We start from the raw sequence: 144,179 nt of genomic DNA on the forward strand, positions 1-144,179 counted from the left end.
TTGGACTAATAGCTATTGTTGTAGGCAAACTCTGCAAGCGGCAGAAACTCATCCCAAGAACCTCCGAAATCAATCACATAGGCACGCAACATATCCTCCAATATCTGAATAGTACGCTCGGACTGTCCGTCCGTCTGAGGATGAAATGTTGTGCTCAACTCCACCTGGGTACCCAACTCTCGCTGAAAAGTCCTCCAAAATTGGGAAGTAAACTGAGTACCTCTACCTGAGATAATGGAAATTGGAACACCGTGCAATCGCACAATCTCTCGGATAAATATCCCTACCAACCGCTACGAAGAATAAGTAGTACACACCGGAATGAAGTGCGCGGACTTGGTCAGTCGATCCACAATCACCCAAATAGAATCAAATTTCTTCAAAGTCCGAGGAAGACCACTCACAAAATACATGGTTACTCTTTCCCACTTCCATTCTGGGATAATCATCCGCTGAAGAAAACCACCCGATTTCTGATGCTCATATTTAACCTGCTGACAGTTGAGACACCGAGCTACATAACCTACAATATCTTTCTTCATTCTTCTCCACCAATAGTACTGTCTCAAGTCCTGATACATCTTCGCGGCACCCGGATGAATAGAATACCGCGAGCTGTGGGCCTCCTCCAGAATTAACTCTCTAAGACCATCTACATTAGGCACACAGATACGGCCTTGCATCCTCAATACACCATCATTATCTATAGTCACATCCCTGGCATCATCATGCTGAACTCTGTCCTTAAGGACAAGCAAATGCGGATCATCATACTGGCATTCTCTGATGCGATCATATAAGGAAGACCGAGAAACCACACAGGCCAACACCCGACTAGGCTCAGAAATGTCCAGTCTCACAAACCGATTAGCCAAGGTTTGAACATCAACTGCAAAGGGCCTCTCCCCAACTGGAATGTACGCCAAACTCCCCATAGTGACTGCCTTTCGGCTCAAGGCATCTGCCACTACATTGGCCTTTCCCGAATGATACAAAATAGTGATGTCATAATCTTTTAGCAACTCTAGCCACCTCCGCTGCCTCAAATTAAGGTCTTTCTGCTTAAACAAATGCTGAAGACTGCGATGATCAGTGAATACCTCGTAAGATACGCCATATAAATAGTGCCTCCAAATCTTCAAGGCATGAACTATAGCAGCCAACTCTAAGTCATGAACAGGTTAGTTCTTCTCATGGGGCTTTAACTGACGAGAAGCATAAACAATAACTCTACCCTCCTGCATCAACACATAGCTAATCCCAACTCTCGAAGCATCACAATATACAGTATATGAACCTGTAGCGGATGGTAGAACCAATACTGGAGCTGTGGTCAAAACTGTCTTGAGCTTCTGAAAGCTCTCCTCACACTCGTCTGACCATACAAATGGAGCACCTTTTCTGAGTCAACTTGGTCAAGAGCGACGCAATGGATGAAAACCCCTGAACAAACCGGCGATAATAGCTTGCTAATCCGAGAAAACTACGAATCTCTGTGGTTGAGGACGGTCTAGACCAACTCTGCACTACTTCTATCTTCTTTGGATCAACCTGAATACCCTCGCTGGACACTATGTGTCCCAAGAATGCCATAGAACTTAGCCAAAATTCACACTTGGAGAATTTAGCATAAAGCTTCTCCTCCCTCAATCTATGCAACACTACACGCAAATGCTTGGCATTCTCCTCCTGGCTATGCGAGTACACCAGAATGTCATCAATAAATACAATAACAAAAGAATCTAGATAAGGCCGAATACACTGTTCATCAAATGCATGAACGTTGTTGGGGCATTGGTTAGCCCGAAAGACATGACTAGAAACTCATAGTGACCATATCTAGTCCTGAAAGTTGTCTTAAGAATATCCGAGTCCCTGATTTTTAACTGGTGATAGCCCGAACGGAGATCAATTTTTGAAAACACCCTCGCTCCCTGAAGCTGATCAAATAATTCATCAATGCGAGGCAAAGGATACTTGTTCTTCATTGTTACCTTATTTAACTGCCTATAGTCAATGCATATTCTCATTGTGCTATCTTTCTTCTTCACAAACAAAACTGGCGCACCCCACGGTGACACACTAGGCCGAATGAACCCCTTGTCTAGGAGCTCCTGAAACTGCTCCTTCAATTCTTTCAACTCTGTTGGTGCCATACGATATGGCGGAATAGAAATGGGTTGGGTGCCCGGCACCAAGTCAATGCCAAAATCGATATCCCTGTCCGACGGCATGCCCGACAGGTCTGCAGAAAATACATCAGGAAAATCCCTCACAACTGGGACAAAATCAATACTAGGAGTCCCAGCTCCAACATCTCGCAAAAAAGCTAGATATGGTAGACAACCCTTCCCAACCATATGCTGGGCTTTCAAGAAGGAAATTACTCTGCTAGGAACATAATTAGTCATAGCATGCCACTCGATCCTCGGAACACCCGAAATAGCCAAAGTAACTATCTTAGCATGACAGTCTAGAATAGCATGACACGGAGATAACCAATCCATGCCCAAAATAACATCAAAGTACACCATGCTCAATAGCAATAGATCAACTCGGGTCTCCAGACCCCCAATAGTCACAATACAAGACCGATACACATGGTCTACAATAATAGTATCGCCCACCAGGGTAGATACGTGCACAGGTAAAGCAAGAAACCCTCGGTTCATACTCAAATGATGAGCAAAATATGAGGACACATAAGAATAGGTGGATCCAGGATCAAATAAGACAGAGGCATCTGTGTGGCAAACTGGAACAATACCTGTAATGACAGCGTCTGAAGCAATAGCATTCGTCCTGCCTTGAATAGCATAGAAACGAGCCTGGCCACCGCCTGATCGACCTCCCCCTCTGGGGCGACCCCTGGATGCCTGACCTCCACCCCTAGCTGACTGGGTGGGTGGAGAAGTAACTAGAGCAGAAGTCGAGGGCTGACCCCTCTGCTGGGACGAACTAGTAACACGACGAGGACACTGCTTCCACCTATGCCCAAACTCTTCACACTCAAAACAACTCTCAGGTGCTGGAGAAGGGGACTGAGGGAAACCTCTCACACCAGAGTGACTAGCTAATGCGCTCGACATAGAAGAACCCTGAGCTGACGGAGCACGAGATGAAGTCTGAGCTGGAAGGGCGCTTAGTGAAGGCTGACCCTGCTGAGAACCATGATAACCACGACCTGAAGATCCCCCATGGTACTCTAGATGGGCCAAATAAGCAGGCCTGAATGAATGACCTCTACCATGCTGGAATTGGCCCCTCGAAGGAGCACCACTGAAATTGCCAGAACCTCGAGGCCTTTTAGCCTCCCACTCTTCTCTATCCTGACGGCAAGCCATCTCAATCTCCCGAGAGATGTCTACCACCTCCTCAAATGAAATACCCAATACTCTCTCTCTAGTCATCAAAATACGGAGATGATAATTAAGGCCATCCAAAAACCTCTTGATCCTCTCACGATCTGTCAGAATCATCCACCCGGCATGGCGAGCTAACTTAGAATACCTCGCCTCATACTGCGATACAGTCATATCTCCCTGCTTCAGCCACTCAAACTGTCTATGCAGCTCCTCCCTGCGGGACTGCGGTACATACTTCTCCAAGAAGAGAGTGGAGAACTCCTGCCAAGTCAAAGGCGCTGCACCGACTGGCCTACGCCTCTTATATGCCTCCCACCAAGTGAAGGCAGCCCCAGTAAACTGGAAGGTGGTAAATGCTACACCACTAGTCTCAAGTATCCCTGCTGTACGGAGCATCCGCTAACACTTGTCAAGAAAACCTTGGGCATCCTCGCCCTCAGCACCACTGAATGACGGGGGCTGAAGTCTACCAAACCTCTCAAGTCGGCGCTGCTCATCATCTGGCATAACTGGTACTATAAACCCTTGAGCTGGTGCAACTGGCTGGGCTGGAGGTGCCTCTGGCGTCTGAAGTCCCTGCACTACCTGCTCAGGTGCGTGATTAACAGGAGTCTGGGTGCCTTCCCTGGCCTGTGAAGTAGCTGCGGCTGTAGTGGCTGAAATCGCCTGAGCCAGGCTAGTGCAAACTGATACGATTTGAGCCAAGGCCTCCTAAAGACCCAGAATAACAATGGGCACAGCTGGTGCCTGATCCTGGGCTGGGGCAGTTGGCGGATCAATAGGTGCTCCTCTCGCTGCCCTGCCCCTGCCACGACCATGACTGCGTCCACGGCCTCTGGTTGCATCAGTGGGTGGCACTGGTGGTCGTCCACCTCGTCCAGTAGCACGAGTCCTTGCCATCTGTGAGAGAATAGAGTACAAAAGTTTAGTTCTCGGATCAACAAAGTCGCACGACAAGAATTTCAAGAATAAGAAGATTTTCCTAAAGGTTCTACAGCCTCTCGAGGATAAATACAGACGTCTCCGTACCGATCCGCGAGACTCTACTAAACCGGCTCATGACTCGCGAGACCAAGTAACCTAGGCTTTGATACCAACTTGTCACGACCCCAACCCCAGTCATGATGGTGCCCAACACACTAGTAGGCAAGCCCGACCATTCAACAACATTATCCCAAATTCTTATTCAGATTATAGATAAATATCACAGAGAATTTACTAAGTCATCACTTTCAAGTATATAATTAATAATAAAATCTGCGGAAGTTCAACTAAAATACCACACCACAGCCCAATAGAATCCGATGTCACGAATATGAGCCTCTAATACAGAATATCCACCTATTACAAGTCTGTCTAGAAAAATGCGGAATAAAAGATAGAGATAGAGGGGAGAGATCAAGGCTGCGAACGCCACACAACTACCTCAATACTCCCGGATACTGCTGCTCAGCTAAACAAATCCTCACTCAGCCTGTGGTGTACCTGGATCTGCACGCAAGGTGCAAGGAGTAATGTGAGTACGCTGACCTAGTGAGTAATAAATATAAATAATGGATGAAAGCAAGAAAACGCGTAAAGGTACAAAGCATTCTATACAGAAGTAGTAAAATCACTTAAAACAGTAATTCAGTGAAATATCAATGAAATCTCTTTTAAAACCAGTAAAACAGGTAATTTGGCAGTAATTAACAAGTAGAAATTTGCCCCTCAGGCTCAATATCAAAATAACAAGTAGAAATCTTCCCCATAGGCACCGTATCAGACACTCAGTACAGTATCAGCCCCTCGAGCGTAGTATCAATCACTCAGCAAAATGGGTACCCGCGCTCACTGTGGGTGTGCATACTCCGGAGGGGCTCCTACAGCCCAAGCGCAATAATAACATAAGGCCTGAAAGCCTTCTTACATCACTCATAAGGCCTGAAAGCCTTCTCACATCGCTCAGGAGGCCTGAAAGCCTCCTCACATCACTCAAGCCACCGCGTAGAGTAAATAGTATCACAGGCCCTCTGCCTCATATCACTCAGCATATACTCACATATGGCCCTCGGCCTCACTCAGTCCGTAAATCATCATAAGCCCCTTGGGCATTTGTAAAATAGTAGTTCTCAGCCCAAAAATATCATTTAAGTTTCAAATCTATATAAAGTGGCTGAGTTTGTAAAACAATAATTGTCAATGGGACTGAGTTCAAATACAAGTCAAAACAGTGAGGAAATAGTGATAAAAATTCTCGAAGGATTCAAACAATTGGCAGAAGCCCAAATATGGCAAACAGCCTAAATCATGATGATAACAAATAAGTTTCAGTAAAATACGCAGTAAAATCATCAATCGGGACGGACCAAGTCACAATCCCCAGTAGTAAAAAGACCCCGCGCGCATCATCTAGCGCGTGTCTCGCCTCAATATAGCACTACGATGTGCAAATCCGGGGTTTCAAACCCTCAGGACATTACACTCATTACTCACCTCAAACCGGCTATTTCTTTAATTTGCGATACCTTTGTCCCCCAAATTGGCCTCCACGTGCGTCGAATCTGCCCAAAATCACAACGAATATGTCACATAATGCTAAAGAGACAATACCCAATCGAAAGCACTCGAAAAATATCAAAATTCACGAATTTGGCAAAACCCGAGCCCCGGGCCCACGTCTCGAAATTCAGAAATTTTTTTACGTCATCGGGTTCCTTATCTCTCCACGAGTCTGTACATACAAAAATCTCTCAAATCGGACCACAAATGGCCCCTCAAATCCCAAATTTAGAATTTCAATTTCAAGCCCTAATTTCTTACAATTTGGCTATATTTTCATGAATTTCAAGGATGATTTCACAATATAATCATGTATTTAGTTCATAGGACTTACCTCCAATCAATCCTCTTCGAATCCCTCTTCAATTGCTCCCAAGTAGCTCTCAAAATGCCCAAAAATGGTGAAAGAAATGACTTAGCTCGCGGATGAAATCTCTTTAAACATTCTGCCCAGAATTTTTTTCGGAAGTACTGTTCACATGCGCGGTTACTGTTCACGCGCGTGATCACTGTTCACGCGCGGTTACTGTTCACGCTGCTAAAAAAATACAGCAGCAGCCAGAAATTGCAGCACTTTTCTTTTTACAAAAATGGCTCTAACTCCATCATACGAACTCGGAATTCGATGATTCTTGTTCCTATGAGTCACAAATAATGATACGAACATAGTACTTCAATCTAAACTCAATTCGGAGCTCGTTTGCTCAGTGCGATATCCATTTCGCTCGTTAAACAATTAACTCATGTTTCGTGTCAAAAACCCAATCCCGACTTGATGAAATTAGACCAAACTTTCCAGATCACTCCTATAATTCATTATTTAAATTTTGGAAATCTTGAAATAAAATTTCGATCTCTAGAACTAAAAATGGACCTTTGGATCATTACATGCTTATGCTCAAATGGCAAAAAGCTTCCAAAAACTCTTCCAAAACTTATCCGAGCCTCATGGGATCCTAACCAAACATGCCAACATAATCCATAACATTATTCAAACCTCTTCCAATCATCAAAACACCTCAAACAACATCAAATTACCCAAAACTCATCGAATTCAAGCCTAATTTTCTAAAAACTTCCGAAAACCACTTTCGATAAAAAACCCGACCAAACCATGTCCGAATGACCTGAAATTGTGCACACATATCCCAAATCACCTAACGAAGCTACAGCAACTCTCAGAATTCTATTCCGACTCTCGGATCAAAATCTCACCCATCAACCGGAATTCGCTAAAATACTAACTTCGCCAATTCAAGCCTAATTCTACACCGGACCTCCAAAATTACTTCCGATCACACTCCTAAGTCACAAATCATCCCCCGAAGCTAATCGAATCATCGGAATTTACATCCGAGCCCTCTAACTCATAAGTCAACATCCGGTTAACTTTTCCAACTTAAACTTTCTTAAAAGAGACTAAGTATCTCATTTTCTATCAAAACCAATCCTATTTAACTCTAACACACCGAATACCGATAACAAAACATGAAGAAACATAAAATAGGGGAAACGGGGCGGTAACTCACGTGACGACAGGTCGGGTCATCACAATAGTAATCGGATTAAAAGGACTAACTAGAAAGAATTTAGGAACTAAAGTACTAATAGTAGTATATGATGACAGATGATCAGATCAAAAGAAATCTATATAATAGGTTTAATAGAAGTAGACATGACAAATAATGAAGGAATATTTTATATTAGCCCAGATTTCATGATAAATCTAGCAGAATTTGGAAAAATATCAAGATAGGAATACAGACTAAGGGATATGAAGAAATGAATAATGGAAATAATTTACTGATATGTGTAGGTTTCATAGGAAAAATGGCAACAAATAGTAATACAAAATTTAAAATTAAGGTAGACGATGTAGTCGAAGTAATGGGAAATAAAGGGATAAAATTAATAAAACCTATTAAGATAAACCCAGAAGAATATGCTGGATTAGAATGGAATCTAGAAGATTTCGCAAAGCCAAAAATATTCAAACCAGAATCTCATTTAATGTATACAAACTCTAAGGGAGAAACATCAATTAGGTTTACCAATTATAACTATTCTACCCTAAAAGAAATAGATGATAGAACTGAAAGTACGATGGAAGATAATGATACTGAATTTATGAATATTGAAATAATACAAGACGAATTCGAAGTATACATAGCATTAGAAAAAGCAAGAAGGCTAGTTAAAGAAAATAGAAATAAGACTTTCCAATGTAAAGGGTGTAAACTTGGAAAATTAACTTTAAGCAAAGTAGAAGAGCATTTTAAGAAATGTGAATTAAGAACAGATAATTGGGGATATAGAAAAGAAAATATTTCACAGAAAAAATCAGATAAATTCGATCAAATTTTTGAAGAGATACAAGATAGTTATGAAGAAACAGAGACAGAATCTCTAATAAGTTTAAAAGAATTAATGGAATCAACTAGTTCTAGCCCAAGCCCATTTCAGAGAACAACTTACCAAAGTACCATAGATACTAGCACAGGAAATGTACCTAGAAAAAGAGTATATAGAATAGATCAAGAAACAGAAATAGAAAATGTAAAACCATCAGGAAAAAGAATGCCTATAGAAGAACCTATAAGACTACAGGAAGGAGGAAGTAAGGGTAAAATATTAAATATAGCAGCTCATGATCCACAAATGTGGAACTTAGTAATAGACCTATGGAAAGGAATAGTAGTAGCAGACTTTATAAAAACTTATAATGACACAGACGCAGAAACAATGTATAAATATATGGAGACCTTCTTAGGAGAATCAACAAAGGGCTTATGGGAGCCTATAAATCAGAATTTCCACAAGATTTTCAAATGTTAATAGCAATTGCTTGATCACAGGCGAAGATCCAAATAGTGGATTAGTAGTATTACAAAAGAACGCTTTAATAAAATTAGAACAATTAAGTATAAGCAGTTGGTTTCATATAAAAAAGTTTTTAAATGATTATTTTTATTATTGTACTATTACTGGAAATGCTTTTGATCAAGATCAAGGTAAAAAGTTATTTAATAAACTACTGGGAATCTTAGGAAGAGAAATAGAAGAACGATGGTATAAAAGAGAAGGTGTAATACAAAATCCACATGCAAAATGGTCTATATGGCACAAAGTACAACATATAATGAAAATACTACAAGAAAAATGTACCAATTTACAGATACAAAAACAACTAAAACAGAACATTATGAGTTTCTGTAGATCAACTGTATATACAACACAAAGTTATGACAAAAATGAATATAGAAAGAAGAAATATAGAAAATATAAACTTCAATACAACAAGGGATATAACAGAAAAAATTATTATCTTAGAAATTCATCAGCTAGAAAACCCTACCTTGATAGGGATAGACATGTTAGAAAGTATAGAACAAATAGTAACTATAAAAACAAACTAGAATGTTTTACTTGTGGTAGTGTAGAACACTTAGCAAATACATGCCCAAAAAGAATTAATAATAAAACAAGAAATTCACAGTTAATAGAAGATTTTCAAGAAACTCTAATAAATGTAGACGAATATATGTCAGATAACGAAAGTATATACTCTACAGTAAGCTTAGATATAGAAGAAAAAACTCAAATAGATACCTCAGAATCAGAAGAGGAAGAATTAATAAATGAGATAGGATTAGAAAAATTAGATTTAGAAGAAAATACCTTTGTAAACATATCAGAGGAATGTACCCATAATTTTGAAAGAAATAAAGGATTAGATAGTAATCAGTGTTTCATATGCAAATGGTACCCTAGTACAAATAAAAGAACTAAATGTAAATTATGCTATCTAGAAAAATGTATTTCATGTATAGAAAAAGATTTTGAAACAAAAATAAATAAAGAAGAAAAATACCAAGAAATAAATGATCATACCATGAATTTGAGAATAATGACATTAGAAGCTAGAATAAATGAACTAGAAAAAAGAATACAGAGAATGGAAAAGGGAAAAGAGAAATTAGAAGATATAAAAGAAAACATAACAGCAGTAGAAGAAGAACTAATGAGTATAGAAAATTATGATACACTAATATGTAATGAAGATAAAAAATTAAGTACAATAAAGATTTTAGCAAGAATCAAAATAGAAGATTACGAAATAGAAACGTTAGCTCTAGTAGATTCCGGGTGCACAAGATATATAATAAATAAAAAGATAGTTCCCCCAAATTTAATCAAAACTTTAGATAAGCCAGTTGCAGCTATGCAAATGGATGGAACCCATAATATATACAGACATTATATAGATAAATCACATATTAGCTTTATAAATACATGTTTAGATTTCTATAAACCCAGCTACAAGGTAGACAAAATCTGGGTAAGAGACTTAAACATTAATGTAGACTTTGTACTAGGATTAAGTTTTATATTACATGATAATGGTAGCTATCTACTCAGTAGAGATGGAGTAATATTCTTTAAAAATATTACACAAACACCACTACAAATAATAGAAACTGCAACCAGGATAAGAACACGACTGAACGCAAGCCAGAAAAACCTGCAAGAAAATCAAAAAGAATGTTGTAAAGAGTGTAAAGATAAAAAATACATGTTTTAAGATTAAAAAAGAATCTAAAACCTTAATACTAGAAGAAAATGAAGATAGAGATATATTAGAAAAAGACTATACTTTAATAGATATTGAAACATGAATATACAATTTTAAAACAGGACTACAAAAAATAGGAATAATAAAGAACGAAAAAGATCTAGATAATATAATAAAAATATTAGATGAAATAGAAATAATAGGAGAAAAACCTTTAAAATATTGGGAAAAAATAAAATTATGTGTAAACTAGATATAATTAATCCAGAATATATAATTAAAACAGCCTCAATAGAAGCTACAAATCAAGATCTAGAAGACTTCAAAATTCAAATTAAAGAACTTATAAATTTAGGAGTAATAAAAAGATCCACTTCTAAACATAAGTCAGCAGCCTTTATGGTTAGAAACCATAGTGAGATAGTTAGAGGAAAAGCAAGAATGGTAATAAACTACAAAAAACTTAATGATAACACTAGAACATATGGATATAAGTTACCTGATAAAACAGAACTAATAAATAGAATACAAGGAAAAATGATATTCAGCAAGTTTGACTGTAAATCAGGGTATTGGCAAGTAAAAATGCATGAAGAAAGCATTGAGTGAACTGTATTTACTTGTCCAGAAGGACACTTCGAATGGTTAGTAATGTTGTTTGGACTAAAAACAGCTCCACCAATTTTTCAACGAAAAATGAATAGTATATTTGGAGAATATAAGAGATTTGTTTTAGTATATGTAGATGATATATTAGTATTTAGTAAAGATATTAAAGAACATTTAGGACATTTACAGACAGTATTTAGATTATTTGTAGATAATAGAATAATAATTAGTAAAAAAAAGATGGAACTATGTAAAAATTATATAAATTTTCTAGGAGTAATTTTAGGGGATGGAAAAATTAAATTACAACCTCATATAGCTAAAAAGGCCCTAGCAATGCCAGATAAATTAGATAGTACCAAAGAGCTACAAAGGTTTTGGGTATAGTAAATTATGCGAGAAATTTTATAAAAGACTTAGGAAAAATAGCAGGACCATTATATGCTAAGACAGGATCTACAGGACAAAAATATTTTAACACAGAAGATATTAAATTAGTACAAAATATTAAAGAAAGAATAAAAAATATTCCTGATTTAAATATGCCACTAGAAACAGACTACTTGATAATAGAAACAGACGGTAGTTTTGAAGGATGGGGAGCAGTTCTAAAAGAAAAACCAAATAAATATAGTGATAAGAGCACAGAAAAAATATGTGCTTATCAAATTGGTAAATATAAAGAAAAGGAAATATGAGTAGTATAGATGCTAAGATGTTAGCTGTAATTTACGGATTAAATAGTTTTAAATTATATATATTAAATAAACAAGAAGTAACAATTAGAACTGATTGCGAAGCCATAGTTAAATTTCACCAGAAGATAAACGCAAAGAATAGTAGTAGAAGAAGATGGTTAAATTTTATTGATACTATATCAATATATAACTTGGTTTTTGAACATATTAAAGGAAAAGATAATAATTTAGCAGATCAGTTAAGTAGGCTTAAAATTACTGTCAATTAATAAAAAAGTATTTTACATGTACAGCATAAGACCAACAGTTTTCAAGATTGAAGACAAAGGGAAGGGCATTCAAGCCTCACCCTCAGACAGATACATGCAGACAATATTAGGTAACCTTCATTTTAAGCCACATCCTTTAGCAGAATAGACTAATATGGAAAGAATAAATTTTGGAAAGCATAATTTACTATTTTTTCCACCATCAAACATGTCATTTAGAGTCCTACCAGAATGTGTCATAGACAGACTTCAACGGTGTTTAATTGACAACTTATGGATAGCAAATAATAAGAAAGACACTAAATATTTTATAGCATCTCTTAATGCCTTAGGATAATATTTTACAGATAAAAACCAAAACAAAAGATTTAAGTATTATGTGGTTATACATGGTAAGACAAATAGTATTTTTCAGACATGGTTAGAAGTACTAGATTCCATTAAGGATATAGAAAAACCACTTTTCAAAGGTTTTAATGATTTTACTGAAGCATTGGATTATGCAAGAGGAATACTAGGACCAAACTACTATATCTCCCCAGCACTCAGAAAAAACCCCTCAATACAACATCCGAAAAGACAATGATAACATAATATTCTGTGATCATTGTTCATCAATGACAGAAGCCTTTAAAAGAATAAACCAGAAAAATGAAACCCTGGCACAAGAGAAGACAAAACTTATGGAGCAGGTAAAGGTATTAGAACAAAGGGTACAAGCGTTGAGATTTGAATTATCCCAGACTCAAGTTATTTCTCAACAAGACACAGAGATGAACAGTCTAAAATAGAGTTCTCCATCTCAAACTAAAATGGATGAGAAAGGTGTGCATTCCCCAATGAATGCAGCAAGATCCACTGTATCGAATAATGATACAGCTAGTCCGGTTCAAACAGTAATCGGTAAAGACACATCAAATCCGTTTATGGCTATCACTTTGCCAAAAAGTGAAGATGAAGGTCCATCAATGTGACGACCCAAAGGGTCATCACCGTAGTTCTTCCTTGTTCTGCGCTTCCGAGGCCTTGAAAACCTTGCTTTTAGTTGCCTCGATTTGCGTGCGCGGTTCAGGCGCGTAGCCGGAAAGTTTTTATGTTAGAATATGTGAATTATGTGAAAAATTTGATGGATTTTGATATTAACATGCATAATATTGACTTCGGTCAATATTTTGGGTAAACGGACCCGGACCTGTGATTCGACGGTCCCGGAGGGTCCGTAGAAAAATATGGGACTTGGGCGTGTGCCCGGAATTAAATTCTAAGGTCCCAAGCCCTAGAAATGAAATTTTGTGTGAAATTATTTTCTGAAATTAATTAAGGAAAATAAAGAAAGAAATTGATCAGAAAACTGTGGTATCAGGCTCGTATTTTGGTTCCGACGCCCGATACGAGTCTTAAATATGTTTTAAGCACTATCTGTAAAGTTTGGCTAAAAACGGACGTCATATGACGTGTTTCGGACTTAAAATGGGGAATTGGAGTTTTATGAAAGTTGAAAGAAAATCATGTGTTTTGAGGCTTGATTCTATGTATATGATATTATTTTGGCGATTTGATCGCACAAATGAGACCATAAGATGTTTTTAAGATCATAAGTATGTTTGGTTTGGAGCCCCGAGGGCTCGGGTGAGTTTTGAGTGGGGCCCGGGAGGTCTTAGACTTAAAAAAATACAGGTTCAGGTGTTGCAGGCCCAGCGCGGCCGCGGCCGCAACTGTTTTCGCGCGGTCCGCGCTGGCAGCCACGCGGCCGCAGTGCTTTTCTGTGCGGTCCGTATGGTGGGGGTTCAGAGGGTCGTTAGCCAGGTCGACCAGCGTGGCCGCGCACCAAATCAGTGTGGTCCGCGCTGGGTGGGTTCAGAGAGCCCACTTCTTCCCTCCTCGGCGCGGCCACAGTGCGGTCCGCGCTGGGTGGGTTCAGAGAGCCCCCAGCATATATATAAATTCGGGATTTTTAGTCATTTTATCCACTTTTCAAAACCCAAAACCTAAGAGGCGATTTTCCAAACAACTTTTCTTCTCCAAAACGATTGGTAAGTGATTTCTAACTTAATTTCTTTATTCCTTGACATCTTTTAACATGATTTCAAATTCAAATCAAAGATTTTCATGGGGGAAATTGGGTGTTGTGGGTAGAACCTAGGTTTTCTACAAATTGAGAAGTTGGACCTCAATTTGAGGTCCGATTTCAAAACAAATCATATATTTGGATTCGTGGGAGAATGGGTAACCGGGTTTTGGTCCGAACCTCGAGTTTCAACCACGTGGGTCGGGGGTGTTTTTGACCATTTTGGGAAAAACCTTGTAAAAATTATTTTTCATGCATGGGGAGTGATTCATTTAGTAATTATTAATGTGATTAAGTAACTTATGACTAGATTCGAGTGGATTGGTGGTGGAATCAAGAGGTAAAGCTATACTAGAAGCGTGAGTTGAGTTTGGAGCATTCGAGGTAAGTGTTTGTTCTAACTTTGGCTTGAGGGAATAGGATTAGGATGATATTTGCTACTTGCTAATGTGGAGTACGGTGTATAGGCATGGTGACGGTTATCTATGCACCGGAGTCTAGCATGACCGTGAGTCTTGATTGCTTTTAATTCGAATAATGTGACACAAGCTCCTTGTTTATTTGATAAGTTTCATATAATGTGAACGGTTGAGGAAGAATGATTGTGTTAGTTGAGGAAGAAGGGATTTAAAAAGAGAATGTGTTGTGATTACTCCCTTGTCGGGATGTGTAGACCGATATATATACTCTCCCTTGTCGGGATATTTTGGGCTGTTAGTTGTACCCTTGCCGGGTTAGAGTGACATGTTGTTGATTTCCCCTAATGGGACTCTCCTTACAAAATCAGATGTTTCGAATTATATTATGGGATCGTGTGGCACGCCGTCCACTTATATATGATATTATGGGATCGTGTGGCACGCCGTCCACTTATATATGATATTATGGGATCGTGTGGCACGCCGTCCACTTATATATGATATTATGGGATCGTGTGGCACGCCGTCCACTTATATATGATATTATGGGATCGTGTGGCACGCCGTCCACTTATATATGATATTATGGGATCGTGTGGCATGCCGTCCACTTATATATGATATTATGGGATCGTGTGGCACGCCTACCACGTGGTATATGAAAATTGGGATCGTGTGGGACGTCGTCCACTTATATATGATATTATGGATCGTGTGGCACGCCGTCCACTATATATATATATATATATATCATGGGAACCGGAGTTTCTTCTGTTTATTTCCGATATTTCAGTTTTATCTGTTACTCTCCGATAGCATGTCCCCTCCTAGTTTTACTTTGTATTATCTTGTTATTGTTTTCTTGCACTTGTATATATATCTGTACAGGTTAATTGTGGTAGGTCCTGTTTAGCCTCGTCACTACTTCGCTGGGGTTAGGCCAGGCACTTACAAGCGCATGGGGTCGATTGTGCTGATGCTAGACTTTGTGCATTTTTGTGCACAGATCAGGGAGCAGCTTACGGACCATAGAAGTAGAACTTCTGGGAGCTATTTTCAGTCCAGGGACTCTCGAGGTAGCCTAGCTGGCGTTCGCAGGCCGAAGCCCCTTTCCATGTTTTTCGTTTGTTCATCTTGTATCCGACAAACATGATGTATTTCCTTTCAGACATTGTTTGTAGTATTCTGTAGTAGTCCGTGAGCTAGTGACACCAGACCTTGGGTAGTGATGTGTATTAAACTTCCGCACTTTTGGTTTTCAGTTGCTTTAGATTTAAAGTCTTCCGCTTAAATTTTGTCTCGTTTATTATATTGTTTGAAAGAAAGCAGGAAAGGTGTTTTAAATATTTGGCTTGCCTAGCTCCGATAGTAGGCGCCATCACGACACCCGATGGTGGGAAATCCAGGTCGTGACAAGTTGGTATTAGAGCCCTGGGTTACTTAGGTCTCACAACTCACGGACAGCTCGGTAGAGTCTGAGGGATCGGTACGGAGACGTCTGTATTTATCCCGCAGAGGCCGCTGAGTTAGGAAAACTTCACCTTGTTCATTCTTGTCGTGCGATTCTGTTTCTAAAGTATTGATTGTCTTTCCACTCTGTTCTTTCGAGATGGCGAGGACACGTGCTTCCTCTTCTACCGTGCAGCAGCCCGAGCCCCCAGCAGCAGCTCCTATCAGGGGCAGGGGGCGAGGCCATGCCAGAGGCCGAGGACGGGGTAGAGCTCATCCCCGAGCGGAAGTCCTAGAGGTGGAGCCTCATGTTGACTACGACGAAGGGGTCCCAGCTCCAGCAGCTACGGTGGGCCCAGCTCAGGTCCCAGAGGGTTTCATAGCCACTCTAGTGCTTCAGGACGCTTTGGTCCGACTGGTAGGCTTTATGGAGGGCATTTCTAGAGCGGGTTTGCTTCCCGTAGATCCAGCCACATCTCAGGCTGAGGGAGGAGTTCAGACTCCCGATACTCATACTCTAGAGCCGGTAGCTCCTCAGGCTCAGGTTCCAGCAGTTCAGTCAGTCGTGGTAGTTCAGCCAGCTATGGCAGCCCAGCCAGGTATTGCGGCTCAGTCCAGCGATGGTGCGGCTATGTCCGCGGATGCTTTATGGAGGCTTGATCGTTTCACCAAGCTCTTCACAACCACATATAGTGGCACCCCCTCAGAGGATGCTCAGGATTTCATATTCAGCTGGCATGAGGTTCTACGAACTATAGGCATTGTAGAGACCAATGGGGTCGACTTCGCCACTTTTCGCCTGGCAGGATCCGCCAAGACTTGGTGGAGGGATTTCTATTTAGCCAGGCCAGTAGGGTCGCCATCATTGACCTGGGATCAGTTTTCAGAGTTATTTCTGGGGAAGTTTCTTCTAGTTACTCAGCGAGATGCTCTTCACAGGCAGTTTGAGCGTCTCCAGTAGGGTCCTATGACGGTCACCCAGTATGAGACCCGGTTGATTGATCTTGATCGTCATGCCATTGTGATACTCCCACCGATAGAGAGAGGGTGCGGTGGTTTATTGATGGGTTGGCCCAGTCGATCCGTGTTCATATGGCCATGAGTGCCGGTAGTGAGATTTCATTTCAATAGGGCGGCAGATGGTGCCCGCCGGATAAAGATGGCACTTACTCAGGAAGGTGGTCATGGGTCTGATAAGAGGCCCCGTCATTCTGGTAGATTAAGTGGTACCTCGTCTGGAGGTAGGGATTCTTATGGTAGAGGACATCCTTCGAGGCCCTTTCAGTCAGCTCTCCAGGCTTCTCATGGTACACCAGGTGGTCGTGGTTCTCAGCCGCAGTATTCTGACCAGCAGCTCTTCAGTTCACCATCAGCACCTATCAGTGCACCACCACTTCGTTATTCTCAGCAGCCGAGGGCTTGTTATACTTGCGGCGATGTGAGTCACATTGCTAGATATTGCCCTTGAGCTTCCAGCAGCTCGTAGCAGCAAGGTCCTCGCCCGATGATCCAAGCGCCAGTTGCCCCACAGCCTGCCCAGCCAGCTAAAGGCGGGGGTAGAGGACATAGAGGTGGAGGTAGAGGTCTTAGAGGTAGAGCTCAGACCCCTAGAGGTAGGGGTCAGCCAGCAGCAGATCGTCCCAGGGATATGATTCAGGGAGGTGGGGCCCAGCCCCGTTGTTATGCCTTGTCAGCCAGGCCAGAGGCTGAGTCATCAGATGCTGTGATTACAGGTACTATTTTGGTCTGTGATAGGGATGCTTTTGTGCTATTTGATCCCGGATCTACGTATTTATATGTGTCATCCTATTTTGCACCCTATTTAGTTATGCCTAGTGAGGCCTTGAGTATTCTTGTATATGTGTCTACGCCAGTGGGGAATTCTATAGTGGTGGACCAGGTTCATCGTTCATGTGTTGTGGTATTCAGGGGTCTTGAGACCCGTGTTGACTTGTTGCTCTTGGATATGGTTGATTTCGACGTCATATTAGGGATGGATTGGTTGTCCCCATATCATGCGATCTTGGATTGTCATGCCAAGACTATGACCTTAGCCTTACCGGATTTTCCCCGTTTAGAATGGATAGGGACTCCTTGTCATTCTTCTCGCAACGTTATTTCTTACGTGAAGGCTCGACGCATGGTCGAGAAGGAGTGTCTAGATTATCTGGCTTATGTTTGCGACTCCAGCGCTGAGGTCCCGTCTATTGATTTTGTTCCTATTGTTCGGGAGTTTCCCGAGGTCTTCCCTTCAGACCTGCCGGGCATGCCGCGCGACAGGGATATTGATTTTTGTATTGATCTGGCTCCGGGCACTCAGCCCATTTCCATTCCGCCGTATCGTATGGCGCCGCCAGAATTGAAAGAGTTAAAGGGTCAGCTTCAGGATTTGCTTGAGAAGGGTTTCATTATACCCAGTGTTTCGCCTTGGGGCGCACCGGTGTTATTTGTGAAGAAAAAGGATGGTTCAATGAGGATGTGCATTGATTACCGACAATTGAACAAGGTGACAATTAAGAACAAGTACCCACTGCCGAGGATCGATGATTTATTCTACCAGCTTCAGGGTGCGAGGGTGTTTTCAAAGATAGATTTGAGATCTGGCTACCACCAGCTGAGGATTAGGGCGTCTGATGTCCCTAAGACAGCATTTCGCACTCGGTATGGGCACTATGAGTTTTTGGTCATGTCATTTGGATTGACTAATGCCCCAGCAGCGTTCATGGAGTTGATGAACCGAGTGTTCAGACCTTATTTGGACTTGTTCGTGATAGTCTTCATTGACGATATTCTTATATACTCCCGCAGTCAGGAGAAGCATGAGCAGCACCTCAGAGCGGTTCTTCAGACCTTGAAGGGTAGTCAGTTGTATTCTAAGTTCTCGAAGTGCGAGTTTTGGCTGAGTTCGGTCGCATTCCTGGGTCATGTCGTATCAGCAGCAGGTATTCAGGTAGACCCGAAGAAGATAGAGGCAGTCAAGAACTGGCCTCGACCAGCTTCAGCTACGGAGATTCGGAGTTTCCTGGGGTTAGCAGGTTATTACAGTCGGTTCGTGGAGGGGTTTTCATCCATTGCAGCCCCTATGACCAGATTGACCCAGAAAGGTGCCTAGTTCAGATGGTCAGATGAGTGTGAGGTGAGCTTTCAGAGGCTCAAGGCAGCTTTGACCATAGCACCGGTGTTGGTTTTGCCCATAGGTTCAGGGCCTTATACAGTCTATTGTGATGCATCTCGTATTGGACTTGGTGCAGTGTTGATGCAGGATGGCAAGGTCATTGCCTATGCTTCGAGGCAGTTGAAGTTTCATGAGAAGAACTATCCAGTGCATGATTTGGAGTTGGCAGCCATTGTTCATGCATTGAAGATTTGGAGGCACTATCTGTATGGTGTGGCGTGTGAGGTGTTCACAGATCATAAGAGTCTTCAGTATTTGGTCAAGCAAAAGGAGTTGAATTTGACGTAGAGGAGGTGGTTGGAATTGTTGAAAGATTATGACATCACTATCTTATATCACCCGAGAAAGGCCAATGTGGTGGCCGATGCCTTGAGTAGGAAGTCAGCCAGTATGGGTAGTCTTGCTTATATTCCGGTCGGTGAGAAACCGCTTGCTTTGGACGTTCATGCTTTGGCCAATCAGTTTGTGAGGTTGGACATTTCTGAGCCTAGTCGAGTATTAGCTTGCACGGTCGCTCGTTCTTCGTTATTGGAGCGTATCCGTGATCGGCAATTCGATGAACCCCATTTGTGTGTCTTGAGAGACACGGTGCAGCGTGGAGGTGCCAAGAAAGTAACCTTAGATGATGATGGCGTATTGAGATTGCAGGGGCGAGTTTGTGTGCCCAATGTTGATGGGATTCGAGAGTTGATCTTAGCGGAGGCCCACAGTTCTCGGTATTCTATTCACCCGGGCGCCGCGAAGATGTATCAGGATCTGAGGCAGCACTATTGGTGGCACAAGATGAAGAAAGACATTGTTGCGCATGTGGCTCGGTGTTTGAATTGTCAGCAGGTTAAGTACGAGCATCAAAGACCTGGTGGTCTATTTTAGAGGATTGCACTTCCCGAGTGGAAGTGGGAGAGGATTACGATGGATTTCGTTACTGGGCTTCTGATGACTCGGAAGAAGTTTGATGCAGTTTGGGTCATTGTTGATAGGCTAACCAAGTCAGCACATTTTGTTCCTGTTGCAGCCACCTATTCGTCTGAAAGGTTAGCCGAGATTTATATCAAGGAGATTGTCTGCCTTCATGGGGTGCCGCTATCTATCATTTTGAATCGGGGTACGCAGTTTACCTCGCATTTCTGGAGAGTGGTTCAGCGAGAGTTGCGCACCCAGGTTGAGTTGAGTACAGCATTTCATCCCCAGACGGATGGTCAGTCCGAGAGGACTATTCAGATTCTTGAAGACATGCTCCGAGACTGTGTCATTGATTTTGGAGGCTCGTGGGACCTGTTTTTGCCTTTAGCAGAGTTCGCCTACAACAACAGCTACCAGTCCAGCATTCAGATGGCTCCGTATGAGGCGTTGTATGGTAGGCGATGTCGGTCTCCGGTTGGATGGTTTAAGCCGGGAGAGGCTCGATTATTGGGTACGGATCTGGTTCAGGAGGCCTTGGACAAGGTCAGGATTATTCAGGATAGACTTCGTACAGCTCAGTCCAGACAAAAGAGTTATGCAGACCGCAAGGTCAGAGATGTTGCTTTCATGGTTGGGGAGCGGGTATTGCTTCGTGTATCACCTATGAAGGGCGTGATGAGATTTGGGAAGAAGGGCAAGCTCAGCCCTAGGTTCATCGGTCCATTTGAGATTCTTGATCGTGTGGGAGAGTGGCTTATAGACTTGCCTTGCCACCTAGCTAGTCAGCTGTGCATCTCGTGTTTCATGTATCTATGCTCCGGAAGTATCGCGGAGATCCATCGCACGTGTTAGATTTCAGCACTGTCCAATTGGACAAGGATATGTCATATGAGGAGGAGCCGGTGGCTATTCTAGACCGGCAGGTTCGACATTTGAGGTCGAAGAGTTTTCCTTCGGTACGTGTTCAGTGGAGAGGTCAGCCTCCTGAGGCATCGACTTGGGAGTTCGAGTCCGATATGCAGGGCCGTTATCCTCATCTATTTCCCGACTCAGGTACTTCTTTCTTTTGTCCGTTCGAGGAAGAACGGTTGTTTTAGAGGTGGAGAATGTGACGACCCAAAGGGTCATCACCGTAGTTCTTCCTTGTTCCGCGCTTCCGAGGCCTTGAAAACCTCGCTTTTAGTTTCCTCGATTTGCGTGTGCAGTTCGGGCGCGTAGCCGGAAAGTTTTTATGTTAGAATATGTGAATTATGTGAAAAATTTGATGGATTTTGATATTAACATGCATAATGTTGACTTCGATCAACATTTTGGGTAAACGGATCCGGACCTGTGATTCGACGGTCCCGGAGGGTCTGTAGAAAAATATGGGACTTGGGCGTATGCCCGGAATTAAGAAATTGATCAGAAAACTGTGGTATCGGGCTCGTATTTTGGTTCTGACGCCCGGTACGAGTCTTAAATATGTTTTAAGCACTATATGTAAAGTTTGGCTAAAAACGGACGTCATATGACGTGTTTCGGACTTAAAATGGGGAATTGGAGTTTTATGAAAGTTGAAAGAAAATCATGTGTTTTGAGGCTTGATTCTATGTATATGATGTTATTTTGGCGATTTGATCACACAAATGAGACCGTAAGATGTTTTTAAGATCATATTTATGTTTGGTTTAGAGCCCCGAGGGCTCGGGTGAGTTTTGAGTGGGGCCCGGGAGGTCTTAGACTTAAAAAAATGCAGGTTCAGGTGTTGCAGGCCCAGCACGGCCGCGGCTGTTTCTGTGCGGTCCGCGCTAGCAGCCACGCGACCGCAGTGCTTTTCTGTGCGGTCCGCATAGTGGGGGTTCAGAGGGTCGGTAGCCAGGTCGACCAGCGCGGCCGCGCACCAAATCAGTGTGGTCCGCGCTGTGTGGGTTCAGAGAGCCCACTTCTTCCCTCCCTCGGCGCGGCCGCGGTGCATTTCCGTGTGGTCCGCGCTGGCAGACACGCGGCCGCGGTGCATTTCTGCGCGGTCCGTGCCAGCCCCCAGCATATATATAAATTCGGGATTTTCAGTCATTTTATCTACTTTTCAAAATCCAAAACCTAAGAGGCGATTTTCCAAACAACTTTTCTTCTCCAAAACGATTGGTAAGTGATTTCTAACTTAATTTCTTTATTCCTTGACATCTTTTAACATGATTTCAAATTCAAATCAAAGATTTTCATGGGGGAAATTGGGTGTTTTGGGTAGAACCTAGGTTTTCTACAAATTGAGAAGTTGGACCTCAATTTGAGGTCCGATTTCAAAACAAATCATATATTTGGATTCGTGGGAGAATGGGTAACCGAGTTTTGGTCCGAACCTCGAGTTTTGACCACGTGGGTTCGGGGGGTATTTTTGACCATTTTGGGAAAAACCTTGTAAAATTTATTTTTCATGCATGGGGAGTGATTCATTTAGTAATTATTAATGTGATTAAGTAACTTATGACTAGATTCGAGCGGATTGGTGGTGGAATCAAGAGGTAAAGCTATACTAGAAGCGTGAGTTGAGTTTGGAGCATTCGAGGTAAGTGTTTGTTCTAACTTTGGCTTGAGGGAATAGGATTAGGATGATATTTGCTACTTGCTAATGTGGAGTACGGTGTATAGGCATGGTGACGGTTATCTATGCACCGGAGTCTAGCATGACCGTGAGTCTTGATTGCTTTTAATTCGAATAATGTGACACAAGCTCCTTGTTTATTTGATGAGTTTCATATAATGTGAACGGTTGAGGTAAAATTGTGATTGGTGTACTTTTGGAGCATTAGCTCGAACATGAATGTGTTAGTTGAGGAACAAGGGATTTAAAAAGAGAATGTGTTGTGATTACTCCTTTGTCGGGATGTGTAGACCGATATATATACTCTCCCTTGTCGGGATATTTTGGGCTGTTAGTTGTACCCTTGTCAGGTTAGAGTGACATGTTGTTGATTTCCCCTAATGGGACTCTCCTTACAAAATCAGATGTTTCGAATTATATTATGGGATCGTGTGGCACACCGTCCACTTATATATGATATTATGGGATCGTGTGGCACGCCGTCCACTTATATATGATATTATGGGATCGTGTGGCACGCCGTCCACTTATATATGATATTATGGGATCGTGTGACACGCCGTCCACTTTATATGATATTATGGGATCGTGTGGCACGCCGTCCACGTATGATTTTATGAAATGGGATCGGGTGGTACGCCTACCACAAATTAGAGTGATTATTGGTTATTGGCCTCCGTTGCCGGTGACATATTGTGCACTGTGATAAAGATGAAACGGGAACGAGTGGTATGCCTACCACGTGGTATATGAAAATTGGGATCGTGTGGCACGTCGTCCACCTATATATGATATTATGGATTGTATGGCATGCCGTCCACTATATATATATATCATGGGAACCGGAGTTTCTTCTGTTTATTTCCGATATTTCAGTTTTATCTGTTACTCCCCGATAGCATGTCCCCTCCTAGCTTTACTTTGTATTATCTTGTTATTGTTTTCTTGCACTTGTATATATAATTGTACAGGTTAATTGTGGTAGGTCCTGTTTAGCCTCGTTACTACTTCGCCAGGGTTAGGCCAGGCACTTACCAGTGCATGGGGTCGGTTGTGCTGATACTACACTCTGTGCATTTTTGTGCACAGATCAGGGAGCAGCTTACGGACTACAGTAGTAGGACTTTTGGGAGCTATTTTCAGTCCAGGGACTCTCGAGGTAGCCTAGCTGGCATTCGCAAGCCGAAGCCCCTTTCCATGTTTTGCGTTTTCTCATCTTGTATCCGACAAACATGATGTATTTTCTTTCAGACATTGTTTGTAGTATTCTGTAGTAGTCCGTGAGCTAGTGACACTAGACCTTGGGTAGTGATGTGTATTAAACTTCCGCACTTTTGGTTTTCAGTTATTTTAGAGTTGAAGTCTTCCACTTAAATTTTGTCTCGTTTATTATATTGTTTGAAAGAAAGAAGGAAAGGTGTTTTAAATATTTGGCTTGCCTAGCTCCAATAGTAAGCGCCATCACGACACCCGATGGTGGGAAATTCGGATCGTGCCAATCAAGAAGAAGACTACCCAGAACATTAACATAAGGAGAAGCATTAAAAAAGAAGAGTATAATTTCAAAAAAGAAAAAAAAGAAAAAAATAGAAAATATATTCAAATAGACATTAGAAAACTTTTTTCAAGAAAAGGAAGAACAAGACAAACACATGGTTAAGAATCCAAGTCCAAGTCCAAGTCCAAATCTAGAAAGGACCCAAAGTTCAGGAGAAGATGATAACTATGAAGACAACCTAAATTATCAAGATGCTCAAGATCCATATAAAGATGAATAAGAAATGAGTTTTGATTCAATAGCTATACATAATTTAGACACATAAAATCAAAGTCCCAGTTAAACAACAATTAAAGAGCACCAAAGACAAAGGAAAAGTGACAAGGCTGGTATACAGAGCAATAATGTTAGCGTACCAATGAGAAAAACAAGAAAGTAAAGAAGATGTGACAGAAAGAAATGCTAGTTGTGCTAAAAGACAAAAGTGACAAGTGACATAAAGAAGAGAAGATGTGACAAGAAGTAATGTTAGTTGTGCTAAAAGACAAGTTAAAATTTTGAGTGGAAGAAAAAGTTACAAACACGGAAGGAATCTCCGACCAAGCCATGTGAAGATGGGGCCCAATGAAGTACCCTGCAAGGCTGGACAAGATAGATTTCGGAAGAGTTTGGAATCCATTTTTCAAATCCGTTCCAAAATTTAGCTATAAAAAAGAGAAGAAAGCAAAAGAAAAACAAGAGAGAAGAAGAAGAAAAACACTCCGAAGAAAACCCATCCAACCAACCTTTTCATCAACCCCCTTTCCAAAACACTTTGTAAAATATTTCCTTATGAATACGTTAGTAGTTCCTCCTCTAAGCTTGTAAAATAAATAAGTCCTTATGGTTATGTGTGATCGTTTTTAATTCCCAAAGCTCAGTAGACTTTTTCGGGTTTCCCGAAAAGGAAATCTCTCTCCTATAAGCATGTAAGTTACTTATCTTTATCTAAATTATGTGTCTGCTAGATATTACCCCTGTTTATTTTAAATTTTTTGCTATTCTGTATAATTTTATGTTTCATGTTCATATGATCAATTATTAGATATCACTCTTAATATATGGTTAGCTTCCCAATTTCTTAATAATTATGATGGATTAACCTGTAAATTCCTAGGAGAAACTGGTTAAGTAAAACCCGAAAACAATTACGAAGGGTGTAAGTGTTTAACCATGGCCGGGGTGAGGTTAAAGAAATAAGAGTTAAGAAAAGTGTTAAAATCTTTAAAAGATTGGGAAGAAGAGATGAACAGAGTGGATTAAAAAAAAGGTAGTAAAGGGGTAATCTCAGTTCATAATTTAGATAATATGGTAACTATACAAGTCTATAGAATAAGAGAGAGAGAGTACCGAGTAGGATTTTCACAACATAAGAGTTTAATCGCAAAAAATAATTTTATTGTTAATGTCCAATAATCGTAATAACTATACAAATCCAGAAAGCTTTGCTAGGAGCCTTACTCAAAGTTTAGAAGAATTTATATTAGACATAGAAATCGGATTTTATTCGATAGTAAGTTTGGCCGTACATTTTATATATCTACAATACAATAGTAGTATCTGTTCAGATATATATAGAAAACAACTGCATTTGTCTTCTCTTTTCTTTTTCTTTTTTCAGCGTTGGGTTTGTTGAGCTGGATATTGTTTAAGAAGAAAATTTGGTTTCTTTTTGCTTTTTGGATAAGTAGGGCAATCATATATGCGTGTTTTTTAACACGCATCGGAATATATATTGTTTGCTTATATTTGCTATTGTCTACCCTGTTTCATTTGTGATGCCTTGTGTTCTTATGTAAGCATCATGGTTGTGGTGTCATAAGTTCGTATGTGATCAATGGCTTTGGTCTAGTGGTAAGTCTGCGACTAGTGATGTGTGTTAGGCATACGTTGCGGAAGTGTGGTATTTAAGTGGCAGAATGAAACTCGGTATAAAGTTATTTGAGTCTTGAGCTTAGATGGACTGGTCAAGATGAGCTAAAATTTGGGTCATACCCAACCCGTCGAACTCTTACTAAGCTTTAATTGATGTGTTTTATTTTCTTAAAAATTGTTTAGTTACCAAATAAGACGTTTTTTCTTTTGTTATGGTCATATATAACATATCAAACAAAAAAAGAATATTTTAAAGATATTTTGGCAAAGTTATTCATGGATCAATTTGGACTAAAAATCATCCCAACTTTAGATGAGCTGAGATGGACTGGGTCAAGATGGAATGAGTTCAACAATGTGCGGATCAATGAGCGGCCCAACCTTGGGCGAGTTGAATGGATTTGGGAAATTGTCATCCTATCAGTGTCGGAGCCAGGAATTTTATTAATAGGTGGCAGAATATAAAAAAGTAAATGCACGAAGAAAATAGGTGGAGTCAACAAATATAGTATTTATACATCCTTAGCATAAGGTGGTTCGCCACTACCCATTATACACCGATTCGAACCATTAGCCGACTGGCCCTCGTGGATTCTCATTATCAAAAAAGAAATTGTGCTACTTGATAATGTGATGCAAGGCCACCCCTGTGTACTTGAGAAGGGGAGGAGTTGTTGACTTAGGCTCTACGAAACTTGCACCCAGTTTACATGTAAATTGGACTTCTTTGAGGAATTTGGAAGGAATGATGATTTGTTATAAGTATATTTGATTGTTGAAACTTGCAGGTTGAACTAATGAATTACACGTCAAACTCTAAACTAGTTGGGGTAGAATATATTCAACTCAATTAGATCCATTTCCAACTAATTCAGTAATTAGATACAACATATTAGGTCTATTTTTACCCTGACCGTCACCCTAGCGCACCCCACGTAAGGTCTGTTGGGTTTTAAGTGTAAACCACGGGCTTTAATAAAGAAAGGCATAAATGAAGAAAAATATACAAACATTTTTTTTTCTTTCAAAAATATTAATTATAAGCACAAATACTAATATTTGGCGCCTTATGACTGCACTGGAGCGAGGCGAAACATTCAGCCTGTTTATAGGATTTCAGCAAGCCTTTGACTACAGTGTGCCCAAGCACGTTTAGTTCTGATTTCGTAATATCATTTCACAATGTGCCTTATACTTGAGAATCTCGAGCATTCTTTGGTCTGGCAGAACTTCTTATATTTTTAAAGAAGTATTTATACGTAAATCATGTTCTGATAGCACTTTCTTCAGCACTACTCCCACTGGTGATTAGTTATGGTGTCATTCTCATTCTCTTGTGTATCTATGCACTATACAGAGAATGTAAGTTTTAACTGACCACTTTATAGTTAACCATGTGACTGGTTGGCCCTTTAATGTTTCCCTAGCCCAAATGCCTCTACTCTTAGGGAGAACCAATTGCCTGGCTCTTTATTCTACTTAAACAATAATCTTTATTTGGTCAGTGTTTGACCATTTTCCGTTGAAGTGATTTTGTTGTGATCTTTGGTTTGTTATTACTTGTGTATTAGTACAGCTTTACATCTCCTCTTTTGATGCAGATCAATGACTATGAATGTGGTGCTGTACATCATTTGAAAGCTTTGATTTAGTTCCATTCCCATCAATTACAAACAATATATCTTTCTCACTTTATAATTAGACCAGACACTAAATCCACTTATCCTTTCCGTGGCCACCTTTTCCCCTTTCTCCTCTCCCTTTCCACACCCAAATACTAGTTCAAAGTTTCAGTCTCAAATGCTGCAACCTTACTTGGAGAAACTAGAAGCACAACAACATCAGCTGCAGCCAAAACAAGCTGCTGTTGAACATGTTGATGATAAGCCTCTTCATGTATCGTCTATCCAAAACCCCGAATCAGATGTTACTTCTAATCATGCCTCTTCCAATCATTCATCAACCGCATACCACGTTTCGTTCAATCAAGACAGCGGCTGTTTTGCTATCGGCACTGATCGCGGTTTTGGAATATTTACCTGTGACCCTTTCCGTGAGTCCTTTTGTCGATACTTTGAAATTATAGGTGGCATTGGAATTATTGAAATGCTCTTCCGCAGCAATATATTAACGTTTGTTGGACGTGGAGACCATCCACAGTATCCTCGAAACAAGGTCATGGTTTGGGATGATAACCAAAGCCGCTGCATCAGTGAGCTATGTTTCCGGTCGGAAGTGCGCAGCATCCGGCTTCGGCAGGACTGCATTGTAGTAGTTCTTGAGCAGAAGATATTTGTCTACAACTTTTCTAATCTGAAGTTGTTGTTTCAAATTGAAACAATCGCGCACCCAAAGGGGCTATGTGAGGTTTCACAAGCTGCTAGTCCACTTGTATTGGTGTTGCCTGGTCTGCAAAAGGGTCAAGTTCGGGTTGAACATATGCATCAAAAAGCACAAAATTTATTGTAGCACATGACTCGGTGCTTGCATGTTTTTCTCTTACGAGGGAAGGCAACCTGCTGGCAACAGCAAGCACCAAGGGTACACTAACACTACAAGATAATATGGAATTTGCCATACATTGAATATTGTTGCGAAAAGTACTTTTGGCAACAACTGAAAAGTTGTTGCATGCCATTGCAACAAATGTTGATGGGAAAAGTTTTTGCAACAATAAAAAACGTTGTTGCAAAATCTATATATATATTAAAGCTATAAAGTTGTCATATATAATTGATTATGTAGTTAAGCCAAGTGGCAAACTAATAAATATCAATAGTATATGATAACTTTATTCTATATTTGACTATGTTAGTCAAATATATATATATATATATATATATATATATATATATATATATATATATATATATATATTAAAGCAAGAAAGTTACCATATATAATTGACATTATGGTTAAGCCAAGTGGCAAGTATTTAAATTTGAATTAAATTAAAAAAAATATCTTTTATTGCCATGTTATCATACTTAATTCGGTTAGTGATCATATGCAATTATATTAGGAACTTTTGTAATCTTAATTCAATTTATGTAAATACTACTTCGCATCTGGTAAAAAAAATACCCCATATAACTATAAACTCTTTTACATTTAAAATTCTATAATTATAATTCTTTAAAACATTATAACTAGATTTGAATAAAGCAAATTTTTTAAATAAATATAATATATAAGGTACACATCTATGTTTATAACAAAAAAAAAGTTTAAAAGTTGATAAAAATTTACTTGCATATATAATGAAGTAAACCTACATGCTGGAGAAAGAAACATTACAAAAATCAATCAATATTCAACACAAGTTATTTTTTTTATTTTTGAAAAATGTTTGTTTGAAGAGTCAATTTATATAAATGGACATCAAACAAATAACAAAACTTTGACTATATAATTGACTAATTTCTATTTAACACCTTCTAGGAATTGAAGGATATACGCCGAAACCTCTTCATTTAGCTGCAGTCAAACCAATATTGCAAGGGTGTAGTATTTTTTTCATTGAAAAATATTAGTTTTGAATCATTAGATTATGTGAAAGATTTTTTTATCGAATTCAAAAGGAGCGATATTTGTTTCTAATTGATAGTTTCTATAGCGATTTTCAAGTGTAACGAAAAGTATATTTAAAAAAAATTGGTATGACGTGAAATAGTTATTTTTAAAATGTAAACAAATTATTTCGAAATGGGATTATTTTTTAAATTATAATGTAATTTTTAAAATAAAAGATAAGATATTTTTAAATTTTAGTAGAGAGTTTTTAAAATAATTATAATAGAAGTCATATCATGGATAAAATCAAGAAACCAAAATCTTATGGATTATTACATAAATATCCGGCCAGATTTATTATTTACTTTTTGTAGCTAATATACATAGATGATATACCTATTACACATGATTATACACATGTTACATATGAATTATAAATAAATTACACATCTCAATTTTTTAGTTTAAGTGGTTGGGTGAGCTCCTGTTTAGGTTGATAAGATAAAGCCAAAAGAAAAATATGACAAAATTTCAACCAAAGATTTAAAATATAAATAGAGTTCTTATGTAGACAATTTCTATTAAAACTCATCATTTTATTACGAAATAACTTAATTTTGTGTAACAAAAGAAAGAAAAACATAAAAAAAAAATAAGATAAAAGAAAATAAATATAGCAAAAAATGTATGAAAAATCTAAAAACCAGAAATAAGAGACGACAACGAATTTCTTCTTCTATTTCATCTTTGTTGAGTGTAAAAAATTAGGAAGATAATCTCATCGATTTCAAATATTTTTTTCAACTCAAATACATAGATTATAAGATAAAGATATCTTAGAATATTTTTTTTATTTACATTGTGTGTCATTTTTTAAAAAATCACTATTGCTAACAAAGTGATATGGTATTCGAATTTGAATTTAATTGTAATTTAAGTAGTTTACATTGAGGTTAAGCCACGTATGGTGAAAAAATTGCTTAGCAATTTTAAGACAATATATGCAATATTATATAATAGGCGAAATACATAAACAACCCCTCCAAGTTGTCCACAACGGTCCAAGGCGAAATTAAATTAAGGTGTTCAAATGACCGTTGTGGACAACTTGGAGGGGCTGTTTATGTATTTCGCCTATATAATAACAATCAATTAATCTACACTTAATGATTCAAAGAACAAAAAATCTGTATACGTATAGGGTATTCAAAATTTAAAATTTGTGGCTAGAGATATCGATAAACTCAAAATAGAGTCATACTAAAATAAAATTTACCGGCTAAAGAATCATTTAAATTTTTAGCTAGCCGATTAAAGTGAATTTTAAATTAAGGATAATATCTTCACTTGCATCATTATAAAAATAATTATTTTATTGAAATATATATATAATGTGTTAGAAATTGAAATTTCAAAATAGAAATATTTTTTTTAAACATAATAGCATACCAAATAAGAATTTAAGTAGTAGTAAAAGAGTCACGTCGTAACCAAAGAATCGTTCATATTGTGCTAACCTTTGTGCTTTTCCAAAACTCATAAATACGAGTTATTATTTCGTGACTATTTTTAGGTTCCAATGACACCAATAAGAATGGTGCAAAAATAAAATTATCACTACGAGATTTGAGAAAATGTTAGCCTTTTTTCATGTAGTTGTTTCATAAACAATATCTAATGATTATCCATAATTACCTAGAACGTTTAAATTTTAAGGTTATTTACATATAATTCAAATAACTCACATATTCAATATGGTTAATATCAAATATCAAAATGGAGTCATACTAGAAAGAAAATCACTGGCTAAAGAACTTTTAAATTTTAGATAGTCGACTAAAATGAGTTTTGAATTAAGGATAATATTTTCACTTACATTGTTATAAAAATAATTATTATTGAAAAATAAAATTTTAGAAACTGAAAATTTAAAATAGAAATAATTTTAGAATATATCAACACACCAAATAAGAGTTCAAGCAGTAGTAAAAGAGTCAAGTCGTATCCAAAGAGTCCTTTATAGTCTCAACCTTTGATTGATTTGCCATAAATATGAGTTATTATTTTGCTTCCTGACTATTTTTTTTTATCCAATGACACCGGGAGAATGGTACTAAAAAAGAAAAATAGAATTATAACTAGGAGATTTGAGAAATGTTTAATCATTTTCATGTCTTAATTAATATCCAATGATTATCTATATTTATCGAGAAGGTTTAAATTTTAAGATTTTTTACGTATAATCCAAATAACTCAAATATTTAACATGGTTAGTGTCCGCGCATCTGCGCGGGTGCTAATACTAGTATTTTCTTAAAGCAACAAAGAATGTTGTTGCCATTTATTATATTTTGGTCACACGGTTGTGGCTTATGAAAGTATTTAGCAACAACAATTATTGTTGCGATAAATTATTATTTTTTCGCAACAATTATTGTTGCAATAAATTATTATTTTTTCGCAACAATATTACTTGTGGCAAAACAATTGGCGAGAGGGTAGTTAATATTATGTTATAAAGGCTTTTAGCAACAAGTATTGTTGTGGCCACAAAATCACTTCTTGCCAATAATATTCTATTTTCTGTTGTACAACTGGCAACAATAAATATGTAGTTGCTACATACACAATTTACATTTTCTATCTTTTAAAACATCACAAATATATATAAATTTCAAAAACTAAATACCACTAAAACATATGTAATCGGGTAAAACAATTGAAGATAGAGTTCTTACCGGTTCTTCTCCAATCAGCAGCAATACGATGCATCAAGCAGGACGCAACAGAGAAGGAGCTCGTTCAAGAATAGCTGATAAGAAAAATCCTAGGCAGATAGTTATTAAAGAGTGCGCTAAAAATTTGGAAAAAGTGGAGTATTAAAAAGCGAAAGTTTTCCGCGTTTGATTTTGGCGGAAAATTAGAATGTTTTAGGCCACAACCCACGTACCTTATTGGCATAATAATATGTATACCAACAAATAGTATCACAAAATCCTTCGAGGAAATAATATCAAATTCATGTTATTGCAACAATAGAAAAAGGTCCATTAAAAAAAGGAACAAGAATCTGGACAAACTTTAAAACAATAAAATTATGCAAGGAACAAGAATGTGGACAAACTTTGAAACAAAAAAATAATGCAAGGAACAAGAATCTGGACAACGATAAAACAAAAAAACTTATGCAAAGTTGCTTTCTGAAGCATATGGAATTATAGGAGAAAAAAGCACAAATCATACTCGGGCGTAGAAGAATTTAAGATGCACATACCCAATTAAGTACCTCAACCACGAAATTCTCCAAGATTCTAGTGCAAAAACTGAGCTGGTGGTTTGATTCGATGCCCGAATTATTCCAATTTTCTTTTTCAAAGGGATTCAAACTAGTTTGTGTATTATTTTTTTTCTTTAGAATTCTACTCACTAATTCTCGAATTCTTTTTAATTAAGACATCAAATTATCAACCTTAAAAGTCGCACTATGGCAACAATGTCGACGCTTCACTTTTCTTCTTTTCTTATTGTCCGTTTTAACAGACCACTTCAAACCCGATTGCTGCTAGGTATTCCAAGACTAAGTTTGAGTGGTCTCGTTTAATATGGAACAATTTCTTTTCCTTTCCTTTGTTTTGAAAAGACGTAGGCCTGATAAAAGACAATCACAGAAGATAGAGTTCTTACCGTTCTCTCCGATCAGCAGCAACAAGTCTTGTTGCCGTTCTTCTTATCAGCATAAACAACAGGGGAGGAGCTCTTTGAATTAGAATCGATAAGAAAAACCCTAGTAAGAATAGTTACTAGAGAGTGGGCTAAAAATCCGGGAAAGTAATTAAAAGACTTTTGGTTTTGTCCGCGTTTGTTTTTGGCGGAAAATAGAAAAGCTTTAGGCCACAATCCACGTATCTGGCAATTTAATGTGTATTGCCAACAACAAAAGAAATTTATTGTTGCCAATTCTATTTATAATTTAATTTTATTATGTTAAAAATTCTATTTTTTGCAACAATTAAAATTAGTTGTTGCCATTTATTGAAATTCGGCAACAATACTATAGTTGTTGCTAGAACGTTGTTGCCATTTTTAAAATTTAAAATTTAGTATCTAAATCATAGCATATGGCAACAAAATTAACATGTTTGCCAACAAGAAAATCTTGTTACCAAAAAGTCTATGTTATAGCAACAATTTTATCGAGTTGTTGCCATTTATCAATTTTAGCCAACAATATTTTAGTTGTTGCTAAAACGTTGTTGCAAATTCTATACTTTCTTCTTGTAGTGATCCGGATTTTCAGCACGCTAGAAGGTACATTGTTGCAGGAGGTAAGGGATTATTCTCATCATTGTTTAAGTTTATTCTATATCAGACATTCTTCTGTTACAAAACCTCAAAAATAGCAGCATTTCTGTTACTATGTTTCCCCTTTTCGGGCCAAAGTAAGAATAATTAATGGAGGGGATAAGAACATTCTTACATGGGTTTGAACTTTTTTTTATTTTGCTGCTTTTCGGTAAGTAGTGTTCTCCAGTTGATGTTAGTTAATGTACCTTACCTATTGAGTCTTCCTTTATCCTGTTCTTATGATCATTCAGAATGATGCCTGATTGGCTAATCATCCATATCACATTGTACAGTTGTTCACCAACTTAGTGGAGCATGTTTCAAATGCTCCATAATTTCCTCATTAGTTTTCACCTTGGGCTTGCAGCATTCTGATATTTTCAGCCCACCATTTCGTCTCTCACCCACTACTAGAAATCCGGTAAAAAGCGACCACAAAAAGCGACCAAAGTTGGTCGCTTATAGGCCTAAAAGCGACCAAAAAGTTACCAAACATGCCTGGTCGCAATATTGCTGGTCCCTTTATTTTAGGGACCAAAGTTGGTCGCTAATTAGCGACCAACTTTGGTCTCTAAAGTAAAAGGACCAAATATTCTGATTTTGACTTTAGTGACCAACTTTGGTCGCTATATTAATTTAATAATATAAATTTGGCGACCAAAGTTGGTCTCTACATATGAAATACGTTGTTTTTAATTTATCATTAATCATTAGAAAGCGACCAACTTTGGTCTCTAATCCAAATATTATATTTTAAAATCTGGACAATAGAGACCAAAGTTGGTCGCTAAATTCAAGAATTTAATATTTTTTTAAAGATAAGCGACCAACATTGGTCGCTATATTTCCAGAAATTGTATTTTTTTAATAGAAATCTGGGCAGGTAGCGACCAACCTTGGTCGCTATTGCCCAGAAAATTATTTTTATAGTGAAATGCGACCAAATAGAGACCAAAGTTGGTCGCTTTTCTTGGAATATTTTTGGCAGAAACTGCCTGTTTTGGCAGCTACACCACCTGCCAGCTTACCAAACATCCTAAACATGCATTATATGCCAGCAACAACAACAACAACAACAACAACAATTAAAAGCAACAATCAATAGAACTAACACATTAAGCTAACAAAACTAAGTTAACGCTTATTACAAGCCCATTCGAACTAAAAAGAACTAACACAATAGAACTAAATTTTTTTGTCTAGTTCAAAGTATATAAAGTACTCAAGGAGTGTTCTTTCAGCATCCTCGTCCGAAAGTTGGATTGCCTCGCCCGATTCATTAGGTGGTTGACTGCGTATGAATTCCCCCACGTCAGCTGCATGTGAAGCGAACCTATATGAAAAATTATATATATTGAATTAGTATTTCAAAATTTATATAAAAGTAAATCAAAATACTTAATGAAAAGCAAAAAACTTACATGTATATAGTCGAGGCTCGACCCTCCTTTCTGAATCAGTCTCTTTCTTCTTTACAATACGAGTTTCATTGAATAGCTCATCTTGCTTCATTGGCATCATAAAGTTGTCTGGTGGCTTTGGTGATTATCCTCGTGGTACTATTACTCGGGATGAACTTGGATACAGAGAATAACTTGGATACAGTACCTGACAGGGTGTGTCTTTGATCAATTGTTGATATCTATAGCTACAATGATAATGAGAAGGCAACGACATGTGTTTCAAAATAGTGATGGTATAAGTAGGATTTAACATTTCCTAAGTAGATAAAAGAGGTTATAGAGGAATTCTCTACTTCACTTTCCAAGAGGAAAAGAAGTTTGATTGATAGTGACAACGTTGATGAAGACGGAATGTTTTCCGTTGGTCATGGTAGTTCCCATAAAGCGGGGATCATAAGACTCTATGATGACAAAGATTATAGAAAGTTTTGTTCTAAACTTTCTTCCAAGTCTGATCCGTACAAGCTTAATATGATATTTCTTCGGATTCAGACAATGATTTGACCGACAAAAGTATGAAAATGCTCTTAAAAAGAATTAAAGGTAAAATATTTTTCTTGGTAGAGAAGGATGCTGAAAAGATTTTACCTTTAATTCTTTTTAAGAGCATTTCCATACTTTTGTCGGTCAAATCATTGTCTGAATCCGAAGAAATATCACCAATATCACATTAAGCTTGTACGGATCAGACTTGAAAGAAAATTTAGAACAAAACTTCCTATAATCTCTGTCATCATAGAGTCTTATGATCCCCATTCTATGGGAACTGCCATGACCAACGGAACACATTCCGTCTTCATCAACCTTGTCACTCTCAATTAAACTTCTTTTCCTCATGGAAAATGAAGTACAAAATTACTCTATAAGCTCTTCTTTTATCTACTTAGAAAATACTAAATTCCTACCTACACCATCACTATTTGAAACACATGTCATTGCCTTCTCATCATCATTGTCGCTAATGAGAAGAACAATTAAAGGCACACTTTGCCAGGTACTGTGTCTTAGTTATTCTTGGTGGAAGTTCTATTGCATGTCTAATAACGTCATCAACCTCTTCTAATAATCCTCCGGCAATCTAAAATTCCAAAACATAAACTAAAAGTTCAATTCATATCCTAAACCTTCAATTCATATCCACAAAAGTTCAAGTCATATCCTAAAGGTTCAACTCATATCGTAAAAAGTTCAAGTCATATCGTAAAATTTCAATTTATATCGTACAAGTTCAATTCACAAGAACAAAACCTAAAAACTAAAAGTTCATCAATTCTTATCCTACGAGTTTAAACATAAACTAAAAGTTCAATTTATATCCTAAAGGTTCAATTCATATCCACAAAAGTTCAAGTCATATCCTAAAATTTCTATTTATATCCTAAAAATTCAACTCATATCCTAAAAGTTTCAATTTATATCCTACAAGTTCAATTCACAAGAACAAAACCTAAAAACTAAAAGTTATATTCATATCCTACGAGTTTAAACATAAACTAAAAGTTCAAGTCATATCCTAAAGGTTCAATTTATTTCCTAAAAGTTCAACTCATATCCTAAAAGTTTCAATTCATATCCTAAAAAGTTCAAGTCATACATAAAAGCTTCAATTTATATCCTACAAGTTCAATTCACAAGAACAAAACTTAAAAACTAAAAGTTATATTCATATCTTACGAGTTTAAACATAAACTAAAACTTCAAGTCATATCCTAAAGGTTCAATACATATCCTAAAGGTTCAATTTATTTCCTAAAAATTCAACTCATATCCTAAAAGTTTCAACTCATATCGTAAAAAGTTCAAGTCATACATAAAAGCTTCAATTTATATCGTACAAGTTCAATTCACAAGAACAAAACCTAAAAACTAAAAGTTCATCAATTCTTATCCTACGAGTTTAAACATAAACTAAAAGTTCAATTTATATCCTAAAGGTTCAATTCATATCCACAAAAGTTCAAGTCATATCCTAAAATTTCTATTTATATCCTAAAAATTCAACTCATATCCTAAAAGTTTCAATTTATATCCTACAAGTTCAATTCACAAGAACAAAACCTAAAAACTAAAAGTTATATTCATATCCTACGAGTTTAAACATAAACTAAAAGTTCAAGTCATATCCTAAAGGTTCAATACATATGCTAAAGGTTCAATTTATTTCCTAAAAGTTCAACTCATATCCTAAAAGTTTCAATTCATATCCTAAAAAGTTCAAGTCATACATAAAAGCTTCAATTTATATCGTACAAGTTCAATTCACAAGAACAAAACCTAAAAACTAAAAGTTCATCAATTCTTATCCTACGAGTTTAAACATAAACTAAAAGTTCAATTTATATCCTAAAGGTTCAATTCATATCCACAAAAGTTCAAGTCATATCCTAAAATTTCTATTTATATCCTAAAAATTCAACTCATATCCTAAAAGTTTCAATTTATATCCTACAAGTTCAATTCACAAGAACAAAACCTAAAAACTAAAAGTTATATTCATATCCTACGAGTTTAAACATAAACTAAAAGTTCAAGTCATATCCTAAAGGTTCAATACATATGCTAAAGGTTCAATTTATTTCCTAAAAGTTCAACTCATATCGTAAAAAGTTCAAGTCATACATAAAAGCTTCAATTTATATCGTACAAGTTCAATTCACAAGAACAAAACCTAAAAACTAAAAGTTCATCAATTCTTATCCTACGAGTTTAAACATAAACTAAAAGTTCAATTTATATCCTAAAGGTTCAATTCATATCCACAAAAGTTCAAGTCATATCCTAAAATTTCTATTTATATCCTAAAAATTCAACTCATATCCTAAAAGTTTCAATTCATATCCTAAAAATTCAACTCATATCCTAAAAGTTTCAATTTATATCCTAGATTTCTATAAACCCTAGATTTTTATAAAATGTTAAATAATGATAAATACAACCTAAACCCTAGGTTTCTATAAAATACAATGTTAAATAATCAATTGAAACACTAGTCATTTGAAACTAATTCATAGCTAATAAACAAAACATTATAAGCTTACACAAAAGATATAAATTGTAATTATAACCTAGAATTTTTAGGAGGTGGAGAAGGAGAGAGACGCAGCAGAGGCGACGGCGACGGGGCGGCGGCAGCTGGGCGGTGGTCGTTGGTGGCGTGGGTGGGGCCTCTGGTGCTGGGAGTTGGAAGGGGGGGGGGGGTTTGAGTGTGAGAGAGAAAAGAGAGATTTTGGGAAATTTTTAGAAAGAATGGGAGGGGATCCCGGTTTTGACACTCTTCACAGTTAGAACTGCTAGACACATGGGCTCAGTAAGAGTATGTATCGGGCTTAGACAGGCCCCTTGCTTGGGTAAAAGGATATAGATCCTTCCATACAGTCATTAAACTATAATAGAATTTCCGTATATTTCGAATCCTTATTGGTCGTGCGGACTACCGCCAACCTTTAAAAGTGTACTAAAGCAGCTAGATCTGGATGGCCGTGCGGACTACCGCCCGCCTACCTAGATCCTGGTGTAAAATGGTATCAGAGCCTAGGAATTTTCATGGTAATTGTGTAATAGATATGAAAGATTCAACATAGATATGAAGCTTTTGGAATGGATCTGGGAGAAACAAGTACTAAAAGTACTAGACTTGAAGAGGTAGATATACCTCAAAACCTTGATTTGTTAAATAAATGGACAATTCCTAAAGTTTCTATAAAAACCATTTATGATTATGGTTGGTTTGATAAACTTTCTTCTAAACAATTGATAAAAACGACTGAACAGTCTTTAGCATTAAATTCATCTGAACAGACTATTCGTTTGTTAAACAAGCATGATATTGATTTATATAAACATCATTACCATTATGTGCATATTGGTATGGTTCAAATTGCTTTTAAACCTTTAACCCTTAAAGGGTTACCAGAGACCTTCTTAGCAGCTCTTAGAGATGCTAGAAATCTGAATTTCAGACAGTCTCTAATGGGTTCTAGGTAGGCGGGCGGTAGTCCGCACGGCCATCCAGATCTAGCTGCTTTAGTACACTTTAAAGGTTGGCGGTAGTCCGCACGACCAATAAGGATTCGAAATATACGGAAATTCTATTATAGTTTAATGACTGTATGGAAGGATCTATATCCTTTTACCCAAGCAAGGGGCCTGTCTAAGCCCGATACATACTCTTATTGAGCCCATGTGTCTAGCAGTTCTAACTGTGAAAGAGGTAGCCCTTTTGACAACTTCAGCGGGCTTTAATGTCACAGCTGGCTAGACGTAGCCATTAAGGCAAAGCCAATAAGAGTAGTACCAGAACCGACTGTACCACCATCTTGGAACCAAATCAAGAAACTATATTAAAATTTCTTTATATTTTGAAAGAGTCTGGATTCTTCATGGTTAATATGCAAGAGAAATTAGTGCTTCAACATAGATATGAATCCGTTTAGCCGGACATAGTCACGGCTAGGGAGAGAGACTAAAAATACTTAAAAGAAGAATAAATATGTACCTTGTAGGCCGAGAAGCAAGGCCCTGAAGATGAACTTCAAAACTTTTATTAATTCTTGAACTCGATTTACAAACTAAGCTATGAACTAAGTGTTTACAAAGGGGGTTGGTTGAGAGAGAGAGAGAGGAGAGAGAAAGTAGAGAGAGAGGGGGGGTTCCGGCCTTCTTCTCTTGTTTGAATAATGTCAGCCATAATAATATCAAGTATAACTTCTTGTAAGTCTCTATTTAATTTAATCACTTTAAGAATAGTGATTAGTACCTTATCATCCAAAAACATGGTATAATAATTCATAATCTATTCTAAATATTCCCGGGATAGAAAATCCGGAAGGGAATTATCAATTCCTTTTTTGTATTGTATTTCAAAATCGAAAGGTGCTAGCTGAGCCTGCCATCTAGCAAATATTAATTTTGAAGCATCGTGCTTAAAATCTTTGTCAAACATGTATTTAACCGATTGAGCATCAGTTTTTATCAAAAACTTTTGGTTGTATAAGTCGTCTTGAAATTTTAATACACACTTAACAATAGTTAACATTTCATGCGCCACAGTAGCGTATTTCTTTTGAGCTTCGGTCCATTTACCAGAGTGAAATCTTATTAAGTATTCACTCTTATTATTGGGATTTACTTGTTTCAAAATCCCTCCATATCCAACATTAGACGCATCTGTCTCGATAATCTTTTGCCAAGTAGGATTGGCAAGGGTTAAACATGGTAACGATTTAACACGCCCTTTAATACTCTTGACTAACTCAGTATGTTGGTTAGTCCAAGGGTGTTTATGATCTTTTCTTTAGCCGATCGTATAGAGGGGCTAGATCACGTGACAAACTTTTATAAAAAGGGGAAATATAATTTAAGCTTCCCAAAAATCTTTGTAATTGAGTCCTGTCAGTGATAACATCAGGAAATTTTGAGGCAAAATCAATAGATCTTTGTATTGGGGTAATTTTTCCCTGGCAAATATTATGACCTAGAAAACGAACACTTGTTTGGAATAGACTCATCTTGGGCTTAGAGATTACTAAACCGTTTTGTATAACAATTTTCTTGAAAATATCAAGATGCTTAATATGCATCTCCAGAGTTTTAGAAAATACCAATATGTCGTCAATATAAACGATGATAAAATCCAAATATGAGTTAAAAATATCATTCATAATTTTTTGAAATTCAGAAGGGGCATTTTTCAAACCAAATGGCATAACATTCCATTCATATTGCCCAAATGGAACATTAAAAGCAGTCCTATAAGTATGCTCTTTAAATATTTGAATTTGCCAATAACCAGATTTTAAATCAAATTTTGAAAATATATTGGCGTCATATAATCTGGATAGCAAGTCCCTTTTGTTAGGGATAGGATACCTAATCCATTTCAGATGTTTATTTAATGGTTTATAATTTATGACTAAGCGAGGAATACCTCGTTCCTTTTCTGCCGCATTATTAACATAAAAGGCAGAACATGACCAAGGAGATTTTGAGGGTTTTATCAAACCCTTTTGTAACAAACTATCAATCTCGTTTTTGCAGAATTCAACTAGCTCAGCATTCATCTGGCAAGGTCGAGATTTAGTAGGAATATCATCCTCAGAGAAGGTTTCTTCGTATGGAAGAGTTACAATATGCCTTTTCCTGTTCCAAAAGGCACTAGGGTGATCGGCGCAAACATCAACGGCCATTTTTTCAGCAATTAATTTAATCTTCTGCTGAACTTTTGCAGATTGTATAGTATCAAATATATTCATACTAAGAATTTCTAATTGTAGTGAATCAACATGCCTTTGTTTCATATTAATCAAGGCATTAATATCTCTAGTTACGGGATCTGTAACAAAGGAATAGCTTATCTTTTTATCTTGATAAGTAGCAGAAAAACCATGTTTATCTATATTATTAAACGGATAAATAGCATTAATAAAAGGTGTTCCAAGTATGATTGGAGGGTATAACTGGTTTTTTACCAAAAAGAAGAAATGTGGAATACAGACTTTATTCTGGCAAATATGAGTATTAGGCAATTTGTACTCTATATCTAAAGCATGACCAGAAGCGGATTTCACCAAATGAGTAGTCTTTTGAAAATATCTAGTAGGAATCAATCCTTCCTGAATGCAGCTTACATCTGCACCACTATCAATCATAGCTATATCAGTTATAGAAAAATTATTATCAATTAAAATAGTACATTTAATATACCATTTGTGTGCAGTAACAATTTGCATCATTCCTAAAAATAAATCAGATTTTTCATCAGAAATTTCTTTTCCTTTATCATTAGAAAAATCAGAAAATCCTTTAGTCGAAGATTCAGGTAGAGAATTATTTTTCTCAATTTGAGTAATCCGGTGATCGCAAATCATTTGATTTTGCTTAAGAGACTTAATATCTCTTTTCAAATTTTCGATTTCTTCTTTTAAATCATCAAAAGAAGTATCTCGACTTGGAGTACTGGACTTTTGAAGTCTTCTATTTATCTCAGATAAAGAATATGGTGCAAAGTGTTCAAATTCGTTTTTGTATTTTTCAACAGTTTTTGAACTACTAGAACTTGAACTTGCAGCTAAAGTAATAATTTTTTCACGAAGTTTTTCATCAGTAACTTCTTTTAAAAGTTCTATTACATTGTCAGATGTAATAGTTTTTATATTAAGATCATCAAATTGTGATTTCAATTTATAAAATTCGTCACTATCACAAGCACAAATATCACCTTTGCAAGCAGTGCAAGCAGTATCAACATTTTTATTATTATCAGAAAAATCAATTAACTCAACTTCAGCTTCAGATTCAGTCTCTGAGTAATAGTCAGATTCTGATCCCGAAGTGTATAACAAGCCATAAACCTTATCGTGTAACTCATCATCGAGTTCTAAGGTTTTTAGCTTTTGAAGCTTGCAGTTTGGAGAAATATGACCAAACTTTCCACACTTATAACACTTAATATCAGCGAGATCACGTTTGGATCTATTCTTCGCAAATCGAGTAGATTTCCTGTTCGCTTTTCTAGTATCACGTTCTTCCTTAGGCCTATATCTAGACCTCTTTTTCTTATACGGGCTATCCGAGTTAGGGTACCTATGATATTTGGTTTTCTTCTTCCTATTTTGAGTGGAAGTTCCGGGTAAACCAAACTGGGTACAAAAGTCACCTACTTGGGACCTTTCTTTAAGCTTATCTATCTTAAGCTGTCTAGAAAGTCTTAGCTCATTACATAATTTAAGACCTTCTTCTGTACAAACACCTATAAGCTTACCATAGGTGTAATTATTATACAGAATCTCTCCGCAACTACCCTTTAACACATTCCTTACTCTTTCAGCAAATAAGGAAGGGAGGCCGTCTATAAACTTGGCTTTCCAGTGCTCATATCTATTCTCGGGTAGTTCCATAACTCTACTCATAAAAGTATCTTTATACCATCTAAACTCACTAAGGGTCTTACATCTAAGTCCATTAAGTAAAGTTCGGACGGTCTGATGGTTTGAGGTAAATCTACCGTTGAAATGCTCTAAAATTGTAAGGATAAGAGTATAGACTGCATCCTCTCTGCCCACTACTAGAGCCATACCTATGTTATCAACACCTTCGTCGGTTGCCGTAGCATTTATAACGAACGCCTTTTCCTCTACAGATAAATGATTATCCCACCAGCCACGAAGTTGGCCAGTAAAACCTGCAATAATCATTTTGCAAATAGTTCTATCTGTATTTTTAACACTTTTACAGATAGTCGAATACATGAGCATTCTGTGTACGAGAATGGTTAATTGTCTATCAGTTAGACCATCAAGATTCCATTCATAAATTTCGGAACCGTTATAAGACGTATTAGTCTGATTCCAATCTCGTTCCTCAATCAACACATCTTGAGGAGTAGGACGAGGATAATAATAGGTCTGCATTCTCGGTTTATCAGCATACCTATGATTTTGTTTAACAATCCCTTTGAGTTTATTAAACTCTGACCAAGTCTCAGTTTTATAATCAGAAACGGTCTCCATTTTATCAGCAAAATTTTTTGATAAATCAATAGGTCTAATATTTAAACCAGAAAGCTTTTTATCTAAAAGCTGAGCTAAGTCATCAAGAGATTTAAATTTAAAATCCTGAATCTCAGGAGGTCTTTGAATATGGGTAAGAATGTTTTGATCAGCTGTTTTACTTCCTGAAGTGGAGGCAATATCAGTTGGTCCTTTCTTAGTACCCATTTTTTTTATTAAAATAGTCAAATCATCAAGTTTTTTATCAAGAGAACCAATATGTTCTCCTAAAATTTTAACATATAAACCCAAATAATTGTTTTGAGAAATCAATTTATTAATTTCTGCAATACTAATAGCTGCCACATTATCATCAATAAATTTTTGAAAGGCAGTGAAAGTAATACCAGTATTATTAGGTAAAATAAAGGGAGCCTGAGGCGGATAAATTGCTTTAGTAATATTACCACTCCCGTCTTTATAAGATCTTTCTAATACCTTTATATAAAGAGGTAAATAAGTTGTTATAAACCAAGGAACAAAATACATAATTTGATTATGTAAGGCACAAGTTTCATAAAATTCTTGAGATATATTACTCAAATCCTCTTTACTATAAGTATCAAAAAACCATGTTTTAAACTGGTTCCATTTTTCACTAAAAAATTCTTTTTGAATATAAATACGGGCCCGGGAACCTGGGCTAAAATCAATTTGGTGTGGAATCATTAAATATTATTGGGGTCGAAATCCATCTCAGATAGAGAAGGAATATCCTTATCTGAAATATTGTCATTATCTTGAACAATATTTGTTTGAGGGTTAATCTTAACCCTTTCAACCCTCTTATCTTTGGTATCGGGATAATCACTAGCAATAGTGTGTAAAGAAGCCGCACGATTGCGAGCTGGACCGTAAACTGGTTCAACAGGGGAAATATGTTGCATAGCAGGTAGAAGTCTGTGATTAGAAAAAGAATGTCTATTATAAATAGTAGACTTATCATCAAATTGAATACAAATCCTACCATCCGGATTTTGAGTGACATGCGAAAATTCAGTATTTGACAAGTCGTTAGTAATCTGACTTGGGGATATAACAGAATTTAAAGTCCATGTAGTCGGAAAATTAATTTCCTCCCATCTGATAGGTCTCCTAGTGGTGACCTTGGACTTTGCAAAATTGGTTTCGACCAATATGGTCTGATCCGAAGTATCGTATAACTTACATTTCGGATTTAAAGTAGATAATAATTTGAAATAAATCCTATAGGACAGACATATAAGTTCAGAACCAGGCGCATAATTATAACCATGCGTTTTCACATTTAAAGTTAAAGCATCAAGAATATTAACATCAGAAAGAGATAGTTGCAAATTGGGTTGAGTATTAAAATATACTGGACCATAAGCCACTGTAGATTCTATCGAACCCATTAGAGACTGTCTGAAATTCAGATTTCTAGCATCTCTAAGAGCTGCTAAAAATCACCAATGAATTTCACTTATTGGGATTATATTCAAGCATTTGATAGAGTGCTTTATTATAACAATGAAAGACATAAGCATACTTGGTTTATCAAGGTATGCGCCAAGGTATTTACAGGACCTATCCCTAACTGGTTTTTAAACTGGTGGTCATACCACGGTCCTACTACAAAAATTTTGCCTGAACCATTCCTGAAATTATACAAAGAATGGACAAAAGCCTCTCCATTCTTAACTGATTTATATCACGCAGATCATATCTGCTATTTAGAAAAAATTGATCAGATTTACTTCTTTATTGAATTTTCTATCCCCTGGATCCATAAATGGACCCCGGAAATGGGTTATACGGAAGAACAAATCCCTTGTTTATATAGGGTATTCTACAACAATTTTTGGGACAAATTGATGAAAACTGATCCCAAAACAAAGACGTTATACGGCTTATACTCAGTGCATAGTATAGCGTAAGTATATATATTATATATATAAGCTATATTCGATATAATACTACCTAATACACTTATACTTAGTGCATAGTATAGCGTAAGTATATATAGTATATATATAAGCTATATTCGATACAGTATTACCTAATACACTTATACTTAGTGCATAGTATAGCGTAAGTATATATATTATATATATATAAGCTATATTCGATACAGTATAACCTAATACACTTATACGCAGTGCATAGTATAGCGTAAGTATATATATATTATATATATAAGCTATATTCGATACAGTATGACCTAATACACTTATACTCAGTGCATAGTATAGCGTAAGTATATATATATATATATAAGCTATATTCGGTATAATACTACCTAATAAACTTATACTTAGTGCATAGTATAGCGTAAGTATATATATATATATATATATATATATATATATATATATATATATATATATAAGCTATATTCGATACAGTACTACCTAATACACTTATACTCAGTGCATAGTATAGCGTAAGTATATATATTATATATATAAGCTATATTCGATACAGTATTACCTAATACACTTATACGCAGTGCATAGTATAGCGTAAGTATATATATATTATATATATATATATATAAGCTATATTCGATACAGTATTACCTAATACACTTATACTTAGTGCATAGTATAGCGTAAGTATATATATTATATATATAAGCTATATTCGATACAGTATTACCTAATACACTTATACTTAGTGCATAGTATAGAGTAAGTATATATATTATATATATTTAAGCTATATTCGATACAGTATTACCTAATACACTTATACTTAGTGCATAGTATAGCGTAAGTATATATATATATATATATTATATATGTAAGCTAAATTCGATATAATATTACCTAATAGACTTATACTAAGTGCATAATATAGCGTAAGTATATATATTTTATATATATATATATAGAGAGAGAGAGAGAGAGAGAGAGACACACACACACGCACGATTCATAGTACTATTCATCCCTTGTATTACAAAAGTATTAACGGCTTATATTTATATTATTTAGATAGTAAATACAAAAGTGATTTTTAATTTTGACCATTGTTGACCTGAATAGAGACCAACTTTGGTCGCTATTTATTCAAGAATTTAGTTTAGCGACCAAAGTTGGTCGCTATATTTAAATCAGATTTAATTATATTTCATATAATATTTAAATTAATAATATAATTATTAAAATTGTATAACTGGGCCCCATTTAAGAGACCAAAGTTGGTCGGTATCTGCCTACCCTTTAAGTAGCGACCAACGTTGCTCGCCATTTTTATATTATATATATTTATATTTTATAATTTTTTTAAAATAATAATATAATTATTAAAATTTTGTAGGTGGGTCCCACTTTAGCGACCAACATTGGTCACTAATCTCAGTAAATGTTTGACCAAGAAAGTCTGACTAGTCCAGTCAACATTTTGACTAATATAGCAACCAAGTAGCGACCAATCTTGGTCGCTATTTTGTTTCTTTTATTTATTTTATTATTTTCGCTAGTTTAGCGACCAACTTTGGTCGCTTTTTCCCACAAACCAATGTTGGTTGCTAAATTTTGGTCGCTTTTTTCCGGATTTCTAGTAGTGACCCTTTTAACCCCTTGAAACAAAAACTAATTTGATAGAAATGGTTTGTTAGTTCTTGTTTTTCTATCTTGAATGAGTTTTTCTCCCATAATTACAAGAGTAATTTCTACATTTTGTAATCCGTAGTATGGTGCTGGACATAATTTGATAAAGAGTGTACGGTTGAACTGTTTTGATGGCCTTCTATTTCTTCTTGGCCTTGCCTAGATATATTTTAATTTCCAACTAATTGTGTCTTTTACCTTTCGTTTCGACCAGCTAACATTGTTTTACATGCTTGACTTTTGCTAAATTGCATATGATTCAGGTAAGGAGAGGCTTGGATAGAGAAGAAATATATAGTGTTTCTTTCTCTCCAACTGCTCAGTGGCTAGCTGTCTCCAGCGACAAAGGCACTTGTCATGTCTTCAACCTCAAGGTGAATCCAGGGAACTTGAGTACTAACAAGTCAAATAGTTCACCCCACTCTCGTGTTCCTGTGGCGGCCTCTAGTTTACTCTCCTTCATCAGAGGTACTTCTGAAGAAGATTTAAGGTTCTAGTTTATATTTTTAAATCTTAGATGGGTATCCGTTCATACTCAATAAAATTATTTGGTATTTTAACGTAGATATTTACAGATCCTGTTAAGCAGTAAAAAATGTTGCTTGTAAGTTGTAATTCTGTCCCTAAGAACATGACCTTCATTTTCTAATTTCCAGGCATCTTTTTAAATAGTGAGTATATTTTACAAAATGCACTTCATATATGGGAATTGCAATCACTACCGTAGAGAGCAAACTTTTGTTTCTTGCAAGGACACCTTACATCTACACCTTACATTTTTCTTATTTGTCTATTCATCACATCTACGGAATATTTAACTGTAGTATTTGAACTTTTTGTGGTTTATAATCAGTGGTATATGTTGACTCTATGAGTCAGGTGATTAGTGAAGACTGTTTGTTAATAGGGAATCCTCTAATTCCAGTCATCGATGGTGTATAATAGTATAATATTACTTGCGTTCTCATTTATAGTGATTAATCATAAGGGGCTGTGTGATTAACTTGTCATGGCCGGCGGAAATTTCCTGTCAACTGGTCGTAATAGATTTTAACCTTATTTGCTTCAGCTGAACTCGCGTGTTAGGACCGAAAAAAATCAGGTGTCATGCGGAAGCTAGCAAAGCAAACCTTGAACAATGATAAATCATACAACAAAGAAAAATATACCAAAAGAGACACAAACATATAACGTGGTTCGGTCAACTGACCTACGTCCACGGCGGAGATGAGCAATCCACTATATAAAAAGAGAGTACAAAATATCGAGAGACCAAACTCATGAAGAGGCAAACACAAGTGACACACTAACACTTGTCCTGTAAATTTCTCCTCCTAAACACGATTCTCAAACTCCCTATGACTACATTGTGGATGCTACTGAATGAGAAGGACTGATCTTCAATTTATAGAACTCCAAACCTTTTCCTACAAGAAAAAGGACTAGCCAAATATGAAAAATTTGTAATTTTCTTCTACAAGAAGGAAAGCCCAATTAAGGTAAACATGTTGCCCTTTCATTCAACAAATAGGAAAATCAAATTTCGTAAGAAAATCAAGACAACACCTAACAATTCTCCCCCTTGGCCTGAATTTCTGATAAAATAAACTTGATCCACCTTCTTCACGTAGACTTCAACAGGTCGCATCTTTAAATCTCCACCGCAATGTTTGTCTCAACGCGCATAGCACACAGCTCAAATTTCTCAGACAAAAATCATGATTATCGTCAAATATGTTACGGCTAGAACTGAATCTGTCAAGATGAACCTGTCTTGAGCTTCACTCTGATACCACTTATCACGGGTCGAACTTTTTTCGGACGCTAGCGGCACCAAATAGCCCGTGCGGCGCCTGTAGCCACCCTACACGATAGGCCAGCCTTTCCTCTTTCCCAGGTTTTCTAGCACAATCTTGTGCGTGTGGTGAAGCTTGCCTAGGAGGCTTGCTCCAACTGTGCCGCCTGTCCAATGTCTAGGCTCATAGCCTTTCCGCTTCTCATCTGCTGGATCTCATCCATGCGCACACCCGAGGTTGGCTAAGGACATGTCCGTCCCTCGCCTAGCACTGAGTCTCGCGTGCACAGTCCAATCCTCAAGCTTGACACTCACCTCGTGCACCGCACCCAGCTTGTGCTTCGCCCCAGTAGGGCAACCTTTAGTCCTTGGCCTTTGTCATGTGCGTCTTTCATAGCATGCCCATCATTGCCTTGTGGCATAGCCAAACATAGCCCTCGTGACATACTTCCATCCCGCATAGTGCAGTGTCGCCCCACAACTGCACGTCTAGGCCAACGGACCCTTGCTTGCCTAGTTAAACCCATGCCAAGCTCACAAGTCGACACATGAGCCCCCTAAGATAGGTGCTTCAAGTATCCAATCAGCACGAAGGTCTTTATCCACCATTTCGGTAGCCCACAGGGCATAATCGTCCCACACATCAAGCCTCCAGTGCCCGTTTTGTGCCCAACGCTAGCCCTGCGCCATCCATAGAGTTCCCGAGCTCGTATGGATACCTTAGACACTCCTTTGAGATGCCCAGGCAGGCCCTTGAGGTTCCCCCTCAAGGTAGCTAACTTGGTGCGGCTTGGTGGCAGCACACACGGGGGAGGCTGGCTGGCTGAGCTTCAACACTCGTGTGTCATGTAAAATGGAAAATGCTTTCTTTGGACTTTGTGATATAGAGGCACAGTCAAGACAATTTTCTGTTTCCAACCTCTGTGATTTTGCCTGAAGAATATTCCTTGGGGCCTTTTCATTGTTAATGTTATCTCTTTCAAGGGAACTTTTGCACTGTCCTGCTCCCGAAAAGCACTCTATATCCACTTCTTTGCATAATAAAGTGATGAACTATTGACGGTGAGAGTGAGAGGTAGCTGTGAATGCTACAGTTTCTACTTCTGTTCAGGCTCTTGAGTTCCTGCTTAATTTTTTCAGGAGTTCTTCCAATTTTTTTAGCTCAGAATGGTCTGTGGCTCAATTCCGATTGCCTGGAGTGTCTCAATACATTGTTACATTTGGTAACGAAAAGAATACGCTGATAATTCTTGGCTGGGACGGAAGGTTAGTTAACTCTTGCAAGAACTTATGTCTACTATAATATAATCTTCTATAGTGTTTGCCGCCTAAACATTTGGTTTATGTTTTTGTCATTGAGAATAATTATTTTTGCTTTGTTTTTTAAATACAGTATTTGAATTTGGATTTGACTGGTGTTGGGTTGGTTTTTGGATAATCAAAACCCTAAAATGTTTAAAGCTTTCATAAAACTAACTAAACATGTTTAGATACTAATACTGTAAATACACATCTTTTCGAACAAAAAGTTTTGGCAGAAGATGTTGAAGACATGATTAAGTAAACAAAAAGTATTGTAAGTTACTCTCCTTTTGGTTATTAAAAAAATTAAATTAATAAAAGTTTACTCTCTTGATAAGATGATTATACAATTCAACAAGGCAGCAAAGCAGATAAAGGTCGTAAGTTCAAATATCATCGTTACTGGCAAGGACAGCTCGGTGCATAAAGCACTCCGCATTCATGCAGAGTCTGGAGACAGGCAAATATAATTGCTACCGTTCATCCAAAAAAAGTCCATGTGCTTGGCATGAAAAAAAAAATCAGACATACAATCTAACAGCGTATTGGAGATATAACTAAGTAAATATTCCGTTTTAAGATTTTAGATGATGTGTTTGTTGCGGAAGCCAAATGTATATAGTGTGAATGAGTCACAACTACTATACCAAAAATTATGACAGCCACTAAATAAGAAATAAGACAATAAAGCAACAATAAAAGGAACACCAGAATTTACGAGGTTCGGCCAATTTTGCCTACTTCCTCGGACACAACCAATATTTTATTCCACTCCAAAAATACAAGTGAAATAATACTAAAGAGAGAAGATACAAATGCCTTAAGAAGATAAGAAGGCAAATGAGAGGTGTGTTTAAATCCTAAACATTAGGCCTCCTTTTATAGGGGAAAAGTTTCCCACCAACTCCTTAACCCACCGATGTGGGATGGAAATTTGACATAATTCAACAAATCTCCACCTTGGCAAAATTCCACATCTTCAATTTTCTCTCGGTAACAAATTTTGGTTGTGTCTTCATCTTCAATCTTCAGTGTTCAACAATGTTGATCAAATCCAAACAATGTTGAAACTTGACTGCAGTCACCACTTTTGTCAGTATATCAGCATGATTCTCTGTAGTATGAATTTTCTTCACCGTGATTCCACCTTCTTCTATGATTTCTCGTACGAAATGATACCGAACATCAATGTGCTTCGTCCTTGCATGATAAACTTGGTTCTTCGCTAATTGATAGCACTTTGACTATCACAAAAAATTGTGATACTTTTTTGTTCAACACCAAGCTCTTTTAGCAACCCCTGAAGCCAAATTGCCTCTTTCACAGCCTCTGTAATAGCCATGTACTCCGCATCTGTTGTAGACAAAGCAACTGTTGACTGCAAAGTAGACTTCCAACTAACTGGTACCTTTGCAAAAGTAAACACATAACCAGTAGTTGATCTTCGTTTATCCAGATCACCCGCAAAATCTGAGTCACAATATCCAACTACAGACTGATTGCCTTCCTGCTCAAAAACTAACCCAATATCTACAGTATTGTGAATATACTGTAGAATCCACTTCACAGCTTGTCAATGCTCCTTTCTTGGATTATGCATATATCTGTTAATAACTCCAACATCTTGTGAAATGTCAGGTCTCGTACAGACCATTACATACATCAAGCTACCAACAATATTTGCATATGGTACCCTTGACATATACTCTTGTTCAGCTTCATCTTTTGGCGACATAGTAGTACTTAGCTTAAAATAGGGAGCAAGTGGAGTACTAACCGGCTTAGTCTTCTCATCTATGCCAAAACGCTGTAGTACTCTCTTCAAATATTCTTTCTGAGATAAACAGAGTTTCTTTAAATGTCTATCTCTTATTATCTCCATGCCAAGAATTTTCTTTGACTCACCTAGATCCTTCATCTCGAACTCCTTCTTCAGTTGAATCTTCAACTTATCAATTTCTTCCGAATTCTCAGAAGCTATCAACATATCATCAACATATAGGAGAAGATATACAAAGGAACCATCTTTAAGCTTGCACAAATACACACAATGATCGTATTTGCTTCTCTTGTACCCTTGCCGCAACATAAACTTGTCAAATCGCTTGTACCATTGTCTAGAAGATTGTTTCAATCCGTACAATGATTTTTCAAGTTTGCATACCATATTTTCCTTTCCAGCAACTTTGAATCCTTCTGGCTGAGTCATGTAGATTTCCTCCTTCAAGTTTCCATGTAAAAATGCAGTTTTTACATCCATCTGAACTAGTTCCAAATCCAACTGTGCTACCAAAGCCAATATAATTCTAATGGAGGAATGTTTTACAACTGGAGAAAATACTTCATTGTAATCAATTTCCTCCTTTTGACCATATCCTTTGGCCACCAATCATGCTTTGTAGCGAATATCTTCTTGGTTAGGAAATTCTTCTTTCTTTGTAAATACCCATTTTCACCCAATTGATTTCTTTCCCTTCGGGAGATTGGCCAATCTCCACGTATGATTCTGATTGTATTTCATCGTTCATGGCAATCCTCCACTTATCTTCTTATGAACTTTGTACTGCGTCTTTATAAGTGTTAAGAACATCATCAGCTACAATTGAGGTGGCACAAGCAATCGTCTCTATGAGACGAACAATTTTTGTTATTGTCCTTTTTGGCATGCTAGTTGCTATTGATTCAAGTTGTTGTTGAGGTTCCTGAGTTGGAATCTCCCTCTCTACTGGCTCTTCTTCTAGAGGATAATCTTCATTTGTTTCCTCATCTACTTCTTGTGTAGGAAAAATAAATTTTCCATCAAACTCCACCTGCTTAGAAGCACCCTCATTTTGTTTGGTATCTTCTGTTACCTTATTTACCATAGCAGATTCATCAAAGGTAACATCCCTGCTGAATATTACTTTATTTGTCATAGGACACCATAAGCGATATCCTTTGACTCCAGAAGTAATCCCCATAAAAATAGCCTTCTTTGCCCTTGAATCCAATTTTGACTCTGTCACATGATAATATGCAGTTGAGCCAAATACGTGCAAAGAGTCATAATCTACAGCAGGCTTTCCATACCATTTTTCAAATGGTGTCTTGCCATCAATAGCAGTAGATGGTAAGCGATTAATGAGGTGGCATGTATATGTAATTGCCCCAGCCCAAAATTCTTTGTCCAAGCCAGCATTGGACAACATACACCGTACCTTCTCCAGCAAGGTCCGGTTCATACATTCTGCCACTCCATTCTATTGTGGTGTATGTCTGACAGTGAAGTGTCGGACGATGCCATCATTTTCACAGACCTTATTAAAATGATCATTTTTGTATTCACCTCAATTGTCTGTACAAATACACTTGATCCTCCTGCATGTATGATTCTCCACCATCGTCTTCCATTTGAGAAAAATTCCCAACACTTCATCTTTGCTCTTCATTGTATACACCCACACTCTTCGGGAAAAATCATCAACAAAGGTTACAAAGTAGTGCTTCCCACCCAATGAAGGTGTTTTGGAAGGACCCCAAACATCAGAGTGTACATAATCCAAAATGCCTTTAGTATTATGGATCGTTGTACCAAATTTAACCCATATCTATTTCCCTTTGACACAATGCTCGCAAAACTCCAAGTTGCAAGCCTTTACTCCTTTTAACAATCCTTGATCTGATAGAGTTTTCAAGGATTTTCCTCCCGCATGTCCCAAGCGCATGTTCCATAGCATGGTTGCTTCTGCCTCTTTTTTGTCACTGGATGTTACTATCGTTGTCCCAATAACTGTACTACCGCAATAACGGTACATGTTATTGTTCTTCCAATTGACCTTCATTACCACTAGTGCACCGGAGCATACTCTCATCACTCCATTTTCTGCAATGATTTTGAACCCTTTTGATTCTAGGGCTCCCACAGAGATGAGATTTTTCTTCAAACCAGGTACATATCGAATATCTGTTAATGTTCTGATCATTCCATCATGATTCCTTAATCATATTGAACCAATACCATATGAGGTAAGAGGGTTGTTATTCGCTGTGTGGACGACACCATATTCTCCTTCTTGAAAATCCACGAACCAATCCCTGTTGGGACACATATGATAGCTACAAGTCGAGTATCAACCATATGTCTGATGATGTTGATGGCTCTGTTATAACTAATGAGAAGTCTGAATCATCACCATCAACTACATTTGAATCCATAATGGTGTTTCCATTGTTACGTTTGGCCTTATTCTTCAACTTCGGACAGTCTTTCTTCCAGTGCTCCTTTTCTTGACAAAAAGCACATTCATCTTTGCTGGGTCTAGATCTTGACTTGGATCTTCCTTTCTTTGTCCTCGTTTGATTTTAAGGACGACCCCTCACAACCAGTGCTTCTCCTTCTCCGCCCTTCTATTTTTCTCCCTTTCTTTTTTCATAGTTGTACAAAGCCGAACAAACTTCTCTGAGAGAAATTTCGTCATTCCTATGGAGTAGAGTAGTTTGAAGGTGCCCGTACTCATCAGGAAGTGACCCCAACAACATCAAGGCCAAGTCACCATCATCAAAAGTTGCATCCATATTTTGTAAATCTGTGACCAACTTATTGAAACTGGTGATATGTTCATTCATCGTGGTACCAGGAACATAGGTGAAGCGAAACAGTATCTTCTTCATGTACAATTTATTTTGACTGTTTTTCTTCAAAAATTTATCCTCCAGTGCTTTCCATAATTTACTTGCAGAAGTTTCCTTTGTGTATGGATATTTCTGCTCTCTAGCAAGGTAGGATCGAATGGTACCGCAAGCAACACGGTTGATAATTCTCCAATCTTCTTCTCCAATAACATCTGGTTTCTTTTCTTCAATGGCCAGATCTAGCCCTTGTTGAAAAAGGACATCTAGAACCTCGCCTTGCCACATCCCAAAATGTCCGGACCCGTCAAAAATTTCTACCGCAAATTTCGCATTTGACACAATTCTTGTCATAAGCGAAGATGCCAATGATGACGTATTGTTGACACTTGATGTAGATTCTTCTTGTTTATTGTCTCCCATCTTTGACACAAATATTATTTAATAGCTGACGACACAAATCAAGATTATTTCCTTTCTGGTGTGGAAGATCAGACTAAGCTGCAACCACAGAGCATACTCAGACAGAACCTTGACTCAGTTACCAAGATAAATCTTTTCTGATGTGGAAGATCAGACTATGCTGCAACCACAGAGCATACTTAGACAGTACCTTGGCTCTGATACCAATTGTTGTGGAAGCCAAATGTATATAGTGTGAATAAGTCACAACTACTATACCAAAAATTATGACAGCCACCAAATAATAAATAAGACAATAAAGTAACAATAAAAGGAACACCAGAATTTACGAGGTTCGACCAATTTTGCCTACTTCCTCGGACACAACCAATATTTTATTCCACTCCAAAAATACAAGTGAAACAATACTAAAGAGAGAAGATACAAATGCCTTAAGAAGACAAGAAGGAAAATGAGATGTGTGTTTAAATCCTAAACATTGGGCCTTCTTTTATAGGGAGAAATTCTCCCCAAATTAAGTCTCCCACCGATGTCCGAGTTTGCCATTTTCAACAGTGTTTACACAATTCAAAGAAAAAAAATCACATGTCATTTAAATGTTGGCGCCAATTGTTAAATAAAAGGACAAGGCTGGCAGAGTAGGATTGTGAGAAGAAAACAAAATTGCGAGTAGGATTGAGAAGAAAACAAAATATTTGTTCTCTTATTGTTTTTTAAACCAACGAGACTTCTCATTTGGGTTTGGAGCAAGAAAAATAATATGTTTGTTCTCAAATCCATAATGAGAGAGAAAGAAGTTTATATCTTTCATTAGCTCTTTTATGCATACTCTTCGTCAGTGTTACTTTTGGAAAATGCTCTGCAATGTGTCATGTTAAACATCTAACCTTCCTGTGTGTTTAACAAAAAATCTGAGTCTTTGGTCAAAGCTAAAAAAGAAATTCGTTTTACTGATAATCAAGAGACAAAAATAAAATACTTTTGAGAATGATGGTAAAACAGCAAATAGTTTTGTATTTCAATGAATTCTCAATAGTATTCCGTGTCCTTACAAATGATGATACTTCTTCCTTTTATAGATAATTCTAGGTAAAGGAATGAATCCTCAGCTTTAATGATATAATTATGAGTAATAAATGACATTAAATAAGCCGTTATACAATCATTCCTATTAAATACCAATTTTCTAATATATCAAGTATTTAATAATGAATTTGGACTCCTTTCTGTCATCAGATCTTTGTCTTTAATGTCTTCTAATCCGTTGGCTGTAAATAATTTAAATTGGTACGAGACTCGTATCTATACTTCGTCTCGTGCCTATTTAAATTCTTCTTCACGTGGTTGTCTCCATCCGTGCCTCTTAGTCAATTGTTGCGCTTTGACCATTTAACTAAACCACGTGTCATGCCACATCATCTTTAATATAAACTCAGTTTTTTCCCAATACAGATAGTCCCCCCACTTTTTATTTATTTATCAATTAAATAATTGGGAAGTGGATCTTCATAAAAAAGGAATTTTTGCCACAATTAATGCTTATGACAGTATTAGCGCCTCAGTAGTCTTTTCCATTTAATGTTCTGCCCATGTGTCATTTTCTGATTAATTCTGCTATTTACACCCTTTTTCGAAACTTCTTCATTCTCACTATTCACGAAGTGATAGCTGTCTTTATTATAGGCTTTCCATCATTACACTTCTAAGGTTGACGGTTCCCATTATATACATAACTTTTTCTTCCTTTGTCTTCTTCACAAATCTTCAGCAAATACTTTCTTCTTTATTTTTACTTTCTTTCGACTTATCCTTCCTAACAATGTCTTCTTCAAACCCTAACCGTAAAAAAGTTCCAATTCTAGACCAATTCCCCAACGCCCCTGTTAGATACAGAAGAGGCGGAGGAGGTAGGCTTCGAACAGGGTTAGAATCTACTCGAGGCGGCTCCTCTGGTTCTTCTTCAAGGAGTTCTATCCCAAAGGCCCCCTCTTCTAAAAGTAGAGAAATTCTTGATTCTTCTCAAGAACCCTCAGTTGATGAGATAGTTCCCAGCGATTTGTCTTTTGAAAGTGACAAAACGTCTCTTCAAAAACAAATTGCAAATTTAGAAAAAGCCGATACTTACCCTACAATAGTAACCGAGCTTACAATCCCCACCATAAGAAAAGATTGTAACTGGAAGGATAGTCTTCAAATGTCAATTCCTTCCCCAAATCAAAGAATTTCCTCCTTTAGAAGTGGGCATTCTTTTGTTTATACTTACCCCTTCACTTTAGGTTTTAATCCTCTGATTGACCCAGTTATTCTTGATTTTTGCCGTTTCTTTACAATTTGTTTGGCCCAAATCGGTCCACTAGTGTGGAGAACAGTGGCTTGTTTGAGATACTTATCCTCCAAAGTCAATGTCAATTTCACCTTCTCTCACCTCATTCATCTGTACCACCCTAACTTAATACGCCATGGGATTTTTACCTTAACTACAAGGAGCAAAAATGTTCTGGTAAATCCTGAAGATGACAAAGATCGTGGATGGAATATCCGTTAAGTTGTTGTTCGTACGGTGGACTTGATTGGCGAAAAAAATATTCCCTTCCCTGAGAAGTGGAATTTTGAATGTAGGTTTCCTTTTATTTACTGTACCTACTTTTGAGAATTTCAAAAGAAATTTTGTTTTTAACCTCGTCTCTTCTTGGTTTTTTGTAGCAACCATGGGAGATGTGGAACCTATTCCCAACTTCCGTGGTTGGTAGACTCACTTTTGAAGATTGCTTCTAGGGAGCAAAGAACTTGGAAATCAATTTCTTCCTTACATGGCTGGAAGGTCAAAACACATGGTATGCCCCTTTTTATATGTTTTTTTTTCTTTTTTTTTACATGTTAAGCATTTTTTCCTCAACTTTGATCATGTATATCCATCCTTTAATCAGGATTTGGCGTTAGAGGAATGACGGATGAAGTAGCTATGGCCATTCGCATGTCTGCGAATGCTGCTCTTGATTTGGATAAGGCTCGAGCCTTGCTGCCAAAAAGGAAAGCTATAAAGGAAAGTTCTGAAGAAGAAGAGGAGGGTACCTCCCTAATTACCAGGCCAAGGGTCAGGAGGCGAATAATCATTGATGATGAAATTGAAAACACTCCTGCTCGAACCTCCACCACCGAGCCTGTTTTGATTCATTCTGACGAGGACACCGAACCAAGAGATAATAATGAGTCAATTCAGCATCTTTTTGATAGTGGTTTCGGGAGTGGCGAGCTCGGCCCTGTTTTTGATGAAGCTCTTCTTTCCTCATTCGTTCCTATTCCTCCATTCCTCTGTCAACCGTAAGTATTTCTTTACCAGTTTTGACGACTTCCGTTCTTTTGCCGGTTTCTACCGCTCCTATGTCCGTTCCCTTGGCAGTTTCTACTGCACCTGCTTCCGCTCCTGCGTTGGTTTCTACATCTTCTCCTTCCATTCCTGTTTCTACATCTTCTCCTTCCATTCCTTCCATTGCTCCTCTTCCCTCTGTTCATCGTACAGAGACGGGTTCTAGCAGTGGAAGTATGACTATGAGAAGTGTTACTATGGAAGTTCCTGCCAATCATAGCCTCTTGAGAAAGACTGGTAGAGCCGATGTTTGGCTCGAGCCCCTAATTGGAGATATTGAGAAGAAGAAGAAGATGGAGAGCTATAGCTGCTTGACTCTGATGAATGACATAGATCATTCTACTTTGAAGGTATTTTTCCTCTTCTTACCGACAAGTTTTTTTTAATTATCTTCAATCCCTCATTTCTATGAGTTGTCTCTGTAGGCTAATCTCATTGGTACGGAATTAATGGGAAGAATTTCTCTTCTGGAAAGAAAAGCCCGTGAGTCTGAAAAAACTGTCCACGAGGCCGAAGAAATAGCCAGGGGAGCCCACCTTGAAGCAGCCAATTGGAAAGAACAGTTTGAGAATGCTCAAGGGACCATAGAGGAGTTGCAAGAAAATAAAAACCTCCTGGAGCAGCAAAACCATGGTTTGACTTCTGAACTGGCAACTGCCAAGGCTTCTTCAAGCCAATTTAAAAGAGACAAAGAGCTTTTGGAATGCTCTTTGTCAGAACAATTATCCAAGGCTAGTGAAGAAGTTAGGGAGCTTAAGGCACTTTTGGCTAAGAAAGAAGAGTATGCAGGAGAGTTAGTGCAAAGCTTGACTCAAGCTCAGGCTGACTTACAGACCTCCTCTGACGAGATTCATGCTTTGAAGAGTTCTCATGCATCTCTTGAAGCTTCCCTTGATTCCCATTTAGCTGAGCACCAAATCTTAAAAAACGATCTTGCTATGTGGGAAAAGGAATATGGACTTCTGGAGGAGAACTTCAACATAGAGGTGAGTTGGGCTTTCCTGAAATCTCGCCGTGATGCTTTGACGGAAGCTGCTCAGGAAGGTTTTGACTTGCAGTCTGAACTGGCCAAAGTCGTAGATACCATCGAGAAAAGTCAACAATTTACTGATACTCCTTCTCCTGTACTTGAAGCTCCTGGAACGGAAGAACTTTTAAATGAAGAAGTGGCTACTGCAGCAATTGGGGTTGCAATTCCTGCTCCCGAGGGTGAAACTTCTGATGCTCCAAACCCTTCAGTAACTAGCTAAAAATGAAATTGCTGTAAAGGATCTTTTGATGAAGTCCCCAGTTATCATAATGGGGCATTTGTAAAAAACAAATGCTTTGTTGACTAAGTTTGAACTTAGTTTTTTTTTATATTAAGAAGTTTTATCGGTACTTCTGCATATTTTATTCTTGCCTATTTATCTAGGACTCATGGAATAGCTTAGCATTTTTATCCTTTTAAAATGCTTTATGATTCTTCTCATGGATTATCAACATGAGGCTTATAAAAGAGGGCCCTTTTATTTTATCGACACTTAATGAAGAAGACGTCTCAACTTCATAATGGTGTTATAATACGATGAAAGAAATAGGAATACACACGTTTTGTATGAAACAACTTTGGCAAGTTTTTATTCATATGCATTTCGAGAAAGTTGTAGATGTATTACAAGTGTTCGAGAAAGTTGTAGATGAAAAAAATAAAAACAAGTGTTTGACTGTTACATGTATTACAATACATCTACAACTTTCTCGTAACTATTTTTCTTGTAACAGATTTGTACATAACATAGAATAAACAAGGTTTTTCTTCATAACCTGTTTCAGTACATAGTCATGACCCTATCTTTATATATTAAGAAGGGTTTGAGAGATGACTTTGCTTATGAGTTTTGAGAGATGACCCTGTTATTCTCATAACCGCTGAAGACTTCGTAACTTTTACTCAACACTTGACTCTGTTGTTCGATATTCGTATCTGCATTTCTACACGTATCTGTGTACAGTATTGTAGTCCCCCAAGTGTTTGAGCGGTGAAGTATGAAGCCTCGAGCACTTGTTTATTTCTTTTACTTTGGCCCTTTTTCCTGAAACAGAAAGATATACGGGACTCGAAGGTGCGATTATAGATGAAGGCTGCCTAACTCGTGTGTATTTCCATCAGATTAATTGTAACCCTGGGCTAGGAATTTAAGAATGCTCCATTTTGCCTTGCAGGTTGTGACTCATCATTTGGCACGAGTTAGGGTATTTTGCCTAGCATCTAAAATCGTTAGTAAAATATTAATAATCCAAGAGAGAAATTTTAACATGATGATACCTGACCGTAGGTACTTTCTCAAAAGTAATATCTTTTTAAGTGGACGGCATTCCAATGTGAGGGTAAAACTTTACCGTCCATTGTCTCCAACTGGTATGCTCCTTTTCCCGCAATGCCACGGACTTTGTACGGTCCTTCCCATGTTGGACTTAGCTTTCCTGAGTTAGCAGCCTTTGCAGATTGGAACACCTTTTTAAGCACGAAGTCCCCAATTTTGAAAAATCTGAGGCGTGCTTTCCTATTGTAATATCGTTCTATTACTTGCTTTTGTGTTGCCATCCTTATCAATGCAGCTTCTCTTCTCCCTTCAAGTAAATCTAGGCTAACCCGCATCTCTTCATCATTAGATTCCTCCGTTGCCTGATCGTACCGTGTGCTTGGCTCACCTATTTCAACTGGAATTAAGGCTTCTGCACCATAAACCATTGAAAATGGTGTTTCTCCAGTGCCTGTTTTGGTCGTTGTACGATAAGCCCATAATACTCCAGGTAACACCTCAGGCCAATTACCTTTTGAATCCTGTAACCTCTTCTTCAAGTTGTTGATAATGACTTTGTTAGTAGATTCTGCTTGTCCATTACCTACTGGATGGTATGGCGTAGACGTTATTCTTTTTATCTGCCAACTTCGAAGAAATTCTGTGATTTGAGCTCCAATGAATTGTGGTCCATTGTCACACACGATCTCCTTTGGTGCTCCAAAGCGGCATATTATATTTCGCTATATGAAGTCTTTAACTTCTTTCTCTCGTACCTGTTTAAATGCCCCTGCTTCTACCCATTTAGTGAAATAATCTGTAAGTACAAGTAGAAACTTTACCTGACCTTTTGCTTGTGGAAGTGGACCTACGATATCCATTCCCCATTTCATAAAGGGCCACGGGGCTATAACAGGATGTAGTAACTCAGCTGGTCTGTGCATATTATTGTCGTACCTTTGACATTTATCACATTTGGACACGAAACTGGTTGCCTCTTCTTCCATCTTAGGCCAATAATATCCTGTGCGAATTAATGTTCTTACCAGTGACCGTCCCCTGCGTGATTCCCACAATGTCCTTCGTGTACTTCTCTCATCACATATTCTGTTTGAGAGGGTCCGAGACACCTTGCTAGTGGTCCACCGAACATCTTTCGATAAAGATTTCCTTGATATAAACAATATCGTGCAGCTTTTTTGCGAAGCGCGTGAGCCTTTCCTTTGTCATTAGGCACGGTACCGTGCTGTAAAAAGGCAACAATTTCGTTTCTCCAATCCCATGTTAGATGATTAAAATTTACCTCGTTTTTATCAGATTCGAGAACGGAATGAAATAGATGTATGACTGAAGCATTTGTATTGTTTGCTACGTCTGCTGTAGATGCGAGATTTGCTAAAGCATCTGCCTCTACATTCTCATCTCTTGGGATCTGCACTACTTTCCAAGTTTGGAATTGCTTTATTAACTCCCGTACCTTTGCGAGGTATTCTTGCATTCGTGACTCTCTGGCTGTATAAGTCCCCAGCATCTGATTAACCACGAGTTGAGAATCACTCTTGATTATAATCTGTGTTATGCCGAGTTCTCGTGCCAATTCTAAACCTGCAATTACAGCCTCATACTCTGCTTCATTGTTAGTTATAGAATGACATTTTATAGCCTGTCTAATAGTCTCACCCGCAGGTGGTACGAGGACTATTCCTAGGCCTGCCCCTTTTACATTAGATGAACCGTCAGTGAATAAAACCCAAGTCCCCGGGTTCGCACCATTAAAAACTAGTAATTCTTTTTCTGCTTCTAAATGCATCCCCTGGCTAAAATCAGCCACGAAATCAGCTAGTACTTGAGACTTTATAGCGGTCCTGGGTTGATAAACAACTTCATATTCACTTAGTTCTATAGCCCATTTTTCTAATCTTCCTGAAAGTTCGTGTTTATGCAAAATATTTCGAAGCGGAAAAGCAGTAACTACATTAATGGGATGAAATTGAAAATAAGGTCTTAATTTTCTAGATGCCATGTGTAAGCACATGATTTTTGCTTCACGGACGATCACTCCCAAAGAAAATAAAAATAGGGGCAAATGACTTCGCTGTACAATTTTTCGATTTTTCTGTGACATGCGTTGTTTGTGGGTCTGTCCATTTCGCATTTAATCATTATCAAACAAAATACAAATATATATATATATATGTGTGTGTGTGTGTCATTAAAAGAAAATGCAAAAAATATATATGTGCATCGTCCGTTCTAGGTTGTGATTTAACTTACTTAAATATTTTAATTTGGTGTGATAATTATGTTGAAGTGCTACATTGTTGTTGTTTTAATTTCATTTGTTTTATTATTTTTTTTGTTATTTTTTTTATTTAAAAAATTAGAAAACAAAAAGAAAAGAGTTGAAAATCGGTTTGGGCCCAAAAATGAAACAAAAAACAGGCCCAAACCAAGCACTCAAGTCCAGTCCAAATCAGGCCTGCCCAGGCTCATCCCAAAACGGCGTCGTATAAGGCATCTGATCTGAGCCGTTCAACCACACTAATCCAACGGTCCACCTCAGCACCCGTATCCCGACCTGTTTAGCCGGTCTAACCCAACCCACCACTTAAACCCAAACGACCCCGTTTTAATATCAAACGACCGCGTCTCACCCCTCACCATCAGATCCAAGCCGTTGAGATCATCTGATCTAACGGCTCAAATCCAATCCCCTACTCTGTATATAAACCCTCTATCACACCTCACGCCCCCTATCCGAACCCCCCCTTTCACTCGTCTCCTTCCCCAAGCTTTGAACCCCCAAACCCTAGTAGCCGCCCTGATATCCCATTCACCAGAACCCGGCGGCACAAACGCCGGTGACCACCCCCTTCACACCCCTGAAACATCCAACCACCCTGAGCACGAATCCACTAACCGTGTACCTCGAATCACCTCTCATCGTCTCGAATCTGGATTTGAAGATTCGAGACAAAACTCGATCTATACCAAACCTCACCATCTTCATAACAGACACTCCCCTGACCCCCCTCGTGACCAAACCAGGTGTGGTTTGGTCCGAATCTACCCACAACTTCTAAAAAACCAGATCTGAAAATCCAGACCCTATAACATATGAACCTGGGAAATCCGGCCGGTCTTGACAGGGGTTTGAGGTCTAATAGACCTTAATCAAGGTGTTCTCATGTGAGAACACCCTGATTAAAGTTTGTTCGGCCTCAAGGGTTCAAAGTTGAGTCAGATTTGGGTCATTTTGATTTCAAACTTTTTCGGTAAGTTTTCCTTTCCCTTTGTTTTAGTTCTAATTAAGTTGTCAGCATGTTTCGTTGTGTTTGTTTGTTATTTTGGTATTTTTCATTCGAATTTCTTCCATCTCTGTCAAAGGCTTTTTATTTGGTCAGTTGATTTTCTGTGTGTTCTGAATGTATTCTGTGGTATACATGATCGTCAATTAGATTATTCGTCAAATGAGTTAATTCATATAGGCTCCCAGTAATTGAACAAAAGTTGTCTGATGCCCTTTAGGTCCCTGTATGTATTTGTTTATATGAACGATTGATTGTTACCTGTTTAATTAGTATAGTCGACTCGATAAACATCGTCGATTAGTTCTCTATAACTAATGGATCAAATGAGCTAATAATTTCACATGACTAAATGAACCATGCCACTGACTGAATGCTCGACATTGCCTGAAATTAGCCTATAAACTGCATTACAAAACAACTGAAAGATTCAGTCTAGGGCAGCTTCGATATTAAATTTTTCAAAAGTTCAAAATGACCCATTATTGCAGAGGGTCAAGACAGTAATAACCAGGGATTAACAGGGGTAATTTGGCTGTTTAAAAAGAACAAAAATGATTAGTTTAAATAAGCTGACAAGTAGGGTACTAATTTGGGATTAAACTAATGCCAATGGGGAACAAGACACAAGAGTATGGGGTTTAAAATGAATACTAAAATGAGCCCATAACTCTGGATTAAAGAATAAGCCAGGCGTGGGGAACAAATGGCTGGCATCAAAAAGATGCTTAGGCATGGGATTTAAGAGGTGTGGGCAGTCTGCAAATTGGCAGAATCCAGGCAATCAAACTGCACTGGTTGTTTGGCTTATAAATAGGCCATTTCAGAACTTAAAAGGGGGCTGGAAAAAAAATTTAGTCTTGAGAGAGGTCTTGTGAGTTTGAAGAAAACTGAAAAATATAAGGTAATTTCCAGAAACACTGTAACCAAACACTGTCTGAAAACTACAGAAGAATTCACATTGGTCAAGCTGTCTTGGCCAAGTTCTGTTTGTTTGCCCTGGTGGAGCTGCTTGTGATTGTTGAACTGCTGGTGTTGCTGCATTGAATACTCTGTTATTTCTGTTGCTTCACTACTCTTTTCTGGGATTGTTTGTTTGGGGCTCGACCATCTGTTGGTTCTTTTTGTTTTGGAAACTGTTGCTGTTTGTCTGTGGACTGTGGAGAACATTTGTGGTTGTTGGTTTGTTGTTGTGTTGTTGCTGTTTGGTTGTTGTTGTTGTTTGTTGCATACTACTCAACTGATTACTCTCCTTCTTCCTTTCCTTTCCTTACCAGGTACACGATTAATACCACCAATGTAATTTGAAAGTTTGAGCATGAATGCAAAAGAGAAGACCTGCAGATTGTTTTTTATATATACATGGACTGTTGTATTAAATGTCATGTAGTATATAATAGTTACATTTTCGTTTGGACAATAGAAGTAGCCTACATTGCTTAGTATATCAATGTAGGTTAGTGAATGCTAGTTCATATATGTATGCTGTTAGATGAAAATATTCCCATTGCAATAAGTTGTATCTTAGACTTAGTTTGATTGTGTAGTATATTCTCTAATGTAGGCCAAGTATGAAAACTATCCACTATTAGTTAAGTTCTTTCCCTTCTGTCAAATTGTCGCATATAAATTGATAAACTCATTTTTTAGAACAAAGAACCAGTTCAGGGCCTCAACCTCATGAAGGTCGAGCCCAGATCGAAACAGACCAAGCAGGCCCGTATCGGATAAACAGTGGCCCAAGTCTGGCCCATCTCGCATGAGCTAGGTTTGGGCCCATAATGTTCGATTAGTTGTCCATGGGCGTAATTGTCACACCTCCTTTTTCCGCGCCCGCGGGGCGCAGGGGGAGTTTTTTCCAATTAAAGGACAATCGAAATGGGATTGGTTTAATTATTTCAGAGTCGCCACTTGGGAGATTTAGGGTGTCCCAAGTCACCAATTTTAATCCCGAATCGAGGAAAAGAATGACTCTATATTATGGTCTGCGTACCAGAAATCCGGATAAGGAATTCTGTTAACCCGGGAGAAGGTGTTAGGCATTCCCGAGTTCCGTGGTTCTAGCACGGTCGCTCAATTGTTATATTCGGCTTGATTATCTGATTTTATACAAGTATGAACTTATGTGCAAATTTTGACTTTTAACCGCTTTATTATTATTGTTTTTACAAGAATGTGAACATCGCTTAAAACACGTCTTTGGACTGCGTCACATGAAATGCACCCACAATCCAGAACGCATTTTATTTGATGTTTTGAGATTCGGATTTGGGTCGCATGAAATGCACACCCGAGCTTAAGAAAGTAAATTATTAAACACGCGCCTAAAGAGACTATCACGTTAATATTTTGGGAAGGCCACGAAATTCACTAAGCGGCCCTCCTGAATTCTAAGTAATTTAAAACAAGTATTTACTGAGGGCCCCGCAATTTGTATTTTTATTCGGCGAGGCTCATCTCGTTCTTATTTTTTTAAAGGAATTTGCAACGTCATGGAAATGCATCTCGGGCCACGCCACAATCAATGCGCCCGTGACTAGAGACATATTTCGACTCCGTTGAGATTTGGATTTGGGTCACATAAATGTGCACCCGAGTTTAGGGAGATAACATTATTAAATGCGCGCCTAAAGCAACTAGCGCATTATTATTTTAGGTGGGACCGTGAAATTTTCCAAACGGCCCGTCCCGGTATCTAAGTGTTTAATACATACATTTAGAGGGCCCCGCGGCTTGTGCATTTTTTCTTTTCTTTTTTTTTCTTTTTTTTTTTTTCTTTTTTTTTTCTTTTTTTTTGCGAGGCTCGTCTCATTTTTACTATTTAAGGGCAAACTTAAAACAACTACGATTTCCTACTAGTGAAGCCATCCGAGATTAAACAAAAAAAAATGATTCTAACAGGTAATAATATCCATGGTAAAAATGAAAAATAGAATAACCTTGTTCATATGCTCATATTTACTCTAAGCATGCAGTAACCAAACATAAAATACCATTTTTAACACAACAACAAAAATTGCATCGTTGACATTCATAAATATAGAATATTTTCATTTATTGCCTTGAATCATAACATGCGAAACGAACAAAATGAAACAAGGGACGAAGAACACCAACCTTCGAACCTCGACAATCCTAGAACGACAAACAGTGCCTCCTACGGAACTTGAACCGGACTTCACCGAACAAGGAACAACAACGAAAACTCGGAACGACCTCGACGTTCCGGACCTCGACGAACAAAACAACCTCACCGGACTGAAGCAACGACTGAGCTACTCAGCAACGCAGCGACGCAGCAACAGTTGCTGTATTTTTCGGCGCAGCACTGTTGCGTGAAGCTGCAACAAAGAAGTCGTTGGACAGTTGACGACGGGGGTGGTTGCGGGCAGTGGTTGACGGGGATGGTACGTGGTCGACGAGCTGTTTGGAGGTTGTCGATGGTTTGGGGTCTGTTTGGTGGTGACAGGGAGATGAACGGAAGGCTGTGTGGTTGTTCACGGAGGGAGCTGCTAGGGCTTCTTCTTCTTCTTGTTGAAGAAGAAGACGATGAACAGTAGTTCCTCTTTTTCAAATCCGAAAAAAATCCCTTTTTCTGTTGGCTTTCGTCCGTGTTTTGTATTGGAATGCCCATGAAAATGAGCCCCACGCGTGGTGGGGTTCGAGGCATATGTCCCCCACGCGTGGTGGGGTTCCCCACGTGTCCTGGACACGGTTTATTATGGGCTAAGTCCGAAAATTAGGCCTAAAACCGGGTAGTTTGAACCCGAATATTATTCTTTTGCCCGGACCCGAGAAATAGGAACACGTTGCTTAACTAGTCCTATGTAAGCAAAATAACTACCAAAAATAAGACTAGTATTTAAACAAAACTATATCTTTTCAAATATTTTTCAAGGTTTTAAAATAGCTACAAAATATTGATAAAACTATTTTTTATAATTTTCGTTTTTAAATATTAAGATAAAATATGAGGTAATATTTTTGTATTTTTCAAAGTTAAAATGACTATAGAATATTAATAAAACTATTTTTTTTTTGTAATTTTCGTTTTTAATAAAGACAAAATATAAAGTAATATTTTTTTTTGTATTTTTCCAAAATTAAAACGACTACAAAACATTAATAGAATTATATTTTTGTAATTTTCGAATTTTATATAAAGTACCAAAATAAAGTACAATTTTTTTGTATTTTTCAAGTTTATGAGAAATACATAAACTAAAATTTATATATATATTTTGTGATTTTTTCTTTTTGCAACAAAATAAGGTAAAATAGTTAAAATAGCTATACTAGACCCAATTTCACATATTCACGCTAAAAATGTGAAAATTCTCGGGGAGGGTCAAAAATCACGTGCTTACAGCTGCCCCTCTTTGACTGGAAACACGAAGAGTTTTCCGACCTCAGAAGTTGAAGCACTACCTGTCTTCGTATACTACTTATCTCATATCCCGTTTGGACCCATTGAAGTATATCTTTCAGAAACCTATGCCCACGGGAAGGTTGGCAAAATGGCAAATTCTGCTCACAGAGTTTGATATCGTCTATGTGACGAGGACAGCCATGAAAGCCCAGGCGCTGGCCGATCATCTGGCAGAGAATCTTGTTGATGAAAAATACGAGCCTTTAAGAACGTATTTTCCCGACGAAGAGGTAATGCATACAAATGAGTTGGAATTACTTGAGGAGCCGGGTTGGAAGCTTTTCTTCGATGGAGCTACAAACGCAAAAGGGGTTGGAATAGGAGCAGTACTCATTTCTGAAACAGGACGCCATTATCCTGTTACGGCTCAACTACGCTTCTATTGCACCAATAATATGGTCGAGTATGAAGCTTGCATTCTAGGTCTGCGCCTAGCTGCGAACATGGATGTCCAAGACGTCTTGGTCTTGGGAGACTCGGACCTCTTGGTACATCAAATTCAGGGTGAATGGGAAACACGAGATTTAAAGCTCATACCATACCGACAATGCTTGCATGATCTGAGCAAGCGATTTCGATCGGTGAAGTTCAAACATATCCCGAGAGTTCACAATGAGGTTGCGGATGCCTTGGCCACCTTAGCATCAATGCTGCACCACCCTGACAAAATGTATGTTGATCCTCTGCACATCCAGGTCCGTGATCAGCACGCTTATTGCAACGCTGTAGAAGAGGAACCAGATGGCGAACCCTGGTTTCATGACATCAAGGAATACCTCAGAATGGGGACATATCCAGAACAGGCCACTGGAGACCAAAAAGAGCCCTTCGGCGTCTGTCGAATGGTTTCTTCCTCAGCGGAGGAGTGTTGTACAAAAGAACCCCGGATTTGGGATTGTTGAGATGCATAGATGTCGGTCAAGCCACGATGGTTATGGCAGAAGTACATGCTGGAGTTTGTGGGCCACACATGAGCGGATATGTATTGGCAAGGAAGATCCTTCGAACAGGATGTTATTGGCTCACCATGGAACACGACTGTATCACTTTCGTGAGGAAATGCCATCAGTGCCAGATACATGGAGATCTGATCCATTCTCCGCCAACAGAGTTACATACGATGTCAGCACCCTGGCCGTTTGTAGCATGAGGCATGGATGTCATTGGACCTATCGAACCGGCAGCATCCAACGGTCATAGGTTCATTCTAGTGACCATTGATTACTTCACCAAATGGGTTGAGGCTAAAACCTTCAAGTCGGTAACTAAAAAGGCAGTGGTGGATTTTGTGCACTCCCATATCATCTGCAGATTTGGGATCCCAAAAGTAATCATCACGGATAACGGTGCGAATCTTAATAGCAGCCTGATGAGAGAGGTATGCCAACAATTCAAGATTACACACCGCAATTCCACCCCATATCGTCCCAAGGCGAATGGAGCGGTCGAAGCAGCCAATAAGAACATCAAGAAGATACTGCGAAAGATGGTGGAAGGGTCCAGACAATGGCACGAGAGATTACCCTTTGCTTTGTTGGGTTACCGCACTACTGTCCGGACTTCCATAGGTACAACTCCTTATTTGTTGGTGTACGGAACTGAGGCTGTAATACCAGCGGAGGTCGAAATTCCATCCCTCCGGATTGTCGCTGAGGCCGGGATTGATGATGAGGAATGGGTCAAAGCTCGATTGGAACAGTTGAGCTTGATAGATGAGAAAAGATTGGCAGCAGTGTGCCATGGTCAGCTATACCAGAAGAGAATGGCGAGAACATATAATAAGAAGGTACGCCCCAGGAAGTTTGAAGTAGGGCAGCAGGTATTGAAGAAAATCCTCCCACATCAGGTCGAGGCAAAAGGCAAATTCGCCCCAAATTGGCAAGGGCCTTATATCGTGACCAGAGTGTTGTCCAATGGTGCTTTGTGTTTGACAGATATCGAGGGAAGATGTGTCGACATGGCTATCAATTCTGATGCAGTCAAGAGATATTATGCGTAATTTCTTTAGATTATGGCAATTTTTGGTTCGTTTGTTTGTATCTGGTATTTATTGGATAATGAAATGACGGAGGCAATTCTTTCTTCTATCCAAACACTTTAACCCTTGCTTCCCCCTTTGAGCCTTAAGTTATTCTTTCATACCCCTCTTTTGGAATCACTAATGGAAAAGACATGAAAAAAAGGAAAATGAAAAAAAAGGAGAAAGAAAAGAAAAAGAAGATAAAAATCATAAGAAATACAAAACCGTGGGAACTACGTTTGACCTGATTCCTCAAAGAGGATACGTAGGCGCCTCACGGCTCGGTCATAGTGTGCATCATAGTGTATATAGGATGCATAATGTACATAGTGTGCATAATAGGCACAGTGTGCGTAACGCACATAGCTCAACATAAGTATAAAAAATAAAATTCCCCCAAGCAAGAAAACTGGGGCAGAGGCTATGTTTTAAGTTCCAACAAAGGTTTGATTCCAAAAGTTGTAGCAGATCACCCATCAAAATTATTTTCATTTTTGATAGCCTTTCTTTAGCCCCACACCAAAACCAACATCGACGTCCAAACGACCTCCCGATCAATATCCAAGAGATGCCAAGTCAGGCAAATAAAGCCGAGAATAATACACCGATCCCCAACAAAGAAGAGATCATAAGACTGGGAATGAATTGATGGTCAAAGGGATCTCCAGAAGAGAGGGTCGTATCGACAACACCCCGATTCCTCAATGAAGAAATAAAATGAGAGAGTCTTATCGGTGAAAACCTTCACAGGCACCGAAAGGCGACGTAAGATGAGAGATATAAAATGAGAGAGTCTTATCGGTGAAAACCTTCACAGGCACCATAAGGCGCCGGGAGATGAGAGAAAAGAGAGAGTCTCATTAGTGAAAACCCCTCGAAGGGCACTATGAGGCGACAAGACAGATCAACAAAAAGCAACCACATTCGCAACGAAATGGACACTCATTTATCATCCCCAGCAAGTCAGACCATCGGGCAAATCGATTGATACAACTAGACTGGGTCGGGAATCTATGGTGCACGTCATGATCACGGGGACCAGTCATGTCCTCCAGATAAGTTCTTCTGAGTTTCTTCTCCCACCAAATATTGGTTCAGAAAGATTTTCTCCTTTTTCTATCTTTTATTTCTCTTCCTAAAATTTGTCTTGAAAAGGATTTTTTCAAAGCTTACTACCAGAGACCGGAGGGGGATTCATCAAATGCAGGATAACCCCAACAGTCCTAAAGGCTGGCCCCAAGCACTGCAATGTTGTGCCCTGCGGTTTTGGAGGAAGTAAACTCCTAAAGGGAGTGGTTTCGAGAGTAAAAGCAGACTCCCACAGCATGTACTGTAAAAAGAGAGAAGAAAAGGGGGATAAATGGAAAACCGTCCCCCAGCATGCCGGAAACCCCCAGCAAGCGATTTTGTCCGCCAACCAATTATGGGGACACGGAGCAAGAAAAAAGGAAAGAGAAGGAGAAGCATCCACCGGAAAGGCACCTCTTCCCACCATAAGTGAAACTGACTGAATCCTTTTGTCTGCTGCAGGAAAACAAAGGATTGGTAATGGCAGCAAGACGCAACGCCAGGGAAATCACCAAAAACCGGTGCAGGAATACATTTAAGTTCTAGGTCGCCCACCAGTAAAATGCGGGAATACTTTTAAGTTCTAGGTCGCCCACCAGTAAAATGCGGGAATACATTTAAGTTCTAGGTCGCCCACCAGTATAATGCGGGAATACTTTTAAGTTCTAGGTCGCCCACCAGTAAAATGCGGGAATACTTTTTCAGCTCTAGGTCGCCCACCAGTAAAATGCGGGAATACATTTAAGTTCTAGGTCGCCCACCAGTATAATGCGGGAATACTTTTAAGTTCTAGGTCGCCCACCAGTAAAATGCGGGAATACTTTTTCAGCTCTAGGTCGCCCACCAGTAAAATGCGGGAATACTTTTAAGTTCTAGGTCGCCCACCAGTAAAATGCGGGAATACATTTAAGTTCTAGGTCGCCCACCAGTAAAATGCGGGAATACATTAAAGTTCTAGGTCGCCCACCAGTAAAATGCGGGAATACATTTAAGTTCTAGGTCGCCCACCAGTAAAATGCGGGAATACATTTAAGTTCTAGGTTGCCCACCAGTAAAATGCGGGAATACATTTAAGTTCTAGGTCGCCCACCAGTAAAATGCGGGAATACTTTTTCAGCTCTAGGTCGCCCACCAGTAAAATGCGGGAATATGTTTAAGTTCTAGGTCGCCCACCAGTATAATGCGGGAATACATTTAAGTTCTAGGTCGCCCACCAGTATAATGCGGGAATACAGTTAAGTTCTAGGTCGCCCACCAGTAAAATGCGGGAATACTTTTAAGTTCTAGGTCGCCCACCAGTAAAATGTGGGAATACATTTAAGTTCTAGGTCGCCCACCAGTAAAATGCGGGAATACATTTAAGTTCTAGGTCGCCCACCAGTAAAATGCGGGAATACATTTAAGTTCTAGGTCGCCCACCAGTAAAATGCGGGAATACTTTTTCAGCTCTAGGTCGCCCACCAGTAAAATGCGGGAATACGTTTAAGTTCTAGGTCGCCCACCAGTATAATGCGGGAATACATTTAAGTTCTAGGTCGCCCACCAGTATAATGCGGGAATATAGTTAAGTTCTAGGTCGCCCACCAGTAAAATGCGGGAATACTTTTAAGTTCTAGGTCGCCCACTAGTAAAATGCGGGAATACATTTAAGTTCTAGGTCGCCCACCAGTAAAATGCGGGAATACATTTAAGTTCTAGGTCGCCCACCAGTAAAATGCGGGAATACATTTAAGTTCTAGGTCGCCCACCAGTGTAATGCGGGAATACATTTAAGTTCTAGGTCGCCCACCAGTATAATGCGGGAATACATCTAAGTTCTAGGTCGCCCACCAGTAAAATGCGGGAATACTTTTCAGCTCTAAATTTTGGAATCAGTAACCCCACCTGAAGGCGGAAGGTTACAATAGAGATCCCCAAGCAGAAAATAATAAAATCCTCAGCACCAAGAAGCAGAAGGCTGCAAAGGCAAGCGCGCAATTCAAAAGGAAGAAGGAACGCGTCTCAAAAGAAGCAGTTTGGGAACGTTGTAGCATGCCCAATATAACAATTTTGATGAAGAAAGCCATACCACTGAAGAAACCATTGAAAGGCTTGAAGAAGAGGGCCATGTTCCCAGCAGATCAAGCAAAGTGATGAAAACTGGCATTCAGAAAAGGCGAAGGACCAGTATCATCCCCCAAGTTCACAAAATAAAGACATCGGAGGGAAGCGTTAGCCGACAAAAAGCAAGGCAATAAGAACAAGTTGAAGATAGATGAGATCTCATACTCTAGCTTAGCTTCTTGTTTTTCCTTTCAGAACAATGTAACAAAGAGATCAGTGAGCGGTAGCATCCTACAGCAGCGTACAACCGCACATAACAGCAGCAAGCACTACAATCGCACGGTAGTCCCAGCTACCAAAAAATTCCCGAACTACATTGACCTGATTCCTGTTCAGCCCAGGATATGTAGGAAACCTCTGAAGCAAAGGTTCGGTCAAACCTTTTTCAAAAATGCTTCACACGGAGTATTTGGACGGGCAAAAATCGCTCGCTTTATCTTTGCGCGAAAACCCTTCGTGTCTTCGTGCAAAGAGGGGCAGCTGTAAGCACGTGATTTTTGCTTCACGGACGATCACTCCCAAAGAAAATAAAAATAGGGGCAAATGACTTCGCTATACAATTTTTCGATTTTTCCGTGACATGTGTTGTTTGTGGGTCTGTCCATTTCGCATTTAATCATTATCAAACAAAATACAAAAAATATATATATATATGTGTCATTAAAAGAAAATGCAAAAAATATATATGTACATCGTCCGTTCTAGGTTGTGATTTAACTTACTTAAACATTTTAATTTGGTGTGATAATTATGTTGAAGTGCTACATTGTTGTTGTTTTAATTTCATTTGTTTTATTATTTATTTTGTTATTTTTTTATTTAAAAAATTAGAAAACAAAAAGAAAAGAGTTGAAAATCGGTTTGGGCCCAAAAATGAAACAAAAAACAGGCCCAAACCAAGCACTCAAGTCCAGTCCAAATCAGGCCTGCCCAGGCTCATCCCAAAACGGCGTCGTATAAGGCATCTGATCTGAGCCGTTCAACCACACTAATCCAACGGTCCACCTCAGCACCCGTAACCCGACCTGTTTAGCCGGTCCAACCCAACCCACCACTTAAACCCAAACGACCCCGTTTTAACATCAAACGACCGCGTCTCACCCCTCACCATCAGATCCAAGCCGTTGAGATCATCTGATCTAACGGCTCAGATCCAATCCCCTACTCCGTATATAAACCCTCTATCACACCTCACGCCCCCTATCCGAACCCCCCCTTCACTCGTCTCCTTCCCCAAGCTTTGAACCCCCAAACCCTAGTAGCCGCCCTGATATCCCATTCACCAGAACCCGGCGGCACGAACGCCGGTGACCACCCCCTTCACACCCCTGAAACATCCAACCACCCTGAGCACGAATCCACTAACCGTGTACCTCGAATCACCTCCCATCGTCTCGAATCTGGATTTGAAGATTCGAGACAAAACTCGATCTATACCAAACCTCACCATCTTCATACCAGACACTCCCCTGACCCCCCTCGTGACCAAACCAGGTGTGGTTTGGTCCGAATCTACCCACAACTTCTAAAAACCAGATCTGAAAATCCAGACCCTATAACATATGAACCTGGGAAATCCGGCCGGTCTTGACAGGGGTTTGAGGTCTAATAGACCTTAATCAAGGTGTTCTCATGTGAGAACACCCTGATTAAAGTTTGTTCGGCCTCAAGGGTTCAAAGTTGAGTCAGATTTGGGTCATTTTGATTTCAAACTTTTTCGGTAAGTTTTCCTTTCCCTTTGTTTTAGTTCTAATTAAGTTGTCAGCATGTTTCGTTGTGTTTGTTTGTTATTTTGGTATTTTTCATTCGAATTTCTTCCATCTCTGTCAAAGGCTTTTTATTTGGTCAGTTGATTTTCTGTGTGTTCTGAATGTATTTTGTGGTATACATGATCGTCAATTAGATTATTCGTCAAATGAGTTAATTCATATAGGCTCCCAGTAATTGAACAAAAGTTGTCTGATGCCCTTTAGGTCCCTGTATGTATTTGTTTATATGAACGATTGATTGTTACCTGTTTAATTAGTATAGTCGACTCGATAAACATCGTCGATTAGTTCTCTATAACTAATGGATCAAATGAGCTAATAATTTCACATGACTAAATGAACCATGTCACTGACTGAATGCTCGACATTGCCTGAAATTAGCCTATAAACTGCATTACAAAACAACTGAAAGATTCAGTCTAGGGCAGCTTCGATTTTAAATTTTTCAAAAGTTCAAAATGACCCATTATTGCAGAGGGTCAAGACAGTAATAACCAGGGATTAACAGGGGTAATTTTGCTGTTTAAAAAGAACAAAAATGATTAGTTTAAATGAGCTGACAAGTAGGGTACTAATTTGGGATTAAACTAATGTCAATGGGGAACAAGACACAAGAGTATGAGGTTTAAAATGAATACTAAAATGAGCCCATAACTCTGGATTAAAGAATAAGCCAGGCGTGGGGAACAAATGGTTGGCATCAAAAAGATTCTTAGGCATGGGATTTAAGAGGTGTGGGCAGTCTGCAAATTGGCAGAATCCAGGCAATCAAACTGCACTGGTTGTTTGGCTTATAAATAGGCCATTTCAGAACTTAAAAGGGGGCTGGAAAAAAAAATTTAGTCTTGAGAGAGGTCTTGTGAGTTTGAAGAAAAATGAAAAATATAAGGTAATTTCCAGAAACACTGTAACCAAACACTGTCTGAAAACTACAGAAGAATTCACATTGGTCAAGCTGTCTTGACCAAGTTCTGTTTGTTTGCCCTGGTGGAGCTGCTTGTGATTGTTGAACTGCTGGTGTTGCTGCATTGAATACTCTGTTATTTCTGTTGCTTCACTACTCTTTTCTGGGATTGTTTGTTTGGGGATCGACCATCTGTTAGTTCTTTTTGTTCTGGAAACTGTTGCTGTTTGTCTGTGGACTGTGGAGAACATTTGTGGTTGTTGGTTTGTTGCTGTGTTGTTGCTGTTTGGTTGTTGTTGCTGTTGCTTGTTGCATACTACTCAACTGATTACTCTCCTTCTTCCTTTCCTTTCCTTACCAGGTACACGATTAATACCACCAATGTAATTTGAAAGTTTGAGCATGAATGCAAAAGAGAAGACCTGCAGATTGTTTTTTATATATACATGGACTGTTGTATTAAATGTCATGTAGTATATAATAGTTACATTTTCGTTTGGACAATAGAAGTAGCCTACATGCTTAGTATATCAATGTAGGTTAGTGAATGCTAGTTCATATATGTATGCTGTTAGATGAAAATATTCCCATTGCAATAAGTTGTATCTTAGACTTAGTTTGATTGTGTAGTATATTCTCTAATGTAGGCCAAGTATGAAAACTATCCAATATTAGTTAAGTTCTTTCCCTTCTGTCAAATTGTCGCATATAAATTGATAAACTCATTTTTAGAACAAAGAACCAGTTCAGGGCCTCAACCTCATGAAGGTCGAGCCCAGATCGAAACAGACCAAGCAGGCCCGTATCGGATAAACAGTGGCCCAAGTCTGGCCCATCTCGCATGAGCTAGGTTTGGGCCCATAATGTTCGATTAGTTGTCCATGGGCGTAATCACGTTTTTTTATTCTGTAAAAGCATTTTGAATCCTGCTATAAATAAGCCTGCAAGCATGTAATTAACTAGGGCTATCTACTGCTTTCAATTAGTAGAGACAAACGCGACAAGAAACGTAGTTGCTATAGGATATCCTTTTAAAATAAGGACGAGATGAGCCTCGACAAAAATAAAGAAAAAAACGCACAAGTTGCGGGGCCCTCGTTAAATGTATATATATATTGAAGCACTCAGTCCCTAAGGTGGGTCGTTTAGCAAATCTCACGACCTCCCGGAATAATAACGTGATAGCCTCTTTAAGCGCGTATTTAATAATTTCACCTTCTTAAATTCGGGTGCGCATTTACGTGACCCAAATCCAATTCTCGGCGGATTCGAAATGTATTTCTAATCACGGGCACATTGATTGTGACGTGGCTCGAGATGCATGTCCATGACGTCGCAAATTCCTTTTAAAAATAGAACGAGACGAGCCTCGACAAACAAAAAAAATGTATAAGCTGAGGGGCCCTCTGAATGCATATATATTAAGATACATAGAATCCGGGACAGGCCGCTTAGTAAATTTTACGTCCTTCCCCAAAATAACAATATGTTTAGTCGTTTTAGGCACGTATTTAATAATTGTATCTTCCTAAACTCGGGTGCACATTTATGTGACCCAAATCTAAATCTCAACGGAGTCAAAGTGTGTCGACGATCACGGGTACATTGATTGTAACGCGGTCTGAGATACATTTTCACAACGTTGCAATCTTTGATAAAAATAATAGTAAATGATCAAAGCGGTTAAAAGATAAAATTTGCACATAAGTTCATATTTGTATAAAATCAGATAATCGAGCCGAATATAACAGTTGAGCGACCGTGCTAGAACCACGGAACTCGGGAATGCCTAACACCTTCTCCCGGGTTAACAGAACTCCTTATCCGGATTTTTGGTACGCAGACTGTAATATAGAGTCATTCTTTTCCTCGATCCGGGATTAAAATTGGTGACTTGGGACACCCTAAATCTCCCAAGTGGCGACTCTGAAATAAATAAACCAATCCCGTTTCGATTGTCCTTTAATTGGAAAAAACTCCCGTGCGCCCTCCCGGGTGCGGAAAAAGGAGGTGTGACACCATGATCAAAGCTAATGCTAATTTTTCTAGCTGTGGGTATCGTGTCTCAGCTTCCAATAAGGACTTACTTACATAATAAATAGGAGATTGTTTACCTTGGTCCTCGCGGACTAAAACAGCACTTACTGCGACTTCAGATACGGCCAGATAAATGAGAAGTTTTTCCCCCACCTTCGGTTTTGCCAACAACGGTGGTTTTGACAAATAAGCTTTCAAATTTCTAAGGGCTTGTTGACAATCTTCATTCCATTCAAAATGATCTTGCTTTTTAAGTGCAGAGAAAAACTTAAAACACCTTTCTGAGGATTTGGAAATAAATCTCCCCAAAGCTGCAATTCTTCCCGTTAATCTTTGTACTTCCTTTTTATTAGTAAGGATATCAGGGATTTCTTCTATTGCTTTGATCTGAGAAGGATTCACTTCAATACCACGATTAGAAACAAGAAAACCCAAAAACTTACCTGATGCAACTCCAAATGCACATTTTTCTGGGTTGAGTTTCATATTAAATTTTCGCAAAATTTCAAACGTAACAGATAGATGAGAAATATGATCATGAGATTGCTGGGTTTTGACGAGCATATCGTCTATATATACCTCCATTGTTTTCCCTAAATGTTCTTGGAACATTTTGGTGACCAACCTTTGATAGGTTGCCCCAGCATTTTTGAGACCAAAGGGCATTACTTTATAACAGTAAGTCCCCCTGTCTGTGATGAAAGAAGTTTTTTCTTCATCACCAGGATCCATTTTAATTTGATTATATCCCGAGTATGCATCTAAAAAACTTAAAAGTTCATGACCTGCAGTTGCATCAATTAGTTGGTCTATATGCGGTAACGGAAAGGAATCTTTCGGACAGGCTTTATTTAAATCGGTATAATCCACACAAACACGCCACTTACCATTTTTCTTGGGTACGACCACCGTGTTAGCTAACCAAGTAGGATACTTTACCTCACGGATTGATCCGATTTTTATAATTTTTGGACTTCATCCTGAATCACCTGGTTCTTGAAAGCACCTTGCTTTCGTTTCTTTTGCTTTATTGGTGTGAAAGAAGGGTCCTCATTGAGTTTGTGAGTCATCACATTCGGTGGTATCCCTGTCATATCAGCGTGGGACCAAGCAAAGCAGTCTAAGTTACCTTTTAAAAATTCGATTATCATACCTCGCATGTTTAAGCTTAAATTGGCCCCGACATAAACCTTCCGTTCAGGCCATTGATCAAATAACATCACTGCCTCAAGCTCTTCAATTGTCGTTTTGATGCTTTCATTTTCTTCAGGTTCCTGAATTGTGTCAGGCCTTGAGTCCAAATATGTCTTTTCTTGTTCAGTTGAAGTTTGATCTTTTTTACCTTCAACTGTTTCCTGTAATTGCTATTTTTCTTTATTTACGGCGCCCGTACTTGTTACAGCGTTGACACTTCTAGCCATCTGCTGATCCCCACGAATTTGGAAAATCCCCCATGGTGATGGGAATTTAATAACCTGATGTAGAGTTGATAGGACAACATCCATATCGTGTATCCATGGTCTCCCCATGATCATATTGTAGGCCATTTCCATATCAACTACCTGAAATTTAGTTTCCTTCACAACACCCATAGCAAAAGTTGTTAGAATTACCTCACCTTTTGTTACTACACTTGAATTGTCGAAGCTTGACAAGGTGTGCGCCTTGGGTATCATTTTGTCTTCAGCTTGCATTTCCCGTAGTACCCTTAGTAATATAATATTTACAAAACTCTCTGGATCAATCAAAACTCGTTTTACATTAGTATCATGTACAAGTAAAGATATTACCAGTGCGTCATTATGTGGAGTTGTCACTCCTTCGATATCTGTGTCATCGAACAAAATACTTTCATTTTCAAGGACCTGCCGCACCTGTTTCCCGTGTGTAATTGTTACCTTAGAAACCTTGTTGGAGGCTGTGTAGGTTATGCTGTGAATATCTTCTCCCCCGCTTATGACATTCACTGTCCTCTTGGGTGAAGGAGGTTGTGGTGGCTCTTGCCTGTTTTTCATATAAGCTTGTTTTCCTTTCTCACTAAATAACTCAGTGAGGTACCCTTGCTTCAATAGATGATCCACTTCACTCTGCAGGAATCTACATTCTGAAGTTTTGTGCCCATGATTGTTGTGGAATTCGCACCAATGATCTGGATTGCGTCTATTTGGATTTGACCGCATCTCTTTTGGCCACCGTACCTTATCTCCCATGCTTCTTAAAACAGCTACGAGCTCGGAGGTAGAGACATTAAAATTATATTCGCCGAATCGTGCCTTTAAACTTCTGTCATCATCTCGTGATTCTTGTCTGTTTCGATCATTCCTGAACTTTGAAGAAGAGCCAGAATCCCGGTTCCTCGATTTTTGATCATATTGCTGGCTATCTTGTTTCGACAGTGGGTCTTTTCCTGCAGGTCCCATATATGGATCGTACCTGTTTTTACCTGATCTTTTTTCGGTTTCTGATCTTCGGGGACCGCCCCTTTCTTCATGATGAAACTTAGGTACGGTATCTTCTTCAATTCGCAGCTTCGTACTATACCTGTTGTAAACATCATTCCACGTGGTTGCAGGAAATTCTCGAAGGCTTTCTTTGAGTCGTCTCGTGGCTTCAGAACTTTTGTCATTTAAATTACTTGCAAAGGCTATTGCAGCCCAATTGTCAGGCACACGAGGTAGAGTCATTCTTTCACGCTGGAATCTATCAACAAAGTTTCTAAGCAGCTCTGAATCCCCTTGTTTGATTTTGAAAATATCTTTCATTCTTTTCTCAACCTTTTGTGCTCCAGAATGTGCTTTAATAAAAGAATCTGCAAGCTCAACAAAAGAATTAATAGAATTTTCAGATAAAAGAGAATACCAGGTTAATGCACCCTTGGTGAGTGTTTCTCCAAATTTTTTGACCAATACTGATTCAATTTCTTGTTTGGTCAAGTCGTTGCCTTTTACGCCTGTTGTAAATGCAGTCACGTGGTCACGTGGGTCTGTAGTACCATCATATTTCGGGATGTCAGGCATTTTGAACTTTTTCGGAATTGGAAGGGGAGCAGCACTAGGCTTCCATGGTTGTTGTGAGTATTTGTCCATGTCTACTCCTTTTATTACAGGCGGAACTCCAGGGATTTGTTCAATACGCTCATTTTGTTCCTTAAGCTGTTTCTGCAAGGTTAGTACTAAATTTTGCAAATATGAATTATTTGAATTACCTGGTCCCCCTTCCTGTGGTTCACTGGGGGTTGCTCCGTTTCCAGAATTATCAAGACCAGAACGGGGATTCTCCAATGTATTATTATTAGGAGTTGGTGTGGGTGGTGCAGCAGGCAATCGACTAACAAGTGCCTGAAGAGCTTTGCCGACCTGTGCATCAATTAGCTTTTGTAAAGCTTCAGTTGTAACTCCTTCAAAATGTTCTGCTCTTGTTGATCAGCACGGGATTCAGTAACAGGAGTACCTTCACGAGATTGACGTGGTGAATTTAGAGGAGAGGGAACCACGTCATCTTGATTTTGATGTATTTGATTCTCATGGTTTCCCAATGTGTTATTACTGTTGTTGTCGGTGTTGTTGTTTGACATGGTGACGACAATAGATAAGATATAGCTTAAAAGAAAAGATTATCAGATTCCCGGTAACGGAACCAATTTGTTTAACCAAAAATCTGAGTCTTTGGTCAAAGCTAAAAAGAAATTCGGGTTACTGATAATCAAGAGACAAAAATAAAATACTTTTGAGAATGATGGTAAAACAGCAAATAGTTTTGTATTTCAATGAATGGTCAATAGTATTCCGTGTCCTTACAAATGATGATACTTCTTCCTTTTATTGATAATTCTAGGTAAAGGAATGAAGCCTCAGCTTTAATGATATAATTATGAGTAATAAATGACATTAAATAAGCCGTTATACAATCATTCCTATTAAATACCAATTTTCTAACGTATCAAGTATTTAATAATGAATTTGGACTCCTTTCTGTCATCAGATCTTTGTCTTTAATGCCTTCTAATCCGTTGGCTGTAAATAATTTAAATTGGTACGAGACTCGTATCTATACTTCGTCTCGTGCCTATTTAAATTCTTCTTCCCGTGGATGTCTCCATCCGTGCCTCTTAGTCAATTGTTGCGCTTTGACCATTTAACTAAACCACGTGTCATGTCACATCATCTTTAATATAAACTCAGTTTTTTCCCAATACACTGTGTATGGACAAATACCTTGTATAGTAATGGCAGTGCTTGTATAGAAACAGGTTAGACTGAAGAAAATGGAAAACAAATAACTGACATGATCTGGTCATAAACTCGTGAGGGATCTCTCTTTAAGCGAAAGAGGGGAAAGGCCGATACGATGTTTGCTCTCTCTCTCTCCCTCTCACCTATTTTAAGTTTGTCGAGTGAAGAAAGATAAATCTCAATTTATTTACGTAGAGTTACAAAGACCAACAGAATTGAAACATTAGAAAAGATGGTTACAAAATATTGAAACCAGCAACTGACTGAGTGAAGGATTTTAACTGATTGAACTAGGGACTGAAATGGTCTTCCTCACATATCTTATAGCCCGTTTGATCAAGCTTCTGAGAAGCAAAAGTGCTTATTTTTTAGAAGTGCTCATTTGAGAGAGTTGAGGTGGTTGGCAAAGCTTTTAGGAAAAAAATAAGTGCTTGAGTAGTAGCAAAAGTTGTTTGAAAAAAGTAGCATATCTTTTCCCTGAAGCACTTTGGGAATTTTGGCCAAACGCAAATTGCTACTCCAATATTGGCAAAAATACTTTTCAAACTGATTAGCCAAATACAATCTGTTACTCTTAAAAAGTACTTTTTCGAAAAACACTTCCCACAAAAAGTATTTTTTTCAAAATAAGCAGATTTTTGAAGCTTGGTGGAACAGACTATTAGTCTGTCTCTATTATACTAATTTGGTCCTTCCTATGTGATCCCCAGCATGAATTAACCTTGACTTTAACTTCAGTTGGGGTCTATCGTGTGCTTAATCATCAGCAATGACATATCACAAATTCTTCTTATAGATAGCTGCCATTAATTATTGGCATGTCAATGTGTCATGCAGCTTTATTAGATGCAAATTTGACCCAACATCTGGCAAAGAGATCACTCAGTTGGAATATCACAATTTTCTGAAGCCTGAAGAACCTTGTAATGTAAAGGATGGATGACTTCTGTGCCCAAGAAGGCTGCTATGGCTTCCCCTAGTTTGCCCCTCTTTGTAAATAGTAGTAAATGGCCTCTTAAATTCCCTATATAGCTTGAGATAACATAGCGAGTTAGTATGTACAACCAACAGTTTTCAACTAGTTAATGCCCAAAAAAAAAAAAAAAGATTTTGCAGGCGTAAATGAAAATATATATTCAGAGCTTAGAACAACAAACAATTACTTGTAGTAAAAGATGCATGAGTTTTTCCGCTCATTCTTACTGCTCCATTTTGGCTTACACCTTACTTTCCTGTATCTAGCTACCTGATGCAATGGTATTTGATGAACTTTTGAACCTTGTAACCCCCATGTTTTGGGCTAATTTTGAGTCCATGTATTACGTTTTGTTTGAAATTGGACTTTAATCGTTTTAGTAGTAGACATAGAGAAAGCATACAATCATGTACGTACATATGGAATTTTAGGCTTGGGTTTTGGCAATAAACGGAGATGGGATATTTCACAAGTAGAATACAATTCTCTTAGTTAATGGAACGCACAAATGATATTCCCTCCCAAAGGGGCTTAAGACAATGAGATCATTTGTCTCCTTTCTTACTCATTTCCCGTTCGTTGATGACTCATAATCTTTGAGGGGGCATAGAGTTTGATGTATTAGACGAATGAGTTGAATATATACAAGAGAAGTTGTAACATACTAAATTAAAGTTACAAAAGCTTTATTTTGAACTCCCGTTAGATGCAAAACATAAAATTTGACGAAGCCATATGGAACGGGATGATTGAAAAATGTGAAAAGAGATGACAAGTTTTAAAAACCAAGTTAATTAACGATGTTTTGGATAATGATCCACATAACAAATGTCTTTCGTTTCCAATGCCGTCAAAGGTGATCAAAAAGTTGGACAAGCAGACTGATGAGCGTCAAGACAACTAACATTAGGTAGAATTCAACTTCATCACTGAAACAAAGTCAAGAGTTACAGCTACATAAAACTTTGGAAAAATAGTTTTATCGAGAAAATTGGTCAAGAAAATAGCACGAATCACTATTCATTCCTTTTCTTATCCTTCGCCTTCGGAGTCCCAATGTTGGTTGCAGATTAGGTCGAACCCTATAATTTTTGTTCAAACTCTATATTTGTATTAAGAAATCCAATAAATGTGTACACATTATTAATTTAAAATTCAATAACTTAAAAATTTAAAAGTCCGAACTCATAAGGTTCAAATCTTAGCTCTATCTCTGGACTCCTTTACTCTCTCCCTCTATATTCACTACCTTTAAGTCACATCACCTCAAAAGATAAAAAAATATTTCTAAGCTACTTGTACTACTACAGAGGCAACTAAAAATAGTTGAATCCCACCCTTCCTATCATTCTCTCCCCGCAATTCACATTTGTTTATCACATGAAAGGCAAGCATCACAATGGATTTGCTTACTTCTTTGATATTATAATAAATATACAAAATAGATAAAATTTTGATTTGGTGGATTGGGGGTTTCCATTATGGTTGGGGCAAAAATTTAACTTTGCTAATGATAAGGGAATATTATTTCCACAGTATAAAGGAAGGTTAAATGTAGATAATTTTTTACGGCAGATGGATAAATTTAGCCCTTTTCCCTTACAGCTTGTTTGGATGGTTGTTTTATATCGTTTCATAATGTATCGTATAGTATCGTATTGTATTGTATCGTTTGATGAATACAATGTTTGGATGGATTGTGTCGTTTTGTCGTCGTTTCATGTTATCGCGCACCAGTAATATAATGAATAAGCTTGCAATATTATAAAGAAAAATTATGATACGGTATATAAAAAGGTAGCGTAAATGATAAAATAAAATTATTTAATAATAATGAAGGGTGAAATTGAGAGAAAAGGACAAGGTAACGACGCGACCACACCAAATCGGTCGTTACATAAAGTGACACATTTTATCGTTACGTAACGACGGATTTAACGATGCGATACGATAAAATTTAAGTAACAATCAAAACAAATATTATATTTAAAGTAACAATATGATACAATACAATAGGTAATAACCATCCAAACAAGTTGTTAAAGAAATTGGGTATCGAAAATACATCTATGATCTATTTATATTTTATTAAAAATACAAGCCCTTTAGTAAAATGTCGTTTACTTTTTTTTACCCTTTAAAAAATTAATTTCACACTGACATTTATTATTTTCCTAAAATTTATAAACAGAGTACACACCTAACTGTTTGTCTTTTCCACCTAAAAATTTATTTTAGCCAGACATATTATATAACTAGTGTATTTGGCCGCGCTTCGCGCGGTTATAAAATTATTTTTCACATGCAAATATTATAATTAAAATATCGTGACAATTCTTTTGAAATTATTGTAGTCGTACTTATCATCTTCCTACTTCAAATAAAAAATACTTTCACTTTCCATGAATGTATTTGCATATATTGATAGATGTGTTTGCATGAATTTGTTACCATCTTTATGTATATTAATATATACTCCCCTATTCTATTTTATGTGGATCTATTACTATTTGAAAGTCAAATAAATTTATTTTTGAGCACATTTTTTATTTTAATTTTTAAATATTCTGGGTTATTAACTACTGTGATTTAGTTATTAGTACTTTCTATAATAAAATAAAATATCATTCTCAAATTAAGCTCCAATTTCGGCCGACCATTTCATTTCCTTCCATTTTCTAGCATTGTTTGGATTTGATCAACATTGTTGAACACTGAAGATTGAAGATGAAGACACAACCAAAATTTGTTATTGAGAGAGAATTGAAAATGTGGAATTTTGCCAAGGTGGAGATTTGTTGAAGTTTGGCAAAATGCCAAAGTCCCACATTGGTTGGGAGTTAAGTTTGGAAGGGATTTTTCCCCTATAAAAGAAGGCCTAATGTTTAGGATTGAAACACACCTCTCATTTGCCTTCTCATCTGTTTAAGGCATTTGTATCTTCTCTCTTTAGTATTATTTCACTTGTATTTTTGGAGTGGAATAAAATATTGGTTGTGTCCGAGGAGTAGGCAAAATTAGCCGAACCTCGTAAATTCTGGTGTTCCCTTTATTGTTGCTTTATTGTCTTATTTATTATTTGGTGGTTGTCATAATTTTTGGTATAGTAGTTGTGACTTATTCACACTATATACATTTGGCTTCCGCAACAATTGGTATCAGAGCCAAGGTACTGTCTAAGTATGCTCTGTGGTTGCAGCATAGTCTGATCTTCCACATCAGAAAAGATTTATCTTGGTAACTGAGTCAAGGTTCTGTCTGAGTATGCTCTGTGGTTGCAGCTTAGTCTGATCTTCCACACCAGAAAGGAAATAATCTTGATTTGTGTCGTCAGCTATTAAATAATATTTGTGTCAAAGATGGGAGACAATAAACAAGAAGAATCTACATCAAGTGTCAACAATACGTCATCATTGGCATCTTCGCTTATGACAAGAATTGTGTCAAATGCGAAATTTGCGGTCGAAATATTTGACGGGTCCGGACATTTTGGGATGTGGCAAGGCGAGGTTCTAGATGTCCTTTTTCAACAAGGGCTAGATCTGGCCATTGAAGAAAAGAAACCAGATGTTATTGGAGAAGAAGATTGGAGAATTATCAACCGTGTTGCTTGCGGTACCATTCGATCCTACCTTGCTAGAGAGCAGAAATATCCATACACAAAGGAAACTTCTGCAAGTAAATTATGGAAAGCACTGGAGGATAAATTTTTGAAGAAAAACAGTCAAAATAAATTGTACATGAAGAAGAGACTGTTTCACTTCACCTATGTTCCTGGTACCACGATGAATGAACATATCACCAGTTTCAATAAGTTGGTCACAGATTTGCAAAATATGGATACAACTTATGATGATGGTGACTTGGCCTTAATGTTGTTGGCGTCACTTCCTGATGAGTACGAGCACCTTGAAACTACTCTACTCCATGGAAATGACGAAATTTCTCTCAGAGAAGTTTGTTCGGCTTTGTACAGCTATGAACAAAGAAAGCGAGAAAAACAGAAGGGCGGAGAAGGAGAAGCACTGTTTGTGAGGGGTCGTCCTCAAAATCAAACGAGGACAAAGAAGGGAAGATCCAAGTCAAGATCCAGACCCAGCAAAGATGAATGTGCCTTTTGTCGAGAAAAAGGGCACTGGAAGAAAGACTGTCCGAAGTTGAAGAATAAGGCCAAACATAACAATGGAAAGGCTATTATGGATTCAAATGTAGCTGATTGTGATGATTCAGACTTCTCATTAGTTACAACAGAGTCATCAACATCATCAGACATATGGTTGATGGACTCGGCTTGTAGCTATCATATGTGTCCCAACAGGGACTGGTTCGTGGAATTTCAAGAAGGAGAATATGGAGTCGTCCACACAGCGGATAACAGCCCTCTTACCTCATATGGCATTGGTTCAATACGATTAAGGAACCATGATGGAATGATCAGAACATTGATAGATGTTCGATATGTACCGGATTTGAAGAAGAATCTCATCTCTGTGGGAGCCCTAGAATCAAAAGGGTTCAAAATCATTGCAGAAAATGGAGTGATGAGAGTATGCTCCGGTGCACTAGTGGTAATGAAGGCTAATCGGAAGAATAATAATATGTACCGCTATCGTGGCAGTACAGTTATTGGGACAGCGACAGTGACATCCAGTGACGACAAAGAGGCAGAAGCAACCAAGCTATGGCACATGCGCTTGGGACATGCTGGAGGAAAATCCTTGAAAACTCTATCAGATCAAGGATTGTTAAAAGGAGTAAAGGCTTGCAACTTGGAGTTTTGTGAGCATTGTGTTAAAGGGAAACAGACAAGGGTTAAATTTGGTACAGCGATCCATAATACTAAAGGCATTTTGGATTATGTACACTCAGATGTTTGGGGTCCTTCCAAAACACCTTCATTGGGTGGGAAGCACTATTTTGTAACCTTTGTTGATGATTTTTCCCGAAGAGTATGGGTGTATACAATGAAGAGCAAAGATGAAGTGTTGGGAATTTTTCTCAAATGGAAGACGATGGTGGAGAATCAAACAGGCAAGAGGATCAAGTGTATTCGCACAGACAATGGAGGTGAATACAAAAATGATCATTTCAATAAGGTCTGTGAAAATGATGGCATCGTCCGACACTTCACTGTTAGACATACACCACAACAAAATGGAGTGGCAGAACGTATGAACCGGACCTTGCTGGAGAAGGTACGGTGTATGTTGTCCAATGCTGGCTTGGGCAAAGAATTTTGGGCTGAGGCAATTACATATGCATGCCACCTCATTAATCGTCTACCATCTGCTGCTATTGATGGCAAGACACCATTTGAAAAATGGTATGGAAAACCTGCTGTAGATTATAACTTTTTGCACGTGTTTGGCTCAACTGCATATTATTATGTGACGGAGTCAAAATTGGATCCAAGGGCAAAGAAGACTATTTTTATGGGAATTACTTCTGGAGTCAAAGGATATCGCTTATGGTGTCCTATGACAAAGAAAGTAATATTCAGCAGGGATGTTACCTTTGATGAATCTGCTATGGTAAATAAGGTAACAGAAGATACCAAACAAAATAAAGGTGCTTCTAAGCAGGTGGAGTTTGAGGGAAAATTTATTTTTCCTACACAAGAAGCAGAGGAGGAAACAAATGAAGATTACCCTCTGGAAGGAGAGCCAGTAGAGGAGATTCCAACTCAGGAACCTCAACAACAACTTGAATCAATAGCAACCAGCAGGCCAAAAAGAACAATAACGAAACTTGTTCGTCTCATAGAGACGGTTGCTTGTGCAACCTCAATTGTAGCTGATGATGTTCCCTACCACTTATAAAGACGCTGTCCAAAGTTCAGAAGAAGATAAGTGGAGGATTGCCATGAATGATGAAATACAGTCCCTTCATCAGAATCATACATGGAGATTGGCCAATCTCCCGAAGGGAAAGAAAGCAATTGGGTGCAAATGGGTATTTGCAAAGAAAGAAGGATTTCCTAACCAAGTAAATGTTCGCTACAAAGCAAGATTGGTGGCCAAAGGATATGCTCAAAAGGAGGGAATTGATTACAATGAAGTGTTTTCTCCAGTTGTAAAACATTCCTCCATTAGAATTATGTTGGCTTTGGTAGCACAATTGGATTTGGAACTAGTTCAGATGGATGTAAAAACTGCGTTTTTACATGGAAACTTGGAGGAGGAAATCTACATGACTCAGCCAGAAGGATTCAAAGTTGCTGGAAAAGAAAATATGGTGTGCAAACTTGAAAAATCGTTGTACGGATTGAAACAATCTTCTAGACAATGGTACAAGCGATTTGACGAGTTTATGTTGCGGCAAGGGTACAAGAGAAGCAAATACGATCATTGTGTGTATTTGCACAAGCTTAAAGATGGTTCCTTTGTATATCTTCTCCTATATGTTGATGATATGTTGATAGCTTCCAAGAATTCGGAAGAAATTGATAAGTTGAAGATTCAACTGAAGAAGGAGTTCGAGATGAAGGATCTGGGTGAGGCAAAGAAAATTCTTGGCATGGAGATAATTAGAGATAGACGTTCAAAGAAACTCTGTTTATCTCAGAAAGAATATTTGAAGAGAGTACTACAACGTTTTGGCATAGATGACAAGACTAAGCCAGTTAGTACTCCACTTGCTCCCCATTTTAAGCTAAGTACTACTATGTCGCCAATGGATGAAGCTGAACGAGAGTATATGTCAAAGGTACCATACGCAAATGTTGTTGGTAGCTTGATGTATGCAATGGTTTGCACAAGGCCTGACATTTCACAAGCTGTTGGAGTTATTAGCAGATATATGCACAATCCAGGGAAGGAGCATTGGCAAGCTGTGAAGTGGATTCTACGGTATATTCATAATACTGTAGATGTCGGGTTAGTTTTTGAGCAGGAAGACAATCAGTTTGTAGTTGGATATTGTGACTCAGATTTTGCGGGTGATATGGACAAACGAAGATCAACTACTGGTTATGTGTTTACTTTTGCAAAGGCACCAGTTAGTTGGAAGTCTACTTTGCAGTCAACAGTTGCTTTGTCTACAACAGAGGCAGAGTACATGGCTATTACAGATGCTGTGAAAGAGGCAATTTGGCTTCAAGGATTGCTAAAGGAGCTTGGTGTTGAACAAAAAGGTATCACAATTTTTTGTGATAGTCAAAGTGCTATTCAATTAGCGAAGAACCAAGTTTATCATGCAAGGACGAAGCACATTGATGTTCGGTATCATTTCGTACGAGAAATCATAGAAGAAGGTGGAGTCACGGTGAAGAAAATTCATACTACAGAGAATCCTGCTGATATGCTGACAAAGGTGGTGACTGCGGTCAAGTTTCAACATTGTTTGGATTTGATCAACATTGTTGAACACTGAAGATTGAAGATGAAGACACAACCAAAATTTGTTATAGAGAGAAAATTGAAGACGTGGAATTTTTGCCAAGGTGGAGATTTGTTGAAATGTCAAAATTTCAGATTCCCACATCGGTGGGTTAGCAATAGTTGGGGGGATTTTCCCCCTATAAAAGAAGGCTTAATGTTTAGGATTTAAACACACCTCTCATTTGCCTTCTCATCTGTTTAAGGCATTTGTATCTTCTCTCTTTAGTATTATTTCACTTGTATTTTTGGAGTGGAATAAAATATTGGTTGTGTCCGAGGAGTAGGCAAAATTAGCCGAACCTCGTAAATTCTGGTGTTCCCTTTATTGTTGCTTTATTGTCTTATTTATTATTTGGTGGCTGTCATAATTTTTGGTATAGTAGTTGTGACTTATTCACACTATATACATTTGGCTTCCGCAACAATTGGTATCAGAGCCAAGGTACTGTCTAAGTATGCTCTGTGGTTGCAGCATAGTCTGATCTTCCACATCAGAAAAGATTTATCTTGGTAACTGAGTCAAGGTTCTGTCTGAGTATGCTCTGTGGTTGCAGCTTAGTCTGATCTTCCACACCAGAAAGGAAATAATCTTGATTTGTGTCGTCAGCTATTAAATAATATTTGTGTCAAAGATGGGAGACAATAAACAAGAAGAATCTACATCAAGTGTCAACAATACGTCATCATTGGCATCTTCGCTTATGACAAGAATTGTGTCAAATGCGAAATTTGCGGTAGAAATTTTTGACGGGTCCGGACATTTTGGGATGTGGCAAGGCGAGGTTCTAGATGTCCTTTTTCAACAAGGGCTAGATCTGGCCATTGAAGAAAAGAAACCAGATGTTATTGGAGAAGAAGATTGGAGAATTATCAACCGTGTTGCTTGCGGTACCATTCGATCCTACCTTGCTAGAGAGCAGAAATATCCATACACAAAGGAAACTTCTGCAAGTAAATTATGGAAAGCACTGGAGGATAAATTTTTGAAGAAAAATAGTCAAAATAAATTGTACATGAAGAAGAGACTGTTTCACTTCACCTATGTTCCTGGTACCACGATGAATGAACATATCACCAGTTTCAATAAGTTGGTCACAGATTTGCAAAATATGGATACAACTTATGATGATGGTGACTTGGCCTTAATGTTGTTGGCGTCACTTCCTGATGAGTACGAGCACCTTGAAACTACTCTACCACCACCCGACATAAGCTCCGTGCATCTCGATACACCAACGACAACCAATACAATCATAGACCCAAACTCCACAACTCCAAAACGCTCACTCACCTTTGTCCAGACACTGCTCAGTAGCAACCAATTCAGCCACCACTCAACCACATGCCATCAAACACATTCAAACCTAGACTTATCGGACGAATCCACCATACAAGACTTACAATACGACACCTTTATTCCAATTACCTCTGCAGATAAATTCAGATTATACACGCCTTGGAAATATTCAGTTATTGTCAAAGTATTTGGCCGGAAAGTAGGCCACCAAACACTTAGATCAAAACTCGCATCACTATGAAAACCAACAGAGGATTTACCTCTTATTGACTTGGGCTGTGATTTCTTCCTTGTGAAATTCCAAAAAGAAAAAGAAAATATGTTCACAGCCCTACACAATGGCCCATGGTTTATACTCAATCACTTTATTTCTATTCGTAAATGGGAACCCAAATTCATAGCCTCTAACACTCAATTAACCTATACAGCTATTTGGTTAAGACTCCCTGAACTCCCTACTGAGTTTTACGACCTGGAAATATTGCAACGAGTAGGAGAAAAAATTGGAACACTACTCAAAGTGGATACCTGCACCTCAGCAACCACACGTGGTCGTTATGCAAGAATTTGCATAGAAGCACCCTTAAAAATACCTCTCAAAACCAATGTCTACATCGGATCACACAAGCAACACCTTGTATACGAAGGTGTTAATATGTTATGCACTACTTATGGCAAACTTGGACACACAAAGGCCCTCTGTTTATCCACCTTTTCACACACACCTACGACTCCCACCACCATACACACACCACTACCCCATCAACCTTCCTCCTCACAAACATCACCTCCTAATACCTCATCACCAATAGCTCTCCAATCCACATCACATACCCTACTTTCACAAACAAAAACAGATGCTTCTGAATGGAAAATAGTAAAATTTCCCTCCAAGAATCGTTCGAAAGGAAAATCATCAATTTACCAAACTAACCAATTACAATAAACAGCAATTGGCGGCGCCGGACCCACAGGTAAGTCTTCTAACCCTGATATACTTAATAACACTAATGGGAAAAACTTAGGCCTAAAAAACCCAAGTACTGCAACCCATACAAACAATTCTCCTAAGTTTTTTAATAAAGATAATCTAATTATGCTTAATGATATTGCTAACTTGAATCAACCGGATACTCATTCTGGGCCATAACAAGAGGCCCAAAACACTACACACACAACCACACCTCCACAGCCCACTATAGGCCAACCTCTACATTCAGCAGCCCACAATGCTGACTCATCCACCACCTTTCAACAAAGCACACAAGAAAGACACGTGACACACACTGCCACTCAAGATACATGCATGGAACCCCCCTCAGACAATAGGCAATCAAGTGCTCGCCTATGTTACGGCACCCCGCCAAACTCCACCATCTCACAAAAGCACAATACCCTCATTCCCTACCCAATTAGTTAAACATTCAACTGACAAAGCCCAACACCCTATACAAATAACCGGCTCCAATACTACACACGAAATCACCTACAAACCTCCCTTATCAAATCAACCGGCCACTACAACCACTAAAAAATCAAACACCACTGAACCACAATTATCACCCTCCAAACCCAACACATAACACAACACATTCTAATGAACCACTCACCCCACAACTTCCAACACAGGAGAACACGCCCCTTCACCAATACAACTCTGCTCCAACACCCTATCTTCCTCAACACCATCACATGCAACTACCACAGGATCTCCCTCCATAACTAACTCCCATTTACATCACGCAATACCCACCAACTCAAGCATACCCACAGTTTTGGTTGGAAATGAGTATGCAGGAACATGCACTAACCTTTACGATGGAGATAGACAATCAAGATGTCATTGTAATGATACAAAATCCAGCGGACATAGCTCAGATTGTCACAGAAGGGATGCGGATGGGAGTGACCCTCTACAACCAGTTCAACTGGGCCATGCATCCTCCTTCAGCTCTTCATCAACAACATCTAACTCCACAGACACCATTCCCGCTACCCATGTTCTTACCTCCAACACCCACAACGACCAATATAGACCTACCCTTTTACCCATCACAACAGCCTCCACAAACATTTGTGCCTTGGATCCAACATCGCACATCAATCATCCCCATAATACCCCTTCATGCACAAGCCTCTCCATACCAACCCCTAACTTCTCCCCCTAGTCCACTATGACCTTCCAGTCCATTGCAAAACGAACTCGACGAAATAGCAAGCTTGGAAGTGGAAGCAACTATGACAGAAATAAGAGAGACTCTACCTATTCTGAGCTACCTCAATGGGAACAAGACCTACATCCTCAAAAAATAGTACGAAAGAAAGGTCATCATAACATGTCCCCCAGAGCTCCAAAGTGTTTCAATCAACATACGCCCACCAAGGAACCCAGAGGTGGGGAAGTTCGCTATAGTCTTGATTCCAGCACTAAGGAATACATCCTCAACGATGGAGAGGGAGACTCCACCCAACCCAACCATTAATCAATCCATGTAGTTTGTCATATGAAATTGTAGTAGGGCTTAGTCACCGGAATTTAGAAGAAACTTTCGATCAATGCTCAACTATCACAAGCCATCTATAGTGGCATTGCTAGAAACACACATACAAGATCTTGCATACCTTAAAGATGAGTTTGGCTTCTCCAACTTGGCACAGTCACCTGCCCAAGAAATCTCTGAAGGAATTGCACTACTGTGGAAGGAGGAGGACATTAAACTTGAACAAGTGGCAGTTACCAATCAAGAGATCCACTTCATTGTCCAGGTACACCCTAATACTAGCACTTGGTTACTATCTATTGTTTATGCAAAAAATGACCTCCATGCACGTTCTATACTGTGAGATAATCTTCGTTCTATATATGATCAAATTAAATTTCCTTGGTTAATCGGAGGGATTTTAATGAAATTACTGTCTCTAATGAAAAATATGGAGGACTTAGTATTAATAATAAGCGTACTGACCATTTTATAAAATGTATTAACTATTGTAATCTTGTGGACCTTGGTTATACGGGTAGTAAGTACACTTGGTCGAATAATCAACGATTAGTTAATCGAATACTTGAACGATTAGATAGATGTTAAGCTAATTATGAATGGCTAAACTTATACCTAGAGGCTTCATTATTTCATTTACCTAGAACCCATTCGGACCATAGTCCATTACTGTTAACCTTAAAAAAGAATAATAGTCCCCAGGATAAAATTTTCAGGTTTGAAATAATTTGGACTACTCATCCGAAATTTATCTCCATAATCACGCAAAACTGGACCCCTAACAAACCTACATTACAAGATATTAAAGATTTTCAAGAGAATATTACTGAATGGAATAAAAATACATTTGGGAATATTTTTAAGAAAAAGAATACCTTGCTTGCAAGGCTTACAGGAATTCAAAAATCACCTAGGTATCCGACTAGTCACTTCCTTCAAAATCTTGAAAAAGATCTCGTTGATCAATTCAATGACATACTCAAACTAGAAGAAGAATTTTGGAAATTAAAGTCAAGGATTAATTGGCTTCAAAATAGAGATGCCAACACTAAGTTTTTTCATCTAACAACTCTCCAAAGACGTAGACGAAACCGTATAACTGCTCTAAAAGTCTCCGTTGGGAATTGGTTATTAGACCAACCAGCTATCAATGAATCTATTCAAAATTACTACCATAATCTTTTTACTACTACTACACACACACACCACCCCTACCACGACAAGATATGAATTCCCAAAATTCTAATTATTGCTTAACAATCGACCAACAACTTATAAAAGTCGATGTTACTGATGCGCTACAGTCATTCGAACCTCTTAAAGCTCCAGGACCGGATGAATTACACCCGTACTTCTATAAAAAATATTGGGCCCAAGTGAAATCACAAGTTATTGGCTTTTGCAAAGATATTTTTAATACCAAACAAATCCCACAAGAACTCAACGAAACCTACCTTTATCTAATTCCTAAAACTAAACAACCATCTCAAATAACCCAATATAGACCAATCAGTCTTTGCAATACTCTCTATAAATTAATCACTAAAATTATAGTCAAACAAATAAAACCTTTACTAATGACCATAATCAGCCCTGAACGATCATCATTCCTTCCTAATCGAAGAGCTTCTGATAACGCAATCATAGTGCAAGAAATTATGCATTATTTTAAAAATAAAAAAGGTAAGCATTCTGCTTTCTTGCTCAATTTAGACTTGAAAAAAGCCTTTGATAAATTAGAGTGGAGATTTATTCATGACACCCTTCATTATTTTAAATTCCCACCAACCTTAATAAAACTAATTATGTCATGCATCACTACCACTACAATCTACATCTTAATCAATGGACAACCAACTCAGTTTTTCTCACTTACAAGAGGCATACGCCAAGGTGACCATTTATCTCCGTATATCTTTATAATGTGTATGGAAATGTTAACTAGGAAAATTCACATGGAGGTAGATTGCCTTAGATGGCATCCTATAAAAATTTCAAAACTAGGGCCTCCCTTATCACACTTACTATTTGCTGATGACATAACCATCACTTCGAAATTAACTACTAAGAACATGAACTCCATAATAGATACCCTTAATCTCCTAACCACTCTGTCCGGCTTGACTATTAATTTTAATAAATCAAAAATTTTCTTCACCAAAAACACTACAAACGAAGCTCGAGACAGTGTTACACATTTATTTAATATGAGGGAAGGTCAAAATTTTGGGAAATACCTTGGTTACCCTATTTTTAACACAAAACAAACACCAACTCATTTCCAATACTTACTGGATAATTTTAATAATAAACTTTCAGGCTGGAAAACAAACTTTCTCACAATGGCAGGACGCACTACGTTAATCAACGCAACACTAAATTGCTTGTCTAATCATGCCATACAACTCATTAAAATACCCAATAATATTATTACCAAACTCGAATGTACCAAAGAAATTTCCTGTGGAGAACTACACCACAGAAGCGCAAATTGCACCTTATCAAATGGGCAACTGTCCAACTACCTAAGGCACAAGGAGGACTAGGTATACCAAAACCTCCACCATAAAAACAATGCCTTACTAGGATCCCTGGCATGGCGACTTTTCCAATCTCCATCCTCCTACTGGGCCAAAATAATCCTATCAAAATACAACACACACACTAACTCCAGAACTATATCCTCGAATTGGAAAGCAATAATCCTTGGCTGGTCCTTTTGTCAACTGGGCATACGGTGGCATCCAGCAAATGGCAACCACATTAGTTTCTGGAATGACCCATGGCTAGGAACCAATGTCACCCTTAGAAATTCAATTATAGGGCCTCTACCACAACAACATCAAATGGCACCACTTGCCAATTAATTAAATAATAACACTATTAACATTAGTTCAATTCCTTTCGAAATTCCACCTAATATACTCCTACTACTTAAGAGTTAGTATTGCCTCCCATCACAAATAAAACTACATGTGACCAAATTTATTGGGGACTTACTAGTAGGGGGTCATTTACAGTTAAATCACTTTACAAACAATTAGATGCAAATGTAAATACACCTTCCTTCCAGTGGATATGGAAACTAAATATACCGACAAAAATCAAACACTTCCTATGGCTTATGACCCATCACCGTCTGCCCACCCTTAGTTATCTACATAACATCCAAGTTGCTCCAAATGTCGTATGCCCAATATGTCATACACAAGAAGAAACTATCAACCATTTATTTTTCCTATGCATACACACAAAAAATATTTGGGACAGTCTGTCCATTAACCTATCCAATATTAACCTAGATAGATCACACGACAATACCCCACATCTATTGTCACAACTCCTAAAGCAAAACCCTAATACTACACAACAACTCCCATCGAACATACTAATTCCCTTTACTCTTTGAAATTTGTGGAAAAATAGGAATCGAACTATTTTTGATGGTAAATATATTCCACCAAACCCCGCTCACATATTAAGTCAAGCTGCAAAATTCTTCTATTTAGGCATAACCCCCAAACAAACAACTAAGGCTCAATCACACATGCATGTCAAATGGCATCCCCCATCAACCTTTCATTTAAACTTAACTCAGATGGAGCTTGTCACACAGAAAATAACAAATATGGTTTTGGAGGAATTATACGAGACCACTCAGGGAATTGGTTACTTGGTTATTTGGGTTCCCGTCCAATGGGAAGCATCTTATACATGGAACTCACTGCACTATAGGAAGGACTAAGATTTGCCCTCCAATATAAATACACTCCGCTAGAAATTAATGTCGACTCAACAAAGGTAATTTCAGTACTTCTCCTCGATAATTACCACTACTCATCTTTAATCAATGGCTTGGAGATGAATCAAGTGGCAGATTTATTAGCCAAACACGGAACAACTACCCCCATGCAACATCCATGTACCACTCTTTTGGAACCACCACTTTTTGCTAGGGCTCAATACATGGAAGATCAATGTGGCACACTCTACACACGTCCCAAAACTGATCCTAAGCTTTTGGGACATACTTCTTTTTGTTTACATATGCTGCCACAAACTATGTCTCTAGATAGCATGGGTAACCAACGATGTTTTTGTATTGATGTACCTCAGAATGCTCCTTGTACTACTACTTAATTTATAAATGTATGCTTTTTTGACAAAAAAAAAAGACAATAGTACAATGTTATATAAAAAAATCTATCTTAATACTACTGCAATATTTGATTCAATAGTTTTTTCGTCGTAAAACTTAATAAAATAAGAATATGAGAATTAGTAATATATGGATTAAAATAATAAAATAACAAAAATAACCTTGCAGTAACCACAAGTTTATTTTGTTAAAAGAATAAACAAATATTTTAAGATATACATTGTATAATGATTTTTAATACAAAAAACTAAATATTCAATAGCAAATAATCTCTGCATTGCAATTCATATATTATAATCTCTTGTATTGTTAATCCCTCAATTATTTTCTCTTAATCAATAGTACTTACATTACAAAAATTCTCGTACCACTAATCTTTGGATAATGCATCACAATCATATATATAAGAAATCACAATAAGCAAGGAAAACAAATAGATTAATAAGAAAAAACTTGAGGACTTTTATCAACAAAAATAAGTTGGAAAACCAATCATATGCTTAAAATTTTTACATTCATATTTACTTAAGTAGCATACAGACATACTTCTTCCTTCCCCTGCTTACACTTTTGAAAACACCCTGGCATGGAGGCAGAAAATGTTAACCTCATCAACAAAGAAAAAAAAATTAGAATAAAAAAGTGAACTAACCAAATAAAAACTTTGCAGGATGAAGCTATAATAATGATAGGAAAGAAACCATTGATATTGTCAACAAATTTAATCTAATTCCTTAAAGTTATAAAGAGAAACACCATCAAGAAGACCAAACCAAATGCCCTCTCATCGCTGGCTATTTCAATTCATTACAAAAGCATTCCAAAGAGGATAATTAACAGGTTGCTTCACAAAAGGACGTCCAGTACTCTTATATAGTGAAACAAATAACCTCAACTTTAATGATATAGAGGAAAAGATACGAAGAACTTTGAGAACTGATGGATGGTTTTTCACATTCTCCAATTAGTATACACAATAAATGATAGTAGTAATTATTAAAGTAACTTATACACAACGTGGGAGTTATTTTGTGTAAAAACATCTTAAATAAGGGATGAACCATATTAAATGGCCGGAGGCTTTTTGACATCCTAAAAAAAGAAAAAAGTAAAAAAATTGAGAAAAAAGATACATGAAATCCTTGGCCAAAAAAGTGCCATGTCGCTCTTTCATTTCCCATAATTATTATATATAGATAGATAATTATTATATAGATAGATCAATACATACATGATATTTATAAAGTATTACTATTTCAGTTCAAGTTCTCTTTTCGCTAAAATCAAACCCTCGAATCGAAAGTAGAAAGAAACACAGTCGCAAAACTCTCTTTTTCGCTCTCCACTCTCTCACTTTTCTTCTTCTTTGCCCGCAAACCCCTACAAAACCCAGTCCATCACATTTATCAAATGGTTTCTTCTGAAGTAACTGCCTCACAAACCGAGTCCTTTCCTCCGTCAAATCAAGAGCCGCCGTCTTCGGTGGCTCCGCCGCCGACGGAATTAGTCGCTGTAAAATCTGAGGATGCCGAGTCATTTCAGCCGTCAAATCAACAGCCACCACAGACGGAATTAGCCGCTGTAAAATCTGAGGATACCGCCGAAACTGGAAGTGATAACAACAACAACAACAACGGAGACGCCACGGCGGCAGCGCCCGCGGTTGTGCTGAAATGGCCGGGCTGGCCTGGAGACAACGTGTTCCGGCTAGTAGTGCCAGTTCTGAAAGTCGGTAGTATAATTGGACGTAAAGGCGAGCTTGTGAAGAAGATGTGTGAAGAGACTCGCGCTCGTATTCGCGTCCTCGAAGGCCCTCTCGGCAATGCCGATCGCATCGTATGTCATGACTACAATCATTATTATACATACCTCGTTTAGTTTCTGCTTCTTCTAGGGTTTTTTTTATTTATTTGAATTTAAATGTTTTTAATTGGTAAAAACTTCCAATTTTCAGTGCTCATATTAAAAAATTCCAGTGAAAGAGTTGAGATGGGTGGTTGTTAAAATGATACAGTTTCTGGGAAAACGACAATATAAGAAGTCCATAAAAGTAGAACTGTTTGCAGACAATTGTCCCCAAACTATTGTTTCGGTGGTATAGCCAAAATCTAAAGTATTTTTTATGCCAATTGAGTAAAACAGGTAGATTTACACGGACACATGCGGACTAGTACAATGGCCGGGGGCGGAGCTATGTCGAAGGGGGTTCAATTGAATCCCCTTCGTCAAATAATTGTACTGCACAAAAAGGGAAAATATCGGTTCTCTTAGTTATATATAAACTGTTGAATCCCCTTGACATAACGGAAGATCCTAGTGTAGCGGTGAAGGAGTTCAAATATTGTTTTTGGTCACAAGTTCAAACCCCAAGTCTGACACTCTACTTTTTTATGAATCCCCTTGCATAAATTCTTGGACCTGCCACTAGCAATGACAGTCTTTTTTAGTTTTTTTTGGGGTATGCAGACGTCTATTACTGGGACATCAAGGGTACATTTCTAAAAATGAGGGGGTATGCAGACGTCTATTACTGGGACATCAAGGGTACATTTCTGAAAATGAGTTGTTTTGACCGGATTACTTAATAAATCTACAGGAAAAATGGATCCATTTTTATAGTACTTTCATTAGGTAGTTTCTTGGAAGCTTTGTGTTCTCTGTTCTTATTTACTTTTTGGGATAGGTAGGAGGTTTCTCTTTACCGAGTAAACTAAGATTATGAGAAGAATATATAGTCATGTAGAGCAAAGGAGGTTTGTCTTTGAATATATGAATAATACCTTTTATGGCATGTAAGTTGTTGCAACGGTACAGGGTAAAAGGTGTTAAAAGGGGGCGAGATAGACCTAAAGTCACATGGAAGGAAGTTGTTTCGAATGACATACAAATCTTTGGAATCAATGAAGACTTAGCTCAAGATAGGACACAATGGAAGAAAATGATCCATTTGGGGATACCTACTAGTTGGGAATAGGTCTTAGACTTTTATTTACCCATCAAAAAAAAGAATAGGTCTTAGACTTGTTACAGACGGAATTAGCCACTGTAAAATCTGAAGATACTGCTGAAACCGGAAGTGGTAATAACAACAACAACAATGGAGACACCATGGCGGCAGCGGCTGCGGTTGTGCTGAAATGTCCGGGCTGGCCTGGAGGCAACGTGTTCCGGCTAGTAGTGTGAGTACTTAAAGTCGGTAGTATAATTGGGCGTAAAGGTGAGCTTGTGAAGAAGATGTGTGAAGAGACTCGTGCTCGTATTCGCGTCCTAGAAGGTCCTCTCGGCATGCCGATCACATAGTATGTTGTGACATCATTCATTATCATACATGCCTCGTTTAATTTATGCTTCTTCTAGGGTTTTTTGTTACACTTTGCGATTTTTATTTGAAATAACTGTTTCTAATTGGTTAAAACTTACAATTTTCAGTGCTTATATTAAAAGTTTCCAGTGAAAGTGTTGAAGGTAGGTGGTTGTTAAAATGATATGGTTTATGGGAAAACGACAATTTAAGAAGTGCATAAAAGTAGACTGTTTATGGACAATTGTCCCCAAACTATAGTATGATGATATAGCTGAAATCTTTTTGAGGTGGACACATGCAGATTAAACTGTACAATAGCTAGGGGCGGAGCTATGTAAAGCCAAGGGGGTTCAATTGAATCCTCTTCATCAAATAATTATTCTGCGGAAATAGGGAAAAAGTCAGCTCTTTTTTGGTTATATATGAACTGTTGAATGCCTTGGCATAATGGAAGATCCTAGCATAGTGGAAAGGGTTCAAATATCGCTTTAGATTACAAGTTCAAATCCCAAGTGTGATAATGGCAGTCCTTTTTAGGGTTTTTTTTGGTTATGCAGATGTCTATTACTGGGAGATCAAGGATACATTTCTTGAAATGAGTTATTTCGACCGGATTACCTAATCTATCTACAGAAAAAATGGACCCAATGTTATACTCCCTCTGCTCCAATTTATGTGAACTTGTTTGACTGGGCACAGAGTTTAAGATAAAAATGAAGATTTTTGAAATTTGTGGTCCTAAACAAATCAAAAAGGGATCCACAGTATTTGTGTGGTTATAAATACTTCTCACTAAGGGTAAAATTGAGAATTTAAGCTAAATTGTTTCCAAATTTAGAAAGGGATCATTCTTTTTGGAACGGACCAAAATGGAAATAGGTTCACATAAACTGGAACGGAAGGAGTAGTAACTTTCATTAGGTAGTTTCTTAGAAGCTTTGTGTTCTCTGTTCTTATTTATTATTTAGGATATGTATGAGGTTTCTCTTTACTAATTAGACTAAGAATATATAGTGACGTATAGCAAAGGAGGTTTGCCCTTGAATATATAAATATTAAATTTTTTATGCCTTGCAAGTTGTTGCAAGTAGGGCTGGGCATATATCGGGTAAAACTGATAGCCCGAACCGAAAAAAGCTTATTGGGTTGTCGGTATCGGGTCATTGGGTTAATGATTCGGTAACGGTTTAGAATTTTTTTATTATTGGGTTATCGGTTCGGGCCTCGGTTTGCCAATTTTGTTAATGGGTTGACCGATAACCCAATAAAAATTAATAAAATTACGACTTTACACTTAAGTATATACATACATCTAGGGCTTCATTCTCTCATATTCCCTCTCAGCCGCACTCGTCAGTTTATTGTCTTAAGGTCTTCATCTTCAGAGACCTTACTCCTAGCCTAAGTCTTAGACAATAGGTTTCTATAACAAAATTCATCTTCATCTAGGGATTTTTTATTGTTGGAAGATTCTTTATTTTGTGCTCATATTTTATGATTTTTATTTTCGTTTCTTAATTTTGTGAGCTCACGTTGTGCGACGTACTGGCATTAAGTGCTTAATGAAACATGTTGAGCGTTGTTTGGAGCGCAGTTCGATGAAGCCTATAAGGATTGAGTAGTTATTTTCTTGTTAACTTGAAAAACTATTAGTACTATGTTTGGATTTTTTAATCTAAGGTGTAATTGCTACTCCTTTTGTTCTAGTTTATGTGAACCTATTTCCTTTTTGGTCCGTTCCAAAAAGAATGACCCCTTTCTAAATTGGAAACAATTTAGCTTAAGCTTACAATTCTACCTTTAACGAGAAGCTTTTATAATCACACAAATACTCTGGGCCCCTTTTCAACTTGTTTAGGACCACAAATTCCAAATGTCTTCATTTTTTCTTAAACTCCGTGCCCAGTCAAACATGTTCATATAAATTGGAACGGAGGGAGTGCTATTTTGTGTTTCTGTGTGATGTGTTTGGATAACTGTTGTTGAAGTATTAGTACTGTTTTCTACAGTGTTTGGATGTTAATTCCTAAGAGGTAAGATCATGAAAGCAAAAAGCTAAATATTATTGTCGATGGAGCTTGACATTGTGGCTCCAACTTATGTTTGTTTGGTAGAATCTGTGCCATGGTACATTTCTATTGTTGTTATTTGTAGATGAATAGTATGGTTTCAAGCAGTCATGATAGTCATGACTTCTTTACTAATTGTTCCTTGAGGTTTTGTATAATCATGTTTTATAATGAATCTACTTGAGATGTTATAGAAGGTATCATATTTTCTTGGTAGAAAAATTTTGTACGTTCTTTTTTGCATATTAATAATATTTGGGATTTTTGATAAAAAAATGAAATTATATTGATGTAAAGGCGAAAGCCCGCATTTTGTTTTGACAAGTGGCATGAAAAGTATATATAGTCAAACATGGTTCGTGAAGAGTAACCAATCACATATACTAATTCAGCCTGTATATATGCTCCAAAGATTTATAAAATTTCAGTACTCTCTAGAAAGGTACTTTCTACCCCCTCAAACATTCTACTTTTTTTTATCTTCTCATATTGTCCTCTTGATTGCCAAAGGAGACACTTCGGAAACTTCACTTCTTCGTCTCTTTCTCCCGAGTTTCCAGCTAAATAACATCTTGGCGAGTGTAATCCATATGTTAATTTGACTTATGTATTATATTATTGTCACTAAAATTACAAATAAAAGGTCACATCAAAATCTAACATCTGTATAGCTCATTTAATTTGAAATTTGGAAGTTGTGAAATTTGTATAAAATAATATTTTAGTGGAGTTATATAGAACATTGACGTCTCAAAATAGTAAGAGATCAATGTAAAATGGGATGACGGATTGTTTTTCTGAATAATGTATAGATGTGTCGAAACAATTAACACTGTATTATATCATACTATTTTGGTATGACATGGCTTATTGTTTAACTAACAAAAACAAGTCATGTCTAGAAAGTATCTATTGTAGCATGATTTGACTTTATATATTCAAGGTATTTATATTAAAAGAAGCTGTACCACTCCTTGCTGACTTCCTGCATATGCTTTTCAGGTCCTAATATCTGGAAGAGAAGATCCAGACGCGCAAGCATCACCTGCAATGGATGCTGCTCTAAGAGTATTCAAGCGTGTTGCTGGACTAAGCGATGGTGATCCAGGAGCAGTAGCTGCTGGTGCAGCATTTTGTTCTTTAAGGTTACTGGTGGCGTCATCGCAAGCCATTCACTTGATTGGGAAGCAAGGTTCTACAATCAAATCAATCCAGGAAAGATCTGGTGCCTCCCTGCGAGTGTTATCTGAAGGTGAGCTTTCTATCTTTACTGATTTGGTTGCTTTTTCATCTTAGTGCCTCTTTCACAACATAATTATCATGGTACTGGAACTTTTTTGAGTCAAATGATTGGTGACTTGGCTGTATGACTTTAGCTAAAACAATACGGCCAAATGTGGGGTTGTAGGTTAGGAGGTAGTTGAGTCTTGCCCTACTTCGTACCATTGTGAGACTAGTCTGGTAGGGTTTTTGTTTAAGATAGCTAGTGGCAATGTTGTATTTTACTATTTCGCTTTTCAGTGCAGGACCTATTTACTAGTTATCGCTTTTGCTTTGCATCTTTCTTCTAGATTTCATGTTGTTCCTATTTTTCCTATGATTTCTATAGTGATACTAATATTGTCTCCTTTTGTCTTTTTGTTTTCTTGAGCCGAGAGTCTTTCGGAAACAACCTCTCTGCTCCTTCGAAGTAGGGGTAAGGTTTGTGTATACACTACCCTCCCCAGACCCCACTAGTAGGATTATACTGGGTTGTTGTTGTTAATACGACCAAATGTACTGAAAGTCACCCCTATGTCCCACAACCAATTTCTTTTTGAATTCCCATCGAGGCAGGAAGCGGTGGCCGTCATCTTTCATTGAAGTGGTGGTCTCCGGTGACCGGCATTGATTTTGCCTCCCAGAGATCTGAACAGAAATGGATCAAGGCTTTTGGTATCCCTATTAATGCTTGGAAACTTGAGACATTCAGAACCATTGGTGACATTTGCGGCGGCTTCATTGGCATTGATTTGGATATGAAGTACCGGAACCATTTTATTTGGGCAAGAATCTGTGTTAGCAACAACAGCAAAAAATGCCCAGAGAAGATAACACTTGACCTTGAGAACTGGTGTTACGAAATCTCAATTTTGAAGGACGTTGCTGTGCCACCAAAGCCAGTTAGAGTAGCAGGAGCTGCAACAGGGATTGGGTCATCACCGGCGTTGAGTTTGGGGAAAGCTGATGAGGGTTACGTGAATTCGGGGCACGTGGAGGGACATCTGTCCAAGGGCAACTTTAATTCAAATCTCTTGGGCCCATTTCCCAGCCTTCTCAATTCACGGGCCACAAGCCAAATCAGGCCCAATATTGCTAGCAGTTCAGGAGTTATTAAAGAACCTGTGGTGGGCCAAAATTTTAATTACTACAAAGGCCCAAAAAAGAAAGCCCATCAGAAGGCCAAGCCAATCAAACCCAATTTTATTCAGGAGTGGCGAACTAAAGGTTTATTGATGGACCCTCGTCCTAAAGTCATCGTTGCTGCACCTTCTTCTTCTATTTTCTCTCACCAGTCTCAAGCCACGAAGTCAATTGATGAATCCCTGCCGCATGCAACTGTTGAAACATATCTGGAAGCAGCTGATGATGAAGCAGAATCTCTTTTGGCCAACCTCAGGGGTCTTCCTCAACAACTGGGTTGGTCAGAAGTTGCTTCTACTGCCTTAATGTGCTCAGAATCTGATTCCTACGGTGAGGCACTTCCTTTACCATGGCATGAAGGAGAGTAATTGGAAGTTCATGGAATCCAACAGAGTATTCAGCAACCTACAACAATAGAAACCTCCAAGTGGACCAAATTGGTTATGGGAAAAGTTTGCAAGGCATTTGGGGTCAATACAGTGGGGTTTGAGCATGAAATTTTCGATTTAATTACGAGAATGGATCAAAAAAGACAGGTTCAGTTGCAAAACAGTGGTTCACCATCTTCAGCTAGTAGAAAGGGGAAAGGGAGGAAAAAAGGTGGTACAGAGGTTCAAAATTTAATTTGCAATATCAACTATGAGGGAAGAAACAAAAGGGATAGGGGCAGGTATGGCAAGAATATGTCCCACATGAAAGTAAAAATTCTTAGCTGGAACATTTGCGGTCTGAACAAGGAAAATAAAAGGAGTACTCTTGTATCTCTAGTTAGAAAATGGAAAGCTGACATCTTGTGTCTCCAAGAAACTAAAATGGAGAGCATTCCAACTTCTATGATTTACCAAATTTGGGGGAATAGGTGGGTAGATTGGGGCAGAATTGAAGGCTAGTGGCACTAGGGGTGGTATTCTTATCTTGTGGGATAAGAGAATGTGGAGGTGTATTGATTCTCTTCAAGGTTGCTTCACAATGACTTGCTTCCTTGAGAGCATACATGAAGATTTTAGATGGGGTTTTACAGGTGTATATGGACCTCACAACAATACGGAGAGGGAGGTCTTTTGGCAGGAACTAGGTGCAATAAGAGGGATTTGGGGTGATCAGTGGGTCGTGGAGGGGATTTCAACGTTTGTAGGTTCGAATCTGAGAGGTTGAATTGTACTAGAAGGACCAAAGCTATGAAGAGCTTCTCAGAAACAATTGTGGACTTGCAGCTAATGGATTTGCCTCTACAAGGGGCTCAATATACCCGATCAAGAGGGGAGGACATTTTCCAAGCCTCACGGATCGACAGATTCCTAGTCTCTCTAGAATGGAATGAAAGCTTCAATGCTGTCAAACAATTGGCTCTTCCAAGAGTTATTTCAGACCACAAACAATGGACCTCTGTTCAATGCTGTCAAACAATTGGCTAACGAGGTCTTGGATTGGATGATTAAAAATGGGGAACCTGGTGTGATGTGTAAATTGGACATAGAGAAGACATTTGATCAACTTAATTGGTCCTACTTGCTTTCTATTTTGAGGAAAATGGGGTTTGGGGACAAATGGTTGAAGTGGATCAAGTATTGCATCTCTACCATCAAGTACTTAGTCTTAGTGAACACAGGTCCTGTGGGCTTCTTCTCTCCTAAAAAAGGAATAAGGCAAGGGGATCCACTCTCTCCTTTCCTGGTCATACTATACTAGCCATGGAGGGTTTAAGTAAAATGATTGAAAAGGCCAGGCAAATGCAGTGGATTCAGGGATTCAATGTAGGTACAAACATTGGGAACACTATTACTATATCACACTTATTGTATGCAGATGATACTCTGATCTTATGTGAGGCAAATAGAACTCAAATCATGTACTTGAATCTTACACTACTTCTCTTCGAACCCTTATCAGGCCTACATGTCAACAAACTGAAAAGTATCATCTACCCGGTCAATAATGTACTTAACATTGAGGACCTGGCAGAAATCATGGGGTGCAGTATTAGAACACTACCTAGTACCTTCTTGGGCCTACCACTGGGAGCTAAATTCAAAAGCTGTGAGATTTGGAATGGAGTTGTGGAAAATTTTGAGAAGAGGTTGGCTTCTTGGAAGTTGCAATACCTATCTATGGGGGGAAGAATAACTCTTATTAGCAGTGTACTTGACAATATTCCTACTTACTTCATGTCCTTGTTTCCCATTCCTATAAAGGTGCTAAAAAAGCTGGACAAATTAAGGAGAGACTTTTTATGGGAGAGGAATAACAGTTCTCACAAATTTCATCTGGTAAAGTGGGACAAAGTCGTGCAGCCCAAGTGCAATGGTGGGTTGGGGGTCAGAGATCTTGCCATGCAAAATAAGTGTCTGCTAATGAAGTGGTTATGGAGGTATGGTAAGATGATACAAGTCTTTGGAAGAAGGTGATCAATGCTAAACATGGGGAAAATGATAATTGGAGCACGAAAATTGTCAATGCCCCCTACGGAGTAGGACCTTGGAAGTATATTAGCAAGTTAGGGAATGAATTTTTCCAGAATGTCCATTTCAAGCCGGGCAATGGAGCACACATCAAATTCTACAAAGATAAGTGGCTCAACAATTCTACACTTATGGAGGACTATCCTAATCTTTTCAACTATGCCCTGGACAAGAACTCCTCAATTGCTCAAAACAGAACTACCAATATTTGGGATGTGCACTTTAGAAGAGCAGCTCAAGACTGGGAGATTGAAAGCTTGATGGAAATGATAGCCAAAGTGGAGGCTTACAATATTGATGAGAATGCTTCGGACATGATGAGATGGGGCAGTAAGGGTAGTTTCACTGTCAAAGAATGTTATAGGCAACTCAATTCTCGGAATCAAGTTCTTGATGCATGGCCTTGGAAGCTGATATGGAGGACCAAATTACCAGTGAAGGTCATTGGTTTCAACTGGACAGCCCTACATGAAGCTTGCCTAACTCAAGATAATCTCAACAGAAGAGGGTTTCAACTGGTTAATAGATGTTATCTATGCAGGAGGAACCAGGAATCTATCAGTCACCTCTTCCTGCACTGTCCAGTAGCCATTGATATATGGAACATGTTCTATAGTATTTTTGGGATAAGTTGGGTCATGCCACAAAATCTGAGAGACGTGTACTTGAGTTGGAGTCTTTGGCCAGTTGATAAGTCCATCAAAAAGATCTGGATTATGATACCTGTAATTATTTTTTGGTGTCTATGGAATGAAAGAAACAAAAGATGTTTTGATGGCATCTCAACTCCAAACCACTCTATTAAAGCCAAATGTTTAGCCAATCTTTTTTGCTGGACAAAGCTGTCCTCAATAGTTACTACTGAACACTTTTTGGAGTTTATTAGCTCTCTTGTCCTAGATTGAGACATTGTATAGGGGCTAGCAACTCACTTTTATTTTTTGTATATCTACTTCTTGTACTCTTGCATCTTCTTGATGCCTTTTAACACAACAATTTATTTCATCAAAAAATAAAATCCTTGACGAAGAATATGATGAGGCTCCCAATAAAGTGGACCATTCTAAAAGACCATCTCCTGCTGCTCACCAAAATTTTGCATGTGTATCAAGATGATAATTCGGTCCAGTTGTCGCAAAAGCTCGAAAAAAGGAGAGTATTAGTGAAGAGGAAAGTTCTAGCGACAACAAGTATTAAAGAAAGAGAAACTCGGTCCAAATTAGGGTAGTTCTAAGGAAACATGTGCTGAGGAAGAGGAGGAGTCCTCTAAAGAAGAAGACGAGAACTGCCAAAAAGAAGAGTTGCAGAAGAGAAACTTTGGGACATTGAAGCATGTTAGCTACAAGGTTCAAGGAGGAGTATTGAAAATTAAATGTTGCGTTGAAAGATGAGAAGACCTATTGGCTTTGAGTGTTTAAATTAAATACTTAGAATTGTGTATTACATGAATTAGTAATGCCTATATTTGTGAAAATGGGAGTATAGAATGAATTGTGATACATGTTTTAGATGAGGTACGCGTTGAATAACGCCTATAAATACCTATATATTATTGTCATTTTATTTAGCTTATGTCGAGTGAAGCAATAGAATACGTTTTTGCACTTGTATAACTTGATTGATTGAGAGTGCGTGCTTCCCAAAGTTCCAACAGGATAGACCATCATGGTTGGAGCCAGAGGTGCAAAAGGGATTCATCCGAACCCCTTTTCTTGGAAAATTACACCGAATATGCAAGGTCAAAATTATTTTTATGTATATAGTAGATGTTGAATCCTCCTTGCTCTTCTTCGTGTGTTTACTTTTTCTATATTTTGAATCCCCTTAGTGAAATTCCTGGCTGCGCCAGTGTCGAACTTCATCTCCTCCTTCAAGATGAAACAGAGCTAATCCTAGATCTCAAATGACCTATAAAGGTTAAAGAGCGAAGAAAAGAACTAATGCATATGATATTTCCAGATTTGAACCTATGAAGTGCAAGATAATTGATTTGAACATTTTGCCTGATGGTGGTCAAGTAGAAAAGCAATGAAGGGACGTATATTATGGTGGACTAATTCTCTTCTGTACATTTTAGAAGCCCTCTGAGAAATAGGCTAATGGTTATACCAGATAACAATGAAGAAATTCCATATGCAAAAAGGAGAGAGTGAATTGGATTAGATAACTTTCTTTTCAACTGTGACACGGTGGTCGGGGAGGGCTTAGAAGGGACAGACTTACAGGAGGAGAGTAAGGGGTGGTTGAAACTGGACGTTGGGGAGGATCACTTTGAGGAAGGGCTGCAATGTTGGCAGGGGTGGGGGAAGCAGGAGCCACAAAGTACTCCAGGGATGGTTCTATTTTTTTTGTAAAGTAGTAAATGAGCAAATTTTATTGTTCACAAAGTCTGTATGGAAGACTTAATAGCGGGCACTAGAGTGTGACTTAGGCAAAATCAGAGTCATCCTAAAATTGTCTTCACTTGGACGTGGTGCTCAAATTCTGCAGAAAAATGTTTATTGGGCTATTGATAGAAACAGTTGTCTCTCAATGTAAGATACCTTCAGTTGTCATTTCTACTACATATGCTCCATTGAAATGTGGAGTTCCCAGGCAGCTCATTTCATTCTTAGTTGTTAACTTAACAATGATTTCTATGTAGAGATTAGCTTCTTTTTTCTGAATTATAATAGATGACCATGCACTATGATTATAAAATTGTAGTAATTTCTAACTCAATGATGTCAAAGTATGAAATGAGTTTCTCTTTCCTGGATTATAGCAAATTAACTCAATTTCAGTATGGTTATGAAATTGCATTCAGGATTTGATCTTGGAGTGTATTTCATTGTGATTCTTGATGGTGGCATTGGTGTGTTTTGCTATTATTGCGTGACATGAAACCTTCAGTCATGTGGTAGTAACATCTAACAATTTCTGAATTTCACAGATGATGTGCCTCCTTATGCCACTTCAGATGAGAGAATTGTTGAAATTCATGGAGAGGGCTTGAAGGTGCTTGATGCTCTGGAGGCGGTATTGGGACAGCTGAGAAAGTTTTTGGTTGATCATAGTGTGATACCTGTATTTGAAAAGACGGTAAGTTTGATACTATTGGCTGTTGGCTGAAGCGTAATTGTCCAAATGTGTTTTTGCTAATACATGTTCTACTGCCAGTGCAATGCAAATATCTCTCAAGATCGGCCGGCGGAATCCTGGGCTGATAAATCACAGTCCTCAAATCTTCCACCTTCTGTTCCTGCACCTACATCCCAAGCTCTGACAGTTTCTGATTATTCTCTTTCCATGAACCGAGACACTTACTTACTTGATCGCGAAGCCACTCCGGACTTTAAGCTCCGGCCCTCTACGCTATCTCTGTATGGACAGGATCCTGGACTTGGTGGCTTGCGTACTTCTGTAGCTGGTCGAACTGGTCCCATAGTAACGCAGGTCAGTTTCATGGATATTCTGTGTCTCCATTTGCTGCTAGTTTCATGGAAATTGAGCTTCAGTGTGGTTCAAGTTGGTACTATTACGTTGTGTAGAATCGGTGTTTATACAATGCATAAGTAAGCAAGTTGTATACCTATTAAATAGCGTAAAATGAATTTTCAACAAGAGTGCTTGATATGACCTTGATAGGGAATTATGGAGGTCGAGCATTAAGGTTGTAGGTTAGGGGAGAGGGTGAATTATGGAGGACATGGCCCTTGATAGGGAATTATGGAGGTCGAGCATTAAGGTTGTAGGTTAGGGGAGAGGGTGAATATTTCTACAGCACAACTGAGAGAGACTATCTAGTTAGGAGTTAGACTAGGAATGTCAGTGGTCGTCTATTGATGCAGGGCTTTACCTTCTAGTTGTACTATACCAGCCATCTAATTCGTATTTCGTATTTCGTATGTCGTATCCTGTATTTCATATTTCGTATCTCCTATATATTGTTGTTATTTTATTACGCATTTTTATGGTACTGATATATTATCTCCTATTGCTTTTTTTGAGCCGAGGGTCTCCTGGAAACCGCCTCTCTACCCTTCGGGGTAGGGGTAAGGTCTGCGTACATATTACCCTCCCCAGACCCCACTTGTGGGATTATACTGGGTCGTCGTTGTTGTTGTTGTTGTTGTAGTGCTTGATATGACCTGAAGTTTGTCTTACTAAGCTTTGTGCATTGTAGTAGCGCTTTACGCTTAAAGCCTCAACTGACTTTTGCACTTTTCTACACTTTTTGCCTTAGACAAGTTGACATTTTCTCAAACTGTAAATTCGTTGCATGGAGTGACTATTTTGGGATAAAATGATAAGGGAGTGTGAGGCTTGAAATTTAAGACTTGAAAGAATGATTCGATCAAGCTGCTGAGTATTGGAAACAGGTTATAGTCCCAGTAATTATATTGAAGCACATAATTGGTTGAAGTTTACGAGACGGTACGAGCAAAAGAAGACTCCGTTTAATCGTTATCCTTTATTTAGAGTCCTAGTCTGTATTTTTAATTTATAATGTAGATATTAAACCGGTTAACTAAAAACGAATCATGAGTTTGAGGGTTGTACTTATATTACTCTTGCTGGTTTTGTATTGGTGGAGGATCTTGGTGGCTAAAGTGAGAATATTTACACTTCAACTGTACCTTGATCTGGACCACTTGCTTTGTTACCTTTAATAGCTGTTTATGGGAGAGCCCTTGATGGGCCCCGTAACTGTCGAAGAGTTGGAGTAACAACTTTGCGATTCAAGGTTTGGATCACAACGGATGCAATTTTTCCATCTGGCTAAGCTTTGGTGGAAGAATACTTTATGCCTATCCTGGTGAGAGTTAGAAGGTACCTGGTGGATACATTGAAGTGCGCGCGAGTTGGCTTGAATGCCACCATAACGGAAACAAATATACTTTGTGAGAGTGCGGATTTTGGTTGAAATTTCTCCTAGTTGTGTTCTCCTTTCTTTCTTGCACCAGATATTCTTATTTTCTTTGAGCGGGTGTGGTGGGGTGGGGTTGTTTCCAGTTTTTGCATGAACATCGTGCTCGCTTCTGCATTTTATTGATTCATACAAATTAACTTATGTTTTGTTCAATTTTGGTGAAGTGTTACTCGATTCCACTCTGTTTTAGTATCCTGCTCTTAAACTTGAATGTCTAGCAGTTCTATTCCGTCTTTCTGCTTAGCCATTAGCCTAAGGATTTGGCCATTAGCTAAATCTATTTAATGCAGTGTATCAGCTCTGATATATGGGTCACTTCTTTCTCTCTTCTTTTTCCCTCTCAGATGACAAAGGTAATGCAAGTACCCCTGTCGTATGCTGAGGACATCATTGGTATTGGTGGAGCCAACATAGCATATATTCGCCGCACGAGTGGGGCAATTCTTACTGTGCAAGAGAGCAGAGGCTTACCTGAAGAGATAACTATAGAGATTAAGGGTACCTCGTCTGAGGTTCAAACGGCCGAACAGCTTATTCAGGTATGAAGCTCATCTTTAATGGTCAGACCATCTCCACTGCACCTCACCTTCCCTTTTATATAGACACAAGTAATTTGTAGTTTCATACAAGTCCATAGCAGGCGATCATGGTCCTTCAGCTGGTTGTTATTTTGTTCATGTGTCTACTCTACCAGATTATATTTCTTCTGGAACTTTTTTTCTAGGACCCGTTACAAAAGTTCAAATATGTTAAAACTTTTATGTAGTTTAGCCTTTTAGGTTGTTGAGAACAAAACTTTGTGGTCGTAAGCTCTCTGCAATTTCGGTTGTTGCAATCTATACACATGGATGATATCCTTGTTTGGGGAGAGAAACTCTAGGTGGGCTCGGTAGAGAAATCTCTAGTTTGGATGATGAGAACTGATAACAATAAAACTCAAAGAAACAAGAAATTCAATAAAGCATTCAAGAACTAGTTAGAAACCAGAAGATTGAGATAGAATTAGAAGAAGGGAGGAGATTTAGAAGAAAGAAAGGACAATCTAATAATCAAATTAGCATGCCGTTACTAGATTCAATCCAAGGGAGAAGAGAAATTGAACTCGTACATGAAAATACTTACCTAGGAGAATCCAAGAGAGGTTCAATTGAAGAGATATAGGGGTTTCTTCCCCAAGCTCTCACAAGAGCCTCAATAGTCCAATCAACAAAACTAAACTAAACTCTAAGGAGTCTCTTTATATTAGCTATTACAATGGGCTTAGATAAATACGCAGAATACCCTTCTAGGCTAAGATTTGGAATTAATAACTAGTTGGGTGAACTTCTTTTAGGGCTTCTGCTCTTTCTTTTAACATCAATTCGAGTATATTATGGACTTTAAGATCTTCCTTCCATTTTCCCCCAACTTGTTTGGGACTAATACGTTGTTGCTGCTTAAAAATCTCTATGTATGAAATAATTACAACAACTACACCTAAGTCCCACACACTGACAGATCCACCGTTGAAGTTAAGAGCTCGACAGAACCCATTAGCTTGACTAGATCTTGTAATTGTGTTAATAAATCTACTTAATGTGTATAAATAATCTATCCAGAATCCAATAAGCAAAAAAGGTTGTTGTTCCAAAATTCTTAAACTCAAAATTTTAGATCTGTCTGTACCCAAACAAGTTGCGGTCGGTTATATGTATCCTCACTAATCATGTTACTCAATATAAATTCATCTCAAGCTAATATTATCCAAAATAAAAAGTAATAACAACAAAAACAAAATTAAAGGTATTTTATGATATCATTAATTGTTTATTGTTTTGTTTAAATTGATTAATCTGTAATCACCTTTATCTAAATAAATCAGAAATAGACGTAGAATCAAAATCAGACCTTGAGCAAGGTATTTTTAAGGAAAATACTAATAATCCAGCCGTATCTTTCCCGTTTTCTGATGTACCACTACTTTGAGGTTTCCTTATCAAAGGGTATGGTCGGCTCTACATGTTTCGTCGAGACATTGGGGAAACAAAATGTTGAAGGACAAATATGATACATAAGATAAAAAGACTAGAAAAACTGATGATAAAGCACGATCATTTTATTTAACTAGCAAATACTTAATTTATCACTTGCTTTTGTGCAGGAATTCATTAGCAACCACAAAGAGCCAGCCCCGAGCTTATATGGGACGGGTGAGAGTGGATTTGGTTCTTTTTCTCGTTTCAGTGACTCCTATTCATCATCTTCGTTTCAATCTCAGCGCTTAGGGGGATATGGATCTTCTAGTATAGGAGGATACAACAGTTTTAGATACTAATCGCGAGTAGGCTTTGGAATAGTTCCTGAGAGGTTCTCTTTTACAACTTCTGGAACCCTACTTTAGAATGGATTCATGTATGTAATTAACTTTCTTAAATCTAATGAGAAGTTAGTATTGAAACCTAGTGTTTTTGGTACTTGATCTAGATAAAAGTTATTATTGTCACCAATCTGCCTGCTTAGTTTCTCTCTTTTACTTTCTTCTTTATTCTCTTTATGCTTTTGATTCATCTTGCGCATAACATCTATAGCATGGTGAGGGTCCTTGAGTTTTTGGCCAAATTTATCCCTTATGTTTTGTAGTGGACCTAATATCGTCCTCGAAATGAGCACATTCTGTCCTCTAAGTTTGCTAGACGTGAGCAGATATAGTCCAAGTAACATAACACAACTAGCTAACCAGGTAAACTAAAGGAAGAAATCTTTTAGTGACTTTCACGTGAGAGGTAAAAGAGCCCCCAGCTTGGTTTCTCCTCCCAACTCATGTTTCCCTTTTCACTATTTCCACCATTGAATTTCTCTCTGCAAGATAAGTAGTACTCCATATATGTTTCAAGAATGAATGCTCCAGTGTTACATAGATGGTTGCATTTATGTTTCTCTCTGCGTATTTTTCCTCTTTTTAATGATCGGTGGAGGAAGAGGACTGGTTTTTTCTTTAAGAAGTTAAGAGCTAGTCCTATGTAATGAAGAGATAACCAGAGTTTGGAAACCAAGAGCAAAATCCTAGTCATAGCAATAGACATAGTACTTCGTTCAAACAAAGAGTATATGATGCATTATATTATATATATATCAGAGATGCACAGTTTAGGTCAGGACTTAAGAACTCCAAAATACGTGCACAATATACCAGCTTAAATCTGGTACTAAAATATCTTCTGTCCCAGGTTTAAAGACCTTTATCACTACGGACATCCCCACGTGTGTCTCTTATTATTGTACCATGGACCTGGAATATTTTTAAAGTTAGCGATGTGTCAAATGATAAGAAAATTCTCTGTCCTGGAGCACAAATGTGAACAAAAAGTAAGTTACTGAAGGGAAAAAAGAGAGGTCATATTGAATAATTGAGGCTAGATCAATATATTCTTCTGTTAGTTCTCATTAGTTGTGTTCTGTTAGTTGTAATATGAGGGTGTTTGGATTGACTTATTTTAAGTGCTTATTGACTTTTAAGTACTTTTCTAGTTTATGTGGTGTTTGACAATGATAAAAAGTGCTTAAAAGCATTTATTTTTAGGCATGAAAAGTACAAAAATAAGTCAAAAGTTGGGTATTTTCAACTTATGGCTTTTGAATTTTAGCTTAAAAACTACTTTTTAAAAGTCTAAGCCAAACATCCGTTTAACTTTGGCAATTTAGAGGACAAAAAGTGCTTGGGATTATATTTGAAGGATAATATTAGGTCTACCTACCAACATTGGATAATTTTGGCTTAAAACTCAGAGATTCCACGATGGAAGTGTTTTGTGAGTCATTTCATTTGGGATATTCAAAAATATTTGACACTATTTTGTAACAAATTTTATATTATATTTACAAATTTGAAGACTTGAAATTTGTTTAGGTATTCAAAACTATTCTTGTGACATTTTAACCATTACTTTCCCACTATCATTAATATAGTATACAAATCATATTAAGCTCTTTATTTGCATATGAAAAGTGGTGTTTTGGTATTAAAAATAATTCTTTTTCTTGTGAATTTGTGATATGACAATTTAGAAGCAAAAGCCAACAGTTTCCACGACCCATTGGAGTGTTCAGTTTATGGAAAAACTTTCAGAAAGTACTCTGTTTTAGTGGTTATTAGCTAGTTGTATCTATCATTTAATATATTATTTCCTATAACTATGTTTTCAGGTTTTTTAGAGTGTATTCGGTGTATTTAAGCTACTGTATTCATGAATACAGTAACATTTCTAGGCGTGAAATAGGGGATTACAGCTAGATGGATTTTTGTATTCGAGTGTATTCGACTGTATTCATGGCGTGAAACATGGGATGCAGCTGGATAGATTATTGCATTCGACTGTATTCGACTGTATTCACGGCGTGAAACAGGAGATTACACTGTTTTTAAACGGAAAGTGAATTAATTAACATAATCGACTCCTAATATAACTCAACAAACTCAATTATAACACACAAATTTTGTATTTCCAGTTATAAAAAAGATTCTCAACCGAAAAATACTCCAAAATCATTGCAATCTTTAGAGAAATTATATAATACATTTGAATACATAAATTATATTAATTAAAAAAAATATATGAATACATTCATGGCATATAGCGAGATAGAGAATACAGTGAAATACATAGAATACATCGGGATACATTGAAATACAATGAAAAAAAGACAGTGAATACAATGAAATACATGGAATACATCGAGATACATTAAATTACTATAAAAAAGACAATGAATACAATGAAATACATGAAAATACAGCGTGATACATTGAAATATATTAACAGAAAATCAAGTTGCTCAGCCCCAAATTGAATTTCTGGACATGCTCAATAACCTTCCCAGTTTTATCATCAACAAATTGAATCCTCATATATTGCGACAGTTTTCCTTGAAGATCAAGTTCAACCTTAACCCTAACTGTGCTAGATCTAGACCTTTCTTGGTGGCCTTATCAATAGCAATGAGCTTACCTGCTGTTGAGGCAATAGACAACAGTGATTTCTTCGTGAACAACATAGACGAAAGATTCGGGAAGATTCGGAAACGAGATCCAAACAAAGGCTCTTGAGATTCAACCTTAACCCTTCTGATGTTAACTTGATGGATAGGGTTGCACATCCATGGAAGCCTATACTACACCATGTTTCCCTAGAGAGAGATGAGAGATGAGGGAGCGTGAGGTTTTTGACTAATGGTAGGTGATGTGGGTGAGAGGAATTTTGAGATTGAACATCGTATTTTCAGGGAATGGGGGAAGAGAATGACATGTATCAAAGTAGAGAGAGAAAGAAAATAGTGTAATTGAATAGCGTATTTAGTGGCTTAGGGGTAAGAGGTAACAAAAATTAGATATTTTACTATAAACATTAAAAGTTATCTATAGAATATAATTTTTTAAAATGGTACTTATTTAAAATAAATAAGGTCTTAACCTTTGCTATAGGAGGTAAAAATTCCCAGTTTATATATTGTAGTTAGCGAACCAACTAGTTAACACTTTGGATCATAGTAATCACTTCGACGCAGGACTTCATCGTATTCGTAGTGTAAAAGAAAAGGTTTAACGTAGTAGACAACGGTCCGTATAATATTTTTCTGGGAATGTACCCAAATGGCAAAACTTTTTTTTTGGGCTCAAACGAAGGATTGCATTGATAAATTTAAGTACGAAATTACAAGGGATGATTGAAATGTAAGCTGCTAGTACCAATTACTTCAAAATCTAGTTGCATGAAAGTAGGGGGGTCTTCAAAATACATGATTGACTGTGGAGGTGATCTTATATTTGTTTTCCCAAATTTTGCTAGTGCATCCGCCACTCTATTGTCTTCTCTAAGTGTATGGCTAAGTTTGGATGTTGAGTTCCTGGATCATTGACCTGCAAGATGTTATAAGTTATAAGTATTTTGGACTACCAGCTTGAAGTATTTGGAGTAATACGTGTGAGTCTGTTTCAACAACTAGAGGGCGAAAGCTTCGATTAATAGCAATGGTTAGCCCGTGGTAAAGCGCCAGTAGTTCGGCTTGTAGAGCATTTGTAATTGATATATGCATTGCAAAATCGTAAATCTATTGTCATGTGGAGTCACGAAAACTCCCCCTGCTTCTCCATGGTGGTTTGTTGGGTCGTAGGCCCCATCTATGTTGAGTTTATATTGTGGTGGTTGTGGTTTGTGCCATGAGGTAGTTTCTCTCACAGAATTAGACTTGATGCTAGGGATATTTATTAAGTAATTAATTTGGGTTGCAAGTGTGATAATGGTGGCGAGGTCTATTAAGTGATTATTTCTGTTGAAATGGTTGTTGTTACGATTTAGCCAGATTTGTCAAAGGAGGATTGGCGTTAGGATAAAGGATGGTATAGAAGTCTTGGGATTTATTCGAATTTGAGTGTGGGAGGTGCATAATCTGTGTAATCAGTTTCTAAGATTGGTTGTGGGTGTTTTTATTCGTAGGTGGTGCCATAATGTGTAAGCTGGTTTGCAATGTAGAAAAAAGTGTGGTATATCTTCCCGAATATTATTACAATTTGAACAATAGGGGTTGTTAGTGATTTTCCTATGGAATAGTAGAGTCTTAGTAGGGAGTTTCTCATGTGTTAGTAGCCATAGAAATATTTTATTTTTGGCAGTGTAGTTAGTTTTCAAATCCAATTATTAGGCGATTTTGTTATCCTGTGTTGATCTTGGTATAGTATGTGTAGGTAGGCGGAAGAAATCAAGAATGAACCATCATTTGTGTGGCGCCAGTAGGGAGTATAATCACCTTGATGAGTTGAAAAGATGGGTATGTTCTTTATGAGGGATATGATTTGTGGGTGTAAGGTAAAGGAGAGATTGGAGATATCCTAGGATGAGTGTGAAATGAGGGACGCCACAGGTTTATTTAATTCAAGTTTAGGTATAGGTCCTTGGATAAGGTGTCGAAGTGATAAATTCTTTGCGATCCAGTGGTCAAACCAAACATTTATGCATTTACCATTAGTTATATTCCAACTGGTTCCTGAGCGGAAATATGTAATATTTTTAATCATGCTTTTCCAAATGTAGGAGTCATTAGGATGAGTTTTTTGGCAGTATAAATAATTATAGGCATGATTTTGTGGGTGGTCATATTTTGCTGCTAGTATTTTTGTCCAAAGAGAGTTGTTAGAATGAGTGTATCACCAAAGAAAGCTTGTTAGCGTAGCTTTATTTTTTGGGATTAATTTTTGTATCCCCAAGCCCCCCTCTGATTTTGGAGAGGTGATTTTGTCCCAATTTATTAAGTGTATTTTACGTTTTTGGTCAGTTGATCCCCATAAGAAGTTTTGTTGTAGACGATCTAGTTTGTGAATTAGTTTGGGTGGTAATAAATTTATTTGTATTGCATATATGAGAATTGAATTTAGCACTGATTTAATAAGAATTGTCCTTCTCGCTAGGGTAAGGAATTTGGATCTCCATCCGGAAAGTTTTGTGGTAAATCGATCTATGATGTATTAGTAATCAGATATTTTAGGTTGGTTGTGGGTGATTGGGATTCCTAGGTATTTGCCTAGGTTTGTGATAATGGGGATATTTAAGGAATTAGATATGATTTGGCTAAGTGATGAGTTTACATTAGCTTTAAAAAGAGTTTTGATTTCTGAAAATTTATTCTTTGTCCAAATTTTACACCCAGTTGATGGAATATTTCAATTATTGTTGTAGTGTTAGTGGTGGTTGCTTGTGCTAATAAAATGAGGTCATCTGCAAACGTTAGGTGTGAGAGGGGATGAGCATTTCTATTTAGTCGGATTGGGGTCCATCGACAAATGTTTACGTTGCGCTCAATGATGCGGGATAATGATTCTATACATATTATGAATAGATATGGTGATAGGGGGTCTCCTTACCTTATACCTCGAGAAGGTTGGAAGAAGGGAGTTGGTATGCCATTGATAAGTATGGATATGGATGAAGTTGTGACACAAGATATTATGAGGTTAATTAAGAGTAGTGGAAACCGTAAGTGTTGCAGTGAGAAATGTATGAAGTACCATTCTAAATGGTCAAAGGCTTTTTCGAGGTCAATTTTAATCATCATATTCCCTTTTTCCTTGTTTTTCTAAAGGAGTGGATTATTTCTTGTACGGGGATGATATTGTCAGCTGGCCTACGACCCTTTAAGAAGCTACTTTGGGTTGGGTTGATTAATTTGGGTAGTAGAAGTTTAATTCTATTAACAATAATCTTAGTTATGATCTTGTATATAGTGTTGCATAGACCAATTGGTCTATATTGAGTAATGGATTCTGGGAAGTTTGTCTTAGGGATTAAGATGATATTAGTCTTATTTATTTTGGGTGAAATAGTGGATATTTGGAAAGCTTGTTGGCAGGTATGGATTACTGCTTGTTTAGTATCCGATCAAAATTTTTGAAAGAAAATGGGGGTGTCATCCATTGTTGATATCCAATTTTCCCTGTATTTTTTTAAATATGCAAAATACCTTCAAAATAGCCTATATATGTGTATATAAGTATGTCCCAAGATCCTATTATTTTTCCTTAATTTTTCAAAGATTTTTAAGTCAATTTACTGCTCTGTTTCTTATCAAGAAAAACCCAATAATTGTCCCCTAATTTTTTTTTTTTGGCAATTTATTTATTGGATTCTCATGATTATATTAAAATATAACAACAACAACAACAACAACAACAACAACAACAACAACCCAGTATAATCCCACTTAGTGGGGTCTGGGGAGGGTAGTGTGTACGCAGACCTTACCCCTACCCTAGGGTAGAGAGATATTTTTCACACATTTTTATAAATTTATTTGGTATTTTTAGGGATAAAATTGTATAATTGCAGTATTAGTAATTTTTAGGTTTAAATCCGTCTCGTATTTATAAAATGGGATTTTATATTTTTAAATTGATAATTATATATTATAAATTATTTTAGTGCTTTTAATTTGTTTTCAGAAATTTGTTTATTATTTTTTTTATAAATTAAAGGGGAAAAAGGGGCTATTTAACTTATAGCTACATTTGGCCTTTTAATTTGGCCTAATTATATCCAACACCCAGCCCAATTCCTAATCAGATTACCCGACCCAGGCCCCAATTACCCCTACCCGACCCAAAATCATATTAAATCCTAGTTGTTGATCTAAAAGATCAACAACCCTCATCCGTTCTTACCATTTTAATTCCAAACGACCCCCAATGCCCCCTTCATTTCCTCACTGGTCTCCATCTCTCTATCTCTGGTTCTCTCTAGAACCTTTCCCCTTCCCCTCCTCTCCGATGAGTTCCCTTCATCTTCCCCGGCCACCTTCTGACCTGAATCCATGGTGGTTTCACCACCCACCGGCCTCCTATGGTTCCTCACATTTGGTTACTGAAGTTTCATGACTTGACCACGAAGAGCTGGGTTCAGACCTCTGTTGATTCAAGTTTTACGGTCATCTCCAACCTGCTCCGGCAAGCCATGTCTGTTTCGAGCCTGTCCTCGACTCCTCCCACTTATATCCAAGCCTTTCTCACCGTTTGGGTTCCTCTAAAAACCCTAGCTTTTGAGGTTTTTCTGATCTCTTTAGATCTGTTCCATATCTATGCTTTCCCTAAGCTTTTAAACGATTTTCTGATATTTTTTCAAAAGTTATGCTTTCAAAACCGTTATTTTCCGATCTAGGGTTTTTAGATGTCTATCTGATTTTTTTTTTCTCTTGTGTGTTTCTTCTACTATGTTCTTGTTAAGCTTCTGCTACCATGTTCTTATCAGTTTCCTCTACCATGTTTTTTTAGTTTCTTTACGGCGTTCTGATTAGTTTTCTTCTACTATGCTTGTCATTAGTTTCTTCTACTATATTTTCTTTGAGCTCTTCTACTGTGTTTTGCATGTTACTCTTCTACTATGTTTCTCATGAGTTTCTGTTACTGAAGGAACATGTTAAAGGGCTCAGTTCCTTTCTGAAACCTCTAAACCTGTTTTGACTTGATTACTTGTCCTATCACCTCTACACTCGATTGATGATAGAAACCCTAGAATTTGGGGTTTCTTCCGAGTTTGGAAACCATTGGCTATGTGATTTGCTTGAAACTAGTTTTATTTCAAGAACCTTAACTCCTGTAGACCTATGTCAAGTCTCTGAACTGAATTTTGAAATCTTTGTCTTTCATATGATTTTGACTTTTGCTAAACTCTTCTAAGGTCTTTTACACTGGACCTTTTGTATGCTATTTGATACTATCTGTCTCCTACACTGCTAAACTATGTGACTACCATGATCCTGTAGTCTACTATCTACTTATTTTTGCAATTGCATGACACTTTCACTTTGTCCTAAATTCCGCCTCGCATGTCTGATACTTGTGTACTCTTTATATGTGCTGAACTTCCCTTCTTAAGGGCTTTCAAATTTTGATTAGTTTCAGACTTCCTTTTGTATAGGTTTGATTGATTTCTTTTCTTGTTTGCTGATTTCCTTGTGACTCGATTTAAGTTAAAAGTTTTCCTTAGCTTTTCTGACCTGGTTCATTTATGGACCAATACTTACATAATCTCTGACCCCTTGATTTACTGCATATTGGGGGATCCTTACCTTATTTGTTTTAACCGTGTATTTCAAAATCCTTCCCTTAATTAAAACCCCTATGTATTTACCCCTAAATTGCCTACTTTGCACAAGAGGTTTATTTGATTCCTTTCCCTAAATAGCTTTTACCGTTTAAGTCTGAATTCCTTGATTAAAGGAAGTCTTGTATTGATTGATTTTAATTGATATTTAGTTCCTTAATTATTTTCTTACCTTGTTTCTGCCTGTTCTTCACACTATAAATACCTGCTCTTCATTGACACAAACACATCGATCACTCGTAGTCTTTCTGAACTTACACTTACACTCAAAAGTATTCTCTCTTGTTGCTTGTACTGTCGCCTGTTTACAAGACCTACTGCCTGCCTTTCTTTATTTGCTTATTTGAAAACTGGTACGTCCTGATTTAAGCTTTTTGGCATCACAATAATGTGTTTATTTACTGCTTTTGTGTCCCTGTCTGCTTACTATTTTTGTGTGTTTCAACACTACTGATCTCTTTCTGCCTGTTCTATTATGAATCCCAAACCCCTGCCCCCTATGTGTTTAAGCTATGGTTTGAGGCAAGGCAATACTACAAGTTATTGTCTATGAATCAAACTCGATCCCTTGGGATCTTAGCGTCTAAATAGTGTGTTCTGGCAGGTTTGAGAGTATGCTAGCATCCTCCATTGCTGAGCATGCTTGAAGCCTGTCCTGGCCTAAGAAATAAGCTCTTCACAATTTCCCTACCCCCCTGAACTCCCTATGTGTGTTTATTAGTAGCTGTTTCCCTCTCCTTTTCCCCTTTAGTGGTCTATTCTGCACTTGCACACTTTCTTAGTCTTTAAGTTCTGCCCCCCTCTTGTGAGCCTTGCCTTGGGACCCTTTGAGCTCCCTCTGAACTTGGACACTTGAGGGTTGGCCTTCCACACTGCACTTGTCCTAATCTGATTACACATTTGGGTGTGAGCATTGCCCGGAGTCCCTTTGAGGCTCTTAGGGAACTTTGCCACACTCAAATGGGAGAAAGGCTTTGGATCATGATCCTTTGGAGTTGGTTTACCTCGTATTTCAGACATGAAGTCTGAATCAGGTTCTCTTTTGGTTGTACCTTTATTTATATTTCTGATGTATTTTTTACTTTATTCTGGGCTATAATAATTTGTAATAAACTCTTGGGGATAGATAGTGAAAAGGGGGGATAACTATGTATGCAAAGGGTAGATATCATGCCTATAGGTATTTCTGAATTCTGCATTCTCACATAGATATCATGCCTGTAGGTATTTCTGAATTCTGCATTCTCACATAGATATCATGCCTATAGGTATTTCTGAATTCTGTATTCTCACATAGATATCATGCCTATATGTATTTCTGAATTCCGCATTTCTCACATAGATATCATGTCTATAGGTATTTCTGAATTCTGCATTCTCACATAGATATCATGCCTATAGGTATTTTTGAATTCCGTATTTCTCACATAGATGCCATGTCTATAGGTATTTCTGAATTCTGCATTCTCTCATATAGAAATCATGTCCATAAGTATCTGGAAATCTAAATTCTGCATATGCATATAGAAATTATGCCTATAGGTCCTTCTGAATCTTGTATATCCATTTTTTCATCTAGCAATCATGTTCATAGGTCTTAAACAATCAACTGCAATTAGATATCATGTTCATATGTCTTAAACAAAATTCAGCATCTAGATACATGCCAATAAGGTTTCTGCATTTTACCATGTCTATAAAAGGTTTAAAGTCAACAACGCATAGAAAGCATGTCTATAGGAACTATTAATCGAATCTGAATCGCTTCATTCACGTCTAGAGCTAAAGCCAGTAATAACGAGTATCATCAGTGGCAGAATTTATAACCTTCGTAAAAAACTTACTTTCTTTAATAATCTGACAACCTTTTTAACTAGTACGTATTAAGTTTATTATTGCTTTCTGAATTCAGTAGATACAATGCCTATAGGATCCTTGTCCAACGCTTAGGCAAGCCTTAGGGCGAAGTTATAAACTGAATCTGTGCTATTAACTACAACCAGCAGGCAAGCCTGATTCAGGCTTCTTATCTGAATTATGTTATAAATCAGTCTGCCTCAACCTTTAAGTTCTTAATCAGACCATAAACAGTATGTGAAAGTCATGCTAATTATGTGCTTTCTTTGTTCAAGGAGGTATATCTGAGCCTTTTACTTGTTATGTGCTTTCCCCCAACTTGCTATACATGTTTTTGTATGTTGTCTTAGAATTTTTGCCTTTGAAACTACAAATGAGCCTAATATCCCTTCCCCTTAGGATTAGTAGTCCTAAATGCCTCCAGGATTGATGGGATTGGGACGAGTAATAGCATGCAATAAGTAAATGAGACCATTCCGCGCTTTAATACCTTAACGGGGTGGGGAAGGGTAGATATGGATATGATGACCACACGATAACGTCTTGTATAGCCCCTCACTGAGGAGTGATTACTGGATGTTGCGTGGGGTGATACATATTATTAATAAACCTAGGACCCCCCTTTTCTTTTTGTTTCTTTGTTTCTTCTAAAGATTTCAAACTATTTCTTTTAAGAAAATCAGCTTCCTTTCAATTCTTTCCAATTTTGTTTGTAACCATTATGTGAAAATCCCCTCTTATTTGAAGTTTTATTTGCCTACATGTTATTTGCACCTGAATTCACAACAATAGTCTAGCCGGAAATCACACTAGTGGATCCTGAGGGGTGCCTAACACCTTCCCCTTGGGATAATTTCAAGCCCTTACCCCAATCTCTGGTTACTCAAATCAAACCTTCTTGGTGTCCTAATGCACCTTAATCATTAGGTGGTGACTCTTCAATTCAAACCCAAATTCCCAAAAGGGAATGAGTTGTCCTCCCAAATGTCATAAATCCGATTTCGCGAGAAAAAAGGGGGCGCGATAGCATGGCGACTCTGCTGGGGATCTTTTAGGCTTTTACCATTTCAGACTATTATTGTGGCCTGACATTTTCTTTATATGCTTTTATTTGTTTAATACCTTTAAGCATTCAATTCCCCTTTTTAACTACAAAACTGACTTGTCTTTTGTTTCTTTCCTTTATTTCTTTTACTGCTTTCCTTTACTGCTTTCCTTTATTACTGCTTTAAATTATGAAGAACTGTTGTATTTACTGCTTTCTCAACGTGAAAATACGTGACAACCTACTTTAGTTATTGCATAAACATGTTTTCAACATCATATTCCACTCGTGCCAAACAAAATACCATAACAACGCTTATAATGAATGGTTGCGCTCTTCCGATATTATCACCCCCTAAATCCGGAAAAGGCATAGTTGTGGTAAAACCAGTCGATCAACGGTGTAGTCGTTTTCCCCTTTGAGTTGTCCGCTCAAGGGTACCAGTCTAAAACCCTATAGAAATCTTATTCTGTTTAATTGTGCATGCATCATGGTCAAACCTAACCGAGTCAGTTATGTTGTCCGCATAATGACTCTTTAAGATAGCCTTGTCCAAAGTCCACTAGGTTTCCCTAAAATCCAAACGGACACTACCACGTTTTGTGCATTTATTTGGAGAACTAAATGTTTTTATGCCAATTATTGATATTTAATAGTTGAGTCCGGTAGGGGTAAAGGTCTAACCCTTTTGTTTTGTAGAATATGAAGAACGAGGTCCCCAGTTTCGGTATGGTTAGCACGCCCCCACTCTTGCTAGACTGGTGGGGGAGTCTTCCGTTAGATGACCAAATCAATGAGTGGAAAGAGAAGGCCTCCAGAGCTAGCGAAAAGTTGGAATATCTGGAATACAGTCTGCTAGAATTAGAAGGAAAAGTGAGGAAGAGAGTCGCCGACTGCCAGAACGCTGAGGGAAACGAAGGAGAACACCTGGCTAAGACATTTTTACTGGTGAACCTACGCGAACTAGAGGATTTGATCAATGAGAGTATTAAACCTGAGGAAGGTCCTTCTGGGACCAAATAGATAGGAGTTTATCTTTTTCGTTTTATGAATGTAATAAGGTCGATGGCCACTAGTGCTACTTTACTTCTTGTTATTTAGTGTCGATTTGGGACTCGTCTATTTTTAATCAACAAAATGAGTCATTTAGCATTCTAAGTTCTCCAAATCAACTTGTCACCAGGCCTACCTCGGGCACAAAGAGGTTCCCAAATAGGACACGATTTACATTCTTGCACTAAGTGTTTAATATCGCAACATTTTCTTATAATCCTCACTAACTTGTTACCTTTTTATTTTTATTTTTTTATTTATTCCCCCTCCCTAAAGGTTAGTTCGTGCACTCTGGAAATATCATCTTATTCAACGAGATCCAGGGGCCCTCCACCCACTCCTCCTCTTAGTCCTGTCAGAAACAAGAACAAAGGGAAGATGGAAGATCTGAACAATACCAGAAAGGAGAACTCAATTGAACGGGTAGAGGTCACTCATGCCCATGGTACTCAGGTTTCCAAAGAGAATGCATCCCAACTGGAACAAAAGCTGTTGAAGTTCCAAGAGGAACTTGATCAGGTTCAGAATCTAGCAAATCTGTCATTTTCCCTCACCACTCCAGATGTCAACTTCCCAAATACTCAGAACCCACACAATATCCCAAAGCCACAAAACCATCCCGCTCCTCACCACCACTACAACACCTGCCATATTTCCAACAATACTCCACTGCTTATCCTGGAACCCTAAAGCTCCACAAATGACCACTTTCACACCCATCATAACACCCCCATCTACGTGGAGACCATGCCACACTCCACCCAACCCATTTCAAGCGCACCCGAGTATGATAATAAAGACTTTCTCATCAGGAATCTAGGTGAAGAACTCAAGAAATTGACTAGCCGAATTCAAGGCGTCGAAGGAAGCAAATGAATTGAGGGGCTGAACTATGAAGATCTTTGCATACAACACGACGTCGAACTGCCCGAGGGATACAAACCTCCTAAGTTTGAGATGTTTGATGGTACAGGGGATCCGAGAGTCTATTTGAGAACATATTGTGACAAGCTGGCTGGAGTAGGGAAAGACGAGAGGATCCGCATGAAGCTGTTCATTAGGAGTCTGAAAGGAGATACTCTATCTTGGTACATTAGCCAAGATCCAAAGAAGTGGTCAAGTTGGGTAGGCATGACGTCCGATTTTATGGACAGGTTCCGGTTCAACACGGAGAATGCGCCGGATGTGTTCTACATTCAGAATCTAAAGAAGAAACCTACAGAAACATTTCGCGAGTATGCTACTCGCTGGAGATCAGAAGCTGCTAAGGTCAGACCTGCTTTAGAGGAAGTACAAATGAACAAGTTTTTCATCCGGGCTCAGGACCCACAGTATTATGAAAGGCTGATGTTGATTGAGAACCATAAATTTTCTGACATCATCAAGCTGGGAGAAAGGATCGAAGAAGGCATCAAAAGCGATATGGTTACGAACTTCGAGGCTTTGCAAAGCTACCAATAAGGCCTTACAGTCTGGTGGTACATCCAAGAAAAGGGACGTAGGTGCCATAATAGTGGCATAGAGAACCAAATCCCTTATCAAATACCAAACCTATCCAATGCCTCCACTCACATATCAGCCCACTCCAAACTACCAAGCACCCTCACCCTCTTACCAAACTCCGCCACCCGCTTATCAATCACCTCCACCTCCCACATATTAGCCTACCTCACCCAGATATTCCCAACACGCACATGTATACCAAGCCTACAATGCTCAACCATCCCACTATCAATCGCCTCCCACACGTCAAAACTTTCCTAGACTTCAACCAAATTTTGACCGAAGACCTCCCAAACAGTATACCGCCATTACTGACCCATTGACCAGCTGTACGAAAGGCTCAAAGCTGCTGGTTATGTCACCCTTATCCCTGCCATAACCCCTGAGAACCCTTCTCAATGGGTCAACCCAAACAAATCCTGTGTATACCATTCCGACATGAAATGACATACCATCGACGAATGTCGCTCCCTAAAAGACAAGATCCAGGCCCTGATTGATAACAATATTATTGTGGCAAAGGAGCCTGCTCCGAATGTCCGCAATAACCCTCTGCCAGACCACAAGGGTGGAAATGTTCACATGATTGAAATAGAGGATGATTGGGACCCAAAGGGATCGATCGGTTTGATCACAGAAGGCGACGATCCAAAGAAGCCAATAGTCACTCTTAATCCAATCATAGTCCATATTCAGCCATCTGGGGACGCTGAGGTAAACATGTCCGTGCCACTTCATCTGCAAAGACACCAGCGCCAATTGAGGTCGAATTCGTGTCTCCAACAAATGCACCTACACCATTCGAAGTTGCAGTTTTAGCACCCAAGGGACCTACTCCGTTTGGGGTGAAGATAGCCACGCCGATCCCAGTGGTGATGTCGGCCTTGACACTATTCCATACAAAAGCTATACCCTGGGACTATACAGCCGAGGCGAGGAGGAAAGGCAAGGTTAAGTTCAAGGAAACTGTTGCCACACAGGGTATGACAAGAACTAACAGAGTTTATACCCCCGAACACTTAGCTGAATCAAGCAAGCAGGCCTCCAATCGGTCACCCATTATTGAGATAGGTCCATATGACCTTTAGAGAATGATACAGGCCAAGGAATACTCGGTCATAGACCAGTTGAACAAAACACCGGCGTAGATCTCCATACTTGCTTTGCTACAAAATTCTGAGGCACACAAAAATGCTCTATTGAGGGTGCTAAGTGAAGCGTACGTACCAAGCAACATCACTGGCAGGGAAATGGCCAACATGGTCGGACAGGTATTGGAAAGTAACAAAATCACTTTTCATGAAGATGAGCTGCCACCCGAAGGGTTGAGTCACAACAAGGCGTTGCACATCACCGTGCAATGCGAAGATTATTTTATCACTAGAATCCTGATTGATGGAGGGTTCAGCCTCAACATTTCTCCGGTGGTAACACTCAGGATATTGGGAAAAGGGCTGCATGAGATCAAGGACAGGGCCATCAACGTCAAAGCTTACGACGATTCCCAAAGGTCCACCATTAGGGAAATCAACCTGTGTTTGCAAATGGGGCCTACTTGGTTCGATGCTGATTTTCAAATGATAGACATGCCGACATCTTACAATTTGTTGTTGGGACGGCCGTGGATTCATGCCGCAGGGGCCGTAGTGTCAACACTACATCAGGCGGTGAAATTTGAGTGGAACCACCAAGAGATGATCATTCACGGCAACAGTAGCAATCCCATATACAATCGCCAGACCATCCCAGCAATCAGAGGCAGAAGAAAGATAGGCGGGGAGACCTATCACCACATCGAACGAGTCAACGCCATCGATAAGGACAAATGGTGGGACAATAAAATTGAAAGCATATTGAACTGGAGCGGCTACGAACCTGGTAAGGGACTTGGCAAGAACCTCCAAGGAATCACTAAGCCTATCAAACTAAAGAAACATGGCACCACCTTCGGTCTGGGATATGAGTACACTTGGGAGGAATTCAACAACTGGTCGCCACCATGGCGCGGTCCTTAATATCTGCTGGAGCAGCCAATACCATATTTGGAGCAGACTTTCCAGCCAACTGATGTTATTTATGGATCATAAGAAGAGGAAACACTGGTAGTAGTGAGGAATTTGTTCTTAGAAGACGATGATATGGATTGTTGTGTTGTTTTCAAGGATGAGGGGGAGGAAGGCCCTTCCATACAGGCAGTAAGTAGAGGAGCATGCCTCAATAACTAGACCATCAGAACCACCAGAGCCCGGAAAGCCTCGGGGTAGCAAGGCTGAACAAGCATCATGCACTATCTTTTATTTTTACTAGTTGACTTTCCTTTCGCATTTTAAAATTTCGCAATAAGATTTCAATGTTCAAAACAATTATGAAATTTATCAAAGCATTTCGATTTTCCCTATAAATCTTACTCTTATTATTTTGTCTCATTACTTTACTTATACAACATTACTATTACTTATCTTGATGAACCAATGACTGTGACATGCAACGAGACAACGCAACAAACGGACACAGATTCAGAGGAAGATGAAATACCAGAAGAGGTTGTTGAGGAAGTTGAGAATTTTGAGAATAGACCTAAGTCCAATCTGAACGAGACCGAGATTGTTAACCTAGGAGATGTAGAGAACGTCAAAGAAACGAGAATCAGTGTCCACTTATCGCCACCAGAAAAGAAGGAATACACAGAATTTCTAAGGGAATATGAAGACATATTCGCTTGGTCATATGATGACATGACTGGTCTGAGTACATCTATTGTGGCTCACAAACTGGCAACCAATCCAACATGTCCGCTGGTAAAGCAAAAACTCAGAAAGTTCAAGCCTGACATGAGTCTGAAAATTAAGGAAGAAGTCACTAAGCCAGTCAAAGCCAAGGTTCTTAGTGTAGTAGAATACCCAACATGGTTAGCCAACATTGTGCCAGTACCAAAGAAGGACGGAAAGGTCAGAGTCTGTGTCAACTACCGGGATCTCAACCGAGCAAGTCCGAAAGATGACTTCCCCTTGCCAAACATACACATCCTGATCGATAATTGCGTCAAGCATGAATTGCAGTCATTTGTGGGTTGTTTCGCTGGGTATCATCAGATCTAGATGGATGAAGAAGATGCTGAGAAAACGACTTTCATTACACCATGGGGAATGTACTGTTACAAGATGATGCCGTTCGGATTAATGAATGCTGGGGACACCTACATAAGGTCCATGACCACCATCTTTTCCACGATATGATACACAAGGAGATCGAAGTATATGTAGACGATGTTATCATCAAGTCCAAGAAAGCCACTGATCACATGGAAGATTTGAGGAAGTTCTTCAATAGACTGAGAAGGTACAACCTAAAACTGAATCCCGCGAAGTGCGCATTTGGGGTTACTGCCGGAAAACTACTTGGTTCATTTTAAGTCGCCGAGGAATAGAACTGGATCCATCACAGGTCAAAACTATTCAAGAGTTTCCACCGCCAAAGAACAAGAAGGACGTAATGAGTTTCTTGGGGAGACTTAACTATATCAGCCGGTTCATAGCACAATCTATAGTTATTTGTGAGCCAATCTTTAAGGTGTTGAAGAAGGATGCCGCTACCAAATGGACTGATGACTGCCAAAATCCTTCGACAGAATCAAGGAGTACCGGTCAACACCACCAGTTTTGGTCCCGCCCGAGCCAGGTAGACCTCTATTACTCTACCTTGCAGTATTGGATGGAGCATTCGGTTGTGTTCTGGGGCAATATGATGAAACGGGAAGGAAGGAGCAGGCCATCTATTACCTCAGTAAGAAGTTCACCCCGTACAAGGCCCGGTATTCTCTGTTAGAGCGCACCTGTTGTGCTTTAACTTAGGTAGCTCAGAAGTTGAGGCACTACTTCTGTGCCTACACTACATATCTCTTATCAAGGATGAATCCTTTGAAGTACATCTTTCAGAAGCCCATGCCTACCGACAATCTAGCCAAGTGGCAAGTCTTGTTAAGTGAATTTGACATTGTCTACATAACTCAGAAGGCAATCAAGGGACAAGCACTAGCAGATCACCTTGCCGAGAATCCCGTAGACGGAGAATACGAACCTCTGAAAACGTATTTTCCCGACGAAGAGGTATCATTCATAGGAGAAGATATTGCAGAATCCTATTACGGTTGGAGAATGTTTTTCGATGGAGCAGCAAATTTCAAAGGAGTTGGCATAGGAGCAGTCCTAGTATCAGAAGCCTGTCAGCATTATCTGGTGTCCGCCAAGCTCAGGTTTCCCTGCACCAACAACATGGTCGAGTATGAAGCCTGCATCCTAGGGCTCAAAATGGCCATTGACATGAATATTCAAGAGTTGCTAGTGATCGGAGATTCAAACCTACTTATACATCAGGTCCGAGAAGAATGGGCAACTAAAATTTCCAAGATACTCCCGTATCTGCATTATGTACAGGAATTGAGGAAGAGGTTCATAAAGACATAATTCCAACACGTTCCCAGGGTCCAAAATGAGTTTGCCGATATATTGGCTACCATATCGTCCATGATACAACATCCAGACAAGAACTTCATTGACCCCATTCTGGTAAAGATCCACGATCAACTAGCTTATTGTGCTCATGTTGAGGAAAAAGCAGAGGGAAAACCTTGGTTTCATGATATCAAGGAATATTTGACGAAAGGAGAATACCCGGAGCTCGCGAATCCTACTCAGAAGCGCACACTTCGGAGGTTATCCAACAATTTCTTTCACAGCGGAGGAATCCTATATAGGAGGACTCCTGATTTGGGATTACTAAGGTGTGTCGACGCAAAAGAAGCATCCAGGCTACTCGAGGAAATTCATGCTGGGACCTGCGGTCCACATATGAACGGTTTTGTCTTAGCAAAGAAAATACTCTGTGATGGTTACTTTTGGATGACTATGGAGACAGACTGCATCCAGTATGTCCGGAAATGCCACCGCTGTCAGATACATGCAGACATGATAAAGATACCTCCAAGCGAGCTTAATGCAACGAACTCACCATGGTCATTCGCTGCTTGGGGAATGGATGTTATTGGACAAATCGAGCACGCCGCCTCTAACGGGCACAAGTTTATCCTAGTAGAAGTCTACTATTTCACCAAATGGGTCGAAGCAGCATCTTACAGAGCAGTGACTAAGAAAGTCATGGAAGACTATGTCCGCAACCGCATTGTTTGTCGATTCGGGATTCCAGAGTCAATCATTACCGACAACGGCTCCAACCTCAATAGTGACTTGATGAAAGCCATGTGTGAAACCTTCAAGATCAGACACAAAAATTCCACAGCCTATAGACCTCAGATGAACGGAGCAGTAGAAGTCGCCAATAAGAATATCAAGAAGATATTGAGGAAAATGATAGAAAAGCATAAGCAGTGGCAAGAGAAGCTATCATTTGCTTTATTGGGGTACCGCACCACTGTCCGCACATCAGCTGGGGCAACCCCCTACATGCTGGTATATGGTACAGAAGTAGTCATTCCGGCTGAGGTAGAAGTTCCCTCCTTAAGGATCATACAGGAAGCAGAACTCGATGATGTAGAGTGGGTAAAGAGTCGTTACGAGCAGCTGGCTCTTATCGATGGGAAAAGAATGAATGCAGTTTGCCATGGTCAGCTTTATCAGAATAGAATGTCCCGAGCCTTCAACAAAAGAGTCAAGCCAAGACAGTTCACACCCGGGCAGCTGGTGTTAAAGAAAAATTTTTCACGTCAAGAGGAAGCCAAAGGGAAATTCTCTCCCTATTGGCAGGGTCCATACATGGTTCACCGGGTTCTAACAGGAGGAGCCCTCATACTTGCGGAAATGGACGGAGAAGTCTGGCCAAAGCCGATCAACTCAGATGCAGTCAAGCGATACTATGTGTAATCTATATGCTTTCCTATATGATGTAATTTTGAACTATGCCCGACCTGATTCCCGTTTAAGAGGGGATATGTAGGCAGCCCTATGGGTTCGGTCACAATTCAATAAAATTTTCATTTCCCTCCGTAATTGGAAACTGGGGCAGAATTTTGAGGAGGACCCTCAAAATTCCGAAGTAATTTCAGCCAGTCATCGCAAGCAGCCGTCAGAAGCATCAACCCATTAAACTGGGGCAGAATTTTGAGGAGGATGCTCAAAATTCCGAAGCAGAAGAGGTTGCAATGTCCCGAACCATGTCACAGTCGTCTGTTCATCTAAAAAACTATTTGTTTTTTAAAATATTTACTTATGTCATATTTTTACAAACTCATGCATGTTTATTATCAAAATCGCTTTGTTTAGCAATGCTACCCCAATGATATATATCGTATCACCAGATCAAAGCCGAACAGGCCGGACAAGGCTAGCAGGGATACGAACTAATCTCCCCCCTACAAAACTCACGATTTTTCTTTGGATGCAGACATTTGGATTGCGAAAGCATCTGACATGCTATACATACACGAGGCAAACATTGTTTAGGAATACAACTCTTAGAATTGTTCGCATTTACCAGCATTTGCTATCCACGCACGCCGGTGATATTCCCTATATCGCAACGTCCCCAACAGTCACAATGTCATAACCTGCTATCAGCTAAGAAACTCTATTACCATTTGCCATTTTATTTTATTTCTGCATTGCATAAGGCTACCATTCTGCCTTCAGAGACTAAACACTATCTCCATCTGCATTTTCTGCATTGTATAAGGCTACCATTCTGCCTTCCGAGACTCAGCACAGTCTCCATCTGCATTCTCTACATTGCATAAGGCTACCATTCTGCCTTCCAAGGTTAAGCTCTACCTCCATCTGCATTCTCTGCATTGCATAAGGCTACCATTCTGCCTCCCGAGGTTAAGCTCTACCTCCATTTGCATGGCTGAAAGATCGCCACCTTTACATTTGCGTGGCTGAAATATCGCCGCTTTATTTACACTTGCATGGCTAAAAGATCGCCACCTTTACACCTGCATGACTGAAATATCGCCGCTTTATTTTACATTTGCATGACTGAAATATCGCCGCTGTATTTTACACTTGCATGGCTGAAAGATCGCCGCTTTATTTTACACTTGCATGGCTGAAAGATCGCCGCGTTATTTTACACTTGCATGGCTGAAGATCGCCGCTTATTGCATCTTATGGGCTAAAATATCGCCAAACACTGCATTTCATGGGCTGAAAGATCACCAAATTATCTAAGGGCGTCATTGTTCGGAGGCACCATTTACATAGCCCGAGAACACCATGTCATGGCCTGAAGATCCCTTTTATCTTTTGCATATCATTATTCAAAGACATCATAGTTCGGAGGCATCATTCTCATAGACCGAGAGCATCATTTTATGGCCTGTGAATCCTTTATCATACTCTTCATGGCCCAGGACATCATGGTCTGAGGACGTCATCCTAACCGTCCAAAGACAACATTCATGGTCCGACGAGGACTTGCATCACGTTTAAATTTATGCACAATATATGCTTGTATTGCTTATTTGTAGGTAAACCGGTGAGCAACGACTATCTCAGCAGGAGAAATCTCGCTCCAGTTCCCACAGCCCTATTAGACCTTAACCATTCATCCCGACCTGAATATTGCGCCCGTTCTTGAAAAGGTTTCCATCGGCATACTCCGCCGACAGATCCTGAACTACATATGGCCTGATTCGTATAAGACCAGGGATGTGTAGGCAACTCAGGAGCCAGATCACGACCAACCTCTTCAAACCATTTCGTTCGGTCAAAATTGACCATCATATCTTTACCCAACAACTCTTTCATCCTCCCAAGGTAAAGAAGGGCAGCTGTTGATACCCAATTTTTTCCTGTATTTTTTTAAATATGCAAAGTACCTTCAAAATAGACTATATATGCGTATATAAGTATGTCCCAAGGTCCTATTATTTTTTCTTCATTTTTCAAAGATTTTTAAGTCAATTTACTACTCTGTTTCTTATCAAGAAAAACCCAATAATTGTCCCCAAAATTATTTTTTTTTTGGCAATTTATTTATCGAATTCTCATGATCATATTAAAATATAGCTAAGATATTTTTCACACATTTTTATAAATTTATTTGGTATATTTTAGGGATAAAATTGTATAATTGCAATATTAGCCATTTTTAGGTTTAAATCCGTCTCGTATTTATAAAATGGGATTTTATATTTTTAAATTGATAATTATATATTATAAATCATTTTAGTGCTTTTAATTTGTTTTTAGAAATTTGTTTATTATTTTTTTTATAAATTAAAGGGGAAAATGAGCTTTTTAACTTATAGCCACATTTGGCCTTTTAATTTGGCCTAATTAAATCCAATACCCAGCCCAATTCCTAATCAGATTACCCGACCCAGGCCCCAATTCCCCCTACCCAACCCAAAATCATATTAAATCCTGGTCGTTGATCTAAAAGATCAAAGACCCTCATCCGTTCTTACCATTTTAATTCCAAACGACCCCCAATACCCTTCTCATTTCCTCACTCATCTCCATCCCTCTATATCTTGTTCTCTCTAGAACCTTCCCCCTTCTCCTCCTCTCCGATGAGTTCCTTTCATCTTCCCCGGCCACCTTCTGACCTGAATCCATGGTGGTTTCACCATCCACCGGCCTCCTATGGCTCCTCACATTTGGTTACTGAAGTTTCATGACTTGACCACGAAGAGATGGGTCCAGACCTATGTTGATTCAAGCTTTACGGTCATCTCTGGCCTGCTCCGGAAAGCCATGTCTGTTTCGAGCCTGGCCTCGACTCCTCCCGCTTAGATCCAAGCCTTTCTCACTGTTTGGGTTCCTCTGAAAACCCTAGCTTTTGAGGTTTTTCTGATCTCTTTAGATCTGTTTCTAGATCTATGCTTTCCCTAAGCTTTTAAATGATTTTCTGATATTTTTTCAAAAGTTATGCTTCAAAACCGTTATTTTCCGATCTAGGGTTTTTAGATGTCTATCTGATTTTCTTTTTTTTCTCTTGTGTGTTTCTTCTACTATGTTTCTTCTACTGTGTTCTTATTAAGCTTCTGCTACCATGTTCTTATCAGTTTCCTCTACCATGTTTTTTTAGTTTCTTTACGGTGTTCTGATTAGTTTTCTTCTACTATGTTTGTTATTAGTTTCTTCTACTAAGTTTTCTTTGAGCTCTTCTACTGTGCTTCACATGTTTCTCTTCTACTATGTTTCTCATGAGTTTCTATTACTGAAGGAACATGTTAAAGGGCTCAGTTCCTTTCTGAAACCTCTGAACCTGTTTCGACTTGATTACTTGTCCTCTCATCTTTGCACTCGATTGATGATAGAAACCCTAGAATTTGGGTTTTCTTCTGAGTTTGGAAATCATTTGCTATGTGATTTTCTTGAAACTGGTTTTATTTCAAGAACCCTAACTCTTGTAAACCTATGTCGAGTCTCTGAACTGAGTTTTGAAATCTTTGTCCTCTCATCTACTTATTTTTGCAATTGCATGACACTTTCACTTTGTCCTAAATTCAGCCTCGCATGTCTGATACTTGTGTACTCTTTATATGTGCTGAACTTCCCTTCTAAAGGGCTTTCAAATTTTGATTAGTTTCAGACTTCCTTCTGTATAGGTTTGATTGATTTCTTTCCTAGTTTGCTGATTTCCCTATGACTCGATTTAAGTTAAAAGTTTTCCTTAGCTTTTCTGACCTGGTTCATTTATGGACCAATACTTGCATAATCTCTGACCCCTTGATTTACTGCATACTGGGGGATCCTTACCTTATTTTTTTAACCGTGTATTTCAAAATCCTTCCCTTAATTAAAACCCCTATGTATTTACCCATAATTGCCTACTTTGCATAAGATGTTTATTTGATTCCTTTCCCTAAATAGCTTTTACCGTTTAAGTCTGAATTCCTTGATTAAAGGAAGTCTTGCATTGATTGATTTTAATTGATATTCAGTTCCTTAATTGTTTTCTTACCTTGTTTCTGCCTATTCTTCATACTATACATACCTGCTCTTCATTGACACAAACACATTGATCACTCATAGTCTTTCTGAACTTACACTTACACTCAAAAGTATTCTCTCTTGTTGCTTGTACTGTGGCCTGTTTACAAGACCTACTGCCTGCCTTTCTTTATTTGCTTCTTTGAAAACTGGTATGTCCTGATTTAAGCTTTTTAGCATCACAATAATGTGTTTATTTACTGCTTTTGTGTCCATGTCTGCTTACTGCTTCTCTGTGTTTCAACACTACTGATCTCTTTCTGCCTGTTCTATTATGAATCCCAAACCCCTGCCCCCTATGTGTTTAAGTTATGGTTTGAGGCAAGGCAATACTACAAGTTATTGTCTATGAATCAAACTAGATCCCTTGGGATCTTAGCCTCTAAATAGTGTGTTCTGGCAGGTTTGAGAGTATGCTAGCATCCTCCATTGTTGAGCAAGCTTGAAGCCTGTCCTGGCCTAAGCAATAGGCTCTTCACAATTTCCCTACCCCCCTGAACTCCCTATGTGTGTTTATTAGTAGCTGTTTCCCTCTCCTTTTCCTCTTTAGTGGTCTATTCTGCACTTGCACACTTTCTTAGTCTTTAAGTTCTGCCCCCTCTTGTGAGCCTTGCCTTGAGACCCTTTGTGATCCCTCTGAACTTGGACACTTGAGGGTTGGCCTTCCATACTGCACTTGTCCTAATCTGATTACACATTTGGGTGTGAGCATTGTCCAGAGTCCCTTTGTGGCTCTTAGGGAACTTTTCCACACTCAAATGGGAGAAAGGCTTTGGATCATGATCCTTTGGAGTTGGTTTACCTCGTATTTCAGACATGAAGTCTGAATCAAGCTCTCCTTTGGTTATACCTTTATTTATATTTCTGATGTATTTTTTACTTTATTCTGGGCTGTAATAATTTGTAATAAACTCTTGGGGATAGATAGTGAAAAGGGGGGATAACTATGTATGCAAAAGGTAGATATCATGCCTATAAGTATTTCTGAATTCTGTATTCTCACGTAGATATCATGCTTGTAGGTATTTCTGAATTCTGCATTCTCACATAGATATCATGCCTATAGGTATTTCTGAATTCTGTATTCTCACATAGATATCATGCCTATAGGTATTTCTGAATTCTACATTTCTCACATAGATATCATGCCTATAGGTATTTCTGAATTCTGTATTCTCACATAGATATCATGCCTATAGGTATTTCTGAATTCTACATTTCTCACATAGATATCATGCCTATAGGTATTTCTGAATTCTGTATTCTCACATAGATATCATGCATATAGGTATTTCTGAATTCCGTATTTCTCACATAGATGCCATGTATATAGGTATTTCTGAATTCTGCATTCTCTCATATAGAAATCATGTTCATAAGTATCTAGAAATCTGAATTCTGCATATGCGTATAGAAATTATGCCTATAGGTCCTTCTGAATCTTGTATATCCATTTTTTCATCTAGCAATCATGTTCATAGGTCTTAAACAATCAACTGCAATTAGATATCATATTCATAGGTCTTAAACAAAATTTAGCACCTAGATATCATGCCTATAAGGTTTTTGCATTTTACCATGTCTATAAAAGGTTTAAAGTCAACAACGCATAGAAAGCATGTCTATAGGAACTATTAATCGAATATGAATCGCTTCATTCACATCTAGAGCTAAAGCCAGTAATAACGAGTATCATCAGTGGCAGAATTTATAACCTTCGTAAAAAACTTGCTTTCTTTAATAAACTGACAACCTTTTTAACTAGTACGTTTTCAGTTTATTATTGCTTTGTGAATTCAGTAGATACCATGCCTATAAGATCCTTGTCCAACGCTTAGGCAAGCCTTAGGGTGAAGTTATAAACTGAATCTGTGCTATTAACTACAACCAGCAGGCATGCCTGATTCAGGCTTCTTATCTGAATTATGTAATAAATCAGTCTGCCTCAACCTTTAAGTTATTAATCAGATCATAAACAATATGTGAATGCCATGCTAATTATGTGCTTTCTTTGTTCAAGGAAGTATATCTGATCCTTTTACTTGTTATGTGCTTTCCCCCAACTTGCTATATATGTTTTTGTATGTTGTCATAGAATTTTTACTTTGAAACTACAAATGAGCCTAATATCCCTTCCCCTTAGGATTAGTAGTCCTAAATGCCTCCTGGACTGATAGGATTGGGGAGGGTAATAGCATGCAATAAGTAAACAAGACCATTCCGCGCTTTAATACCTTAACGGGGTGTGGAAGGGTAAATATGGATATGATGACCACGCGATAACGTCTCGTGTAGCCCCTTACTGAGGAGTGATTACCGGATGTTGCGTGGGGTGATCCATATTATTTATAAACCTAGGACCCCCCTTTTCCTTTTGTTTCTTTGTTTCTTCTAAAGATTTCAAACTATTTCTTTTAAGAAAATCAGCTTCCTTTCAATTCTTTCCAATTTTGTTTGTAACCATTATGTGAAAATTCCTTCTTATTTAAAGTTTTATTTGCCTACATGTTATTTGCATCTGAATTCACAACAATAGTCTGGCCGGGAACCACACTAGTGGATCCTGAAGGGTGCCTAACATCTTCCCTTTGGGATAATTTCAAGCCCTTACCCCAATCTCTGGTTACTCAAATCAAACTTTCTTGGTGTCTTAATACACCTTAATAATTAGGTGATGACTCTTCAGTTCAAACCCAATTCCCAAAAGGGGAATGAGTTGTCCTTCCAAATATCATAAACCCGATTTTGCGAGAAAAAGGGGGCGCGACACCTATCCGGGCCTGGGGCTTTGAGAGGATTGAATGAGTTTACTGATTTTGTGATTTCTAGAATAGTTATAGGTCTACTTAGTGCTTGTATGTCATCATTCGTGAGTGAGTTTGAGAAGGTAGGTATTAATTCATTTTGGCTTTGTGTTAAATGAGTTGTAAAAAGATTTTGGTAGTATTTGAGGATTGTATCTTGGATAGTTTGGGTGTCAAAGGTCCAATTTCCTAGTGAATCATGGAGGTTTAGAATTCTATTACGTCTACGTATTATTATGTGGAGAGATGAAAATAGGTTGTATTAGCATCCCCGCCATTTAGCCATTAGACGCAAGATTTTAATTTTCAGTATTCTTCCTCAATTCGAAATAAGTTGTTGAAATCAATAATTAGTTGGTTCTCAAAATTGTAATGGAATGAATTTTTGTTTTCAGGTTGCATATTTTGAAGTCCCTTTAAACGAGCAATTAATATTTTTTTTTGTAAAAGATATTTACCAATGTGTATGTGTGTTCTAGTGTTTGGCTAGTTCAGTAAAATTTTTTTAGTCCTATAGTATAGTCATGTTCATCTATCCATGTGTGGGTAACAATGTGATGAAATTGAGGATGTTGAAGCCACATTGTTTCAAATTTGAAATGTGCTGGTGGTTTGGAGTAGGATTTAGTTAAATTTAGGATTAGTGGACGGTGATCAGAGTGGGTGCGTGGTAAGTGTTTAACAGTAGAATCTTGAAATAATTCAAGTCATTTATTGTTACCATAGAACT

The 144,179-nt window shown here is 38.2% G+C and overlaps 1 protein-coding gene and 1 pseudogene across 1 annotated transcript; both read left to right on the forward strand.

Annotated features, from left to right (window-relative positions):
• The first annotated feature begins 24,890 nt into the window (after positions 1-24,890).
• Positions 24,891-84,099, forward strand: LOC104239756 (autophagy-related protein 18a-like; annotated as a pseudogene).
• A 16,637-nt stretch (positions 84,100-100,736) lies between these two features.
• On the forward strand, positions 100,737-117,101 carry LOC104244844 (RNA-binding KH domain-containing protein PEPPER-like). Its single transcript, XM_009800346.2, has 6 exons — positions 100,737-101,304; positions 105,844-106,093; positions 112,636-112,784; positions 112,863-113,138; positions 114,960-115,154; positions 116,756-117,101. Exons 1-6 carry the CDS (start codon positions 100,879-100,881, stop codon positions 116,927-116,929), a joined length of 1,470 nt encoding a protein of 489 aa, XP_009798648.1. The 5' UTR covers positions 100,737-100,878; the 3' UTR covers positions 116,930-117,101.
• Positions 117,102-144,179: the final 27,078 nt, after the last annotated feature.

Source organism: Nicotiana sylvestris, chromosome 8 (genome assembly GCF_000393655.2).
Source record: "Nicotiana sylvestris chromosome 8, ASM39365v2, whole genome shotgun sequence".
Taxonomy (NCBI): domain Eukaryota; kingdom Viridiplantae; phylum Streptophyta; class Magnoliopsida; order Solanales; family Solanaceae; genus Nicotiana; species Nicotiana sylvestris.

What these genes read in the sequence shown, in the direction of transcription:
- LOC104244844 (XM_009800346.2), top strand. Translation starts at nt 100,879, where the DNA reads ATGGTTTCTTCTGAAGTAACTGCCTCACAAACCGAGTCCTTTCCTCCG. An exon ending in TCGGCAATGCCGATCGCATC is followed by an intron (nt 101,305 to 105,843) that starts GTATGTCATGAC and finishes TATGCTTTTCAG; the next exon opens with GTCCTAATATCTGGAAGAGA. An exon ending in CTGGTCCCATAGTAACGCAG is followed by an intron (nt 113,139 to 114,959) that starts GTCAGTTTCATG and finishes TTTCCCTCTCAG; the next exon opens with ATGACAAAGGTAATGCAAGT.